Source organism: Dendropsophus ebraccatus, chromosome 4 (assembly GCF_027789765.1).
Source record: "Dendropsophus ebraccatus isolate aDenEbr1 chromosome 4, aDenEbr1.pat, whole genome shotgun sequence".
NCBI lineage: Eukaryota > Metazoa > Chordata > Amphibia > Anura > Hylidae > Dendropsophus > Dendropsophus ebraccatus.
Window position 1 is genome coordinate 36,847,604 of NC_091457.1, and position 129,274 is coordinate 36,976,877.

The 129,274-nt window shown below is 47.2% G+C and overlaps 4 protein-coding genes across 18 annotated transcripts; 1 reads left to right on the top strand and 3 right to left on the bottom strand.

Moving 5' to 3' along the window:
• Positions 1–501: 501 nt before the first annotated feature.
• LOC138788077 (speedy protein 1-B-like) lies at positions 502–36,629 on the bottom strand. Of its 9 annotated transcripts, none has more exons than XM_069965573.1 (7): positions 36,504–36,629; positions 19,215–19,458; positions 17,462–17,520; positions 14,330–14,415; positions 10,598–10,769; positions 10,123–10,439; positions 502–1,041 (listed from the first exon to the last, which is right to left on the bottom strand). In XM_069965573.1, the coding sequence occupies exons 2-7, from the start codon at positions 19,420–19,422 to the stop codon at positions 993–995; spliced, it is 891 nt and encodes a 296-aa protein (XP_069821674.1). In that variant the 5' UTR covers positions 19,423–19,458; positions 36,504–36,629; the 3' UTR covers positions 502–992. The 9 variants fall into 9 exon arrangements, with proteins under 9 accessions (XP_069821674.1, XP_069821673.1, XP_069821676.1 ...); XM_069965572.1 differs by lacking the exon at positions 36,504–36,629 and adding an exon at positions 36,052–36,132; XM_069965575.1 differs by lacking the exon at positions 36,504–36,629 and adding an exon at positions 35,966–36,036.
• On the top strand, positions 36,174–61,670 carry SYVN1 (synoviolin 1). 3 transcript variants are annotated; one of them, XM_069965567.1, is made up of 17 exons: positions 36,174–36,332; positions 36,565–36,669; positions 45,469–45,624; positions 46,911–47,003; positions 47,456–47,608; positions 48,579–48,627; positions 49,822–49,925; positions 51,690–51,816; positions 52,441–52,540; positions 54,475–54,540; positions 54,995–55,111; positions 55,682–55,854; positions 55,953–56,084; positions 56,440–56,562; positions 56,649–56,835; positions 57,993–58,123; positions 60,655–61,670. In XM_069965567.1, the coding sequence occupies exons 1-17, from the start codon at positions 36,324–36,326 to the stop codon at positions 60,789–60,791; spliced, it is 1,962 nt and encodes a 653-aa protein (XP_069821668.1). In that variant the 5' UTR covers positions 36,174–36,323; the 3' UTR covers positions 60,792–61,670. The 3 variants fall into 3 exon arrangements, with proteins under 3 accessions (XP_069821668.1, XP_069821669.1, XP_069821670.1); XM_069965568.1 differs by having other exon boundaries at positions 60,658–61,670; XM_069965569.1 differs by lacking the exon at positions 36,565–36,669 and having other exon boundaries at positions 36,175–36,332.
• A 3,074-nt stretch (positions 61,671–64,744) lies between these two features.
• LOC138789591 (uncharacterized) lies at positions 64,745–71,585 on the bottom strand. Of its 2 annotated transcripts, XM_069968311.1 has the most exons (3): positions 71,501–71,548; positions 69,823–69,958; positions 64,745–68,965 (listed from the first exon to the last, which is right to left on the bottom strand). In XM_069968311.1, exons 2-3 carry the CDS (start codon positions 69,828–69,830, stop codon positions 65,434–65,436), a joined length of 3,540 nt encoding a protein of 1,179 aa, XP_069824412.1. In that variant the 5' UTR covers positions 69,831–69,958; positions 71,501–71,548; the 3' UTR covers positions 64,745–65,433. The 2 variants fall into 2 exon arrangements, with proteins under 2 accessions (XP_069824412.1, XP_069824413.1); XM_069968312.1 differs by lacking the exon at positions 69,823–69,958 and having other exon boundaries at positions 71,501–71,585.
• A 25,729-nt stretch (positions 71,586–97,314) lies between these two features.
• Positions 97,315–120,041, bottom strand: LOC138788079 (uncharacterized). Of its 4 annotated transcripts, none has more exons than XM_069965580.1 (2): positions 119,964–120,041; positions 97,315–103,254 (listed from the first exon to the last, which is right to left on the bottom strand). In XM_069965580.1, the coding sequence occupies exon 2, from the start codon at positions 103,242–103,244 to the stop codon at positions 99,699–99,701; it is 3,546 nt and encodes a 1,181-aa protein (XP_069821681.1). In that variant the 5' UTR covers positions 103,245–103,254; positions 119,964–120,041; the 3' UTR covers positions 97,315–99,698. The 4 variants fall into 4 exon arrangements, with proteins under 4 accessions (XP_069821681.1, XP_069821682.1, XP_069821684.1 ...); XM_069965581.1 differs by lacking the exon at positions 119,964–120,041 and adding an exon at positions 116,592–116,626; XM_069965583.1 differs by lacking the exon at positions 119,964–120,041 and adding an exon at positions 116,511–116,584.
• Between the last annotated feature and the right edge of the window lie 9,233 nt (positions 120,042–129,274).

Consider the following 129,274-nt stretch of genomic DNA (forward strand, 5'->3'; position numbering starts at 1 on the left):
TTTCTGGCCACTGCCTCTTCTTGCAGTAAGAAATGCACCGCTACTTCTACCACATGATCACAGACATAAAACACAACTATCATACAGCATACAACATTCACATGCGCAGTATTTGGGAGATAGCCTGTGGCAACAACAGTCTTCATCTTCATCTGGCTTCTTGCCCAAGGAGGGTGGTCATCTTTTCCAGGTCTTCTTTGTTTTCTTTCTTTCTGGCCAGTGCCTCTTCTTGCAGAAACCCCCCCCACATCTACCTCTAGCACATGATCCCAGACACAAGCCATAACTATCATACAGCATACAACATTCACGTGTGCAATATTATGAAGATAGCCTGTGGTAACAACAGTCTTCATCTTCATCTAGCTTCTTGTCTAAGGAGGGTGGTCATCTGTCCCAGGTCTTTTTTGATGTTTTCTCTTTCGGGCCACTGTTTCTACTCTTCTTGCAGTAAGAAATGTGCAGTATTTGGGAGATAGCCTGTGGTAACAACAGTCTTCATCTAGCTTCTTGCCTAAGGAGGCTAGTCATCTGTCCCAGGTCTTCTTTGATGTTTTCTCTTTCGGGCCACTGCCTCTTCTTGTAGAAATAAATTTGTCTTTTGCTGGCTTCTTGGCTAAGTAATGTGGTCATCGCTCCCTTGTCTTCTTTATTCAATGATGGATACTATAACAGTCTTCATCTCTAGCTGGTATTTTGCCCTTAGTGCATAATAACTTGCCCCAGGGCTTTCATTAAGTTTTAAATTCCCATGAATATAGTGTCAGGTTTAGTTGTGGTATTCTATATTCTTTTTCCATATAATGTACGAATCAGAATTTTTTTTATCTCTTCCAACCAATTTTGCAAAAATAATATTTTGGCTACCCCAGTACATGGCCATAGATAATATATCATCTATCCTCCCATAAGAAACATTGATAAGTACCATAAGGCAACCAGTGTTCGGAGCAGAATGGCCCAGCCCCCCCTCTAGTAATGTTAGATAGACGTCACCTGCAGCCTTTGCCCCAGGATCGTTCTCTCTCTATTGTTCGGCATCTTAAAAAGATAGAAGAAACATTTGTATCCAAACTATTTAACAGCTGCCGCTCCCATAGCAACCAATCAGAGCCCAGCTTTCATTTATTCATTGTTATTTACAGCAAACACTATCATGGAGTCTGGATTTTCTATCAGCATCTAATACATGGAAATGAGAATGAGGAAACCTTTAATAAAAAACAATTATAGGTTGTAGTCTTACACATCCCCACCACACATTGTGCAGTCTGCCTAGATAGACCCACCGGTATTGTAGGTCAGTGGTCTTCTCCCTGTGGCCATCCAGCATAGGACGCTGTTCCAATCATGTCCCCGGTGGAGTTGTCTTTGTAGCCGGAGATGGAGGGCGGTCCTGTGATGAATATTGTGCAGTGCAGTTTCTGTGTATCTGATTCTTTGTTCCTTGGGATGTTGTGATGACAACCAGAGGCATGGTGACATCACTTTGTTTGTCCTACTACTGTGGCAGCCAATCAGATTAGTGCTTTTAGGTTTCACAATTGAAGCAATGATCTGATTGGTTGCTAGGGTCAATGACTGTGGCAGCCAATGAGATTAGTGCTTATAGGTTTGACAATTGAAGCAATGTTCTGATTGGCTATTATCACATGGTGTCCTATGGGGGGAAGGGGTCATGGGCACTACAATGTAATCAGAAACAAAGATGAAGTAATGTTATATTTGTGTTTCTTTCTGTATACGGCCTCAGGTGTACAATGTGGTGACTGACAACGCATTATAGGACGGGGGAACATCTCACTATTTGGAAGACCATTAATATTTGTCTACTAATAAATCTGTTTTTCTCCCATAGCAACCAACTAGCGCTGAGCTTTCATCTTAACAAGCTCTGACTGGTTGCCATGGGCAACAAACACAGCTGTACTACTAGATAGATTGTGATACTATCTCCCGATGTGTTTCCATGTCTGTTATAACCGCATTGCAATAACCACAACGAAAAGTTGCCGCAATTTAAATGAGAATTCCTTCGAAAAATGTTTAGTAAAGTATTGCATTGCCCCCCAAAAGTTATACAAATCCCCAATGTACACTTATTATGGGAAATGCTTATAAAGTGCTTTTTTCCCTGCACTTACTACTGCATTAAGGCTTCACTTCCTGGATAACATGGTGATGTCACAACCTGATTCCCAGAGCTGTGCGGGCTGTGGCTGCTGGCAGAGGGACACAGGGCACTGGAGGGACACTGAGCATCCCCCGCCTGAAGATAACATGACTGTCCCAAGATGGTGTCCGGGGTAGACAGCAATTCCGTAAGTATGCAGCATCACACTTCCAGGTCTAGCGTGTAGGGGGGGGTCATGGGGGCCATTCACTTAAATAACACACATTACAATGTTGTATAACTTTGTAATGTGTGTTTAGTGAAATAATGCTTTACACAGCACTACCCCTTTAATGTAAAAAGGCATCCAGCTTTGCAGTAAGAAGGCGGTGTGGTTTCGTACTTGACCTTCAGTCCTTGATAAAAACAAACAAGTAAAAAAATAAAACAAGTAAAAAAATATCATTGCCTGATGCCTCATCTATCGTTAATGTGATCTAAAGATGGAAAAAAAATTGTAAAAGTGATCGTGTGTGTAGTCTCAGGGTGGGATCACACATACTAGATCCCCAGCAGAATTCACGCTGCGAGTACGCAGCAAAATCCACTGCGGATCCCAAACTGCCATTTTTAATGAGGTTACATACTGTGCACTGATTGGCTGGACGGGACCAAACAGGAGCTTCAGATGCAGCCGGAGCGCAGACAAGGCACACTATGCTCCAGGTGACGGCAGGTTAAGGGAGCTGGCTTTTACATCTCGCAGCGGGATAATTCAGCCGCTAATATGTAATCTCTGCTGCAAGCTAGCTGGTATGTGTGATCCTACCCTAAGGCCCAGGTTCACACATAGTAAGACACTGGCCATGTCACACAACAGCCAGTGACGGTGAAGTTTATTCTGGCCGGTACTGCAGTACCAGCCAGATAAGACATCCTTTCTGGTGAATTGGGATGCAGGCGCATCCATGTGTGCCTGCATCCCAATTCACCATAGCAAACAATAAAGAGTGCAGCCGGAAAATAGTGGACGCAGAAAACCAACATGTCTGCTTGCAATCCCAGCCGGAGCGTATACGCTCCGACCGAGATTCTATTGGCTGCAAGCACAATGTAAATTATCAATTAATCACAGCTGTAATGAATCGATAATTTCATCACGTTGTACGAACATAGCCTGAGATATGAAATACACAGTAGGGAATAGGCCACAGGAGCCTCATTGACAGCAGACAGAGGTCTCTTATCACAGAGCAGAAATAATGTGGGGACAATAGTAAAAAGGCCATTTTTTTTTTTTTAATGTATTAATTTACTGGCTGCAATTTTAATTGCAATGACTGCATGCAGACTGAGGCGTGCCTACTTGTGGTCATATGATTTTAGGTGGTGCCACAATTTTAATGGTACAGAGTGTTTTAAAGCAACACAAGCGGGCAGGAAGAGAAGGTAGTGAGGGCAGCATAAGGTGTCTGTAAGGAGTGGGCAATGAAGAATAGTTTAGGGGGCTATGAGCTGTTTTCTGTGTGGTGAGGTATGAGCAGCAGTCTATATGAGGGGGGGGGGGGGGTTAGGCATGCATGACAGTCAGATGGGGGGAGCCATGAGTGGCAGTATGTATCAGGGAGGACTATAAGCATTGCAGCTCAATAGATGAAACCAATAACCACATGAAGTATAGTGATTGGTGGATATCAATGTCAATACTTATCACAACTTTTTGCAAAACTGGGGGAAGGGTGGACACAATCAAAACCTTTAAATATGTTAACCCCTTCCTGTCAGTAACATGTATATATACATTCCTACAACACATACCCCATGCAGTAGGAATGTATATATACGTTCCTGCACTGACGGTGCTTCTGCGGTGCAGTGAGAGCGGTCCCGCACACATCAGTTTATCCAGGGCCAGAGGTAATGAGAGGCAGCTGTGGGGGTCCCGATCGAATGTGCCGACAGGAGTGGGTAAGCCTCTTACCGCCGTCCTGTCAGTTTGGCGATCTGTGCATAGAGTCTCAGTACATGCAATTTATTTATTGCATGTTTTACAGTGATAAAAGTGTAGGAAAAAAATAAAGTTTTGAAAAGTATTTAAAAACCCTTATAAACACCCTCTCAATAAAATTTTTAAATACCCCCTTGCCCACTATAAAAATATTAAAAAAAAATAATAAACATTGTAGCATGCGGAATTGTCCGATCTATTTAAGTATAACATTGTTCCTGCCCGGTGAACGGCGTAAACAAACAAAAAAAAAAAAAAAAAAAACACACAGGATTGCTGATTTTAATAAATTAAATATCAGGAAAAAAAAATAAAAAGCGATCAAAATTTTTCTGTTACACTAATATATTATGAAACTTTTCTCTCCTGCTTCAAAGTCTATCTCAAAAGTTATAAGACTGTGGAAACCTTGGACCTCTTCAATATATGCCAAATAAGTTTAAACACTAAGTTTTAAGATGAATGTCAATCTGTCAATCTTTTTCTTGTGCACTTTTATCTTGTTTTCTTTCCCCTAGGCTGTATACAAGTTCCCTATGTTATTGTATTCTTAGGCCTATTCAAGGCCTTGTTTTGTTAAAAATTTACTTTGAAAAACTTGAAAATTTAAAAATGTAAAAGAAACAAATGCGCTACATACCAAAAAAAATAAAACTAGAGATCATGGAGCAAAAAACTGACACCCCAACCAGCCCTGTAGCTGCAAAAATAAAAGCGATAACTCTTAGAATGCAGGGAGGAACATTGCATTAATCTGACCCGGACTTTTGTGCATCAAAGGGCTCTGTTTTGAAAGGGTTAAAGAACTAAATAAGGTTCAAGAGTGTATAAAGAATTAAAGGGAACCTATCACCCCCCATGCCAGGGTGACAGGCTCCCAACCCCCGTTAGAACCCCCTATACTCACCTAATCCCACCGGCTCCCGCTTCTGGAGGTGGTCGGGTGATGAAGATCTCAGCCGCTGCAGCCCAGCGCGCGCGCTGAGAGATGAGTCCAACACCCATAGAGAATGACAGGAGAGTCCAGCGCTCCGTCATTCTCTATGAGCGTTGGACTCATCTCTCAGCGCGCGCGCGCCGGGCTGCAGCAGCTGAGATCTTCATCACCCGACCACCTCCAGAAGCGGGACCCGGCAGGATTAGGTAAGTATAGGGGGCTCTAAGGGGGGGTCGGGAGCCTGTCACCCCGGCACGGGGGGGGGGGGGGGGTGACAGGTTCCCTTTCAAAAAAAAAAAAAAAAAAAAAACAAAAAAAAAAAAAAAATCATCCTCAAATAGAAGCCCTATTTTACAAATAAATACAAATTGTCCAATTGTAAATGAAGGGAGGGGGGGCAGGGGAAGAGTCACTTAATCAGAATAACACAAAGAAAAAATTAAAAAGATATGATATGAATAAAACCTGGAGATTGGTTGCGAAAAAAAAATGAGGCCCAAACATCCCTGTAGGTGAAAAAAAATATAAAAGCACCATCACTCTTAAGAAGTGAGGAAAGAGAAATTATATGTCCTTAAGAGTACAAACACACAGCATATACGCTGCGTATTTACTGCTGCGATACGCAGCAGATTAGATCTAAGTAACTGAACACACCATCAAATCTGCACCATCAAATCTGCTGCAGATCTGCTGCGTATACGCTGTGTGTTTTTGTACCCTTAACCCTTTAATGACCCTGAAGATTTTGGTCTAAGGTGTGAAGCATCATGGCTTCCGATTCAGAGATGCCACAACCACACTCAGAATTGTGTGTAGTGGGTAATTCCTTGTGAAGCCATGAAGCCATGATGATTCAGTAGTACAGATGCCAACAGAGAGCAGATAAATCTGGGCCTATACCTGACCTCTATCACTTGTACCTGGCATTGTTAGCAGTTTTTCTATGTGTATGGCATTGTTAGAAAGCAGTTTTTCTATGTGTATGGCATTGTTAGCAGTTTTTCTATGTGTATGGTGAATAGTTGAAGACTGTCAGATTTAAAAAAAAAAAAAAAAAAAAAAAAAAAAAAAAAAAAAAAAAAATCCTCATCCATCTAGTCTAGTTTTGAGTTCTTCAAAACATGGTGGCTGGAAAATAGCTGCGTCAGCTGCGCGCACACACACACACACACACACACACACACACACACACACACACACACAGGAGAATCTGCTTTATATCTTTGCCTTAATTACTCAGAAGTGGCACCAGGATCATGTAGGATATTAAGAAGCTACTGAACCAGTCCTCCTTTTTACTAGTTTGATTCGCCCGGTTGCACGATTAAAGGGGTGCTCCAGCGTGGTGGCACTTTTGGGGGGACCGGGGAGGAGGTGGCTGAAATAAAAGACGTCCACTTACCTCCCCGGTTCCAGCGGCGGGTCCCACATCACTGCGCTCCGGTCCCCGGCCGCTTCCAGGTGTCTGACACCGCCCGAGACGCTACGTCTCAGGGCCGCTCAGCCACTCAGTGAAGAAGGCGGGATCCGTTTGAAGTCCGCTCGGATCCCGCCTCCTTCACTGAGTGGCTGAGCGGCCCTGAGACGTAGCATCTTGGGCGGCGTCAAGACACCCGGAAGCGGCCGGTCACTGGCGCGCCGTGATGCGGGACCCGCCGCTGGAACCGGGGAGGTAAGTGGACGTCTTATTTCAGCCACCTCCTCCCCGGTCCCCCCAAAAAAGTGCCCCCACGCTGGAGCACCCCTTTAATGATTTTGAATGAACGATGTTTTTTTTATAACGATCAGCGTTTAGACAGAACGATACATCGTACGGAAAATTCACTATGCGATCGTTTAAGCCTATCTCACACATAGGTGAAATCGCTTAGAGAATGAATACACGGAACGATCTGCGAATTTTTTGCGAATGATCAACGATGATTTGAGAACATGTTGAAAGATCAAAATGAACGATTTTTTGCTGGTCGTTTGATCGTTTGCTGCCTTTACACGTACGATTATCGGTCGAATGCGACCGTTATCGTGTAAAAACGAACGATCAATCGTCCCGTGTAAAAGGACCATAACTCTCCTGGTATCCAACTGCCCATTTATGAAAAAAAAAAAAAAAAAAAAAAAAAAAAAGCCAGAGTCTGTGCCTTATAAAATGTAGGAGTCAGAGCTGCGGCTTACTGACTCCACAGCCCAGGTGGCTGTCACAATGCCATATTACACTACCCTTCATATTCAATCATCCACAAAAAGATTCACATATCTACCCCCACACAATGGACTCTTCCAGCTTAGAAACAAGCTGCCAAATAGTCACCACCAATACCTCTGACCCCCCCCCCCCTTATCTCATAGGGCCAGTGCTTCTATTACTGATATATGGAGTATACTAAGTGTATGGGAGAAAGTGTTTTTCTGGTTTTAATAAATATGGTCCTTAATCAATAGAACATAAGATATTATGAGGGTCAACATAATAATAATCCACAATGTTTTTTAAAGGGGTATTCCCCCCAAAATTTTTGCATTAATACATTTCCCACCCATAGCTTTCCATCTTTCCAATATCAATTTATTATTGATTCTGCACAGATTTGCTGTTATCTAGACGCATTCACACCCACTAAACGTATAGAATCATCATCAAATCTCAGTCCAACCAGACATCACTCCCTGCTCCTGGCTCCCCCCCCCGCACTCACCTGTCGTCCCCACACTGTACCCCCCCTAACGTTGCCCCCCCCCCCGGATCACACCCCGGCCACCGGCTGGATGAGAGGAGGCCGGGGAAGAAGTCTGACTACTACCAACACCCCCCACCCCGGCAACTCATCCACGGCACATACAGACCCTGCCCCGGGAGTCTTCCGCAGCAGCAAACACCCCCACTCGCACAACTCTGCTACCCCACAGACCAATCAGACTAAGCATTGCATGATGGGAGATGTACTTTTCTGGCCAGTGCCATGTTGGATATAGTTCAGCTTTTTTAAAAATTTGAAACTATGGAACGGAAGCAGCTACTTTGAGTTGGTACCCCCCCCCCCCCAGATAAGCTTGTTATGAAACCATAATACTTGTTTGTGGTTGATCAGAATTTTATGGTTTTGTTTGTATAGGCCCGATAACCTCTTTAAAATTTGTGCAAGGAAGAAATAAAAGCCGACCCTGACTTTTATATGGTGACCTTTATTAGTGACCACCCCAGATATTCACATTAACATCTTATTTACAGATAACCAACATCACAGCCTGCTTATACAGAGCAAATAAATTAAGTAGCTTTATACATTGTTTCCCAATTCATACCATCCCAACCAAGTCTGACACTTCCTCAGACAGATGAAAAACCATGTGTTAAGTGCTTGTATCCTCCTGTATTAAGATTTCAGTGTACTTTACGATAGAAAACCTTAGACCGTGCGCTAAAGATGCCACTCCAAAGCTTCCCCACCAGGTTCCAGTCCAACCATTGGTTCCTGATATACTGAAGTAGAAGACAGGTTAGCTACATCTTAGCAAGAAGAGGCAAAATTACAACGGTAAAATCAATGGCATACAAGCAATTTGTGTATAAGCTTAATCTTTGCCAACTAACAGAGGCCCTAAATGTGGACAAGAAATCTTGCGATGTCAGGCATAGGGATGCACCGAAATATCGATACTACTATCGATATTTCGGGCAAAAAAAATGATTCGGTACCAGGATTTCCTGGTATCGATACTTTATATTAAGCTGCCTAATAACGCAGCTTAACATAAAAGTATAGTGCAGAGAACACAGCCGGCGGCTAGCAGAGCTCCGGCCATGTTCTCTGAGTGCTGCCCCCTAGAGTCACCTCCTCAGCCCGCCCCTTCCTCCGCTCACTGCAGGTATAAGTTATAGCCAGCACACAGCGATCGCTAGTGTCGGCTATGTAACTGTGCAGATGCCGCTGTCACACTGACAGCGGCATCTGACCCATCCTGAGCCTCTCCAGAAGCAGTGGGGGTCGGCTACTGTGTGTAACAGACCCCCGCTGCTAATGACCCGCAGCTTGTCACACCTCAGCCTCCTGTCCCTCCTGAAATGCAGCCCTTGTGAGGAGCTGCGTCTAGGGCTGCGCTTCTCAGTGTGAGGTTGGAGAGACCGATGCCCGCTCGCTCTCCGTCCATCCGCGGAACTGTTCCTATGCATATTCATGTATGCACACTCTCGGTGGCTGCGCTTCCTGACCAGCCTGAGTGTGCACACATGAATATGCAGGAGGAACGGAGGCCTGACAGCTGGGAGCTTCCCGGAGCTGAGGGGTGGATTTGTTAAGGGAGCTTATTTAAGGTGGAACAGACAGCCTGAATCTTGGCCAGCAGCAAAGGTTAATCTTCCTGGTGGCCGAGGTTCAGGCTGTCTGTTCCACCTTAAATAAGCTCCCTTTACAGATGCCCCTGCTTTGACAAGCCTCATGATTTGAGTGTCCACAGGGGATGTGTGCAGACATTGCAAACATCCCTGCCCTCTAGTGTGCCCCCCCCACACATCCCTGCCCTTACACCCCTGCCCCGACAGGAACTGACCTGCCAGGCAGAGTAACCCTCTCCTGTCTGTCCAAACCTGGCAGCCTTCACCAGCTCCCTGCGGTGTGGGGGTTGTAGTCTGTACCCAGTGGCGGATTAAATGTACCCTGGGCCCCAGGCTGTTCACCCAACCTGACCCTGCCCCCCCCCCTCCGGTCAATGCGCCCACATTATAATCCACTACCGCCCCCCCCCCCATGCTGTCCCCAATAAACATAATGTTTGGTCCCTTGCTGCACAGAGGATGTTAATAGAGAGGAGGGGGCTGATCTTATAGGGAAGGTCCCAGCAGCACAGAGGAAGGAGTGTGCTGATCTATAGGGGAGGTCACTGCAGCACAGAGGATGTCAGGAGAGGAGGGTGCTGATCTTATAAGGGGGGGGGGGGAGGGGTTGTATTTTTTTTTTCGAGGTATCTAACTTAAAAAAAAAAAAAAGGAGTATTGGTATTGAACTCAAAATTCTGGTATCATGACATCACTAGTCAGGCAATATGTTAATTTCTTTGACAGACCTGAATTGCAACTTACTGTGGATGTCATAAGTGGACTCAGGATCTAGCAACAGATCCGGAGGCAAGATGAGTAGATCCTGAGGCCACTGTCCTTTTGTAAAAGAAATCATCTCGTGTTCTGGCGAAGAGCAGCTGTCTGTTCCCATTTCTGATTCACTGCTGTTGGCTCTGCAGCAAAGTGCACAACTGGCTGGGGTGAATCCTGGCCCACGGGGAAATAGATCATCTTCATTTCGGAGGTAACTCCTCACTGCTCCACTATGGTGGATAGGGCGGTCACGGAACCAGGCCCAGTGAGTGGGATCTTTAGACATCACCTGAAGAGAACAACTTCATGTATAAAACTAGTAAGGTGTACACATTAAAGGATTAGAAAAGTACATAGTTTTCCTCCAGAAAAAGCAACACCCTTGTCTGTACTGTGTTACTGGTATCAATGTTTTGCTTATCCCCTTTAAGATGCAAACAAACGTACCTCATCACAGAACCTTCGACTCACGACTGCTCTGTAGCTCATTTTTGCCCAAAAACTGTCCCTTAGCCGCAGAAACTGAGGGTATAACTCCCGCCAAGAATCCCCTAAGGCCCATGGGAAAATTTCATATTTATAGTCCTCCTCATCCTCTTCCATGTCATTAGCCAGGTAACTAGAAAAGGGGGGAAAAAAACAAAGAAAAATATATAGATTATAGATTTCTTGGTCCAGTTAAAAGTGCTTTTTATAGTTGGTTCATTGTGCCACCTGGGCTTCATTGCCACAGTGCCAATTGCCCCCACCCACATCAGCACAGTAGGCCCCTCCCACTAGGTGGCTATTGGAATGGGCCGACCTAGAGGTCTAAGCCACACCCCCTCTAGATCTGCCCATTCCAATGGCCACAGAGGGGGGAGGTCTAGGCGCTGATGACATCACAAGGGGGCAGGGCCTCAGGCACCAATGTGGACAGGGCCAAGTGGCTTTGCGCCCGTGAAGCCCTGCCGAGGTGGCACAATCCACCAACACACTAAAGTACAGTATGAAAACTGCAGTACACTTTAAAGCTGTGTAGAGAAGTCCTCATCCAGAAAGTGTGTGACAGTCACAAAATATTTTCAAATCTAGAACAAGTTGGATACTGGAGAGGGTGGGGCTGCTTCATCATACTAGTCATAAGCCAGTCAAGAATAGACCGGTGACAACAGTATACCTTTATTCCCATAGTCATACAGACACCAGGCGGTAAATGTGTTAAGTTATACATAGACCAGTGCTCCCCAAACCTGTGGCTCTCCAGCTGTTGCAAAACTACAGCCATCATGTCAGACTGTCAGGGCATATTAGGAGCTGTAGTTTGGTAACAACTTCAGAATCAAAGGTTAAGGGGGGAAACTCTTAAACTAAGAGCTCTTTTACATAAGCCGATCAGTAATGACCATTCCTTGGAATTATCACTTACTTGATAACCAGCCAATGCAAGAGCCAGGAGTCAGCCAGTGAATGAGCAAACGCTCATTTATTGGCTGTTCGAATCTTATTATTGCTGACATCTCCCTATCTAAAAAGTGGATCTGCAGTCAAGAATGTATTTAAATGGTTGCACAAACAATCCAGGTATCCAGCTGCACGATTCAACAAACCTTGTGAAGGCTCTAAACATCTCTTGCCTTAGGGTATGTGCACACTGCAGAATTCCGCCGCAAAATATGCGCAGAATTCCGCCCATTTAAAGGGACAGTGTCACATTTTTGATAGTATAGTATAAATAAGTCTGTTGGAAGTTTTTTTTTTTAATGTAGTGTTTCATTATTTTTTCCTAAAATGTATTGCTGCACAGGGGGCTGCCATGTTTATAGTGTGTGCGTGTGTGTCGTCATTTCTTGACACACACACACACAATACGGCACCTCCACATCATTGAAGTGAACCGCCGGAGTCCGTCTGGTTCACTTACACTGGAGGCTCCGTCAGTGTATACTGCGCATGTGCATAGACATGCGCAGTACACAGCCGAAGTACATGGGGCGGGTGGCGGCGCCATTTTCTTGAAGTCCCCGCACGAGAACTGGGGAGGAGAGAGAGACCACATAGTGAGTGGACAGGAGAACTGTGTGCAGCTCTCTTCCCCCCCCCCCCCCCCCCCCCACCAGAGGGGGAGAAATTAAAACTTTTGCTTTACCCAGCAATGTCCCGCCACCAGTCACCGCAGCTCTCTCCTTTCCCCCAGCAGCAGCTCAGCAGCGTTCTGTGGGGGAATGGGCTTTGAGATGCTGCAGGGGGAGGGGGAAGATGGAGAGAGTAAGGCTGATGACAGGGGGAGCAGGGCACAGCAGCGTCTGCTGCATGCTGTCCCCCCTGCCGGACCCGGGAGCATGGGCATCAGGTCTGCATAGGATTATTCTGCCCCATTAGACCCCCGATGCTAAATCCGGCCCCATCACCTCCTCTGTCACCCCCATCATTCCCCCCACCTCCTGTCACCCCCTCACCTTCTCTGTCACCCCCATCATCACCTCCCCTGTCACCCCCATCATCACCTCCTCTAACTGTTCTGGGGGGGGGGGGGGGGGGGGGGAGGGGGGGGGACCAGCCTGCCTCTACCGTGCCTTCTCCCTGTTCCCCCAGCTGTTCCCCAGGCCCCCCCAGTTGCTCCTTCTCCCACATCAGCTTCCCCCCGTCACATCAGCCTCCCTCTGCCCCGTCATTCTAGCCTCTCCCCTGTCACCCCAGCCTCTCTGACCCTTGTCACACACATATACATATATCTTCTACCTGTGTGATACAGCCGACACCAGCTAACAATAGCCTGTACATTATATTGGGGATGGGTGGCTGTATGTGGCTCTGCAGCAAGTTGAGGGGTATTAGGAGGTTCTGCAGCAGCTGAGGTGTATTATGAAAGGCTAGGGACATGCTTCTTCTAGCTGTACTGCTGTGCAGACAACAAAATGGTGCTGCCCAACAGTACACATCACCTTTCCCCTCTGTTCTTTTGTGAAAAGAGGAGGGAGGTGATGATGTCACAGCAGCTGAGCAGGGACTGCCTTTTTTTCAGCATCTGTATTTCAGGTTGCTTTTACCAGCAGTTTCCTGTTAGAGCCCCCCCCTGGTGGCCATCACTGGGAAATATGAAAAGAGTTTCATATTTCCTTACATGTAAAAAAAAAAAAAAAAAAAAAAAAGAAACACATTTAAGTTTAAAAAAAAATTAAATAAATTCGTTTTAACACTTTCACATTTTTTTTTTTTTTTTTAACTTGGCGACACATTCCCTTTAAATGCAACATTGCTCCTTTCTATAGAGCAAAATGGGAATTCCCACGGTGTGCACAAAGCGGAAATTTCCACCCGGATTCCGCGTTCCGCCCAAATGAATGAATGGGTGGGATTCTGCTAGAGGAATCCTATAGAAGTCAATGGGGCTCAAAGCGTAACTGTCATTTCAGGGCCATTTTTATTAAGACATTAAATATGAAGACATTAAATATGAAAAGTACAAGCGATTTTAAAAAACGTAATAAAAGAGTTTCCTTCTGTACGGAAAAAGCAATCTCCCAGCCTCCCCCCTCACATCAGATGAAGCAGGATTTCTGTGTCCATTATGTGGCTATGGAGAGGGGAGGGGCTGTTAGGAGTGACTGAGCACGGAGAAGTCCTGCAAAGCACAACACCCTGCAATCTTCTCTCAGTAAATTCATAGATAAGCACTGACCTTTCTGACCCCAGAATCCTGCGGTTTAGGTGCCTAGAGAGTCTACAAACAGCTGACCTTCATGTCACCTCTTCCTGCTCCCTCATCTCCCTCGGCCCCTCCCCCCCTCCATAAGGATAGAATGGGAGAACAGAACCAGTCTTCACTGGCTTCTCTGTAATGAAGACGTGTTTGCCTGATAATGCACAGATAAATCGGGGGGGGGGGGGGGGGAATTGCTTCTTGAGTACAGAAGGAGGCTTTTTTGGCTGATAAAACCTATTACAGAGTTTCTTAAAATCGCTTATACTACTGATTTCTGCAATAAAAAAAATAAAAAAAAAATAAAAAAAAAAAAATGTGACAGTTACGGTTTAAATTCTGCTTGCATTCTACCTGAGCTAAATAGGCGAGGAATTTCAAGCAGAAGTCTTTCAGCTACAATTTCTCGAGAATTGCTCAGTGTGCACATATCCTTACTTTGGAATGTGTAAAAGGGTCCTTACAGAATAAAAATTATGTGCACAACAATTACTTACAGAGCAACAAAGAAGTTCATAGTTGAGTATTCACTGGCATAGAGGCCTGCACGTTTAAAATACACCAGAATCATTGCAAGAAGATACTGTGGATTAGAAATGCAAAGCTTTAGTTTATTATAGGAGACACCAAGATGCCACTAGAAAAAAAAAAAAGGTACTACGGAGAACAACAACATTATGTTGTACTTTTAAAGGGGTTGTCCGGCGATAAAAAATTATTCACAGAATAACACACATTACAAAGTTATACAACTTTGTAATGTATGTTATGTCTGTGAATGGCCCCCTTCCCCGTGTCCCACCACCCCCACCCGTGTACCCGGAAGTGTGGTGCGCTATACATTACCTGTCGCGTGCCGACTAATCGCGGCTGAGCGGCTGATGACGTGGCCGCGTCATCAGCCGCTCAGCCGCGATTGGCTGAGCACAGTTATGCTCAGCCAATCGCGGCTGAGCTTCGGATGACGCTGCAGAGGGTGGCCGGCACTCGGGAAGATCCGCCAAGCTCCCGAAGAAGACGTCACTGCTGACGATCGGAGACCGTGGACGACACGATATGCGGTGAGTATAATGCACCACACTTCCGGGTCTAGCGTGGGTGGGGGGAAACACGGGGAAGGGGGCCATTCACAGACATAACATACATTACAAAGTTGTATAACTTTGTAATGTGTGTTATTCTGTGAATAATTTTTTATCGCCGGACAACCCCTTTAACCCATTAGCGACCCATGACGTATCTGATACGTCATGGTGCCGCTCGGGGTGTTCAGAGCGGGGTCCCGCCGGGACCGCGCTCTGAACGGCGCTGATCCCGGCTGACACGTGCAGCCGGGCAGTGCCTCTATTAGCCTCTAATTAAGCCTCTAAGTGCAGCTGTCAAACCTGACAGCTGCACTTAGGGGCTTCAGACCTCACGTCCCTGGTGTCTAGTGGGACGGATCCGTTCTTCTGCCCGTGCCGGGCCTCAGCGTCGGAATGACGCTGATCCCGGCTCGGCAATAGATTGCTATGGCCTAGTAATCTATGACCGATCTAATCGATCTTTGCTGTGTATATACACAGCATTGATCTCTATGAGAGATCAGTGCTGTCTATATACAAGTCCCCCAGGGGGACTTCTAGTTACAGTAAAAAAAAAAAAAAAAAAAAAGTAAAAAAGTGTTTTATTAATAAAAAATCCCCTCCCCTAATAAAAGTCCAAATCAACCCCCTTTTCCCATTTTATAAATATGAATTAATAAATAAATAAACATATTTAGTATCGCCGCGCGCGTAATCGCCCGAACTATTAATTAATCACATTCCTGATCTCGCACGGTAAACGGCGTCAGCGCAAAAAAATTCCAAAATGCAAAATTGTGCATTTTTGGTCGCATCAAATCCAGAAAAAAATGTAATAAAAAACGATCAAAAAGTCGTATATGCGCAATCAAGGTACCGATAGAAAGAACACATCAAGGCGCAAAAACTGACACCTCACACAGCCCCATAGACCAAAGGATAAAAGCGCTATAAGCCTGGGAATGGAGCGATTTTAAGGAACACATATTTGTTAACAATGGTTTGAATTTTTTACAGGCCATCCGATACAATATAAGTTATACATGTTATATATCATAGTAATCGTAACGACTTGAGGAACATGCATAACAAGTCAGTTTTACCATAGGACGGACGGCGTAAATGCAAAACTCCCCGAAATCAAAACAAAGTCGTTTTTTTCAATTTGACAGCGCAAATGATTTTTTTCCGGTTTCGCAGCATATGTTATGGAAAAATAATGCCTGTCATTGCAAAGTACAATTGGTTTTGCAAAAAATAAGTGCTCATATATGTCTCTAGGTGAAAAAAATAAATAAAATAAATCTTTCAAATCCACTGGTGCCAGAAATCTGTAATTTACTTCTGCTATCCATCCAAGGCTGCCTGTATTCAGCGATCGCTAGGGGCTGCTGAAAGTAAACTATAGCAATCAGTACAGATTCTATGGATTAATGCAGTACATATGTACTGCATAGATTCCTATGAGCAATTATGGTATTGTTCATAGTAGGTCACATTCCTGATCTTGCACAATCATTGGCGCAAGTGCAAAATCCCGTCCCAGAAAAAAAAAAAAAAGTTGCATATACAAGAGTGGTAGACCTAAACAAATGACAGCGCAAACAAAATGACACCGCCCAGTAGGCCAGAAAGTAAAAGCGTTGTAAGTAGGGATGAGCAAATTTACAGTAGGGACGAAGCAAAACGCCTAGTCCCTATCTGTATGCCGCTCATCGGGCTGCGGCACTTTCAAGTGTGCTCCGCTCTGTGCCGCTTGTTCCCAGGTGCTGGGATGGATCCAGTCCTGGGAAACTGGGAGAAGATTCCCGGGACAGGATCCATCTTTTCCCAGCACTTGGGAAGGAGCGGAGCACACTTCAAAGTGCCGCAGCCCGATGAACGGCATACTAAGCGCTTCGCTCATCCCTAGTTATAAGGATCAGAAAACTATTTTAAACACTTACATTTTTAAATATAAAAATATAGTTATAAGTTGCTTATTGTTGTAATCGTATTGACTTGATGAACATAGATATCAATTTTACCACACAGCAAACAGCGTAAACACGAAAGCCACTTGAAATTTGAAAAAAAAAAAAAAAAAAAAAAAAAAAAAAAAAAGTCAACTGGTGTCAAAGTTATACAAATTTGTAAATTGCTTCTATTTAAAAGGTGTCAAGTCTTCCAGTACTTATCAGGTGCTGTATGCCATACAGGAAGTGAAGGTTTTGTCCCCAGTCAGACAGGATGCTCTCTGCTGCTGACCTCAGCGCCACCCCCCCCCCCCCCCAAACCCCCAGTCGGTGCTAGTAACTGTTCAGATCAGTAGCAAATCCCTATAGAGCACCTCTCCTGCTCTGGACAGTTCCTGTTATAGACTAAGGTGGCAGCAGAGGGCACTATCAGATTGGAATAAAAAAAACACCACTTTCCGCAGGACATACAGCAGCTGATAAGTATGGGAAGGCTTGAGATTTTTTAAATGGAATTAATACAATCTGTATAATTTTCTGACACCAGTAGATTTAAAAAATGTTTACCAGAGTACCACTTTAAATGTTCCTCTCAGACTTAAGCACCTACCTTGTCTGAAATTCGTAGACAGGCATCCATAGACAGGAACTGTTGAATCAGATCGTCTTCTGTAAAAAGAAAGCCACCAACAGTGGTAAAGTACTGACTACAAGAACTGCACACAACCACCTCATTCACCTAGATTTGATGCAGTGGTTGTCAATTGTCCATATTATTCCCAAATGATTCTTATGGAAGCTAGAAGAAAACAGCCCTAGCTTCTAAAATTTGTTTTCATGTCAACAACAAAGTTTGTTGCACAGTATGGGAAAAAATAAAAAAAATAATAATCTGATCTGCACATAGACTGAAAGCACCTCTAGGTGCCCATACAGGCAGTGGCTATAGAGCAGTAGTGTCCTGTGTAGGCAAGAACTGAATATGGTTTTCAGCCAGGCGGCCTGTACATGTGGAACCATGTGCCTTACTTGTGTAAAGTGGATTTTCAAGACAACTATATGTGGTCATGGTGCATGCGGTTGTCACATAATGCTACCATTTAAGTATAGGCACAATAGTTCCCCATCTTGAAGGTCTGAAGCCACAGACAACCTGTGAGCGTACAAAACAGACTGTTTAATCACAGTGTGATATACAGCAAGATTGTGCTCTGTAGACATGACAATGTCAGACCTAAGACCTCACCTCTGGGACTGGTTGGGCAAACAGCCTTAGGCCATGTTCACATGGTGTAAGACACCGGCTGTTTTGTGACCTGGTCGTGTCACAGAATGGCCAGTGTCTAAGAAGATGATCCCGGCAGTGCGAACTGACAGGTTCTCTGCGGCCCCAGAAAATGACACGTCAGTTTTTTGCAGGGCCGCTAGCGATCCTGGCCAGAGTGTATAGACTCTGGCCGGGATTTCCTCTACGTGTATTAATCTACAAGTATTAATCACGACCGTGTTGCAAATCGGCAGCAACGGCCATGATTAAAGGGGTATTGCTGTGTTCAACATTTGCTAAATAACACACATTACAAAGTTATACAACTTTGTAATGTGTGTTATTTAAGTGAATGGCCCCCTTCCCAGTGTTTCCCCACCTCAGAAGTGTGATGCCGTATACTGACCGAACTGACTCCGGCCGCCATCTTGGACAATGACGTCATCTTCAGCTGGCCAGCCGGACCGCTCCAGCCCTCCCTCATGCCAGCCCCCCTCAATCGCGCCATCAGCTGCTCAGCCGCGATTGGCTGTGCATAACTATGCTCAGCCAATTACATGCTGAGGGGGGCCAGAGCAGTCCGGCCGGCCTCCTGAAGTTGACGAGTTCGACCCAAGATGGCGGTCAGGGGGTCGACAGTGATTCGGTGAGTATATGTCATCACACTTCCGGGGTGGGGGGTGGCATTCACTTAAACACACATTACAATGTGTGTTATTTAGTGAATAAATGTTAAACACCGCACTATCCCTTTAATACTTTAGCTTGTTCACACATTGTAAGTAAAGTGACCAACTGGAGGGCTCCAGAGATGGCATCATAGCATACAATGCAGAGCAAAACCGGAATTAAAGAGTTGATTGTCAATCATGTCTTGGAAAAGTAGTTCCATCTTTTCAAGTGCAAAGCCTGGTGTTAAAAAAGAAAAAAAAGGGAACGACTTTAACAAGTCATGCTATACTAAAAACAGATAGGCAGTAAGGCGTATGAAGTCCTTATACATTTTACACTAATGTCAATGTATGGAGGCCTCCAAAACTCCCCCACCTGATGGGCTAGTCATGATCGATATGAATGAGACTGTGCCTGTTCTTACCTAGGAGCCTGTAAAAAGCCTGGCGCTCTTGAGGCTGGAGATTAAGAGCACTCGCCACCTTGGATCTGGTTACTGGAGCCTCTCTCTCAGGGATTCGCGGCTTGCGCGCTCCAACAGCCCTAGCATGCTGATGTCCCCTCATGATGCCTTGCTTCACCACGCTGCCGGCAGTAGCTGCGGCCCGAGGGGCAATCTGCACGTGTCTCATTGTGTGAGGGAGAGTGGGGCAAGCTTAAGGGCTGATCTGAAGGTAAAAGCATTAAAAAAGGTTCTTTAAGACATTTATCCATTAAAGGGAACCTGTCACCCCCCGTGCCGTGGTGAATCAATGGAACCCTATCAGAGGGGCGGGGGGTTTCCTCCCACTAAGGGTGGGTCGGCCCGCCTCCAGTGCTTCTGCCTGGGCCTGATGGTACCCGACTATACTCCCTTTTCTATTGCCACATCATGTTACCTTCGGGTCAAGTTACTGAAGCCCTAAGATGTGTGTAGCCAGGGCCAGCCTTTGGGGTGTGCGAGCTGTGCGGTTGCACAGGGCGCATCACTCCTGGCCAGCTAGGGGGCGCTCTGGCAGTCAGCTGCACACTTAACTGGTCTGGCAGACAGACGTTCTGTCTGTCTGTCAGACCGCCCCCCTAGCTGGCCACCTGCCCTCCTTACATAGTAGTTGGTTTGGGCGCTCCAGAAGATAGACGGGCTAGGGACCTGGCAAAGTAATGTTCCGGGTTGATCCAGGTAAGCTCCGCCCCCCGCCAACAAGCCCCGCCCCCGGCACCCACCACATGTGGGAGGCTGACTTTTCTCTTGCCACATTGCAGCCTGCAGGGTGCTCAGGTCCCATCAGTGTGGTGACCTGTGACCTCTGCCCGGCCATGTGCGTCCTCCCTCCTCCTCCTCAGCAATGCTGCAGCCTCCAGGATCCTGGGCCCCTGCTGTAAGTCTGATGATTCTCTCTCCTCTGTCTCTCTAGCTCTTTCCATCTCTATCTATCTATATATCAGCTGAAACAGTGCATAACTACTGCCCCCAGCATACCCAACAGCTAAACAGTACATAACTACTGCCCCCAGCATACCCAACAGCTAAACAGTACATAACTACTGCCCCCAGCATACCCCAACTGCTAAACAGTGCATAACTACTGCCCCCAGCATACCCCAACTGCTAAACAGTGCATAACTACTGCCCCCAGCATACCCAACAGCTAAACAGTGCATAACTACTACCCCCAGCATACCCCAACAGCTAAACAGTGTATAACTACTACCCCCAGCATACCCCAACAGCTGAAACAGTGCATAACTACTGCCCCCAGCATACCCCAACAGCTGAAACAGTGCATAACTACTGCCCCAGCAAACCCCAACAGCTAAACAGTGCATAACTACTGCCCCCAGCATACCCCAACAGCTAAACAGTGCATAACTACTGCCCCCAGCATACCCCAACAGCTAAACAGTGCATAACTACTGCCCCCATCATACCCCAACAGCTAAACAGTGCATAACTACTGCCCCCATCATACCCCAACAGCTAAACAGTGCATAACTACTGCCCCCACGGTAAACAGTGTAATTGCCAAATAGGCCAAGTCCAAATTTGCTGTTTTTTAGTGAAGTCACATCCCAGAGAAAAATTCAAAAAGTGATATAAAGGTCACATATATAACGGGGGGGGGGGGGGGGGGGGGGGGGTAGATGATTGATACATACATAGATGGTACTTCTATCGGGGGTCGGGGGGTTTGGGGTTTAGGGGTGGAGCTTGTTGTAGTAGGATTTAGTATATTGTATCTAAATCCTACAGCCTCCTGTCCCGTTTGTGGCTTTATTGTGGGGGGTTGTCTGGAGGGATGGGAGGCTGTGAGATTTAGTCTATGTCACCATTAGGGTTATCAACAGGGGCGGGGGGCGGGGGCGCCAAAAGAAAGTTTCGCACAGGGCACCGTCTACCCTAAGGCCGGCCCTGTGTGTAGCCACAACAAGTGCCCCAATGGGGGAAACAGTCCATTACTATGTACGGGCACAGACAGATCTTAAAGGGGTTGTCCAGCACTACAAAAACATGGCCACTTTCTTCCAGAGACAGCACCACTCGTCTCCAGTTTGGGTGGGGTTTGCAACTTGGTTCCATCGAAGTGAATGGCGCTTAACTGCAAACCAGAACTGAACTGGAGACAAGAGCAGTGCTGTCTCTGGAAGAAAGTGGCCCATGTTTCAGTAGTGCTGGACAACCCCTTTAAGGACCTTTACACAGATCTGACAGATTGAAGCCAAAGCCAGGAATGGATTTGAAAATGAGGAATCTCAATCTTTATAACCTTTTCTGTTTATAGTCTGTTCCTGGCTTTGGCTTCAAAAATCTGTCTGTGTAAAGGCACCCTTAGGGACCTCCACAATTCTATAGAACAAAGAGGGCCATAGTGCCGATATAGCTCTGTGGGCAAAGCCCATTTGAAATAGGAAAAGCTGGAAGAGGACAGTGTTATATCAGAATCTTCATTCTCAAGATCTGCAGATGCCTTGTAGACCAGACCCCTCCGATGATAAAATGATTTGCCATCACAAGATAGGACTAACCCTGTAACTTATTTTCTACCGATTCATATATGGAGAATATCTCCACTAAAAATAGACATCAAGTGCTGTAGCCATTGTGTAGTCTCTGGACAAACGCCAACCCTGTACTAAGCATATGCAGACCCCAGAAACCAATGTGATCTACACAGAGACATGCCCTTAGGCAACACTAGTACAGTATGTGCAATCATGGGGGTCAAACTGCTGGGACTCCCCCCAGTTAAAGGGACACAAAGACTGAGCACTCCATTTGGGAGACCATTTTCCTCTGTTCTTGTAATCAGTAAGGTTCCCTGCAGTCGTATCCCCTTGTTGAATTGGGGGTACCAAGTTAGAGCCAGAACTGATTCTTGTGAAGGACATTTTGTTAAAGCACATAGATCCCAATCAGATGAATGAGGCACTGAGCAAATAAATTGTGGCACTGGGTCATCAATGAGAGCGGATGGCACTGGCTGTGAAGCTTCAATCCAACCACCATGAGGGATCCCACCACCAGATCCCCCACATACCCCTATATGTGTATACAGATATAAGCACACACAGATCCCCTACAGTAACTACTCAGATATCCCCACACATCTGACCCCCCTGATCAGCACAGATGTAAGGCAGGTCTTGCAGTGCCCCAGCACCACCAGCAGAGGTCCTCAGCATAGGCAGGGTATGCTGGGAGCCGATGAGACAGGCGCTTACAGAGTGGCTGGGGGTGACCTCATCCGCCACACAGCAGCAGACTGATCACAGGACCGTACAGACAGCATGTGGCTCCCATATATACCGCACCACGAGGGCGGGAACTCTCCACTCTCTTTCCCCGCTGGGCCGCCATACCTTCCCGCCAAGAGGCCTTTACTGGAGCTCAATACTACCACACGTCACGCAGAGTACAGAGGCCGAGCACACATGGGCCGTCACCACTACAGGAGCGGTCTTCCCCGCACTACTGACCTGAGCAGAGGGAGTAACCAGCGGCAGGAGGCTTTGTGACCCACCCGGGCTCCCGTACACAGGCTGGAATCAGGAGGGGTGAGAATGCCCGCCCACTCCACCTGCGCCGCTCTTATACCCCGCCCAGCAGCAGCCAATCAGGAGCCGTACAACTGGAGCGTGGGGGCGTGGCTTACGGTATGATCATCAACGTGGTGGATGCGGGCGGCTGGCTGTGACCTCTGCTCTTTAGGTGTATTCACACAGTGCAGTAAGTAGGCCCTGCTCACACTGCGCTTTTGTGGTTTGTTTCATGCACACATTCTTCTCAATAAATATATGATCTGTGTTTTTGCTGTCCGTTTTAAGGGTTCCGTTACTTTATTAAGGCTAGGTTCACACTGTGTTTTTGCAATCCGTTTTTTTGCAAAAAAAAGGATGAAAAAACGGATGCATTTGTGTGCATCCGTTTTGATCCGTTTTTCCATTAACTTCCATTGTAAAAAAAAAAAAACTGATCAATTTTTTTAACGGACACAAAAGTTGTGTCCCTTTTGATCCGCTTTTTTTTTTTTTTTTTTTTTTTTTTTTTTTTGCAAAAAACGGATAAAAAAACGTATTGCAAAAACGCAGTGTGAACCCAGCCTTAATAAAGTAACGCATCAAAACGGATGCACACAAATGCATGTTTTTTTCATGAAAAAAAACGGATTGCAAAAATGCAGTGTGAACCCAGCCTAAAGGGGTACTTTACTTTATTAAAGCATTTTAATTTTACATTTTATACATTAAAAGAAAAAAAAACATGGTAAAAATGGATGCTGCTCTAATTTTTTAACTACACAAAAATGTGGCTGACCAAGTTTTTCTGTGCATTTAAATTAAATATAGGGAAACAGTGAAAGAGATGGGAAAACGCAGTGTGACTTTGCCTAAGTTTCCCTCAGACACATTTAGCTGAATAACTATGAGTGGCGTCAAAGAGGCGGGCCTAGAGCGTCCGTGTCCTGGGCCTGCCACGCCTCTCAGGTCTTCCTCCCCGCCCTGCTGTTAGCGATGTTCCAGAGCAAGGGTGGGTTCATACTGAGGAATTCTCGCGGATAAACTCTGCGGAAATCCGCAGTATGTCTGCGCGCCTTTCCGCCGGCTCCATAGACACCATTCTATGGGCCGGCGTATTCCGCTATCCGCAGAAGTGACATGTGGGATAGCGGAATACGCCGGCCCATAGAATGGTGTCTATGGAGCCAGCGGAAAGGCGCGCAGCCAGCCGACGGAATTCCGCGGAGATTATCCGCGAGAATTCCGTAGTGTGAACCCACCCCAATTCAGCACATGTCCTGTTGTGAGCCAAAGTGGTGCAGGTGCTCTAGGTCGGTGCAGAAGCGGGAGATTCCTGCCCAGGTGCATCGCTAACCAGGAGGAGGGTGGGGAGGAAGACCTCAAAGGCCTAGGGCACAGACACTCTAAGCCCCGCCTCTTTGACACCACTCATACGTAATAAAACTGTGTTTTTCAGCCAAGTGACGGCACCAGGAGAAATGTGAACTGGGTGGCTACAGATTCACTGGCACCTGGAATATTTTCTTGCTCATCTGCATTCTGGGGGAGCTCCCTATTTTCCTGGGAGAGCAAGTATAAATATAGATGGCTCTCTAGGGATGCACTGCTTATGAGTCAAGGACATTATATTGGGGGTGTGGCCTAGATGTTAAAAGGGATTTGTGGCCAAAATAGATAGACGAGTTGGCCAGATGATAGCCCAACAGTTCAGCACCTGCACTACACAAGAACTCGAGTGAGTTTGTCTCCGTTGTGACGTAGCTCAGGTCCTGTTCCAGTGAATAGGACCTGAGCTGCAGTTACAGGTCGTCTCTCTACACAACAGAGACAAACTCCATTCACTGTGCAGTGGTCACCGAACAGCTGAAATCTTCTCTGGATAGCTCATCTGGCTGTTTAGCCTGGAAAACCACTTTAAATGTGGCCTCAATGTTGTGTATGGAGTGTTCTGCCCACTCTGCCCTAAAGTCGATTTCCAGCCCAATGAAATCTTTTACAAGCTGCTCACAATGATATAAAACCAGTAATATCCTCTTTACCAATCTCCTTATAGCCTTGTTTAAAGGGGTTATCCAGCGCTACAAAAACATGGCCACTTTAGTGCACCACCACTTTAGTGCAACAAAATTTTTGGTCATGTGACCCCAGTCACATGACTTTAAAAAACTTGCCTATACCAGTGGTAACAAGATGCAGACCTCCTCTCCAAATTCCAGCTGGTATAACAGGCGCAGCTACTCCTAACAACTGATGTATAAAACTACTTTATTAAAATAATAAAAACATGTAAAAAAGGCTCAGCATTACGCGTTTCTAGACCGGACTGGTCTCTTCATCAGATGAATAATAAAGTAGTTTTATACTTCATTTGTTGGGAGTAGCTGCGTCTGTTCTACCTGCTGGAATTTGGAGAGGAGGTCTGCATCTTGTCACGGCCCTGGCGTGGGTGTGCAGGAAGGCTGCACACTGGTTCCCTTCTTCAGTATACGCATGGCATGGAGAGTTGTGCCTCGATCTTGCACAACTTAGCCAGGTGAGAGGGGAGCCGGTTTCACTCCGGTACTGAAATTCTATACATCCCATTGCATCTGATCCTGCACATGGAGCGCTGTCTTTGTTCTCTTTTACTCTAGCTATACCAGTGGTAGGGAACCCTGGCTCTGCAGCTGTTGCAAAACTACAACTCCCATCATGCCTGCACAGCCCCCTGGACTATACTAATACACTAAATTGAAAACAATGGCTGAGAACCGGCTGGGTATGAAGTGAGCCTAATCCCGTCCATCAGCACTCTCCCTATGGCCCGTACGCCGACACTCTCCCTATGGCCAGTCCGTCGGCACAACCCCTATGGCCAGTCCGTCGGCACACCCCCTATGGCCAGTCAGTCGGCACACTCCCTATGCCTCGTCCCTCGGCACACTCCCTATGGCCCGTCCGTCGGCACTCTCCCTGGGGCCCGTCCGTCGGCACTCTCCCTGGGGCCCGTCCGTCGGCACTCTCCCTGGGGCCCGTCCGTCGGCACTCTCCCTGGGGCCCGTCCGTCGGCACTCTCCCTGGGGCCCGTCCGTCGGCACTCTCCCTGGGGCCCGTCCGTCGGCACTCTCCCTGGGGCCCGTCCGTCGGCACTCTCCCTGGGGCCCGTCCGTCGGCACTCTCCCTGGGGCCCGTTCGTCGGCACTCTCCCTGGGGCCCGTCCGTCGGCACACCCCCTATGGCCAGTCCGTCGGCACACCCCCTATGGCCAGTCCGTCGGCACACCCCCTATGGCCAGTCCGTCGGCACACTACCTATGCCTCGTCCCTCGGCACACTCCCTATGGCCCGTCCCTCGGCACTCTTCCTATGGCCCGTCCCTCGGCACACTGCCTATGGCCCTCTCCCTATTAGCTGTCCGTCAGTACACTCCCTATCACCTGTCCGTCAGCACACTCCCTATCACCTGTCCGTCAGCACACTCCCTATGGCCCGTCCTTCAGCACTCTCCCTAGGACCCGTCCGTCAGCACACTCCCTATCACCTGTCCGTCAGCACACTCCCTATGGCCCGTCCTTCAGCACTCTCCTTAGGACCCGTCCGTCAGCACTCTCCCTATGGCCAGTCCTTGGCACACTCCCTATCACCTGTCTCTCAGCACACTCCCTATGACCCCTCGATCAGCACACTCCCTATGACCAGTCCGTCGGCACACTCCATAGGACCTGTCCGTCGGCACTCTCCCTATCACCTGTCCGTCAGCACACTCCCTATTGCCCATCCGTCAGCACTCTCCCTATGGCCAGTCCGTCAGCACACTCCCTATGACCCCTCGATCAGCACACTCCCTATTGCCCGTCCGTCAGCACTCTCCCTATGAGCCGTCCGTCAGCACACTCCCTAGGACCCCTCGATCAGCACACTCCCTATGACCAGTCCGTCGGCAAACTCCCTAGGACCCGTCCGTCAGCACTCTCCCTATCACCTGTCCGTCAGCACTCTCCCTATGGCCAGTCCGTCAGCACACTCCCTATTGCCCGTCCGTCAGCACACTCCTTATGGCCAGTCCGTCAGCACACTCCCTATGACCCCTCAATCAGCACACTCCCTAGGACCAGTCCGTCAGCACACTCCCTATGGTCCGTCCTTCAGCACTCTCCCTAGGACCCGTCCGTCAGCTCACTCCCTATGGCCAGTCCGTCGGCACACTCCCTATCACCTGTCCGTCGGCACACTCACTATGACCCCTCGATCAGCACACTCCCTAGGACCCGTCCGTCAGCACACTCCCTATGGCCAGTCCGTCAGCACACTCCCTATGACCCCTCGATCAGCACACTCCCTATGACCCCTCGATCAGCACACTCCCTATGGCCAGTCCGTCGGCACACTCCCTATGGCCAGTCCGTCAGCACACTCCCTATCGCCTGTCCGTCAGCACACTCCCTATGGCCAGTCCGTCGGCACACTCCCTATGGCCAGTCCGTCGGCACACTCCCTATGACCCCTCGATCAGCACACTCCCTATGGCTCGTCTGTCAGCACACTCCCTATGACCAGTCCATCAGCACACTCCCTCTCACCTGTCCGTCAGCACACTCCCTATGACCCCTCGATCAGCACACTCCCTATGACCAGTCCGTCAGCACACTTCCTAGGACCCGTCCTCAGCACTCTCCCTATGCCCAGTCCGTCGGCACACTACCTATGACCAGTCCGTCAGCACACTTCCTAGGACTCGTCCGTCAGCACACTCCCTATGGCCAGTCCGTCGGCACACTCCCTATGGCCAGTCCGTCGGCACACTCCCTATGGCCAGTCCGTCGGCACACTCCCTATGGCCAGTCCGTCGGCACACTCCCTATGGCCAGTCCGTCGGCACACTCCCTATGGCCTGTCCGTCAGCACACTCCCTATGACCAGTCCGTCAGCACACTCCCTATGGCCAGTCCGTCGGCACACTCCCTATCGCCTGTCCGTCAGCACACTCCCTATGACCCCTCGATCAGCACACTCCCTATGGCTCGTCCGTCAGCACACTCCCTATGACCAGTCCGTCAGCACACTCCCTCTCACCTGTCCGTCAGCACACTCCCTCTCACCTGTCCGTCAGCACACTCCCTCTCACCTGTCCGTCAGCACACTCCCTATCACCTGTCCGTCAGCACACTCCCTATGACCCCTCGATCAGCACACTCCCTATGACCAGTCCGTCAGCACACTTCCTAGGACCCGTCCTCAGCACTCTCCCTATGCCCAGTCCGTCGGCACACTCCCTATGACCAGTCCGTCGGCACACTCCGTAGGACCCGTCCGTCGGCACACTCCCTATGGCCAGTCCGTCGGCACACTCCCTATGACCCCTCGATCAGCACACTCCCTATGACCCCTCGATCAGCACACTCCCTATGGCCAGTCCGTCGACACAATCCCTATGGCCAGTCCGTCGGCACACTCCCTATCGCCTGTCCGTCAGCACACTCCCTATGACCCCTCGATCAGCACACTCCCTATGACCAGGTCCGTCAGCACACTCCCTATGGCCAGTCCGTCGGCACACTCCCTATGGCCAGTCCGTCGGCACACTCCCTATGGCCAGTCCGTCGGCACACTCCCTATCGCCTGTCCGTCAGCACACTCCCTATGACCCCTCGATCCGCACACTCCCTATGGCCCGTCCGTCAGCACATTCCCTATGGCCAGTCCGTCAGCACACTCCCTCTCACCTGTCCGTCAGCACACTCCCTATCACCTGTCCGTCAGCACACTCCCTATGACCCCTCGATCAGCACACTCCCTATGACCAGTCCGTCAGCACACTCCCTAGGACCCGTCCTCAGCACTCTCCCTATGCCCAGTCCGTCAGCACACTCCCTATCACCTGTCCGTCAGCACACTCCCTATAACCCCTCGATCAGCTCACTCCCTATGACCAGTCCGTCAGCACACTTCCTAGGACCCGTCCTCAGCACTCTCCCTATGCCCAGTCCGTCGGCACACTCCCTATGACTGGTCCGTCGGCACACTCCGTAGGACCCGTCCGTCGGCACACTCCCTATGGCCAGTCCGTCGGCACACTCCCTATGACCCCTCGATCAGCACACTCCCTATGACCCCTTGATCAGCACACTCCCTATGACCCCTCGATCAGCACACTCCCTATGGCTCGTCCGTCAGCACATTCCCTATGACCAGTCCGTCAGCACACTCCCTATCACCTGTCCGTCAGCACACTCCCTAGGACCCGTCCGTCAGCACACTCCCTATGGCCAGTCCGTCAGCACACTCCCTATGACCCCTGGATCAGCACACTCCCTATGGCCAGTCCGTCGGCACAATCCCTATGGCCAGTCCGTCGGCACACTCCCTATGACCAGTCCGTCAGCACACTCCCTATGGCCAGTCCGTCGGCACACTCCCTATCGCCTATCCGTCAGCACACTCCCTATGACCCCTCGATCAGCACACTCCCTATGGCCCGTCAGTCAGCACACTCCCTATGACCAGTCCGTCAGCACACTCCCTCTCACCTGTCCGTCAGCACACTCCCTATCACCTGTCCGTCAGGACACTCCCTATGACCCCTCAATCAGCACACTCCCTATGACCAGTCCGTCAGCACACTCCCTAGGACCCGTCCTCAGCACTCTCCCTATGGCCAGTCCGTCGGCACACTCCCTATGGCCAGTCCGTCGGCACACTCCCTATGGCCAGTCCGTCGGCACACTCCCTATGGCCAGTCCGTCTGCACACTCCCTATCGCCTGTCCGTCGGCACACTCCCTATGACCCCTCGATCAGCACACTCCCTATGACCAGTCCGTCAGCACACTCCCTATGGCCAGTCCGTCAGCACACTCCCTATTACCCCTCGATCAGCACACTCCCTATGACCCCTCGATCAGCACACTCCCTATGGCCCGTCCGTCATCACATTCCCTATGACCAGTCCGTCAGCACACTCCCTCTCACCTGTCCGTCAGCACACTCCCTATCACCTGTCCGTCAGCACACTCCCTATGACCCCTCGATCAGCACACTCCCTATTGCCTATCCGTCAGCACTCTCCCTATGACCAGTCCGTCAGCACACTCCCTCTCACCTGTCCGTCAGCACACTCCCTATCACCTGTCCGTCAGCACACTCCCTATCACCTGTCCGTCAGCACACTCCCTATGACCCCTCAATCAGCACACTCCCTATGACCAGTCCGTCAGCACACTCCCTAGGACCCGTCCGTCAGCACTCTCCCTATGGCCCGTCCGTCAGCACACTCCCTATGACCCCTCGATCAGCACACTCCCTATGACCCCTCAATAAGCACACTCCCTATGGCCCGTCCGTCAGCACTCTCCCTATGACCCCTCGATCAGCACACTCCCTATGGCCCGTCCGTCAGCACTCTCCCTATCACCTGTCCGTCAGCACACTCCCTATGACCCCTCGATCAGCACGTTCCTATGAGCCGTCCGTCAGCACACTCCCTAGGACCCGTCCGTCAGCACACTCCCTATGACCCCTCGATCAGCACACTCCCTAGGACCCGTCCGTCAGCACACTCCCTAGGACACATCCGTCAGCACACTCCCTATCACCTGTCCGTCAGCACACTCCCTATGACCTCTCGATCAGCACACTCCCTATGGCCCGTCCGTCAGCACTCTCCCTATCACCTGTCCGTCAGCACACTCCCTATCACCTGTCCGTCAGCACACTCCCTATGACCCCTCGATCAGCACACTCCCTATGGCCCGTCCGTCAGCACTCTCCCTATCACCTGTCCGTCAGCACACTCCCTATTGCCTGTCCGTCAGCACACTCCCTATGACCCCTCGATCAGCACATTCCTATGAGCCATCCGTCAGCACACTCCCTAGGACCCGTCAGTCAGCACACTCCCTAGGACCCCTCGATCAGCACACTCCCTAGGACCCGTCCGTCAGCACACTCCCTAGGACCCGTCCGTCAGCACACTCCCTAGGACCCGTCCGTCAGCACACTCCCTAGGACCCCTCGATCAGCACACTCCCTATGACCAGTCCGTCAGCACACTCCCTAGGACCCGTCCGTCAGCACTCTACCTATGGCTTGTCCGTCAGCACACTCCCTATGACCCCTCGATCAGCACATTCCCTATGGCCCATCCGTCAGCACTCTCCCTATGACCCCTCGATCAGCACACTCCCTATGGCCCGTCCGTCAGCAATTTCCCTATCACCTGTCCGTCAGCACACTCCCTAGGACCCGTCCGTCAGCATACTCCCTAGGACCCGTCCGTCAGCACACTCCCTAGGACCCGTCCGTCAGCACACTCCCTAGGACCCGTCCGTCAGCACACTCCCTAGGACCCGTCCGTCAGCACACTCCCTAGGACCCGTCCGTCAGCACACTCCCTATCACCTGTCCGTCAGCACACTCCCTATGACCTCTTGATCAGCACACTCCCTATGACCAGTCCGTCAGCACACTCCCTAGGACCTGTCCGTCAGCACACTCCCTAGGACCCCTCGATCAGCACACTCCCTATTGCCTGTCCGTCAGCACTCTCCCTATGACCAGTCCGTCAGCACACTCCCTCTCACCCGTCCGTCAGCACACTCCCTATGACCCCTCGATCAGCACACTCCCTATGACCCCTCAATAAGCACACTCCCTATGGCCCGTCCGTCAGCACTCTCCCTATGACCCCTCGATCAGCACACTCCCTATGGCCTGTCCGTCAACACTCTCCCTATCACCTGTCCGTCAGCACTCTCCCTATGACCAGTCCATCAGCACACTCCCTCTCACCTGTCCGTCAGCACACTCCCTATGACCCCTCAATTAGCACACTCCCTATGACCAGTCCGTCAGCACACTCCCTAGGACCCGTCCGTCAGCACTCTCCCTATGGCTCGTCCGTCAGCACACTCCCTATGACCCCTCAATAAGCACACTCCCTATGGCCCGTCCGTCAGCACTCTCCCTATGACCCCTCGATCAGCACACTCCCTATGGCCCGTCCGTCAGCACTCTCCCTATCACCTGTCCGTCAGCACACTCCCTATGACCCCTCGATCAGCACGTTCCTATGAGCCGTCCGTCAGCACACTCCCTAGGACCCGTCCGTCAGCACACTCCCTAGGACCCCTCGATCAGCACACTCCCTAGGACCCGTCCGTCAGCACACTCCCTAGGACCCGTCCGTCAGCACACTCCCTAGGACCCGTCCGTCAGCACACTCCCTATCACCTGTCCGTCAGCACACTCCCTATGACCTCTTGATCAGCACACTCCCTATGACCAGTCCGTCAGCACACTCCCTAGGACCCGTCCGTCAGCACTCTCCCTATGGCCCGTCCGTCAGCACACTCCCTATGACCCCTCGATCAGCACACTCCCTATGACCCCTCAATCAGCACATTCCCTATGGCCCGTCCATCAGCACTCTCCCTAAGACCCCTCGATCAGCACACTCCCTATGGCCCGTCCGTCAGCACTCTCCCTATCACCTGTCCGTCAGCACACTCCCTATCACCTGTCTGTCAGCACACTCCCTATGACCTCTCGATCAGCACACTCCCTATGGCCCGTCCGTCAGCACACTCCCTATGGCCCGTCCGTCAGCACACTCCCTATGGCCCGTCCGTCAGCACACTCCCTATGGCCCGTCCGTCAGCACACTCCCTATGACCCCTCGATCAGCACACTCCCTATGACCCCTCGATCAGCACACTCCCTATGGCCCGTCCGTCAGCACACTTCCTATGACCCCTCGATCAGCACACTCCCTATGACCAGTCCGTCAACACACTCCCTAGGACCCGTCCGTCAGCACACTCCCTAGGACCCGTCCGTCAGCACACTCCCTAGGACCTGTCCGTCAGCACACTCCCTAGGACCCGTCCGTCAGCACACTCCCTAGGACCCGTCCGTCAGCACACTCCCTAGGACCCGTCCGTCAGCACACTCCCTATCACCTGTCCGTCAGCACACTCCCTATGACCTCTTGATCAGCACACTCCCTATGACCAGTCCGTCAGCACACTCCCTAGGACCTGTCCGTCAGCACACTCCCTAGGACCCCTCGATCAGCACACTCCCTATTGCCTGTCCGTCAGCACTCTCCCTATGACCAGTCCGTCAGCACACTCCCTCTCACCCGTCCGTCAGCACACTCCCTATGACCCCTCGATCAGCACACTCCCTATGACCCCTCAATAAGCACACTCCCTATGGCCCGTCCGTCAGCACTCTCCCTATGACCCCTCGATCAGCACACTCCCTATGGCCTGTCCGTCAACACTCTCCCTATCACCTGTCCGTCAGCACTCTCCCTATGACCAGTCCATCAGCACACTCCCTCTCACCTGTCCGTCAGCACACTCCCTATGACCCCTCGATCAGCACACTCCCTATGACCAGTCCGTCAGCACACTCCCTAGGACCCGTCCGTCAGCACTCTCCCTATGGCTCGTCCGTCAGCACACTCCCTATGACCCCTCAATAAGCACACTCCCTATGGCCCGTCCGTCAGCACTCTCCCTATGACCCCTCGATCAGCACACTCCCTATGGCCCGTCCGTCAGCACACTCCCTATCACCTGTCCGTCAGCACACTCCCTATGACCCCTCGATCAGCACGTTCCTATGAGCCGTCCGTCAGCACACTCCCTAGGACCCGTCCGTCAGCACACTCCCTAGGACCCCTCGATCAGCACACTCCCTAGGACCCGTCCGTCAGCACACTCCCTAGGACCCGTCCGTCAGCACACTCCCTATCACCTGTCCGTCAGCACACTCCCTATGACCTCTTGATCAGCACACTCCCTATGACCAGTCCGTCAGCACACTCCCTAGGACCCGTCCGTCAGCACTCTCCCTATGGCCCGTCCGTCAGCACACTCCCTATGACCCCTCGATCAGCACACTCCCTATGACCCCTCAATCAGCACATTCCCTATGGCCCGTCCATCAGCACTCTCCCTAAGACCCCTCGATCAGCACACTCCCTACGGCCCGTCCGTCAGCACTCTCCCTATCACCTGTCCGTCAGCACACTCTCTATCACCTGTCTGTCAGCACACTCCCTATGACCTCTCGATCAGCACACTCCCTATGGCCCGTCCGTCAACACACTCCCTATGGCCCGTCCGTCAGCACACTCCCTATGGCCCGTCCGTCAGCACACTCCCTATGGCCCGTCCGTCAGCACACTCCCTATCGCCCGTCCGTCAGCACACTCCCTATGACCCCTCGATCAGCACACTCCCTATGACCCCTCGATCAGCACACTCCCTATGGCCCGTCCGTCAGCACACTTCCTATGACCCCTCGATCAGCACACTCCCTATGACCAGTCCGTCAACACACTCCCTAGGACCCGTCCCTCAGCACTCTCCCTATGGCTTGTCCGTCAGCACACTCCCTATGACCCCTCGATCAGCACATTCCCTATGGCCCGTCCGTCAGCACTCTCCCTATGACCCCTCGATCAGCACACTCCCTATGGCCCGTCCGTCAGCAATTTCCCTATCACCTGTCCGTCAGCACACTCCCTATGACCCCTCGATCAGCACGTCCCTATGAGCCGTCCATCAGCACACTCCCTAGGACCCGTCCGTCAGCACACTCCCTAGGACCCGTCCGTCAGCACACTCCCTAGGACCAGTCCGTCAGCACACTTCCTAGGACCCGTCCGTCAGCACACTTCCTAGGACCCGTCCGTCAGCACACTCCCTATCACCTGTCCGTCAGCACACTCCCTATTGCCTGTCCGTCAGCACTCTCCCTATGACCCCTCCATCAGCACACTCCCTATGGCCCGTCCGTCAGCAATTTCCCTATCACCTGTCCATCAGCACACTCCCTATGACCCCTCGATCAGCAGGTCCCTATGAGCCGTCCGTCAGCACACTCCCTAGGACCCGTCCGTCAGCACACTCCCTAGGACCCGTCCGTCAGCACACTCCCTAGGACCCGTCCGTCAGCACACTCCCTAGGACCCGTCCGTCAGCACACTCCCTAGGACCCGTCCGTCAGCACACTTCCTAGGACCCGTCCGTCAGCACACTCCCTATCACCTGTCTGTCAGCACACTCCCTATGACCCCTCGATCAGCACGTCCCTATGAGCCGTCCGTCAGCACACTCCCTAGGACCCGTCCGTCAGCACACTCCCTAGGACCCGTCCGTCAGCACACTCCCTAGGACCCGTCCGTCAGCACACTCCCTAGGACCCGTCCGTCAGCACACTTCCTAGGACCCGTCCGTCAGCACACTCCCTATCACCTGTCTGTCAGCACACTCCCTATGACCCCTCGATCAGCACACTCACTATCACCTGTCCGTCAGCACTCTCCCTAGGACCAGTCCGTCAGCACACTCCCTATCACCTGTCCGTCAGCACACTCCCTATGGCCAGTCCGTCAGCACACTCCCTATGACCCCTCGATCAGCACACTCCCTGGGACCCGTCCATCAGCACTCTCCCTATGACCCCTCGATCAGCACACTCACTATCACCTGTCCGTCAGCACACTCACTATCACCTGTCCGTCAGCACTCTCCTTAGGACCTGTCCGTCAGCACACTCTCTATGACCAGTCCGTCAGCACACTTCCTAGGACCCGTCCGTCAGCACACTTCCTAGGACCCGTCCGTCAGCACACTCCCTATCACCTGTCCGTCAGCACACTCCCTATTGCCTGTCCGTCAGCACTCTCCCTATGACCCCTCCATCAGCACACTCCCCATCACCTGTCCATCAGCACATTCCCTATCACCTGTCTGTCAGCACACTCCCTATCACCTGTCCGTCAGCACACTTCCTATGGCCAGTCCGTCAGCACACTCCCTATGACCCCTGGATCAGCACACTCCCTGGGACCCGTCCGTCAGCACTCTCCCTATGACCCCTTGATCAGCACACTCACTATCACCTGTCCGTCAGCACACTCCCTATGACCAGTCCGTCAGCACTCTCCCTATGACCCCTCGATCAGCACACTCCCTATCACCTGTCCGTCAGCACTCTCCCTATGACCCCTCGATCAGCACACTCACTATCACCTGTCCGTCAGCACACTCCCTATGACCCCTCGATCAGCACACTCACTATCACCTGTCCGTCAGCACTCTCCCTAGGACCCCTTGATCAGCACACTCCCTGGGACCAGTCCGTCAGCACTCTCCCTATGACCCCTCGATCAGCACACTCACTATCACCTGTCCGTCAGCACTCTCCCTAGGACCAGTCCGTCAGCACACTCCCTAGGACCTGTCCGTGGAAACGACACTTTATGAACTTGTACCATTTGTCTCCGTCTACTTAGCAACCAGTGACGTACCCTCCTCGCCTATTGGACCGCGTCAGCTTCTCCCGCCTGTATCTTTTTTCCCATTGGTGCAGCTATTCAGACGCTGACCAATCACATGCAGCCACGGTCGTTTCATAGGAAAGCTGGTTGCAGAGCAGAACCAACAAGAGAGTGTTTTATAAACGTCCCTGGAAATGACGGCAGCCTCATAATACACAGCCCCGTAATTGTATCCCACCTCCCGGCATCTGCACTAGCTGCCTCTGATGTTCCAGGTAACCCCCTCTATATATTCTTAGTTGGTAGGCTCCTTACACCGAATGGACTATACCATTGCTGAATGAGGTGTTAATATACTTTGTCGCTTTACGACATTTCATGCTTAAAGGGAGTTATATTATAGGTTTGTGTGATTAGCGTTTACTGTGTACAACATATACACTCACCGCGATACGCTCACCACAATTATGTTTATGTTCATCCCCCTCTCTTTTGTGCGTTTTGAAGATTCCAACCGGAAGTGAGGTGTCCGTTGTCTTAACCTGTTCCTGTTTTGGGGTGTTAGTGACAGCAACAGCTGGGAAGAGCGCGGATCATCTGTCACCGGCCGGGGTAATGCGCATTGTGTGCGGGGACATGCAGGGCTGCCACCTAGTGGGGAGGGCTGCTGGCTGCAGTGCTGTGCTGCACATATGGTGGGCAGTAGAGGGACATGGGGTAAGGGAAGGTGATAGAAGTAGAGCAGGTTGTGTAGGAGGACTGACAAGGGATGCTGGCTGTGCAGGAGGACTGACAGGGGATGACAGCTGTGCAGGAGGACTGACAGGGGATGACAGCTGTGCAGGAGGACTGACAGGGGATGACAGCTGTGCTGCACATATGGTGGGCAGTAGAGGGACATGGGGTAAGGGAAGGTGATAGAAGTAGAGCAGGTTGTGTAGGAGGACTGACAAGGGATGCTGGCTTTGCAGGAGGACTGACAGGGGATGACAGCTGTGCAGGGGGACTGACAAGGGATGCTGGCTTTGCAGGAGGACTGACAGGGGATGACAGCTGTGCAGGGGGACTGACAGGGGATGCTGGCTGTGCAGGAGGACTGACAGGGGATGCTGGCTGTGCAGGAGGACTGACAGGGGACGCTGTCTGTGCAGGAGGACTGACAGGGGATGCTGGCTGTGCAGGAGGACTGACTGGATGCTGGCTGTGCAGGAGGACTGACAAGGGATGACAGCTGTGCAGGAGGACTGACAGGGGATGACAGCTGTGCAGGAGGACTGACGGGATGACAGCTGTGCAGGAGGACTGACGGGGGATGCTGGCTGTGCAGGAAGACTGACAGGGGATGCTGGCTGTGCAGGAAGACTGACAGGGGATGCTGGCTGTGCACGAGGACTGACAGGGGTTGCTGGCTGTGCAGGAGGACTGACAGGGGATGCTGGCTGTGCAGGAGGACTGACAGGGGATGCTGGCTGTGCAGGAGGACTGACAAGGAATGACAGCTGTGCAGGAGGACTGACAGGGGATGCTGGCTGTGCAGGAGGACTGACGGGATGCTGGCTGTGCAGGAGGACTGACAAGGGATGCTGGCTGTGCAGGAGGACTGACGGGATGCTGGCTGTGCAGGAGGACTGACGGGATGCTGGCTGTGCAGGAGGACTGACGGGATGCTGGCTGTGCAGGAGGACTGACAAGGGATGCTGGCTGTGCAGGAAGACTGACAAGGGATGACAGCTGTGCAGGAGGACTGACAGGGGATGCTGGCTGTGCAGGAGGACTGACAAGGAATGACAGCTGTGCAGGAGGACTGACAAGGGATGACAGCTGTGCAGGAGGACTGACAAGGGATGACAGCTGTGCAGGAGGACTGACAAGGGATGACAGCTGTGCAGGAGGACTGACAAGGGATGACAGCTGTGCAGGAGGACTGACAAGGGATGACAGCTGTGCAGGAGGACTGACAAGGGATGACAGCTGTGCAGGAGGACTGACGGGATGACAGCTGTGCAGGAGGACTGATGGGATGAGGGCTGTGCAGGAGGACTGACAAATGGATGACGGCTGTGCAAGAGGACTGACAAGGGATGCTGGCTGTGCAGGAAGACTGACAAGGGATGACAGCTGTGCAGGAGGACTGACAAGGGATGACAGCTGTGCAGGAGTACTGACAATGGATGACAGCTGTGCAGGAGTACTGACAATGGATGACAGCTGTGCAGGAGGACTGACAATGGATGACAGCTGTGCAGGAGGACTGACAAGGGATGACAGCTGTGCAGGAGGACTGACAGGGGATGACAGCTGTGCAGGAGGACTGACAGGGGATGACAGCTGTGCAGGAGGACTGACGGCATGACAGCTGTGCAGGAGGACTGACGGGATGCTGGATGTGCAGGATGACTGACAAGGGATGACGGCTGTGCAGGAGGACTGACGGGGGATGACGGCTGTGCAGGAGGACTGACAAGGGATGACGGCTGTGCAGGAGGACTGACGGGGGATGACGGCTGTGCAGGAGGACTGACGGGGGATGACGGCTGTGCAGGAGGACTGACGGGGGATGACGGCTGTGCAGGAGGACTGACGGGGGATGACGGCTGTGCAGGAGGACTGACGGGGGATGACGGCTGTGCAGGAGGACTGACGGGGGATGACGGCTGTGCAGGAGGACTGACGGGGGATGACGGCTGTGCAGGAGGACTGACGGGGGATGACGGCTGTGCAGGAGGACTGACGGGGGATGACGGCTGTGCAGGAGGACTGACGGGGGATGACGGCTGTGCAGGAGGACTGACGGGGGATGACGGCTGTGCAGGAGGACTGACGGGGGATGACGGCTGTGCAGGAGGACTGACGGGGGATGACGGCTGTGCAGGAGGACTGACGGGGGATGACGGCTGTGCAGGAGGACTGACGGGGGATGACGGCTGTGCAGGAGGACTGACGGGGGATGACGGCTGTGCAGGAGGACTGACGGGGGATGACGGCTGTGCAGGAGGACTGACGGGGGATGACGGCTGTGCAGGAGGACTGACGGGGGATGACGGCTGTGCAGGAGGACTGACGGGGGATGACGGCTGTGCAGGAGGACTGACGGGGGATGACGGCTGTGCAGGAGGACTGACGGGGGATGACGGCTGTGCAGGAGGACTGACAGGAATAATGTAAGTGATGCCTTTCATCTCATAGCACTGAGCAATCCCTTATATTGCGTATTCATCTATAGTACTGTGTAATCTCTGGTGTGTACATATGCACTGTTACTATGGTAAGCAGCATGAGCCATACCTAGTGCCACTGTCCCTAATGCTTATGTTGCATAACTGTCAGTTATGATACTGATCATGTAGGTCTCTGCTCAGATGAACGCTGACATCATTTGTCAGAGCCCCCTTGACTGCATTGCTGTAAAAGCCACCTGAGAGGCACTATTATGGGTGCACCGTCCAAGCAGTTTGCTTGTCTATTGCACCCTAGTAATGTGCACACATCCTGTAAAGGTATATAGTGCTGGAATATGTCCGGACACAGTTACAGGTGCATGTATGTATGTGTCCTTCTCATAGCAGCAAATGGATCTATGATGTTGTTGGGCATGGCCATTTAACTATAGTATGGGTTAGGGCTGGGCGGTATACCGTCAAAATACCGATACCGTCTCTGGCGTCGGTTAACCGACCTCAACTTTGCCAGGACGGTATCTGCGGTATTTTTACTATTTTCCTACCTGAGCCCTAAGCGCTGCACAGGCCGGAGGAAGCCTCCTATGTGCAGTCTGTGCAGGGATGCACGGACTGCACATAGGAGACCAGCACCGTGTGTCAGAGCGCCCCTGCCATCCTCCCCCGTCCGGCATATCACAGCGGTCTTCCCGACACAGCAGAGCGGCCCCCACCCGCCTGACACGGCAGAGCAGCCGCCCGCCCGGCATATCGGTCATCCACTTGCCCGACACAGGTATCAGCCCTCCGCCCTCCGCCCACCCGGCACAGCGGTCATCCACTCACCCCACATGGCAGAGCAGCCCCCGGCCGGCCGGCACAGCGGTCATCCACTCACCCCACATGGCAGAGCAGCCCCCGGCCGGCCGGCACAGCGGGTCCCCACTCACCCCACATGGCAGAGCAGCCCCGGCCGGCCGGCACAGCGGGTCCCCACTCACCCCACATGGCAGAGCAGCCCCGGCCGGCCGGCACAGCGGGTCCCCACTCACCCCACATGGCAGAGCAGCCCCCGGCCGGCCGGCACAGCGGGTCCCCACTCACCCCACATGGCAGAGCAGCCCCCGGCCGGCCGATGCGGCCCTTCATGTCCCGTGGATACCACACATGGTCCCATAGTCCACACCGCACACGTGTTCTGCCCTCCCTACATGATCAGATCCTTGTCTGTTCCTAGCTTGTTTAGTGCCAGTAGAGCCATCCTGCCCCAGTCTAGCTCACAGAGCATTGTCTACACTGGATACAAACAGCCTGGACACCAGACTGATACATTGTTCATAGCTAGTCCTGCTCTCAGCTGTATCCAGTGTAGACAATGCTCTGTGAGCTCTACAGACTGATGCATTGTACATTGCTAGTCCTGCTCTCAGCTGTATCCAGTGTAGACAATGCTCTGTGAGCTCTACAGACTGATACATTGTTCATAGCTAGTCCTGCTCTCAGCTGTATCCAGTGTAGACAATGCTCTGTGAGCTCTACAGACTGATGCATTGTACATTGCTAGTCCTGCTCTCAGCTGTATCCAGTGTAGACAATGCTCTGTGAGCTCTACAGACTGATGCATTGTACATAGCTAGTCTTGCTCTGTATCCAGTGTAGACAATGCTCTGTGAGCTCCAGACTGATACATTGTACATGGCTAGTCCTGCTCTCAGCTGTATCCAGTGTAGACAATGCTCTGTGAGCTCCAGACTGATACATTGTACGTAGCTAGTCCTGCTCCCAGCTGTATGCAGTGTAGACAATGCTCTGTGAGCTCCAGACTGATACATTGTACATAGCTAGTCCTGCTCTGTATCCAGTGTAGACAATGCTCTGTGAGCCCCAGACTGATACATTGTACATAGCTAGTCCTGCTCCCAGCTGTATACAGTGTAGACAATGCTCTGTGAGCTCCAGCCTGATACATTGTACATAGCTAGTCCTGCTCTCAGCTGTATCCAGTGTAGACAATGCTCTGTGAGCTCCAGACTGATACATTGTACATAGCTAGTCCTGCTCCCAGCTGTATCCAGTGTAGACAATGCTATGTGAGCTCCAGACTGATACATTGTACATAGCTAGTCCTGCTCCCAGCTGTATACAGTGTAGACAATGCTCTGTGAGCTCCAGACTGATACATTGTACATAGCTAGTTCTGCTCCCAGCTGTATCCAGTGTAGACAATGCTCTGTGAGCTCCAGACTGATACATTGTACATAGCTAGTCCTGCTCCCAGCCGTATCCAGTGTAGACAATGCTCTGTGAGCTCCAGACTGATACATTGTACATGGCTAGTCCTGCGCTCAGCTGTATCCAGTGTAGACAATGCTCTGTATACCTATGTATACACGTCCTGTATTGTGTACATAGCTATATACGTCTGTGTACACATTCTGTAGTGGCTGTATACCTGTATATACACATCCTGTAGTGGCTGTATACCTGTCTATACATGTTCTGTAGTGTGTACATAGCCTTGGTTGCTGCTCAGTTAATTTTTATTATTTTTTTTTACGTTATTGAAACTAAATATTGCGTTTGGCACAACCAAGTGGGTGTGGCTTGTAAAAGGGGCGTGTCATAATTATCGCTCAATTATCGTTACCGCAGTTATATGTACGATAAACCGCGATATAGATTTAGGCCATTATCGCCCAGCCCTAGTATGGGTATATAACCGGCAAGTGTCATAGAGGCAGTGCTAAGCTGCAGCATGCACTCCACCTCCCAGCCCTGCATGATTTATGTACAAAGCTAAGTGCAAGAACCCAAATCCTGTATGTCAGTTATACAGGGCGGGGGGGTGGAAGAGGGAGAAGGCATACATGCTGCAGCTCAGTACCACCACTATGCCACATAATCTTGGAAGGAAAACATGAGAGCAAGCAGCAATTAGCTAAGAGACATATGCATTGTTTTCTCTCTCAATCAGCTATCTGCCCATGTCTGCAGCTCGGAGCTTGTTATAGGGCTGATGACATAGGTATGGTATTGGGTCTTAACCCATTGAAAAAGGTTCATTAAAGGGGTACTGAAGCTTTTTTTTTTCTTTTAAATCAACTGACTTCAGAAAGTGTTATTGATTTGTGAATTACTTCTATTCAAAAATCTCCAGTCTTCCAGTACTTAACAGTTGCTGTATGTCCTGCAGGAAGTGGTGCATTATTTTCATTCTCACACAGTGCTCTCTGCTGCCACCTCTGTCCAAGACAGAAACTGTCCAGAGCAGCAGCAAATCCCCATAGAAAACATTCTGTCTCGGACAGAGGTGTCAGCAGAGAGCTTTGTGTCAGACTGGAAAGAATACACCACTTTTGCTGGGCGTACAGCAGCTGATAAGTATTGGAAGACTTAAGATTTTTAAATAGAAGTAAATTACAAATCTGTATAACTTCCTGAAATCAGTTGATTTGAAAGAAAACGATTTTTGCCTGAGTACCCCTTTAAAACAAGGGACACCTTAAAAAAAAAAAAAAAAAAAAAGGTGCAGAGCACATTTTCTCTATAGGTCTTTATTGAAAATGTATAGTTAGTTTTCTTGTACACTTTGCGAGCTGTATTGTCTCTCTATACTTGTACAGAGACTATATGATTCTCTTCAGCAGGCTGCTGTGTTTCAGCTACCCTCTCTACAGCCTGTGTGCTGTCCTCCAAAGGTTCTTTACCCCCCTGTCAGCTTTTTGAGCTGGTATGTAACCCCACTGTTATCTTCCCCAATGGTCCTGGTAGTAATGTAATAACTCCACCACCTGCCGCAGTGATGAATAATTTTCTTTTACGTTTACATACAGATCATTGCCAGTGTATGTTGTGTCCTTTTGATAGTTAATTGATTTGTATAATATGTTAAGCAAAAACTCCATGGCCAGAGGGATTTCTATCTGCTTGTTTTATAGGAGTTGTATTAATATGCTTTTTCTTCTACTGTTGTTTTAGTTTCTTTTTTGTAATAGTGGTTTTATATATATAGAGAGAGAAAGATGTTTGCTACAGTCACAAAGTGTAATCCAAGGTCCGAAAAAAGTAACAGAGAGTCGGATAATCCTCCTATATTTTGGCTTCCCAGTTCTGTATCCGCCCATAATGACTTCATCCCTGTATACGCCGCTCCTTCCAGTATGATGAACCTGCTGCTTATTTTCTGGAATATTTCAGCATTTTGGACTGTATGTGATAAGTCTTGGTTGAGCAGGTTATATAGAATCTATAAGCAGTTTTTGTTAAAGATGATGTAAGAAGTCAAGCAAAATGCGGTTAGATGTGGAGGCGTCCTGTTACCAGATGTATCCTGCAGGTGCTAGGATGTGCGTCAACAAAACTAGTTTCTATCCCAGCAAACTACTGGCTGCCCTGCTGCCTCTGGTGCTCCTTGTCTATACAATTTATACACAATGGGGGAGATTTATGAAAGGGTGTAAATATACACCTGGTGTAAACTGCCCACAGCAACCAATCACAGCTCCTCTTATATTTTACCAGAGCTGAAAGCTGAGCTGTGATTGGTTGCTGTGGGCATTTTACACCAGGTGTATATTTACACCTTTTCATAAATCTCCCCCAATAGGTTTATCTTTATAGTACTTTGTGATTGTGATGTCCATATGATGTCCAATGTGCTAACATTGACCATACACATGTGCAGTCATGGAGGACCTGTGTTCACTATGGCTGATCTACAGAGGGCAATATTAGTTCTCTTCTTTAAAGGGAAGTTATGAGCAGGTTGCAAGTATCTAACCTGCTGATGTTTCCCTATAGCGCACAAGGCACTGAGGATGAAGGTAAGCTTCTTACCTTCATCCCCTTTGCCATTTCCGTGTAATTTGTAGTTTAATCCATAGGCTAATAAAGCAGATTGGTGCACTGGGAGTGAGACTACCACCCTCAGTCCTCAATTCCGGGGATCCTAAATGGAAACTGTGCAGAGGATGAAGGTAAGCAAATTACCTTCATCCTCAGTGCCCCATGCCCTATAGGGACATATTAACCCAGGGGTGTCAAACTCAGGCTCTCCAGCTGTTTCAGAACTACAATTCCCATCATGCCTGGACAACTAAAGCTTTCTGCGTCTCTCAGAATTAAAATGTGAAGAACACATGGGTCGCCATCATGGCAATGACCCTTTAAATAGGTAGCCCCATTGCAGACAGCCTCTTTCACCTTAGATCCCTCTCAAAATCTGCAATGATACATAGGAAATGTAAAACATGGTGGTCATGTAAATGGTCTCACCTTTTAGTATATTGGTGACACTAGAGCAAGAGCTGCAAGCAAGTGCTGACAGCGCTCCATCGCTTTGTGTAATAGGGGCTTTAGAAAAGGGATTTGAAGAATTATGTCTTTGTGTTTACGGCCATGGTTATCCTTATGTATCAACCCTTTAATGGCATCGCCTGGTTTATAAATAATATCCTGTTAGAAAGTGCTGAGGTAATACAGGGAAGTTCCTGATGTGGCCACCATGGGCATTTCTCTGAAGGACATCCCCACAATACATAGCCAGCCAGTTGGCCCCATGTCCCTGTGGCAGGGAGAATGTGATCAGCACATGTATAGAAATAGGGCTTCTCTTAAGTCCACAATTTACCTGGGGTCTATTTTCCTATGTCAGGTGGGATCAGTATTATGCTGTATGGCCAAAAACTTCAGATTTTGCCACGCCCCTTTACCTGTATCATTTGACACATGATGATACATCCGTAAAGGGATTGTATATTTGGTGCACTAAGCATTGGTAGGAAAGTATATCTGAGACATGTAAGCACATCTGCACATAACAGAGCAATTCCTGAATCTGGACCTTGTTGTCTTACAGACCCTGAGTTGTTCCGAAAACAGCCGTCAGTGCAGAGTTAGAATCCAAACAGAGTATATGTTACAAAGCTGCAACCGTTTCATGCCTGTGACTCCTGACTGTACGGCTGTCACACAGTCATCTACAGGACCTGGCTGAGTGCCACAATGACATCCTGGCTGGACACGTCCTAAGATTAGAGTCACTAGAACTGAACATGTAAAATTGTCATCCGCCTTGCAGAGTTTCAGCTGCCGGCAATGACGTGGTTGTTACTTTGTGCACATACAAAGAATACTTTTATGTTGTATCAGTCAACATGGAACTTCTTGTTTGCTCAGCTTTGGGGAAATGCATTATAACTGGATACTGATGAATGCAGAATGCATAAAGTGTTACATTTCTCGTTCTGTACAGGGTCCAGTCCCTCCCTTGACCGTCAAGATGAGGACAGCGGTAATGACGAGCGCCAGCCTGGCCCTTACAGCTGCAGTGGTGGCTCACGCCTATTACCTCAAGCACCAGTTCTACCCAACCGTTGTGTATCTAACCAAGTCAAGTCCTAGTATGGCTGTAAGTAAAATAGATATAGCAGTGGATAGAGTCCAATATTTATCATTTACTTCAGTGGTATACTGTAGTATTAATTTGTTTATTGGGTGATTTCCCACAGTCTAACAGATACACTTTGACTTTTATATACTAATCCTGTAAGTGTGCAGTGCTTGGAAGATCAAAAATGACATTAAAGGGTCCTTCCTTCATTTTTAAAAATTGAAAGTTTATTGTTTAAGACTTACCGTCACTTTACTGTAATCAGTAGACTTGGTGATATTGATGTTTTTTATATAATATATTATTTATTTAAAAAAATAGGTGAAATCAGAACCACCAGAGCTGTCACTACACTGCCAGCCATAGCTACTGCTAGAGGAGACGACATAGCAGAAGCCAGGGAGGGTCTAGGTACTGCATTGCGTGCTCCCTGACAGTGATTGCAGAGGGCATTACAGAATGGGCCTGTCATCCCTGAGCATGTTAGAGGAGGAGACCGGATGAGTTATTGCAGCTTTTTCATATTATATAGGGCTTTCTTTTTTTTTTTCATACACCCAGATATACTGCGCAGTAGATCTGGGTCGGCTAAGATTCAACAGCTCCTGCGGCTGTCACACAGGTGTCAAGAGAAGAAGCAGGAAGCCTTATGGCCGCCTGCTCTGCTGTGTACACAGCGCTGGCTGACTATTTCAGTGCCACAGTAGACTTTGCAAGAACATTCAGGAATGTCCTTGCAGAGTCACTTGTGGACCAGTCAGACTATATGGTGGTGAAGACCTTTGTTTTCTGTAAGTAAAAAAGAACCTTTGCTACTTATGGGTATGTTCACACTGAGCGAATACGGCGGACAGGTCCAACGCGGAATCCCGCCGTGCTCTGTGTCATGCTGTGAGTGAATGAGAGGGCGCGCGCTCCTCCGCTGCCACCGCTCTCCCCTGAAAGAAGTCACATGTCACTATGAGCGGAGAGCGGCTACTGCGGAGGGGCGCACTCTCTCCCATTGAGATTACGCCTGAGGCAGGCGTAATTCCACGTCAGAGAGTTTCGCCGCGAAATTACGCCTATTTTACTCAGTGTGAACATACCCTATTTCTATAAAAACGGAAATCAGTATTGGTGACAGAGTAATTATCTCGTCTCTGATAACTGTAACCAGTCCTGTACCTGTGTGTGCATCACGTGACGAGCAGGTTTGTATGCCCTGGAAATAAACAAAGACTGTTTCCATTCAATGACCATGTGCAGAAATCTTGAAAAAAGGTGAGGAACTGATAACTTTGGTTTCTTCTCTGTTCCCTTAGGTGCTTTATATACAAGCCTTTGTCCTAGTCTTCCTTCTAGGAAAGTTCATGGGTAAAGTGTTTTTTGGTCAGCTGAGAGCGGCTGAGATGGAGGTAAGATTTGTGGCTGGGACTCTGGAATTTGGGAGCACAGGAGGGGTTGAGTAAGATTTTGTGAGGTCCGGCTTCTGATACAAATATTGCAGTGTTCACCGACTTGTAGGTCTCTGGCTGTTGTGAAACTACTCCCATCATACCCTAACAGCCTACTGCTGTCAGTGCAGGATGGGAATTGTGGTTTTGCAAATGCTTGAGCACCAAAGGTTGGGCAGCTTCAAACTCATAAATACAATGCTAATACTATTTTCATATGCTATGTTCACATTTGCAACCATTTTTGTAGATTGTACTTCACTGATTCTTTAAAAACAACAACAACAAAAAACATAAAAATAACATTGTGTTTCTACAAGCTGTGATGTATCTCAATCATGACTTTTATGATTGCATTCAGATGCACTTTCCTGCATAGTAATTCCTTTTTCTCTGTGGTGTTCTGTTGTCAGCACCTCCTGGAGCGCTCATGGTATGCGGTCACAGAGACCTGTCTGGCTTTTACTGTGTTCCGGGATGACTTCAGCCCAAGATTTGTGGCCCTCTTCACTCTCTTGCTGTTTCTCAAGTGTTTCCACTGGTTGGCCGAGGATCGCGTTGACTTTGTAAGAATCACCTCATTCTTGGAGACATAGAAGAAGCCTGCTCTTTTATTATTCCCCCTATTTTAATCTTAGGATTGATTCTTATTTTCTGTACTTTAATGGAGAATGAGGCCCCATGTCTTTTGTTTTGAATGGATCAGCTACATGTGCACCGCCACTCCATTCATTATTTATGGAGCTACAGAGTACAGCATCTCCAGTGGTCAGACACCCCATGATCTGAAACTTATCCCTAATTTTTTTTTCCAAGACAATCTCTCGCTAATCGCCCCCCCCCCCCCCAGAACCTGCTTTAAAAATAAAGCATTCAGTTTTTTTTTTTTCTTACATAGTGAGGCTGGGTTCACACTACGTATATTTCAGTCAGTATTGTGGTCCTCATATTGCAACCCAAACCAGGAGTGGATTAAAAATACAGAAAGGCTCTGTTCACACAATGTTGAAATTGAGTGGATGGCAAATATTTGCTGTTATTTTCAAACAACGCCTGTTGTATTGAAATAATGGCAGTTATTTACTGTTATATGGCGGCCATCCACTCAATTTCAACATTGTGTGAACAGATCCTTTCTGTGTTTTTAATCCACTCCTGGTTTTGGTTGCAATATGAGGACCACAATACTGACTGAAATATACGTGGTGTGAACCCAGCCTAACATAGTAAATAAGGTTGAAAGAAGACAAGAGTCCATCAGGTTCAACCTAGGGAAATCTTAGTGTGTTGATCCAGGAAGGCAAAAACCCCCATGAGGCAGACAACAATTGCCCCATCACAGGGAGAAAACTTCCTCCCGACTCCAATGGCAACCAGAACTGCTGTTGTTATTCTCATAGCACCTGATTCCCACTACTTTCCCTAAACCAGAATTGTTGGAACAGCAGTGGGGGCAATAGGGCAGATGAGCATGCATGCATTTTTATTTTTAAAGCACAGGACAATCTCTGAGTATCTTCATTTGTTTCAATACAGATGGAGCGCAGTCCAAACATTTCCTGGTTATTCCATTTCCGGATTCTTGGTAAGTGTCCCATATATTATTGATAGTGATGTCTTTACGTGATGCAAGTTTACTGATGTAAAAGGGAACCTGTCTCCTGATGTCACTGTTAGCATATTTACTTCAATGAAATTCTGGAGCCTTATTATTCCCCCTGGAAATGTATGAATAACATCATGTTACCTTTCCCATTGTCATAGCTCCACACGGTCTGACCCTGTTCAGTCAGTGCTGATATCATAGAGATCCACCCTTGTAGAATGATTATGGCTAGTAACCAAAAGGTATAAGGGTAAGTGCACACTACAGAATCCCGACGGAACACCCGTCGCGGATTCCCTAGCTCGCACCTGTTCGCGGACTCTGGCGGACGCACGCATCTCCTCTGCTCCCATGAACTCCATTATATGGTTTGCAAGATTCCGCTGTCCGCCCGTAGATTGAGCGGGTTCATAACCACAGAATGAAGCCTATGGGAGCATTGGAGATGCGCACAGCCGCCAAAGTCCGCGAACGGGTGTGATCTGCGGAATCCGGGACGGGTGTTCCGTAGGAATTCCATAGTGTGCACATAGAAAAACCTTTTACTCTGGAAATCATTTCTCTTAAGGGTACAAACCCACACACCGTATACACAGCAGATACGCAACAAATACGCAGCAAATACGCAGCAGATTTGTTGGTACAGATTTGATGCTGTGTTCAGTTATTTAGATCTAATCTGCTGCGTATTTGCTGCGTATTTGCTGCGTATTTGCTGCGTGTTTGCTGCGTGTTTGCTGCGTATCGCAGCAGTAAATACGCTGCTTATACGGTGTGTGGGTTTATACCCTTAAACAGTTATCTTTCCTGTTGAGTATATGAGCATTATCCCAGCTGCGGTCCTTGCATGTCTTTTGCGGTCTTTTGTTATTTAGCCTGATGTGTAATTCACCAGATAGTTGTTCAGTATCACTTCCTCTTATATTGGCCGTTATGTTTTGCATACAGCTGCCTCCACTATGTTTTATAGCTCAGTGTCACAGTTGTGCCATCGGTTGTTACCAGGTCCATTACATAGATATTTCATCACTTAAAATCCATTACATGGTTGTCTTTGTTACTATGGCTACTTCTGCACTTAACCTTGTATCCTCCGTTATGTAATCGTATTTCACAGTTAATTGTTTATACCGTCTGTACTTTGGGTACTTACCTTGTGTCACTTTTTCCTAGCGCTGATGCTCCTGCTAGGTGTGCTGGACGTTCTCTTTGTATCTCACGCCTATCACAGTTTGGTCACCAGAGGGGCCTCAGTGCAGTTGGTATTTGGATTTGAAGTAAGTAAACGATCTGTGTCATCTGATCAGCTGACACTTGTATCACATCATCATACTTTTTAACATGCATCACAACACAACAACACATACTAAATGCGCTTCCTTCGAAACACTTATTCCAGCATTTTTACCTTTTTAATCTATTCTTGACCCTTAGTGGCAGTGATGACACCAATTCCCATTCATTTTTTTAAGGATCTGAAGGCCCTATTACACGGGCTGATCCAGAGGACCAAACAACCACCGACTGTCAGGTCAGTGGTTGCTTGCTCCTCGTTCCCCGATCGCTGCCAGCGCTATTACACGCGCCACGAGTGAACGGGTAAGTGGGGAGGGGGGGTAAGGGTGTGCGGGGAGCTGCTGGGGGTTGCCCGGGCGATCGTCAGATCATCCGGGAAGCCCATAGGAGATAGCAGCCATCTGCTGCTGTCGCTCCTATTACACAGAGCGGCAGATCATTGCTAGGCTGATCGTTCTGCTTCAGCCTGTTGAAAGACTATGATCTGTCGGCTGATCAATGTCTTCTATTACATGAAGCGATTATCGGCGATATCGGACGATAATCGCTATGTGTAATAGGGCCTTTAGTGGTCCTCACTTACGGTCATGGTGAAAACTGTTAATCCCCATATTAGAATATTTTTCTGTGTGTTTCTAACTTACCCCCCAATAAAGTTGGATATTTTAAACAATCTATAATTACCCCATTTACATGCAGTAGAACAATAGCCATAGAGAATGCTGCAGATTTAGGTTTGTTGTTCTGTGAGTTTCACATTCTTAAAAGGAACCTGTTAGCTAAATTTCAATACTAATCCAGCCACAACATGTTTTGCATCAGATGATAACTAGAGATGAACGAACCTCATGGAGGGCCATTGGATGATGTTGGACTCTCTCTGCCATGTTAATCACGCTTCAGTAGACATAAAGGCAGCCAATCACTAGAAAATCACCCCCCTGCAGCTCTAAATACATTGCTATACGACCCCAGCACTGTTTCCAGCCATATCAGTAATCTCCACGATCTTTACTATGTACTTAATGTACTATGTAAATCCTACCTATGTAGGCATGATGGCGGTCCTCAGCTGCTAACCAGTCATTGTTGGCGGAACACCTCTTCAGCATTCGCACCTCCCTTGGAGCATTGGCATTTAAGAATGGCCTCTCTGTGAGGCTTCCATAAGCTGACGCTGGCAGGGAGGTGTGATTGCCGAAGCTGTTTCCCGCCAGCCGTGACTAGTTAGCAGCTGTGCATCGCTTACATGCCTATATAGGTAGGATTTACAAAGTACGTTTTCAGGCCATATAACATTCATAACAATTACTTGAATTGCTAGAAACTGTTCTGGGGACCATATAGCAATGTATTTATAGTGGCAGGGGGGATTTTCTAGTGATTGGTTCCCTTTATCTGTGTGACTAGGTCAATGCCAAGTATAATCTGTAGGGTTACTGTCTGTTCAGAATATTTTGGCCAAATATAAAAAAGAAAATAATCTGATATTGTAATAAAAAACTGTAAATGTAGACTAGAGGGACTACGGGCCCTATTACACAGGGCAATTATTGGATTGTCAGGCCGAGATGCTATGTAAACAAGCCTTTTGGCATTAAAAACCAGCAGTAAGGGAAATCCTCAGAATTCGGTAAAATGTTGCTTTTAATATTTTACTATATGTAGTTGTATAGGATTTACTTCCGGTAGTTACTTTTTTTTAATTTTACTGACTGCCATTCATTTTCTCCCCAATTTCCCAGTATGCCATCCTCATGACGATGATTCTCACAGTCTTCATAAAGTATGTTCTTCACTCTGTGGATCTTCAGAGCGAGAATCCATGGGACAATAAAGCAGTCTACATGCTCTACACTGAACTACTGACTGGTAAGCTCCAGTTTTGTCTGTCAGTAGCTCTCCCCAATCGACCGAAAGAGTTTTCTTTAGAGGTGTATCGCCAGACTTGCGTAGTGTCAAGTGCAGAGGTGGTGAAGCGGCTTTTTAGTATTTACACCGTGACATTCCCTATTTTAAGGAATAAGGTAACACAGTGGGCAAATGTATGCTCTGTATATTGCCTGGTAAAGAATCTGGAGGTATGCTGCATAACACACTCTCACTCAGTAAAGAAGAGACTCCCGGCATTGTGCACTAAATCTTCAGGCATAACATTGTCTGTGTTGCTCGTCATATGAGTTACGGTAACTTAAAAAAAACAACAACTTTGTGTTACAAAGACATGTCAAAAGTTTTGCTTCCTCTGGGTGTTGCTAGAACAAAACAGGACAGAAAAGCGAAACTGAGAGCTGGGCCCCTTTGGCCTCCATTAACATTCTCTATATCTGTAATGTTAGTGGAATAGGTACTGCGCTTAGGGCAGAGATGAGAATCGTAGGCTGAGTGGTGGTACTCATGTAACGTTTTTACCATCTTTTTTTGTTTTGTGTGAATATATATTTTTTAGCTACCTCTTGATGATGGGATTTTTATTGTCCTTCTCCTTTTCTGCAGGCTTTATAAAGGTTTTGCTGTACATGGCTTTCATGACAATCATGGTTAAAGTCCACACATTCCCATTATTTGCAATCCGACCAATGTATCTGGCAATGAGGTAAGAGAAGTGAAGTTAAAATCTTTAAAACTAGTTCCATGGATTTGCCACTAATGTTACAGTATGATTATAATTGTTTGCCCATTCCATTGTCCTTGTCTGAACCAGACAACATGGTTCTGGGGCTTTGTTTCTTGAAGGGTCTAGCGACTGTATATCATAAATACAGGCTAAACTTTGCTTTGCATTGGCCTTATGTTGTGTGGGCGTGCTTGTAGTTTTATAAATTCCACAGAATAATCTTCGGACATGGCCGAGTGAAGGTTAATCCAGATGAGCACAAATGTAAATACTAGTTTATTAGCAGAAGGTAATGACACATTTGTGGCTGTAGAGCCATGACACCCCACCTACCACATAAACAGCACACTGTAAAGATGGTTTCACAGATATGATTTCTAGCTGTATTTATTTAATCCACTGTCATTATACCGATGCGTCATTTCAGTGTATTACTTAATTGTTCTATGCAACTGATTCAGAGATATCCTCCTGAATAGTAAGGATTCTGAGCACCGCACACTAATCCTCTCCCTATTATGTGCGTGTGCTCAGTAGTCCTAGATATTCATGTGCACCAGCTTCCTCTGCCTACAGAACGCTTATTAGCAGTTGTCTGTCTATACAAGAGCTACACAAGAAACAACAAGCTGAGTTTACATAGCAGAATATATCTTTATTAAATACATGATTCGTAAGAAAGAACATTAAAAAAAGGGAGAACCATACATTAAAAAGACTCCAGGACGAAGGTCACAAAACGCACGTCAGGGTGGTGGCGTCCCAGAGGAACCTTACCCAGTATCTACTGTAAGTAACAATAAGGCTGCATTCACATGTTCGGAACACGGACGTGGAATGCCTGTAACAGACTTCTCCCCCGCCCTGGGCAGCATCTGTGATAAGATGCTGGGAGCGGGGGAACTGTATAGATATGCACTGCGCTGTAATGAATTAGCCGCAAAGCACTGTCATTGCAGTGCGGCGCATATCTGTACAGTTCCCCTGCTCCCAGCATCTTATCGTAGATGCTGCCCGGGTGGGGGAGAAGTCCGTTACAGGCATTCCACGTCCGTGTTCTGTGCGGAACATGGAACGTGTGAATGCAGCCTAAGACTTTTTCCCAAACCATAGTGGGGTAGAATAATAAAATAGGAATATATTGCATCCAATAGGGATTGGTATTATTACTGTTTGGTGGCACTTTACATTTATATTCCCCATTTGGACCAGTTTGAAAAGAGGCTAATAAATGTACATGCATTTTTTCTTTTTAATGTGTGTGGTGAGAATTTATTCATAATACAATCATTGTTAAACATCCTCTGGAACTGCCACTGTCTTTTTAAAAAATAGTTCTCTCCCTTTTTTAATGTTCTTTCTTACAAATCCATGTGTTTTAATAAAGATATGTTCTGCTATGTAAACTCATCTTGTTGTTTCTTGTGTAGCTGTATGAATTATAGCTGAGGTAGTGTAAAGGCCTATGCACATATGGATAGCACTGACTGAATAATAGTAATTAAAAGGTGTATACAGACAAAGTGGTTTGGTGTTATACTTACCGTATAGGCAGACAGCTGTCGGTAAGCAGCCGGAGGGTAAAGGAAGTGGTGCGTCACAAAGGAGTATATCTGGAGAAGGGCTGAACAAAATTATGTAAGTAATACACCATTCTGTTCAGCCTTCATTTAAGGAAGCATACACTTAGCAACAGATTCCCATTAAAATAGCTCAAATCAGCTTGTAACATGGCTAGTGACTGCCCACATCCAGAAAAAAATCTGCAGATGAACCATTGTGTAAATTGTAATTCGACCAGAAAATGGGACAATGATCTCGATTCTAGTTCTATATTCCCATAATACAGGGTGAGTTTGGTTCCTGGGTGAAGAGACCGTTTCCCATTCTTTCTTCCTTTTATTTTCCTCCAGGCAATTTAAGAAGGCCGTTACTGACGCCATCATGTCAAGGAGAGCTATCCGCAACATGAACACCCTGTGAGTAAATACACTGTCACCACTTTACAACTGTAACCAAATGATACTCAACCTTCAAGCATCAGTTATATTTAGGTTCAACATGTTGTATTAATCTTAAAAGTGATCTTAAGAGTTTACAAAGGAAGTGTAACCTGTCTGTGCGAGAGGCCGTGCCTGCTACTTCAGCTGATCTTATTCACTTGAACAGGACAAGGTGCAATAGGAGGCACAGCCACTGGTGGTGCTGTCTGCCCTTCATGGTGTTTATTGGTAGGGGCCCCAGAAGCCTATCTCGGGGATAATTGTAAATACTCCATTGGAAAGAATTTATTTTCAGGGGGAATGCATCCACAGGTAATGGCAGTATAAGTTTCCAAAAATATTGGAAACATTAGGAAATAGGTAAAAAAAAAAGAATATAGTTGTTACTGCATAGCAAATGTAAAGTTTCTGATTCATACGGCACCTACAGGTATCCAGATGCCACACCCGAGGAGCTGCAGGCAATGGACAATGTGTGCATCATCTGCAGGGAGGAGATGGTAACAGGAGCAAAGAGACTTCCCTGCAACCACATCTTCCATACCAGGTTAGCATAGTCCCATGTAAAGAGAACCATGCATGTTATGTCTTCTGTTTCACAAAACTATATAAAAACCCAGAATAGACATGTCATGTTTGTACTTTATATTGGTCTGTTTGGCCTTTTAACACTGCAGTACCCTAGTAGGCATGCTGTTAGTCCATTGATGAAGATATAAGTGCTAGAGAGGTGCTGAATAGAGATGAGCGAACCTCGAACATGCTCGAGTCGATCCAAACCCAAACGTTCGGCATTTGATTAGCGGTGGCTGGTGAACTTGGATAAAGCCCTAAGGCTATGTGGAAAACATGGATATTGGCTGTATCCATGTTTTCCAGACAACCTTAGAGCTTTATCCAAGTTCAGCAGCCCCCGCTAATCAAATGGCGAATGTTTGGGTTCGGAAGGACCCGAACCCGCTTCGCTCATCTCTAGTGCTGAAGCTTGGACCGCTGCCATTCTAATACCAATGACCTGTCCTGAGGATAGGTCATCATTCTTATAAACCTGGATAACTGTTTAACTCTTCGTCTGCCTGCATTAAATGCTAAACTAACTTTTTTCTTCCATTTCCAGTTGTTTGCGTTCTTGGTTCCAAAGACAACAGACTTGTCCCACATGTCGAATGGATGTCCTTAGAGCTTCTCTGCCTACACAGACTCAAGCACCTGTCGATCAGCCTGACCCTGCCCAGCAGCCTCATGCAGCGCCTGCACAGCCCACTCCAGTTATCCCCCCACCCCCTAACTGTAAGTCATGCAGTTTGTTTCCTTTCTAGAACTAGTTCAAGATAAAGTCCCGAGTCATTGTAGTTACTTGCTCTTTTTTGTTTTGTATTTTCTTTTAGTCCCTCCAGGGATGCTCCCACCTTTTCCTCCAGGAATGTTTCCACTTTGGCCTCCGATGGGTCCTTTTCCACCAGTCCCTGGGGCTCCTGGAGCCAATGTCCCTGAGGAAGCAAATGCTGGACCCTCCACTGGTATGATTCTTGTTTAATAACTGTTTTAGTGTAACAAAGTAAAATTAAAAATATCAACACAGAAGTCAAGGGTGGCAAAAATCAAAAAGGCTAGTCCTCAAGTCTAAATGTAACAAGGCCAACATACGATAAAATGAATAGAGGGCATAAAGTTTTTGTAAAATTTTATTCTGTTCAGTTTCTATGGTAGACTGTTTATTCAAATAGTGATTTCCTTAGAGGAGGAACCTGTCTTTACAATCTATGGTGATTTGGCTGACTCCCCTCCATATAAGGCCATGAATTACATATATATTTTTCCAGTAATTTCTTCTGTAACATACAATGGATATGTTCCTCATTCTGTTTTCTGCAGCATCTGCTCCTAGGCCTAGTGAAGCGTCTAACACCAGTGGTTCTGATTCATCAGCAGGGACATCTCTGCCAGGCTTTCCATTCCCACCTCCATTTTTAGGAATGCCACTGTTTCCACCATTTGGTATGATAATGTTTCCATATCTCAATTTACTATTCTTTGCATAGAAGTGATATATAATCTAATTGGGGTAATGTGTTTTTTCTTAGGTTTGCCACCCATGCCAATGCCTCCTGCTGGTTTTGCAGGTATGACAGATGAGGAATTGAGGGCAATGGAGGGTCATGAAAGGCAGAATCTGGAGGCCAGGCTTCAGTGTCTTCAGAACATCCATACTCTACTAGATGCTGCCATGTTACAGATAAACCAATATCTCACAGTGTTGGCAACAATTGGGTAAGAACAACACGAGTAGCCCAACCTACACTATACCACCACTGTAGATTATTTGTAAGTAGATGTCCCTTTTCAGACTGGATATTAGTGAATATTAGCCTTTTTAACATATAGTGCCCACATCACTGGTAAACACTGAAGACTGTGATAAAACTTGAAACCAGTATTGAATCCATGGTTTGCCTGGTACATACCTTATTTCAAGATGTTGTATCTGGCACACCTTGTATGTGAATCCTCAGTGCCTTTTTTGGAAATGTTTTAGTTTATTAGATATGTAAATGGGACGGTTTGGTGCACTGGGGTAGGGCTACCTCAGTGCAATACATTGTCACAATTTACTAATTTCCTGTAATTAACCAGTGTGAGTGACAGAAACAATAACACTTAGCTGCTCTGTCTGAAAACACTTTTTCTCATCAGTGGCTTTTTGTCATATCTCCATGCTTTACTCACACTACTGTTTGCTCACCAGGGAGGCGATGCACATCCAGAAAAAAAGAAGCAAATGTACCAGATATTACCATCAATAGACCAGCTCCAGCACAGGGATGCCAGTGCTTTGGTCCTTTTTTGAACCACGGCCTGGTACCTGTGCACGGCGCCGGTCTATTCCTGGTCCCCTGGCCAGCCTCCCCTCTGTGACGTGGCTCCATTGATTCTAATGGAGACGTGTCACAGAGGGGAGGGGGTTTACTCCCACTGGACCCAGTCTATTGATGTTAAAATCTTAAAGTGATGGATCTGCTGGTACATTTGCTTTAACCAATGTGGGTTGTTAGTGATGTCCGTGCAACCCTTGCCCAAACAGTTAATACTTTACCTGTCCACGTTCCTGGTGTTCTCCTGGGACTGTCGCGGCCAGTGATTAGCTGAGCGGCCTGTCAGCTCAGACAGGCTGCCCTAAAGCTGCAGCGTGCGGTGCTGGGACACAAAGCACAGGAGACCGGTAGCGTGGACAGGTAATGTATTGTTTGGGCAATTGTCAGCTGCACATTGCCATTACACATAGGGATGCGTGGTCAATGGCCAAAGATTTTAGTCTGGGCCGATTATCGCTCTGTGTAATAGGGCTCTTCTATTTTTTATATGATTCTTCATTGTCAAATTCAAAGAGGAATGACAAGGCTACGACTTTTTTCTTTTCCAATCCACAGGCCGCCTCGTTCTCCTACTGTGCCCTCTACACAGTCTCCAGTAGTTATGACCGATGTAGTTTCATCCAGTCAGCCTGAACAAGTTCCTGCTCCTGATATATCCTCAGCCGTCCCCGAGGCCTCCCAGTCAGGTACTCCTACTGCAGTGCTTATGATCTGTCTAATGGTGCGTTCACACGTGCAGGATCTGTAACAGATTCGATGGGCCAGAGTTGCTTTGAATTGAATCTGCAACTTCTAAGCTGGGTTTAACCTGCGTTTTTGCTGTCCTTTTAACAGATTTGTTTAATAAAAAAAAAAAACACGGATGAAAGGATGCATTTATTTGCATCTGTTTTACCATTGCCTTCTATTATAAAAAAAAAAAAAAATAATAATAAATAATGAAAACCATTTTTTTTTTTTTTTTTTTTTTTTTTTTTTTTTTTTTTTTTTTTTGGGCATACACCAAAAACGTGGTCGACCACATTTTTTGTATAAACTACAAGCTAATATACATATATAGTGGTATCTCAGTTGAAGAGCGTTTTGCAAGAAGAGCTCACAGTTTTTCAAGATTGTAACTTTAAGTGCTTTGGTTTAACAGCTTCCTGTACTGGGGGGGGACGGACATGGTCTGCATAGTGGGGTCTAAAGCACTGTACTCTGACCTAGGAAGTCTCCTCACCTTCCAAATCATAGCAGATCCACTTCAGGCTGGGGCTTTAAAGGGGTATTCCCCCCAAGAGCTAAGAAAATAAAATGCTCCCAGCTGGTCTTACTCCCCCAAGTCCCCCTGAGAATTTTGAGCCATCCCCCATCTTTCTAGCTGCTTCCGTTCCATAGTTACAAGTTTTTTTTTTTTTTTAAAAAGCCTGCTTATATCCAACATGGCGCTGGCCAGAAAACTACATCACCCATCATGCAATGCTTATGCTTGATTGGTAAATGATGTAGCAGAGCTGACATCCACAAGATATAGCAGAGTTGATTGGGCGGCATAGCAGAGTTGTGGGATATGGGGGGGGGGGGGCTGTAAAAGTGGTTGTGCCACAGCAGGGGGGCATTGTTGAACGGCAATAACGCCGCGGGTGAGTAGCGGGAGTGGGGGGGGGGGGTGCTGCAGGCTAGTCAAACAGGGGGGGCTGAGCAGGGGTGAGTGTTTTGCCTTGGGTGAGCGGGGGTGATGCAGCCGACGAGTCACGGTGGGGGGGGGGGGGGGGGGGGGGGGGGAGAGTTGTGACACTTCTCCCTGCACACACACAGCCGACGGTGTGTGTGGAGGGAGAAGTGTCACAGCGCAGCACAGGAGTGGGCATGGTTGGATGTGGGAGGGGGGAGCGGGCCAGGGCTTTATAGGAGCAGGCATCTTTGGATCTGGGGGGGGCGGTCTGGGGAAACACGTGAGCAGGCATGGTTGGACCTTGGGGGGGGGGGGGAGGAGGGCCGGGGGATCACAGGAGTGGGAATGGTTGGATGTGGGGGGGGGGGAGATGTCACAGCACAGGGGCGAGCCGGGGGGCTTACAGGAGCGGGCATGGTTGTGTGTGTGAGTGGGGGGAGGGGTCACAGCAGCACTGGAGGAAGCTGCGTGAGACTGTAGTTATCATCCCTCTCTTCAGTGAGCTGGGTTAACCCAGCCCATTGAAGAGACTGAGGACACGTGATGCCGTCTCGGAGGTGCGGGCCAGGAGCAGGGAGTGTGTCGGGTTGGACAACAGCAGAACTGTGCAGAAGCCATAATAAATTGATATTGGAAAGATGTAAAGCTACGGGTGGGCAACATATTAATGCAAAAATAATTTTGGGGGGAATACCCCTTTAATCATGGGACAGTACTGTGGAGGTAATCTCTTCATAGCTGTAACCCCACTCTCCCCGGACAGAAAGTGCTGCATGTATGTCTGTCCTGCTCATTCCTCCATGCTCCCTGCAGTCTATGTCAGCCCTTGTGTTTCCCATCCTCTCCATTCCTGCTGTGTGCCTGCACTTACACTCAGCTATACACATTGCTGCTGCAATGTGCCTGCACTTACACTCCTCCATTCACACTGCTGTATATAAAGTTTCTGTCTCTGTCCTCCCGCACAGCTCTGTGACTCTCACTTCCTGATTGGTCCATGCTGAACACACACCCTCTTCCCCATTGCTGTCATGTGACCACACAGACCTCTGACAGCAGCCCTGCTTCTCTATTCTAGCCTGTTGTACTACACTACTGCATTATGGGGATCTGCAGCTCCATCCTGTATCTACAAACTGCTGCTGTTTTTTTTCAGGTTTATGCACTATACATTATACTCCACATGCTTATTGCTATACTGTACAGTAAGTTATATCATCACATACTCAGCTGTTTCTAAATGTTTGTTTTATTAGCTTTACATGTTGTTCAGAAAAAAATATTTTGGGGTGTGGAACCAATTGTCTGCCTTTCAATGATTTCTTATGGGAAAATTTGGTTTGGTTTAAGAGTGGATTTGAATTACAAGCACAGTCCTGGAATGAATTATGCTTGTAATCCAAGGCACCACATATATATATATAATGGAAGTTGATAAAAATTGGACTTTAACAGATGCTTCCGGTTTTTCCATAGAACAGATCAGTTAGACAGCAAAAACAGTGTAAACCCAACTCTACTGTGACTTACAACTTAACATGAAAGTATAACTTTTACCAGCAGTTCAAGAAGAATCTACCAGTGAAGAGATCACCGACATTTCTGAAGCTGGCACCTCAACAGAAGAACCAGACACTGCAGAGCTACGAAGACGCAGACTTCAGAAACTGGAAACGGGTACCTCTGAATCTCACTGAGGCTTTGCTTCTGTCCTCACGGGCCCAATGAACTGTTTATACAGAACAGATGAGATTCTTTTGAACTTTGAATGAAAGCCTGACAAGACTTAAGCTGGACTTCTATAAATATATATTTTTTAAGGACACAACCCAGGCTCTTCATGAAAATGCTTGTTGAATGGGGCAACACTTATGACCTCATTAAACGTGTTGGACTTGTTTCAGTAAAATTAAATATTGGACTGGTCTATTTTACTGTATGAACTTTAATTTAATTATGAACATATTTTTATCCATTAAAGGGGTATTCCCATATGGGGACATTTATGACATATCCACAGTATAGATGCAGGTCTCACCACAGACCCATCCTATGGCTAGATCTAGGGCCCCTTCCAGCTGCTAGAGGTGAACAGGAACCCAAAACACAGCCGAGCCAGGTGCTTTAAACAGTTTGTGGAACTCCCATTGGGCTCCATTCAAATTAAGGCTATGTTCACACTACGGAATACCAGTGGAAATTTCAAGCGAAGGCCGCGTGGCCTCTGCTTGAAATTTTCAATGGTATTCTGTAGTGTGAACATACCCTAACGACAACTTAGTAAAATAAGCTGTTTGGCATTTTTTGGCAGCAGCAACTAGGCCAGAGGCCCCACCTCTATCAGACAATTAATATACAGATGGGAATACCCTTTTAACATACAGAACCATAGTAGTGACATGAATGAAAACTGCCTAAAATAAGGGCTGAATGTAAATTAAGGATCCCATTGCTGGTTCTATCAAATATGCACCAAAAATGTGTTTATTTTTTCCTCTTCTGTATTTTTCTTTTCATAGAAAGCGACCAATAATGGGTAAGGCAACAATGAAAGAATAAACTGCTTATTTCCACAATGATTGTAGCAAAGATATCAATTTAGGTAGACCCTAATGAATGAAAGTTACCGGGATGCTTTTATACAGTTATAACGCAGCTCTATTGATTCTAATGGAGCCATGTCACAGAAAGGAGAACAATGGGCCTGCCCCCAGTGTAGGCCGGTGCCCCCAAAAAGAATGGTGCCACGTGGCAGCGGTCCAAAAAAAGGTATACTACTAAAGATGAGCGAATCTACAGTAGGAGCAAAGTGCTTCCTTCCTACAAGCATTCTCATCAGGCTGTGGGCTTTGATGTCTGCTCCATGACGCTGCTCCCCAGGTGCTTGGAAAAGATGGATACAGTCCTGAGTAACTTCTCCCTGCTTCCCAGTAGATTCGCTCATCTCTTATATAATACCCAAAGTGATGTACCTGGTGGTAAGCTGGCTTTAAAGAGCTTATTTATACTGTAAAAACTGACGTATCCTCCAGATGAGCTACTCATATTAGATTGACTTTCAATATGGATGAGGCTGCCACACTGGGGCTCGTGTGTACACATGATCAGGGGGAGAATCAGCAGTCAGAACCCTGGCAACCCTAATATTGATTAACTATTTAGAGAATTGGCCTTCAGTAGAGATGAGCAAACCTCGAGCATGCTCGAGTCGGTCCGAACCCGAACTTTCGGCGTTTGATTAGCGGTGGCTGCTGAACTTGGATAAAGCCCTAAGGCTATGTGGAAAACATGAATATAGTCATTCCAGACAACCTTAGGGCCCTATTCCACGGGACGATTATCGTTTGGATAATCGTTAACGATTAACGATCTCAAACGACCGCTATTGCGAAAGACCTGAAAACGTTCACTCATTTCCATGGAACGATAATCGTTACTTATGATCGTAATTGCGATCGTTTCTCTTCGCTATTTATTCGCTATTGCGTTCGTATCTATTGAGAACGACCGAACGATGTCTTATTCAATGCGAACGATTTGCGAACGAGCAACGATAAAAATAGGTCCAGGTCTTATTAAAAGATCAACGATTTCTCGTTCGGTCGTTAATCGTTAACTGCATTTCAACCGAACGATTATCGTTCAGATTCGAACGATTTAACGATAATCTGAACGATAATCGTCCCGTGGAATAGGGCCCTTAGAGCTTTATCCAACTTCAGCAGCCCCCGCTAATCAAAAACCGAACGTTCGGGTTCGGATCAACTCGAACGTCAACCCAGTTCGCTCATCTCTAGCCTTCAGTTCACAGACTGCATAATCCATTTAATTTGAAACACAGGCACATATGGCCAGGGCTGTGGAGTCAGTAAACCGCAGCTCCAAATCCTGAATTTTATAAGGGCCTACTCCAGCTCCTTCATAAATGGCCAGTCAGACACCAGGGGAGTTATTTGTCCAACTAATGCAAAGTAAAACTGGCTCAGAAGCTTCTGTGTAATGTCCTACATGATCCTGGGGCGACTTCTGAGGGAATGAGAAAAGATATAAAGCAGCGTCTCCTGTGTGTGCAGTGGATGCAGCCAGTCTCCAGCCTCCATGTCCTGAACAACTCACAACTAGACCAGATGGAGCAGGTGGTCTTTTCCTGCTGACAATATTCTATGTTTCTAATTAATATTCACCATACACAAAGAAACACTGCTAACACTGCCAGATACCTGTAATATAGAGGGGTCAGCCAGAGTGATATAGGTGATATAAAGGGATTGGCCGTAGGCCGTAGGCTCACATTTATCAGCTCTCTTTCAGCACCCATGCTCCTGAATCATCACAGCTCCACAGGTACTACCCACAAAGCCAGTCAGTGACTGCAGCTGTGTCCCACCTCACTGGCCCAGTAAGCATTTCTGAGTGGGTTCACGGGGATGGGTAAATAGGACTTATTATGATCCCAACCCTCTGGATTTTCACTGATGCCCAGACTACCCCTTTAATTTCTGCCTCACACACACAGCCTGCTGCAGCCATTGCACACTGAAGGAAAACATCACACTGAGGACAGAGGTTACTGCTACACTACTTATGGCTTCTCCTCTATATTACACAGGATATCTTCATATTACACTGCTGCTCATATACAGTCATCCAGGAAGAGAACAGCACAGATCTCCCCCCACACAATGGACTCTTCCAGCTCAGAAACAACATGCCAAATAGAGACCAGATTACTGATATATGGAGGAAACTAAATGTATGTGAGAAAGGGGTTTTCTGGTTGTTATAAATAAAGAGCTTAGATTGACAGAACAGAAACTATATTGAGGAACATTTATAAAATCCATACGAAAACTCAATTCAGGCCTCTGATGTAGGTTGCGGGCAAGAGGGTGGGAATTTTTAAAATATAAATTTAATTCATTAAAATATTCCCCTATTACATTTGAACATATAGTTTCATTCAATTCCAACCACAACTTCTTGGTCCATTATTTTGCAAAAGAATGTACATTTTATAAATCGAATTTGGGCTTAGTATCATCAATAACTATTGTGTTTCCGACCATATTCATGATACCGTTAGGGTGGATTATCCCCAGTTCAATGGTAAACATTTAAATTAGCAGTTTCCAAATTTTTAATTTACCATAATGATGATTGTGTATGAACAGTACATGTGCAGCTGCCTATTTAACACAAACAGTGGAGACTCAATTTTGTTGTTTCTATTTAATTATAAAGCATTAATTTACAAAAGAATGTTAGAAGCACATGAAAGATTTTTCCTGGACTTTTTTTTTTTTTTATGGCCTATCTTAGGGATGCCAGGACCTCACCAATCTCATAACTTTCCCAAAGGAAAGGTAATTGATAAACAACTCCCAAAAAACTGCTTTCGGGTGCGTTCACACCTACAGGATCCGCAGCAGATTTGATGCTGTGTTTAGTTATTTAAATGAAATCTGCTGCGGATCTGCAGCAGAAAATATGCTGCGGATCCGGTAAGTGTGAACGTACCCTTAGGGTAGCTTCACACGTACAGTATTGCAGCAGATTTGACTAAATCAATGAGCACAGCATTAAATCTGCACTGTAAAATCCGTTGCAGATCCACAGCGGATTTTACAGTGCGGATTTAATGCTGTGTTCATTCATTTAGTCAAATCTGCTGCGGATCTGCAGCAGAAAATACGGTACGTGTGAAACTACCCTAAGGCTAGATTCACACATAACGTATCCGCAGCGGATTTCAAGCTGCGTTTGCAGCGAAATCTGCTGCGGATACCTCTCCTGTCAGTGTCAATGTGATTACATACTCGCTGCCCCCATTAACCCCCTGCCACTGGAAAGATACTTTACCTGCTCCACCCTCTGGCGCATCTGAGGCTCCTGGCTCCCGGATGTCCCGCACAGCCAAGCAGTGACTGTGGCGGGCAGTGCACTGATTGGCTGCGCGGGAGCGGGGAGCAAGTAAAGTATCTTCCCAGCGGCAGGGGGTTAATGGGGGCGGCACTTACATAAACGCAGCAGGATGACAATTCTGCTGTCAGTTTGTAATCACATTGACACTGACAGGAGAGGTATCCACAGAGTGAACTCCGCTGCGGATACATTACATGTGAATCTAGCCTTATGAAATGTATTGGTACAATAACTGAACAGTTATATTAACAACTTTACAAAATAGATCAAATAGTGCAAGCCATACAATTTCCCTAGGGTTCTAATTGGATAGTAATACACAGTAACTGTTTATGAGCCACCCAACTGCAATCTGTGTTGTTTCAAAACCGTCTCAGATCTGTAAACCCCTAACAGGCGCATTTCCATAACTCAACATCAAAATGTTTTCTCCTCTCTGACAAGTGCTATGACATCATTCAAAATGTCAAAAAGAAAATTTTGGCAAGCTGGCTTATAAAGCGCCTTGATAATCCATGACTTTTGCCCTTTGGAGACCTCCGATGTCTGTGTTATTCTAGCTAATGCTTCTCCACTTGCAACATCTTTTACTACCTCTTTAACAGTATGGACATTTCTGTTATAGTCGAGAGCTGCAAGCTGTGTGCGTGCTACCATAGAGTCCATGAAGAAATGTAACGTCTTTGGACGATATTTAAGGCAAGTTCTATAGTATATCTCTAACTCTCCTGTGTGACAATGGAAGGACAGCTGTTTTAAGTCCTCTAATAGACTGGGATTTTCTACAATGTTTTTGAGTTGCTCATGGGCGGCCGAACCTCTCTCCAACCAGTTGGTACTGTTCACCACATCTTCTGGGAGAGGTGGGTGATGACATGCCCTGCAATCACTATCACCATCCCACTCATGGATATTGGTGACATGCTGAATAATGGATTTCCATTTCTGGATTAACAAATCAGGATTTTTACAACATGTGCAAGAGCTCCACCACAGATGGTTTCTGATCGCCTCCAGCCATTGATGTAAGATTTCACAGTCTTTTTGTTTTGCCGCCATTAAAACTTCATTGCCAACGGATCTGGAGAGGTGCCATAGATCTATGTGATGTATGATATCTGGATTTATGTCCTTTAGAAGTTCTTGGATTGTAACACTCCTGCCAGTAACAATCATTTTCACATCAGCATTCATGGTCTGGAGTTCCCCCATAGCATTTAGGAATCCTATCTTTTCTAGGCCTTCCAACGTCACATGTGGAGTAACCGGCTCCACTGAAAATGAACAAATCTTTTTGCTAGCCACGTCCATCAAGGAGTATGTAGAATACTTAGCAGAAAATCCAGGATTGTCCAGTTGTTGATCTCCTGCCAGGCAGAGGAGTCTTCCCTGTATACTTTGCATGACTGCCTTTTGTTCCTCCTTCCAGTGATGATTAATGGTTGGGAATAGATACATAGACTGATGTTTTGAATAAGTAGTTTTGTCCATTGATTTCAAATTAAGCAATTTAAACATTTGTTGGGATTTCACAAAACTGGAGCCACTAAACAGCACTGCAGCAGATAATAGAACATTTCCCAGTGGTTCATATCCATGTCTTGGCTGGCTTTCCCACAGTAAACTTGTATGACCAGAACTGCAACGAACTTCTATTGACAGATATGATCCAACAGTTTCCTTCCTGTACTGAGTGAGCGGTGACATACATTTTGTTTTGGCCCTACACGGTATCATCATTATCAGTTTCTTGAGACAGGATTCAAACACAATATACTTTTCTTCTTCAACAGGATTCTCTTCTGGTGACTCCAAGTCCTGGAAGACATGTTTTACATCATCCTCATCTTCTGCATCACTTTGGACTAAAAATGATTCATCTTCATCCTCGCTCAATTCATTGATATGGAATGAGAACACACTTGAGTCCTCTAGTTCATCCTCATTTGTCTGTATGGCAGAGGTTTCGCATAATGGTGAACTTCTGTAAATTGGAGCTAATGGTTCACATGGAATGGGTGAAATACTTTCATTTTTGGCTCTCTGTGATACAGAGTAAGTGACATCTTGTGAAGAATGACTAGAAATTAAAAACTGATTCTCTTCTGTTTTTACAAGGGGTTTTATTCTCAGTGTACAGGTGTCAAAATCTGGTATTGTATAGTTACTTTTAAAGTGAATTGGAGACTGACCTGCAGATGAGGAGTCATTTTCTTCTTTAATGTGGAATCCTTGTTTAATACCTGAAGCTGAAGGTACAGATGAAGCCATTTCAGAATCTGATAACACTTCCACTTTAACAAGGTCTAAATTACCAATACTTTCTAAATCGTCACACGCATCATTGTCACTATCACTTCTGCTAGGACTGCAGTCATTAAATTCAATGTCTTCTTGGCTGACACGAGATACGCTTGATTTTGAGCGATTGGTCCGGCTGCTTGGAACTAATAAGCTGCACATAGTTTTACGATGCTTAGTACTGATTTTAGTTTGTGTTTGTGCATTTCTTCTTAAATGCCAGTGGTCAGTGGAAACACAGCAACTTTTTCTATTTGTGAGGAAATCGGTGTTGACACCTTTGTCAACCATTAAAGGTTTCAGACTGACGCAGGATGGTGTACTGTTTGATACTAAATTTAGTTCACCTGTGTTAGCAGGTGTTTGGCTCATACAACAGCTAGCCAGACTACTACTAATAGAAGATGAAGCAGCACTATTTTCCAAGAAAACATTTTCCTCCAGTTTCCTTTTCTTTGATAGTGGCAAAGAGTCAGAGAATACATTTGGTAAAGATGTTTTTAATGGAGCATGAACAATGGACAGAGGGGGTTGCTTCTCTGCTGAAATAGATGTGGTTGGGGGTATCTGGTTCACAGAAGACACGTTCACAGACGCTGGAAGGGTTGTCATGCAATATGGTTTTGTTTCACGGACAATAGCTAAAGCCATACCGCTTGGTGAAGTTGTCATAGTTTTGTAGGAAGACTTATCAATTCCAGAAATTCCAGGCGCGGAGGGCAAAGATATTAGTGGGCAGAAAAATGGTGTTTTGGTGCTTAAAGATGTCGTTTCTGGCCTAAGTTGGGTACCCAAAGGTAAACTAGAATTTGTCAGTACAGAAGAGGCAGGCTTTTGCAGGAATGTAACAGGGGATGAAGATATTTGCTGCAGGGTGGCTGGTGTTAGTTGTTTCTGTTGCTCATCATGAGATGATGCTGTAAACTCTGATATTGTACATGTACTTTGCTGAGCACACGATGATGATACTTTCAAGGTAGGAGGTGCAGATGACTGCTGACTTACATCAGATGAAGCAGAATGCTTCTGCATGGCCATAGATGTAGTGGTTGAAGTTGGTTGAACAGTTATTGATCTGTCTACAACTAGCGAATTAGATTTTTGACTCATTTCGCATGCTTGAAGAAGAACACGCTTAGGAACTACAGTCATGTGCTGAATGCTAGATTGTGAGGATGTTTTGGAATAAATATCTGAAAAGTTTTCCTCGGGTTCTGGTTTTATACAAAAGCCAGGTAGTTTCTGGTCATCGAAAAACTGAGCAAAGGGTATTTGTTGCTCATGAGAAGAGCTTGGTGATCCCGACACTGATGGAAGAGTTGCAAACAGAGACTTTGATGAAGCTGTGGATTCTTTTTTAATAAAAATAGTAGGAACAGCGTCCTTTTTTAAAATCCTCCGATAAGCATCATAGTGGTAACAGTCATGTGTAAAGTGTAAAGAACACATTCTGTATGTGTCATATACTTTTCCTAAATAAACTTTCTCAACCATTTTGTCAATGTCGCTGTCATATTGTCCTGTCTGCTGCAGCCAAAGTTTAATTTTTTCAGGTTCTTTTGGAAAGCAATGAAGAATTATTGAGGGATCACGCTTCTTCCATGTGCAAACACAACCACGAACAACACAGGATGGCATGATGTGATTCCTACATAAAAGAAAATATGAATATGTATTAAGGGAAACCTTTAGAGTTTATATATCTTAATGTTTTATATTTTAATATAGTTGATATAGCATAAGTATTACAAAAAAAATACATGAAAACATTGGTACAGATTAGCTAAATTTGTTGGGTTTTCAAAATCCCTGCATTTTGTTGTGTGTGTGTGGCTTTATGCACCTACTTGGACCATTGCATCACTTTGCAAAATTAATGCACTGACCACTTTAAAATTGGTCATCTGATTGCAAAGTAGATGCACAAAAAAACTGCAGGAAAACCCTTAATAAATATGTCGGGGTATCTAAAAAAAGAAAAACTAAAAAAACAAAGGACACCCTTTTCTAAAGTGCTATTTTATGCCGAGACAAACATATGTGCAATCCCCATAGGATCTGAAAGGGGCTCACGCACACTTCTATTACAGTATGTTCCTAGCTATATATAGATGCCCAAGCTTCTGGGTGCATAGTTAAATTCAATGCGGATCCAGCAGTGGCCATAGTGAAAGGTACACTTAAAGAAAAATCCCACATTAACTGTCAGGAAAATTCTGAATACGCTAAATATAGTTAAGAGGGGTCTGTCAGCTTCAATTCACGTTCCAACCTACTGACACTATTAGATATCTGTTAGATCAGAGAGATTCCAGAACGAATGCTTTTATTCTATAGGAGGGATGGGAAACCTTTGGCCTTCCTGCTGTTGCAAAACTACAATTCCCATCATGCCTGGACAATCCAAGTTTCCCATCCCTGTTCTATAGAGAAGAGTCAAAGAAGCTTTCCCAAGCTCCTGAAGTGTAGCAAGCTTTAACACCTCCTTTCTCCCCCCTCACATACCTGACCATGCTTGGGATTCAGCTTCCAGGTGTCAATCAAGCGGGGAGAGGGTGACATTACAGCCTGCAGCTATTCAGGAGCTTGGACAAGCATCTTTGACTCCTTGTACTAGAGAGTAAAGGCCTTTTTCTACATCCTGGAAACACAGACGGCTATATGAAAGGTAGCACATGTCTTCTTGACCTAGCAGCTAAAATTTTCAGCTGTTTGAAACTTTATTACAGCTGACAGATTACCTGAAACCCTTTGCGTGCCATGACGTACCTCGTATGTCATGGCAGTGCGAGGGGGGTTCAGAGAGGGGTCGCGCTGGAACCCCACTCTGAACTGAGACATTCCCGGCTGCTATCAGCAGCTGGGGAGCATCTCTATTTGCCCGCGAGGTCCTGTCGTTACACCGGCTAATTAAGCATTTAAATGCAGCTGCCAAACCTGACAGCAGGCGGAAGTGCAGCCAGGTAATAAATTAGCGTAGCAGCGGTGGGTTAAAGTGAATGTACCATCAGGCCTGGGTTGAAGCACTGGAGGTGGGCTAACCCGTCCCCAGTGGGGGGAAACCCCCACCCCTCTATGATGTGGCTCCACTGATTTACACCGAGCCTGATGGTACATTCACTTTAAAGGGGTTATCCAGCGCTACAAAAACATGGCCATTTTTCCCCCTCTTGTCTCCAGATTGGGCGGGATTTGGAACTCAGTTCTATTGAAGTCAATGGAGCTTAATTGAAAACCACACCTGAACTGGAGACAAGAGAGGGGGGAAAGTGGCCATGTTTTTGAAGAGCTGGATAACCCCTTTAAGTGGGAAAGGGCTTCACATTCTCTCAGGGGAATGAAAAATCTACGGCGAGTATGTAAAGCCATAGAAAATGGCAGGACCAGGAATTTCGGTTTTAAAACCTCTGCGATCTAGTACGTGTCAAGCTACCCTAACACTGACTTTACTAATCCGCATGAATTCTGCCCAGAATAAGTCTCCCGGTGAGTTTAATGTGGTTTCTACAACTCCCTTCAAGGAGAAATGTCCACAGTGAATACAAATTCTAGGGGTGAATTGACAAGTGTGGAATCTATAAGTAAAATTCCATCCAAATATTTCTGATAGTTTCCAAGTAAAATTCCACTTTATTTTATCATGAAGCAGAATAAGGATTTCAGGGAGGAAGTTTTCTCCATATACACATAAGGTATTCTCACACATTGCAGAATTGCTGCGGATACACAACTACAAAATCAGCTGCAGCAGATCCGCAGGGTGTGAACATGCCCCAACACACTGAATAGCTAATGGAGGTCTATGGAGAAAAGCTTCACACATACAGCAAAGCTGTTCAACCAAAAAAACTGCCCTTAAAAATGCTGGAAAAGTTCCAGAAAACACTGTGTGTCACAAAGGGATTTCCCAAGATTCCTGACACATACATGTAATAGAATAGCACAGAAAGCAGTCACCAAATCCAGCAGGTGTGCGTCATGTGACTGGCTGCAGTATCAGTACAGGGACTAGTAACCTATACTCATAGTACCACAGTGTGCACTGCACCCCATCCCTTATACACCACCCAGTAACACAGGGCAGTGCATCCATAGTGATCTATAAGGACAGCATTACCCAGGGAAGGTGACACATTGGCCGGCCATACATAAGAACACAGCACACCATCATCCCGCCAGTTACCTCAGCACACTGCGCCGCCTATACGTCTCATAACCGCTTCAGCTTCTCTGACGTCACAAGCCGGCGTCCGAGCTGCGCCGCCGAAGTGACGTCACCGGCCAAGATGGCGGAGATGTGGAGGCTCCGTTCCGGGTTTTGTGCAGCTGAAGTCTATGAGGAGAGAAGTGTAACGGAGGTCGTGTATGAGGAGAGAGGAGGGGGCCATTGCTGCTGCTGTGTATAGATATAATAGATATAACGCGGTGCTAGGAGGTGAGGGGGTTATTACTTACACTGGGTTTCTATAGGAATCTTCTAGCAGCAGCTGATGGGCTAAATTAGGGGTTTCTAACTTATGACTCTCTAAAACTACAACTCCTATGGCATGCTGGGAGTTGTAGTTGTGCAACAGTTGGACAGACAGGTTAGAAACCACTGGTTTAAAGTAACAGAACAGTCTAAAAAATGAAGATTATAAAAGATAATAAAATCCTTGCTGACGCCTGTTATTTTCATATGTCCACCATCCTGACTGGAAAACTACATCTTCCAGCAGCACCATGGGCCTTATGGCAGCTACTGTCACAGTCATCCAGTGACTTTACAAAGACGTAATTTCCAAAGTTTACTGAGATGAGAGAACTTAGTCAGTTTAGGTTTGCCTTTGATTCCCATTGGCTGGAGAACATGGAGACCGCCATAGGTATCCATGTTTTCAAGGACTCCCTAGGGTTGCATCTAACCTCTCCAGCCGCTGGGAGTCAAATGCAGAGCCCTCAGGATCGAGTGAACCCGGCATGGCCCGGGAAGGGGTGGAAATAAAGGCTGCCAGTTACTTCCCTCCCCGGTTCCAGCGTCGGGTCCCGGATCGCGCCACCCTGTTCTCCTGTCTGGCCACCGCTTCCTGGTCTTAGCTGCGGCTTGAGACGTGACGTCTCAAGGCAGCTCTGCCATTCAGCGGTCGTAGCGGGGTCCCGCCTCTGCCGTTGAATAGCTGAGCTGCCTTGAGACGTCACGTCTCAAGCCGCCGCTCAGACCAGGAAGCGGCGGCCAGACGGGAGAACGGGGCGGCCAGATCTGGAACCAGGGAGGAAAGTGACAGACGGCCTTTATTTCCACCAAATTTTCCAGATTTTAATCCCTGCCCGGAGTACCATTTTAAGTTGACCTCTTATGGAACTCTCAACTTAATAATTTATTATGATATCGGGAAACAGCTAAATCTAAAGTTCTATGCTACTAAACTGACATAGCTGTCTCAATACAGGAGCAAAGAGATATAACTGTTTTGGAGCTCCCAGCATCATAATGTTATGAGGCCAAGAGTTCCATAAGAGGTGGTTGGCTGGCTTACAGCATGCAGCCAGGGGGTTCCCTGCTCAGAGGACATTGTGACCATTAGAGAAGTGGAATGGCCGGCAATGCATGCTCCATCAGCCCCAGACGAACCACTGGCGTTCGTCCCCAGTAACAATGGATGGTAAGTATAGGGTTGGAATCGGATTCTATAGCAATCGATTCTACTGGAATCGGATTCTAATCTCCCCTGGTAAGTTCTGTAATGTGGTGATATGCTCTGCTTTTTTCCCACCCCCTCCTCTCTCCCTCACTTGCCAGAGACTGTCAAAGCATTTACATAATAACTGCATCTGATTACAAGCGCACCCCCAGATCAATGTCACTTTGCTCGGTTTATTTCTCTAGCATGGAGGAATTCACACTGCACTCTCTATCTTAGAGATAGCGTAACATTATTGTGAGGTGAGTTTGCGTTATATAAAGGGGGGGATGGGGGATAGAGACACATAAAAAGTTTTGTTTGGTCAGGGTCTAGGTGCTCAGACCCCCACCTATAAGGGCGGGTTCACACTAGTGATGTCACAATACCAGAATTTTGAGTTCGATATTAATACTCGATTTTTTAGTTCGATACTCGATACCAGTTCGATACCTCGAAAAAAAATACAACACCCCCCCCTTATAAGATCAGAACCCTCCTCTCCTGACATCCTCTGTGCTGCTGTGACCTCCCCATAGATCAGCACATTCCTCTCCTGACATCCTCTGTGCTGCTGTGACCTCCCCTATAGATCAGCACCCTCCTCTTCTGACATCCTCTGTGCTGCTGTGACCTCCCCTATAGATCAGCACACTCCTCTCCTGACATCCTCTGTGCTGCTGTGACCTCCCCATAGATCAGCACACTCCTCTCCTGACATCCTCTGTGCTGCTGTGACCTCCTCTATAGATCAGCACACTCCTCTCCTGACATCCTCTGTGCTGCTGTGACCTCTCATAAGATCAGCACACTCCTTCCTCTCCTGACATTCTCTGTGCTGCTGGGATGCTGTGACCTCCCCTATAAGATCAGACCCCTCCTCTCCTGACATCCTCTGTGCTGCTGTGACCTCCCCTATCGATCAGCAGACTCCTCTCCTGACATCCTCTGTGCTGCTGTGACCTCCCCTATCGATCAGCACACTTCTCTCCTGACATCCTCTGTGCTGCTGTGACCTCCCTTATCGATCAGCACACTCCTCTCCTGACATCCTCTGTGCTGCTGGGACCTCCCCTATCGATCAGCACACTCCTCTCCTGACATCCTCTGTGCTGCTGTGTCCTCCCCTATAAGATCAGCACCCTCATCTCCTGACATCCTCTGTGCTGCTGTGACCTCTCCTATAAGATCAGCCCCCTCCTTTCCTGACATCCTCAGTGCTGCTGGGACCCTGCGACCTCTCCTATAAGATCAGCCCCCTCCTCTCCTGACATTCTCTGTGCTGCTGTGACGCTGTGACCTCCCTTATAAGATCAGCCCCCTCCTCTCCTGACTTCCTCTGTGCTGCTGTGACCTCTCCTATAAGATCAGCCCCCTCCTCTCCTGACATCCTCTGTGCTGCTGTGACCTCCCTATAAGATCAGCACCCTCCTCTCCTGACATCCTCTGTGCTGCTGTGACCTCCCCTATAAGATCAGCCCCCTCCTCTCCTGATATTTTTTGTGCTGCTGTGACCTCCCTATAAGATCAGCCCCCTCCTCTCCTGACATTCTCTGTGCTGCTGTGACCTCCCCTATAAGATCAGCCCCCTCCTCTCCTGACATCCTCTGTGCTGCTGTGACCTTTCCTATAAGATCAGCCCCCTCCTCTCCTGACATCCTCTGTGCTGCTGTGACCTCTCCTATAAGAGCAGCCCCCTCCTCTCCTGACATTCTCTGTGCTGCTGTGACGCTGTGACCTCCCCTATAAGATCAGCCCCCTCCTCTCCTAACATCCTCTGTTCTGCTGTGACCTCCCTAAAAGATCAGCCCCCTCCTCTCCTGACATTCTCTGTGCTGCTGTGACCTCCCCTTTAAGATCAGCCCCCTCCTCTCCTGACATCCTCTGTGCAGCAAGGGACCAAACATTGTGTTTATTGGGGACAGCATGGGGGGGGCAGTAGTGGATTATAATGTGGGCAGATTGGCGGGGGGGGTCCAAGTTGGGTGAACAGCCCAGGGCCCAGGGTACATTTAATCCGCCACTGGGTACAGACTACAACCCCCACACTGCAGGGAGCTGGTGAAGGCTGCCAGGTCTGGACAGACAAGAGAGGGATACTCTGCCTGGCAGGTCAGTTCCTGTCAGAGGGCCGGGGTGTAAGGGCAGGAATGTTAGGGGCACACTAGAGGGCAGGGATGTGGGGGGGGGGGCACACCAGAGGGCAGGGATGTGGGGGGGGGGGCACACCAGAGGGCAGGGATGTGGGGGGGGGCACACCAGAGGGCAGGGATGTGGGGGGCACACCAGAGGGCAGGGATGTGGGGGGCACACTAGAGGGCAGGGATGTGGGGGGCACACTAGAGGGGCCACACATCCCCTGCTCTCACTTACTGCAGTACCTGTGGACACTCAAAGCATGAGGCTTGTCAAAGCAGAGGGGGGATTTGTAAAGGGAGCTTATTTAAGGTGGAACAGATAGCCTGAACCTCGGCCAGCAGGAAGATTAAAGGGAACCTGTCACCCCCCGTGCCGGGGTGACAGGCTCCCGACCCCCCTTTAGAGCCCCCTATACTCACCTAATTCCGCCGGGTCCTGCTTCTGGAGGTGGTCGGGTAATGAAGATCTCAGCCGCTGCAGCCCGGCGCGCGCGCTGAGAGATGAGTCCAACGCTCATAGATAATGACCGAGCGCTGGACTCTCCTGTTATTCTCTATGGGTGTTGGACTCATCTCTCAGCGCGCGCGACGGGCTGCAGCGGCTGAGATCTTCATCACCCGACCACTTCCAGAAGCAGGACCCGGCGGGATTAGGTGAGTATAGGGGGCTCTAACGGGGGGTCGGGAGCCTGTCACCCCGGCACGGGGGGTGACAGGTTCCCTTTAACCTTTGCTGCTGGCCAAGATTCAGGCTGTCTGTTCCACCTTAAATAAGCTCCCTTTACAAATCCCCCTCCCCTCAGCTCCGGGAAGCTCCCAGCTGTCAGGCCTCCGTTCCTCCTGCATATTCATGTGTGCACACTCAGGCCGGTCAGGAAGTGCAGCCACCGAGAGTGTGCACACATGAATATGCATAGGTACAGCGCCGCGGATGGACAGAGAGCGAGCCGGCATCAGAGCCTCACCAACCTTACACTGAGAAGCGCAGCCCTAGACGCAGCTCCTCACACCGGCTGCATGACGGGAGGGACAGGAGGCTGAGGTGTGACGGGCTGCGGGTCATTAGCAGTGGGGGTCTGTTACACATAGTAGCCGACCCCCACTGCTTCTGGAGAGGCTCAGGATGGGTCAGATGCCGCTGTCAGTTGTGACAGCGGCATCTGCACAGTTATATAGCCGGCACTAGCGATCACTGTGTGCCGGCTATAACTTATCCCTGCAGTGAGCGGAGGAAGGGACGGGCGGAGGAGGAGGAAGTGACGCCAGGGGGCAGGGGGCAGCACTCAGAGAACATGGCCGGCCCTCTGCTAGCCGCCGGCTGTGTTCTCTGCTCTATACTTTATGTTAAGCTGCGTTATTAGGCAGCTTAATATAAAGTATCGATACCAGGAAATCCTGGTACCGAATCGTTTTTTTGCCCGAAATATCGATAGTAGTATCGATATTTCGGTGCATCGTGCATCCCTAGTTCACACTACGGAATTCTCGCGGACAATGTCCGCGGAATACCGTCAGCTGTCCGCCCACACGGGCACGCGCTTTTCCGCCGGCTCCATAGACTCCATTCTTTGGGCCGGCGTATTCCGCAATCCGCTAAAAGAAGTGACATGACACTTCTTTCAGCGTATAGCAGAATACGCCGGCCCATAGAATGGTGTCTATGGGGCCGGCGGAAAGGCGCCCAGATGTGCGGGCGGACAGCTGACGGAATTCCGCGGACATTGTCCGCGAGAATTCTGTAGTGTGAACCCGCCCATAGCTAGAATGAGCAAGGAAAAGTGCTCAGTTAAAGTGTCACTGTCGTTATAACTATCAAAATCTAAATCAACAGTAGATGTGAAATGAACTAAGTTTGCAATATTTATTTCATCTGTCCATGTCGACATATCAAATCTGCAGGTAAGACTAGGTTCACACTGCGTTTTTGCAATCTGTTTTTTTGCAAAAAAACTGATGCATTTGTGTGCATCCGTTTTTCCATTGACTTCTATTTAAAAAAAAAAAAAAAAAAAAAAAAAAAAAAGGATCAAAACAGATCAGTTTTTTTTAACGGACACAAAAAACGTAGCTGACACTTTTTGTTGTCCGTTTTGATCCGTTTTTTTTACAATGGAAGTCAATGGAAAACGGATCAAGACAGATGCACACAAATGCCTCAGTTATTTGCAAAAAACGGATTGCAAAAACGCAGTGTGAACCTAGTCTAAGACACAGACAACTCATGATGGTAACAGGTGACAGCTGGTTCGCTTTACTAAGCGAGTTTGCAGCGAAATCCGCTGCGGATCCTGGTAGTGTGAAAGTCTATAGGGTTACATATCAGCAGCAGAATTTTCATTTCGCTGCCAGTATGTGACCCGGCCCCTTTACCCCCCACCCGGAGCATACATTACCTGCTCGGCGTCGCGGCAGTGTGTGAGGCTCCCGACTCCCCTTGCTCCCTATCAGCCAATCAGTGCACGGCAGCATTTAATTAGCATAACCTTTCTGGAGTCGTGTGCGGTTGATAAAACACTATATAGCAGGTCACACTGCTGAGACCCGCTCTAATCAAAAGATATAGCTGTGGAGAGATTGACTTCCTGACTGACCGCTCATTCCGTCAACATTTTCTCATATAGAGTGGTACCTTGGTTTAAGAGTAACTTGGTTTAAAAGCGTTTTGGTTTAGAGCTCACAGTTTTTCAAAATTGTGACTTGGTTTAAGAGCATTGCTTTGGTTTAAGAGCTCCCTGTACCAGGTGGGAGGGGGAGTGGGGGAGGGGCATGGTCTGCTTAGCGGGGTCTACAGCACTGTACTCTGACCCAGGAAGGCTTCCTCACCTTCCAAATCATAGCAGATTCACTTCAGGCTGGGGCTTACATCAGGGGACAGGACTGTGGAGGTGATTTCTCCATAGCTGTAACCCCTCTCTCCCCAGACAGAGAGTGCTGCATGTATGTGCCCTCATCTGCCCTGCTCATTCCTTCATGCTCCCTGCAGTCTCTGTCAGTCCTTGTGTTTCCCATCCTCTCCATTATTGTACAGTAACTTATAATATCACATATTCTGCTGTTTCTGAATGTTTGTTTCATCTGTGTTACATGTTCTTCAGAATAATAAATCATTATTTTTGGGGTGTGGAACCAATTGTCTGTATATCAGGGATTTCTTATGGGAAAATTAGCTTTGGTTTAAGAGTGGATTTGGATTACAAGCGCAGTCCCAGAACGAATTATGCTCGTAATCCAAGGCACCACTGTATATAAGATAGCAGTTCACAGGGGGCGGAGCCTGACATGGAGGAGACTGGTTGCATGGGCTAGGAGCTCCTGCTAGGGCTGACACAGATCGGGGGCATAACGCAGCTATATGGGGCTGAAGAAGAATAAAACGGCCAAGAAGACATCGGGGAAGCCGGAGATACTTCCCACCCCGATTTCCAACTATTTCTCCCCCCTAGCCAGCCTACCAGAGGATTCGGAGCGCGAAGTGGAGGTCCGGACGCCATCTTGGCCTGGTGCAACACCGTTGAGCCAGCGCCGACTTCGCAGCCAGACGGACGGGGCTCAGGAGTGCCCGGCGGCAGAAGCTGCGGCTGAACCCAGGAGCAGGTACCGGGGAGTCAGAGGCTGCCAGGACCGGAGCTCGGCGACACAGCAGACCGAACCGGAAGTGCGCAACGGGATGGCGCCACTGCTTTCTACACAGCCTGAGGCAGAGAGAGCAGAAGAGACGGGCGGCAAGACGGTTGTGGAGGTACTGGCCCACAGGGGGGAGATCAGAGCGGGCACGGGGACATATCAGGCAGCGGCGCCTGTGAGCTCCCAGACGGGAGAAACAAGGGAGCACTGGACTGTGCAGAGGGACAACCCCCTCCATTACTGTGCCCAGCAGTAGCCCCTGCCCCACCAGCGCTGCTGCACACTACAGAGCCTGCAGCTGAGCAGCTACTGACTCACAAAGACCCCGCAGAGCGCTGCACAGGCAGCGCCCATGTGGCTATCCCAGCAGCTGATACACTAGCAATAAGACTAGCCACCCTGCCAGTTGGAGGCCCCCTTCCCACACAGGGCCGTATTAGGCTATGACCGACATTTCTGAGGGCCAATCATCAGACCCCTCCATGTCCCTCACTGTGCACTCGCCTGCAGCTATTTCCAGCATGAAACACACGGAGGTTGCCGCCACCTTGAGGGCGCACCCTGAACTGCAGGCCCTGCTAACTCTACTTCCATCCAAAAAAGACTTAGGGGGAGATTTATCAAAGGGTGTAAAATTTAGACTGGTGCAAACTGCCCACAACAACCAATCACAGCTCAGCTTTAGGCAGTGCTGAAAGGAAAGAGGAGCTGTGATTGTTTGCTGTGGGCAGTTTGCACCAGTCTAAATTTTACAGTCAATGGCTTCTGACCTGAAATATGCTTGGAGGAAAGATTTGGGCGTTGTAAAAGCGGAGATATCCTCACTACAAGTTGAAGTGCAAGATCTAGAGTCGTTTAAAGCCTCTGTACAGCACTCCCTTTCTGATTTGCAAGCAAAAGTGTCTTCTCAGGCCTCCCAGCAGTAATATCTCTATTCTCAAATGGACGACTTAGAGAACCGTAATAGGAGAAATAACATACGGATCAAAGCAATGAAAAAAGAAAACCAATTCAGCTCACCCTTATGTCAGTCTTGTATAGATTAGTGCAGTTCCTGAGTGGGAACACGTGGGAAAAGATGCGGGCCGTTTCCCGTGGATATCCTGAAGCGCTTTTTAACATTGTGAAGTTTTTAATGTACCGAAAATAAAGCTTACAAGTTTTAGGAGCTGTGGAACTACATTTATTGTTTCAGGATACGGATCAAAGGCCTGCCTGAAGCTATTCGCCCTCCTGATCTTCTCTCCACACTCACCGGTATATTCAACATGCTGTTGGGGAAGCCTCCCACTGCCCCTCTAGAAATTGATCGTGCGCACAGAGCACTGCATCCACAAAGCTCTGACCCCAGCAAACCCCGCAACGTGATCTGCAGAGTGCATTTTTATGCAGTCAAGGAGTAGATCATGAGAAAGGCGCGCCTACAGCCTGAAGTAGACTTTGATGGTGCCAAGCTGCAGTTCTACCCTGATTTGTCACGGCGTACGCTGCGGCTGAGAGGGGCCCTGAAACCACTCCTTGCTCACCTACAATCCCGGAATATCACCTACAGATGGGGCTTCCCCTTCACCCTAATTGCACGCAAGGGTGAGGCCACGGCCACACTGCGTACCCCGGAAGACCTGGGGACTTTTCTGACCGCCTTTGACCTTCCCGAGTTGTCCCTATCTGAGTGGTAAAGGGTTCTGCAAGACCCCAACATCGCTGCCTGGCAGACTGGCCCCTCTACGTCTAGAAGAAGGTCACCGCAGCTTTCTCCTGGCCCCCAGCGGACACGCCGCAGACGACGCAGTGCATCCAGATCGGACTCTGAGGCTTGAAATTGGACTCGACATCTAAACTGGAATCCCTGATGCCTGCTTACATGTCATTTCTTGGCCTGTTACAATGCTTACATTGTTAACATCCCCCTTAGTGTAGGATCTAACCCCCATACTATTTCAAGTTTTGCTTACCCCTAGACTTATTGAGTTATCTTTTTGTGATTTTCATAACGTCAGCCCGATGCGACCTTTGCCCTGTTAGGCTGTTTTATTTGGTTAGCTACCATGTACCTACCCCCAATAGGTATAGAGGCAGGTCCCTACCGCCTGTTAATGGCAGACTATTTCTGCTCTTGTTAGTTCTTTTGCAACCTCTTTCAAGGTGCTTTTTTGTATGTCTGATGTTGTCCTATTTTTCTAACCTTCTTTCTTTCCACCAGCACAGTCCCTCCCTTCCCCCTGGACTCCCCGTGATCCACCACCATCTATGGCCATGGCACTGATGAATATTGTGTCCCTGAATGTTCAGGGCCTCACTGTTCCGGAGAAGATAGCCAAGGTCCTTTACACCATGCACAAACAGAGAGTGCAGATCCTATGCCTTCAAGAGACGCATCTCAGCCAAGCCAGTATGCCTACCATTTCATCTCGTTATTTCCCTATATGGCACCATAGCAGCAGCCCTTATAGTAAGACCAAGGGAGTGGCGGTCTTTTTTTAAATAAATCTATTCTGCCAAATCCTTGACACTAAGGTGGACCCCAAAGCGCGGTTCATATTTATAAGATGCCTCATAGCAAATCAGCCCTACACTGTGGCTTATATCTATGCCCCCAACTTAAATCAACAAAGCTTTTTAGTTAAGGTGTTGGATGAACTGACAGTTTACGCTAAGGGTAACATTATCCTCTGTGGAGATCTTAACGTGGCTATAGAACCAAGGTTAGATACTTCTTCAGGGCAATCTTCCCTATCCCGTGCTAAGCTAAATAAAATCCAAAAGGTCCTTTACAACCTACAGCTCTGTGATGTGTGGCGGTTGCAACACCCTAATGAAAGAGATTACTCTTTCTACTCCAATCCACGTGACAGATATAGCAGGATTGATTATATCTTTGTACACCACTATCTCCTGCCTAGAGTTTCTTCCACCTCCATTGGTAGTATCCTCTACTCGGATCACGCTCCGGTAAAGTGTAGTCTTGCCATGCCAAACCTGCCTTGAGGAGCATACAACTGGAGGTTGAATGAATCTTTACTGCGGGACCCTGGGTGTCTGGCTGAATTACGCGCTGCGACTGCAAATTTTCAAGCGGACCACGCCAACGACTCTACCTCCCCTCAGATGCAGTGGGACGCCCTAAAATGTGTTCTAAGGGGGGTCCTTATTAGACATGGAGCGCGTCTTAAAAGAGAGGCGGAAGCTAAACTGAAGCGCTTACTGACTGAGTTGCATGCCCTGGAGAATACACACAAGGCCACGCTGAAGAAGGAGACATATAGAGATCTACTGCGAGTTCACCATGAACTCACATCCTTGCTAAACAAGAAACAACAGAGGTTTAGACAGGTCTGCATAAGCAGGTTCTACGCTGAAGGTAACAAGGCAGGTAGGATGCTGGCTAGAGATAAAAGAGCGGCCCTATATATCCAGTCTATCAAAGACAGAGAAGGTGTGATGCACTGCCTCACAACTGATATTTTGGCTTCATAGAGCCTACTATGAGTCCCTGTATAATTTAAATCCCCACCCTGAGACCACGCCAACCAAGATTCAAGAGTATATTCTCCGGACCAAATTACCTGGCCTAGATCCCGACTGCCTAGCAATTGACTGGCGCTATAAAGGCGCTGCCGTCGGGTAAAAGTCAAGGCCCTAATGGCTACAAAGCCAAGTTTTTAAGAGGCACTTGCACCGTGTCTGTTAGCAGCCTTCAATAACATATCCGCCACATCCCCCTTGCCCCCATCCTTGATGAGTGCGCACATAGTAGTTATTCCAAAAGGAAGGGAAGGATCCTAACCTCTGTCCTAGCTATAGGCCCATTTCCCTGATAAACACGGACGCAAAACTCTATGCAAAGCTACTGGCCAACAGATTGGCGCCCCTCCTGGGACGTACGATTCACCCGGATCAGGTAGGGTACATCCCTCTTCGGGAGGCCCGCGAAAATACATTGAAGACTTTCTCTCTACTTCAGCACGCTCGCCTCTTTAAGCTTCCCTGCATGATGCTTTCATTAGACGCGGAGAAAGCTTTCGATCAGGTGGGTTGGCCGTTCCTGGAGGGTGTGCTACGCAGCATGGGTTTGGGGCCACTGGTGGTTCACCGGATATTAGCCTTGTATAGCAATCCCTCAGCTCAGCTTAGAGTGAATGGAACCCTGTTGGAGCTGTCCCTTATACGAAATGGCACCAGACAGGGATGTCCCTTGTCCCCGATGTTATGTGTTCTGGCAATGGAGCACCTCCTGCAGGCCATCCACCAGGATGCTAACATCACAGGTATACGGGTGGGAGACCTGCATTTTAAGTGCTCTGCATTTGCAGACGATCTCTTACTGTATGTCACGCAACCTAGCACCTCCCTGCCAGCCCTCATGTCTGCCCTACTTGACTTTGGTATTGTAAGTAACCATAAAATCAACCTCACCAAGAGTGTGGCCTTGGGTGTAACTCTCCCACAAGCTGAGATTTCTGCGCTGCGCCACCGCTTCCCTTTCATGTGGTCGGACACTTCTTTTAAATATCTGGGAATTCATGTCCCAGCAAAATTTGCCCCACTCCTGACCAGCTTTAAAGGTGACCTCGCCAAGTGGGATCGTAAAGATTTTTCTTGGCTGGGGCAGATAAATATAATTAAGATGAACCTGCTCCCACGCCTTCTGTATTTGTTTCAGAAAATACCTATAGTTCTTCCTAAGGCCTTCTTCCACAGTTTCTAAAATGTTTTCACGCTTTGTTTGGATGAGAGCACGCCCAAAAATCGCAAGAAGTACCCTTACTTTGGCGAATGTGCATGGTGGATTAGCACTCCCTGATCCATATAAGTATTATTTAGCGGCAGTTGCTTCTCGAATACTGGATGCTTTTCACCACTCCTAGACCAAACTTTTGGTCCAATTTGAACAATCCCTCTCGAGATATGCCCTCCCTACAGCTCAATGGGTGGGTCCAGCAGCATGGTCTGCTGCTGTGCTGGGACGCATACCCCTGATTACCCACACCTCCATGTCTATCTTCCGTAGGAAGCAGGCACGGACACTGCTTTTTACTCCTGATGGCCCCTTTACACCGATTCTCAACAACCCTGATCTCCCTCCGGGCACACTTGGTGCGGACTTCCTATTGCACTCAATGGACAGTAGGTTTCTATTTCGTCAGGTCACTACACTACGCTGATCACTGAACCAGACCGTTTACAGCGGTATGACTGGCAGTACCTGCAGCTGCAAGAGTTTTATAATACTTTGGTTCCCCCGCTGCGACTACATAGACAGCTACTGCCTTTTGAAGAGGTTTGTGCACTGAGGGAAGCACCTTCCCATGTAGTCCTCCGGACGTCAAGCTACCGTACCAGGTGGGCTGGGAACTGGAACTGAATCAGTCCTTCCCGAGAATCGATTGGGAGAAAGCTTTTTTTCTCTGCCATAAGTCATCAGTGGCCTGTAAGGCTCAGGAGACTAATTTCAAGGTGATGTCGAGATGGTACAGGGTGCCGACCTTACTGCACTCTTATTATCCGGCAGTGTCGGAGCTGTGTTGGTCGATGTGGGCAAAGCCCAGCCACAATAAGCCACATTTAGTGGGGATGCCGAAAACTAACGAGTTTCTTGGGGGCGGTCGCAGAACTGATTCATGAGATAGCAGGGGTACCTCTTCCAAATCAACCCACCACCTACTTACTGTCCATGATTCCGGGCACTCTCTCACAGTGTAAGAAAGGCATCACTCGCTTCCTTCTCCTGGCGGCCAGGACAGTGATCCCTAGGAAATGGAAGTCGGAGACCCCACCTTCAGTGTCAGAATGGTTTGCAGAAATTCAGCACCTCCATCGTATGGAGGAGCTGAGGGCAGATCATATGGGCGCACCCCCGGCCACTACGGCTATGTGGACGCTCTGGATAGCGTTTATGGACACCCCCCTATATCGCTCCTATGTGCCACCCCAGGCTGGCATACAGGACTTCTGAGCTCTATATGCATACGGCCTTTCTCTAAGTAGACTCTACACGGACCTGGTCCTCCCTCCTCCCCTACCCGGGGACTGTGCTGGTCTCTTCTTCCTTTTTATTTAATTTTAGTCTTTAGCTATGTTTTGCTGTGTTTTGGTTCTCTTACTTTGGGTGTATGGTTAGTCGGAATACGACGTTGTGTACTGAAGGAAACCACCGCAGGATTTCATGCACCATGACCCCTATTCCGGGGACTACCTCACACCATACAGTACTGTGATTTCCATGTAACAACCTGATCCATTAACGAACAATGTCGTTCTCTGAGTGCTGTTTACATGACTTATCATTGTAGACCCATGTTTGTACCCATTACTGTTTTATAATAAAGCGTTTGAATAATTAATAAAAAAAAGTAACAGTTCACAAAAAATTTATTTGCCTGCGCGCTGGCCGCAGCGCTGTTTAAATCACGCTTTCCAATGTATTCTCTATGGGAGAGCGTGACTTCCGTCCTTTAATCGACAGGAGATAGAAGAGGGGTCACAGGAGTCAGTGATGTCAACGTGCTCTGGATTTGAACAGCTCGGCGGGATACTGATCACTGCTGGTGAGTGTGTGTGTGGGGGGGGGGGGACAAATAAAAAAATGTCTTTAAAGGGAACCAATCAGCAGAACAACGCATATAAAGCTCTTGAAATGTGCTGTTAGACCACATGTTGCCACACATGTTTTTATAGCCTCCTTGCCTCCCCCATGTAAGCCGCAAAGTAACTTTATAAAACTGGCGCCCTGTATACAAATTACAGTCATCTTTGCGGTGTGCCGGTAGCAGGTAGTCACGGTCCCCTGGGCGTTCTTTCGCTGTAATCACGCCCCTCTGGATGTGATTCAAATGGACGAGTAGCTGTGACGTCACTCGGGAGCGCGCCGCGCCCGACGTCAGTGCGGCTACGTTCTGATGCCGGACGCCACCTCGCGTGCGCAGTACAGCCGCTTCCATTCCGGCTGTACTGCGCCTGTGCAGAATAGCCTCGAACTCCGGCTCACACTGAGTTCGAGGCTATTCTGCACAGGCGCAGTACAGCCGGAATGGAAGCGGCTGTACTGCGCATGCACAGCGGTGTGAGAACATAGGCGCGCCGATGTCGGGCACGGCGCGCTCCCGAGTGACGTCCATTTGAATCATGCCCTTAGGGGCGTGATTACAGCGAAAGAACGCCCAGGGGACCATGACTACCTGCTACCGGCACACTGCCCAGATGACTACCTCAGGTAATTTGCATACAGGGTGCCAGTTTTATAAAGTTACTTTGCGGCTTACACGGGGGAGGCAAGGAGGCTATGAAAACACGTGTGGCAAGTGTGCTGTGTGGTCTAACAGCACATTTCAAAAGCTTTATATGCGTTTTTCTGCTGATTGGTTCCCTTTAAATTGACTTGTATTGAGGAAATGAGCGGCGGGCCAAGGCAGTGGATTGTGCAGTAAAACCCACTGTGATAACATGTCGCTCGTACAGTACACTGTAGTTTATCTACACTCATGGCCAAAAGTTTTGAGAATGACACAAATATTATATTTTTACATGATCTGCTGCCCTCTGGTTTTTATGTGTGTTTGTCAAATGTTTTTATCACATACAGAAATATAATTGCAATCATATTATAAGTAACAAAAGCTTATATTGACAGTTAGAATTAGTTAATGCAGCAAGTCAATATTTGCAGTGTTGACCCTTCTTCTTCAGGACCTCTGCAATTCTCCCTGGCATGCTCTCAATCAACTTCTGGACCAAATCCTGACTGACAGCAGTCCATTTTTGCACAATCAAGGCTTGCATTTTGTCAGAATTTGTTGGTTTTTGTTTGTCCACCCGTCTTTTGATGATTGACCACAAGTTCTCAATGGGATTAAGATCTAGGGAGTTTCCAGGCCATGGACCCAAAATCTCTATTTTTTGTTCCCTGAGCCATTTAGTTATCACCTTTGCTTTATGGCAAGGTGCTGCATCATCCTGGAAAAGGCATTGTTGATCGCCAAACTGCTCTTGGACGGTTGGGAGAAGTTGCTCTTGAAGGACATTCTGGTACCATTCTTTACTCATGGCTGTGTTTTTAGGCAAGACTTTGAGAGAGCCGATTCCCTTGGCTGAGAAGCAACCCCACTCATCAATCGTTTCAGGATGCTTTACAGTTGGCATGAGACAAAAGTGGTGGCAGCGCTCACCTCGTCTTCTCCGAATAAGCTGTTTTCCAGATGTCCCAAACAATCGGAAAGGGGACTCATCAGAGAAAATGACTTTACCCCAGTCCTCAGCAGTCCACTCCCTGTACCTTTTGAAGAATATCAGTCTGTCCCTGATGTTTTTTCTGGAGAGAAGTGGCTTCTTTGCTGCCCTCCTTGAGACCAGGCCTTGCTCCAAGAGTCTCCGCCTCACACCTGCCTGCTGCCATTCCTGAGCAAGCTCTGCACTGCTGGTAGCCCGATCCCGCAGCTGAAACACATTTTTAAGAGACGGTCCTGGCGCTTGCTGGTCTTTCTTGGGCGCCCTGGAGCCTTTTTGGAAACAAGGAAACCTCGCTTCTTGAAGTTCTTGATGATGCGATAGATTGTTGACTGAGGTGCAATCTTTCTAGCTGCGATACTCTTCCCTGTTAGGCCATTTTTGTACAGTGCAATGATGACTGCACGTTTCTTTAGAGATAACCATGGTTAATAGAAGAAAAACAATAATGCCAAGCACCAGCCTCCTTTTAAAGTGTCCAGTGGTGTCATTCTTACTTAATCATGACAGATTGATCTCCAGCCCTGTCCTTATCAACACCCACACCTGTGTTAATGGAGCAATCACTGAAACGATGTTAGCTGGTCCTTTTCAGGCAGGGCTGGAATGATGTTGAAATGTGTTTTGGGGGATAAAGTTCATTTTCTAGGCAAATATTGACTTTGCAAGTAATTGCTGTTAAGCTGATCGCTCTTTATAATGGTGCGTTTACACCATTAGGCTATGTTCACACTATGTATCTGTGAGGCAATATTTTTTATGCGGCTGGAAATGTGCGACTGAAACTACGGCCGTGGGAAAAAATAGACATGCGGCTGAAAACATACGGTCATTTACTTGGAAATCTGGTTCAACTAAAAATAACAAATAAAATCTTTAGAAAGTGATGCAAACACCTCTGGATGCATCTGGGAAAGCAGGGAAACAGTTTACATGAATTGCTATTACCGGGGTTTGCAATCCTCTGCAGTAATGCCGATGCCTCTCATGGTTAATATATTTAATTAATAAAACACATTTTTGTTGTAATAAAGTCCCTTTCGTTGTTCAATAATTAAATTTAAACGAATCCATCATTTTGCAATTAAATATACTGTTAAAATAAATATATATATAAATAAATGTATATTTATATATATATTTATTTTTTGACAGTGTATTTAATTGCACAATGATGGATTCGTTTAAATTAAATTATTGAACAACGAAACTGATTTTATTACAACGAAAATGTGTTTTATTAATTAAATATTAATTAGTACAGGAAGCTCCATTAAGCCGTTAATTCATATTGCCGGTAAATAGAGCATTCTGTACTAATCATCACTTTACTTTAATGAAAACATCAAATGTTTCTTCTAATTATGTTATCACAATAGCATTATTAGAAGAAACATTGAGAATTATATGTGCGCTCAGCTGATTGGCTGATCGAACATATAAAGAGCCGGTCCGCAGTACAGTGACTTCATTGTGCTGCGGACCAGCGAAGAGGCAACATCGGGGTGAGTATAGAGCTCTCCCCACCCCCTCCCCAGCACTGCACCCATCCCAGTAAGGAAGGGGGGTCACTTAACCCCTTCCTTGCTGGGATGGGTGCAGTCTGACATCAGTCTGGCCCCCAAGGGGTTAAGGGGGATGCAATACATCCTCCCTTAACCCCTTGGGGGCCAGACTGTAAGCAGCGATCTGTAAAGATGCTGCATACTGTAAGGAGCACAACACCGCTCACAATGATGGGTGTTGTGCTCCTGTTTGTGTGTTTCTCCCTTTTTGTTTTTCAGATATCGGTATCCTGTGGATTACGTCGGATTCGGTGGACTACGTCGATGACCAGCGGTTGTTGGGTGTTTTTTTTAATAAAATGGTCAATGAGGGGTGTGGGGGTGTTTTTATTTGAATAAAAAAAATTTTTCACTTGTGTGTTGTCTTTATTTCTTTACTTTATAGACTTAGTAGTGGAAGCCGTCTAATAGACGGAATCCATTACTAAGTCGGGGCCTAGTGTTGGCCGGTATAAAATAGCTAACATTAACCCCACATTATTACCCCAGTACCCAATGCCACCAGGGGTACTGGGAAGAGCCGGGTGCCAGTGGTCCCGGAGCGTCAAAATTGGCGCTCCTGGACTGGGGCGGCAGCAGGCTGGTAAGATTTAGGCTGGGGAGGGCCTAAACCAATGGCTCTTCCCACCCTGCTATCGCTTGGTTTTTAACTCGGCTGGTTATAAAAATAGGGGGGACCCTATGCGTTTTTTTTTTTTTTTTTTAAATAAATAATTTAAAAAAAAACGCATAGGGTTCCCCCTATTTTTATAACCAGCCGGGCTAAAAACCAAGCGACAGCAGCCTGGTAACACCATGGTGGGAAGAGCCATTGGTTTAGGCCCTCCCCAGCCTAAATCTTACCAGCCTGCTGCCGCCCAGTCCAGGAGCGCCAATTTTGACGCTCCGGGACCACTGGCACCCGGCTCTTCCCAGTACCCCTGGTGGCATTGGGTACTGGGGTAATAATGGGGGGTTAGTGTTAGCCATTTTATGCCGGCTAACACTAGGCCCCGACTTAGTAATGGATTCCGTCTATTAGACGGCGTCCACTACTAAAGCCTATAAAGTAAAGAAATAAAGACAACACACATGTGAAAATTTTTTTTAATTCAAATAAAAACACCCCCACACCCCTCATTGACCAAAAACACCAAACAACCGCTAGTCATCGACGTAGTCCACCGAATCCGACGTAATCCACAGGATACCGATATCTGAAAAACAAAAAGGGAGAAACACACAAAAAAAACACACAAACAGGAGCACAACACCCATCATTGTGATCGGTGTTGTGCACCTTACAGTATGCAGCATCTTTACAGATCGCTGCTTACAGTCTGGCCCCCAAGGGGTAAAGAAAGGATGTATTGCATCCCCCTTAACCCCTTGGGGGCCAGACTGATGTCAGACTGCACCCATCCCAGCAAGGAAGGGGTTAAGTGACCCCCCTTCCTTACTGGGATGGGTGCAGTGCTGGGGAGGGGGTGGGGAGAGCTCTATACTCACCCTGATGTTGCCTCTTCGCTGGTCCGCAGCACAATGAAGTGACTGTACTGCGGACCGGCTCTTTATATGTGCGCTCAGCCGATCAGCCAATCAGCTGAGCGCACATATAATTCTAAATGTTTCTTCTAATAATGCTATTGTGATAACATAATTAGAAGAAACATTTGATGTTTTCATTAAAGTTAAGTGATGATTAGTACAGAATGCTCTATTACCGGGAATATGAATTAACGGCTTAATGGAGATTCCTGTACTAATTAATATTTAATTAATAAAACATATTTTCGTTGTAATAAAATCAGTTTCGTTGTTCAATAATTTAATTCTAACGAATCCATCATTGTGCAATTAAATATACTGTTAAAATAAATATATAAATAAATGTATATTTATATATATATATATATATATATATATATATATATATATATATATTATACATTTATTTATATATTTATTTTAACAGTATATTTAATTGCACAATGATGGATTCGTTAGAATTAAATTATTGAACAACGAAAGGGACTTTATTACAAAGAAAATGTGTTTTATTAATTTAATATATTAACTATTAGAGGCATCGGCATTCGGCATTATTGCCGGCTATTTTTGAAGTACTCCGTACGGACCGCCTGTCAATCCACGGCCGTGAATTTGCACAGTTCCAGCCGCAAACAATGGTCGTTCATTTTTTACGGGTCCGTTTACAATCGGGCCGTAGGCTCATACATAGTGTGCACTGTGCAGCCGTATATCCTATACTTTCCAGCGTACGCATGAACCGGAAAAATATGGCCGATGATTTACCGCCCGCAATACAGCCGCACAGATACATACTGTGAACCTAGCCTTACACCAGACAGATTTATTTGACAGAACCAGGAATGGATTAGAAAAGAGGAGAAATCTCAGTGTTTCCTTTATGAACTGGCTTAAAAAAATCTGTCAGATAAATCTGTCTGTGTAAATGCACCATTACATTCTGGAGTATATGCAAATTTTAATTTTAAAAACTGAAGCAGAGGCCAGGAAGCAGTAAAGTGGACAAGTTAGCAACTAAAACGCTAAAAATAAGCTTTAGGCTATGCTCTAACTAGGTGAAAATAAGGGCAAAAAAGGAGTGTTATTAAAGATCAAGATCATTAACCCCTTAGCGACCCATGACGTATCTGATATATCATGGTGCCGCGGGAGGTGTTCAGAGAGGGGTCCCGCTGGGACCCCTCTCGGAACGGCGCTGATCCCGGCTGATATGTGCAGCCGGGCAGTGCCTTTATTAGCCGTTGCAGATCCTGTTGCCGCGCCGGCTAATTAAGCCTCTAAATGCAGCTGTCAAACCTGACAGCTGCATTTAGAGGCTTTAAGCCCGCAAGTCCCTGGTGTCAAGTGGGACAGATCGATCGCATCGCGGGGGGGAGATTTGTTCTTCTGCCCGTGCCGGGCCTCAGCGTCGCAATGACGCTGATCCGGACTCGGCAATAGATTGCTGTGGCCTGCAGCAGGCCAAAGCAATCTGTGACCGATGTAATCGATCTGTGCTGTGTATATACAAGTCCCCCAGGGGGACTTCTAGTTACAGTAAAAAAAAAAATTAAAAATGATTTTTTTATTAATAAAAAATCCCCTCCCCTAATAAAAGTCCAAATCACCCCCCTTTTCCCATTTTACAAATATAAATAAATAAACAAACATATTTGGTATCGCCGCGCGTGTAATTGCCCGAACTATTAATCCCATTCCCCATCTCGCACGGTAAACGGCGTCACCGCAAAAAAATTCCAAAGTGCAAAATTGCGCATTCTTGGTCGCATCAAATCCAGAAAAAATTTAATCGCATATGCGCAATCAAGGTACCGATAGAAAGGACATGTCATGGCCCAAAAAAATTACACCTCAAACTTCCCCATAGACCCAAGAATAAAAGCGCTATAAGCCTGGGAATGGAGCATTTTTAAGGAACATATATTTGTTAACAATGGTTTGAATTTTTTACAGGCCATCAGATACAATTAAAGTTATACATGTTACATATCGTTGCAATCGTAACGACTTGATGAATATGCATAACAAGTAAGTTTTACCATAGGGCAAACGGCGTAAATGCAAAACTCCCCGAAATCAAAACAAATTCCTTTTTTTTTTCAATTTGACAGCGCAAATTATTTTTTGCCGGTTTCGCAGCATATTTTATGGAAAAATAATGCCTGTCTTTGCAAAGTACAATTGGTTTCGCAAAAAATAAGGGCTGATATGGGTCTCTAGGTGAAAAATTGCAAGTGCTATGGCCTTTTAAACAAAAAGTGGAAAAAGCAAAAGTGCAAAAACGAAAATTGGCTTTGACCTTAAGGGGTTAATAACGGCCTTTGTTTTTCAACAACGGATGTTATTTGTCCTTATTTATACCTAGTGAGAACATACTTTTTTTCTTATTCTCAATAGTCCATGCTGTGATATTTGTTTATTATAAGAGATTAGAGAGACTCCGAACGTTCAGCATTTGATTATTAGCGGCTAACTATGTTGGATGCAGCCCAAGGGAGTCCTGGAAAACATTGATACAACCATAGGCTGTATCCACATTTTCTAGGAGTTCATAGAGCTGCCACCAGTAATCAAATGCAGAGTCATTCTCAACTCTATTTAATATGGCTCCAAACCACACCACAAAAGTCCATGGTTAAGGCTGTATTACATGGCCTCTCCTCTTACAATAGGAGATGGGCTGGTTATAGTGGCCTCTTCGTATGCTGGGGAGCACGTTTTGGGCACATAAGCCTCATTTACCCATTATGGCTATGTTCACACTACGTAAGTACCGTAGTGATCAGTGTCGGACTGGGGTACCTTGGGCCCACCAGGGAAACTGACTCTAGGGGCCCACCCTACATAGACGGATTTAACCAGTGACAAACCTTTTACGTTAGTACAGCGGCTTTAAGCGAGAGTGAGGCCTAATGTCCACCATGAAAGGCATAGAGTGGTCATTAAAACATTGTCAGACTGACATGTTAAAAGTTTGATCAGCCAGGGTTTCAGTGCTGAGACCCCCAATAATGGCTGGATCATTGCTCACCTGTCATATTGCAAGTGACGGGCTCAGCACCCATTGCAGTTGATAGGTTCCATTATAATGTATTGAGCCCATTACGTACAACATAACAGACGGACTAATGATCCAGCCATCAGCACAGTATATACTATGAGATCAGTGATAACTGGTAACACTATATATAGCATGGGATTAGTGATAACCAGTAACAATATGTACAGTATACACCATGAGACCAGTGATAAGCGGTAACACTATATACAGTATACACCATGAGATAAGCGATAACAGGGAGATATATACAGGGCTGGGAGGAGGAGATATATACAGGGCTGGGTGAGAGGGGATATATACAGGGCTGGAGGGATATATACAGGGCTGGAGGGAGGGATATATACAGGGCTGGAGGGAGGGGGATATATACAGGGCTGAAAGGAGGGTGAATATATACCGGGCTGGAGGAGAGGTGGGATATATACAGGGCTGGAGGAGAGGGGGGATATATATACAGGGCTGGGGGGAGAGGGAATATATACAGGCTATGGGGAGAGGGGATATATACAGAGCTGGGGGGAGAGGGGATACACACAGGGCTGGTGGGAGGGAATATATACAGGGCTGGGGGGGAGGGGATATATACAGGGCTGGAGGAGAGGGTATATACAGTGCTGGCGGGAGGGAATATATACAGGGCTGGGGGGGGGAGAGGGGATATATACAGGGCTGGAGGGAGAGGGGATATATACAGGGCTGGAGGGAGAGGGGATATATACAGGGCTGGGGGGGAGAGGGGATATATACAGGGCTGGGGGGGAGAGGGGATATATACAGGGTTGGGGGGAGGGGGCATATATAAAGGGCAGGAGGGATGGGGGATATATACAGGGCTGGAGGGAGAGAGGGCATATATACAGGGCTGGAGGGAGGGGGGATATATACAGGGCTGGGGGAGAGGGGATATATACAGGGCTGGAGGGAGGAGGGATATATACAGGGCTGAGGGGATAAATACAGGGCTGGAGGGAGGGGGGATATATACAGGGCTGGAGGTAGGGCATATATACAGGGCTGGAGGGCAGGGGGATATAGAGGGCTGGAGGGAGGGGGGATATATACAGGGCTGGAGGTAGGGGGATATATACAGGGCTGGAGGGAGGGGGAATATATACAGGGTTGGAGGAGAGGGGGGATATATACAGGGCTGGAGGTAGGCGGGGATATATACAGGGCTGGAGGGAGGGGGGATATATACAGGGCTGGTGGGATGGGGGATATATACAGGGCTGGAGGTAGGGCATATATACAGGGCTGGAGGGCAGGGGGATATAGAGGGCTGGAGGGAGGGGGATATATACAAGGCTGGAGGTAGGGGGATATATACAGGGCTGGAGGGAGGGGGAATATATACAGGGTTGGAGGAGAGGGGGGATATATACAGGGCTGGAGGTAGGGGGGGATATATACAGGGCTGGAGGGAGGGGGGATATATACAGGGCTGGTGGGATGGGGGATATATACAGGGCTGGAGGTAGGGCATATATACAGGGCTGGAGGGCAGGGGGATATAGAGGGCTGGAGGGAGGGGGATATATACAAGGCTGGAGGTAGGGGGATATATACAAGGCTGGAGGTAGGGTAGATTTATACAGGGCTGGAGGTAGGGGGATATATACAAGGCTGGAGGTAGGGGGGATATATACAGGGCTGGAGGTAGGGGGGATATATACAGGGCTGGAGGGAGGGGGATATATACAGGGCTGGAGGGAGGGGGGATATATACAGGGCTGAAAGGAGGGAGGATATATACAGGGCTGGAGGTAGGGGGGATATATACAGGGCTGGAGGTAGGGGGGATATATACAGGGCTGGAGGTAGGGGGATATATACAGGGCTGGAGGGAGGGGGATATATACAGGGCTGGAGGTAGGGGGGATATATACAGGGCTGGAGGGGGATATATACAGGGCTGGAGGGGGATATATACAAGGCTGGAGGTAGGGGGCATATATACAGGGCTGGAGGTAGGGGGCATATATACAGGGCTGGAGGTAGGGGGGATATATACAGGGCTGGAGGGGGATATATACAAGGCTGGAGGTAGGGGGCATATATACAGGGCTGGAGGTAGGGGGCATATATACAGGGCTGGTGGGAGGGAATATATACAGGGCTGGAGGCAGAGAGGGAATATGTACAGGGCTGGAGGGAGGAGGTGGCTATTGTGCTGTGGGGAAGGAGTATTTGCACAATGTAGAGGGGACAGGCCCCTGCACTCTGGATGCCAGCAGGACGGCTGGAGGCCATTAGATGACATTACACATCCTCTCACCTCTCTCTGTGCTGCCTCCAGCCGTCCTGTGTCGGCACTTCCTGCTCTCTGCACTGTTTCTTGGTCCATACAGAGCCTTCCTGCTGCCCTAAGACACGCCCCCTGCACAGAGTAAGCCCATAGACACTCTGTATGCAGGAAGTGCGGGGGCTTCTCCTCTCTGAGACCGTTCTAGGGGGACACGTGGGGCCCCTGCCAGGATAGTTAGGAGGTGACAGGAGTGTCCTAGGGGCCATAGTCTGCAGAAGCTTATATTGGGCCTGGATCTGCTGAACAGGGAGCCTCCTGTTCAGGGGCCCACCAGGGGGGAGAAAGGGGGAGGGGCCCACCGGGGGTTTCCCCGACTCCCCGGTGGCCCAGTTCGACCCTGGTAGTGATCACGGTCTTTGTTGATCACGGCCGTGATTACTACAGTAATTACGTAGTGCTGCACCTGAGGGGGATCACGGCCGGAGTGTATAGTATACCCTCCGGCCGGGATCCCTAGTGACGCCGCAAGAAAAGGCCCTTTCTAGGTAATTTGAACTACAGGGCGAATTTTGCTAAGAGAAAAAAAAAAAGAAACATTATACTCACCTTAAAGAGGATGTACCACCCGGTACATCCTCTTTAACCTGAACCCACGAATCGATCAGCGCCGGCACGGGGAAGCCAGTGCAGCGGTCCGTTTTTCGGACCGCCGCCCGGTTCCCGTGCACAGCGCCGTTCGATCCAGCCCTGTATGACGCGGCTCCACTCAATCTAAGCGAGCTAAGCGAGCCGCGTCATACAGGGGAGGGAATTCCCTCTCACTGGGGGCGGCCCGGCCGGCCTCCAGTGCTTCAGGACCGGCCGGTACCGCTGGATCAAACGGCTTCACCGTGCCGGCGCCGATTGATCCGTGGGTTCAGGTTAAAGAGGATGTACCGGGTGGTACATCCTCTTTAATACAGCAACATACAGCGGGTCCCTGCCACATCTTCAGCCTGCAAGGAGCAGGCCGCCGCCGCTCCCGCACACATCTTCACCATCCAGCAGGCGCAGTGATATGACGTCACTGCGCCTGCAGGAGGGAGAGGATGTGTGAGGGGGTGGCGGCCTGACAGGTGCTGAGCTCGGCGGAGCGCGGTCCAGGAGGGGTGAGCTGCGGTCAGCGTGGCTGATGGGGCAGTCGGGGTGAGTGATGAGTCTGCCTCTAGAAACGGCCATGTGCAAGAGACAGACATGTCAGTTTTCTGCGGCCGCTATTCACTGTGCTTTTAACTTCTTTAACTATTTTGCTGTGGACAGGTCCACTTCAAGCAGTAGCATGCACAGCACTGGGACTGCCGCATTGAACATGACCATAAAACATACATTTTTTTGTCAATCAAGTTAAACTGGGCTACCCAAAATGAACTACTGATCAGGTCTTACATCACATTATTAGGTAGGACTCACAAGACAAAAAGAATAGTCATTAGCCATTTCTGAAACATATTTATTGTAATGAAAAGTTATCAATCATGTCCAGCAGCCTTCAATGCAAAAAGACCCGCACTTTTGCTGCTGTGTAATTGTAAATTGCTTAAAGGAGTTGGCCACTTTTTAGTAAAATAGGTCAGTACAAAGTATTAGTAAGTGTGCTCTATGTATATACTGACAGCAGCTCCCTGTGTACCTCATAGAGCTAAAATCAGACTCCCCTCATCCAGGCTGGGCTGCCCTGCTCTGTTTTGTTTCAGTCCGCAAAATGGCTGACATGGAGGAGCATGTGACCAGGCCCTGTCCACTGTGTCCTCCATAGACACATACAGGCTCAGTGGTGGACAGTGGGGGCGGGGCATAGTCACATACTCCTCCATGTCAGCAATTTTATGGACCAAAACACCACAGAGTAGGGCAGCCCAGCCTGGAGCAGGGGAGTCTGATATTAGCTCTATGAGGTCCACAGGGAGCTGCTGTCAATATATATAGTGAGTACAGTTACTAATACGGTACACTATGCAATTTTACTATAAAGAGGCCAACCCCTTTAATGGAAAAAAAATTGAAAGCAGAAATAACATAAGAATTATGTTGGTACAAAAACTGGGAAAAGTTATAACTTTGAAAAAGAAATAAATCTCTGCAAGAGTATTTTGTTTGTTTGAAATACACATTAAGGACACGTTCCCACACAGTATTTTTGCTTAATATTTTTCAGTATTTTGCAACCAAAATCAGAAGTGGATTGAAAACACAGAAAAGCTATGTTCACTCACTGTTGAAATTGAGTGGATAGTTGCCATTTAAAGTCCGACAAAAAATTTTCATTTAAGTATTGTGTTGCCCCCCAAAAGTTATACAAAGGACCAATATACACTTATTACGGGAAATTTATATAAAATGCTCTTAAAAGCTTCTGCAGAGGGGTGCCGCAAAACTGAGGGACACAAGGTGCTGGAAGAGCACTGAGCATCCCTCTGCCATCATCCTCTCCAGCAGCCAAAGCCCGCACAGCTCTGGGAGTTGAGTCGTGACATCACTATGTTATCCAGGAAGTGAATCCTTAATGCAGTAGTAAGTGCAGGGAAAAAACGCACTTCATGTACATTTCCAATAACTTTTGGGGGGCAATACAATACTTTAATAAAAAATTTTTTGCTGGACTTCTCCTTTAATGGCAAATAACAGATGTTGTTTTAAAATAACAGCAATTATTTGCTATTAAATTACGGCCATCCACTCAATTTCAACAGTGTGTGAACATAGCCTGTGTTTTCAATCCACTCCTGGTTTTGGTTGCAAAATGCTAAGCAAAAATTCTGTGTGGAAACATAGCCTAAGGGAACATTTACATGTCTGCAAAATACTGTCCATGCACAGGCAGTATTCTGTGGATCGAACCTCTCGTCATCATGGTTAATTATGCCAGAGGCTTCAAAACTGTTTAAGGGTACAAACACACTTGGCGTATCTGCAGTGAGTTTCTCGCTGCAAATTCGCAGTGAGACTCGCTGCGGATCCCAGCCCTATACTTTCAATGGCAGACAAAACTTGCAGCAGGGCTGTACATCGCTGCGAGTTTGTCCGCAGCCCGCCACGTTAACCCCCCGGCCGCTGGAGACTGTACATCCCTGCTGCGTGTTTGTCTGCCATTGAATAAAGAGGGACAGGATCCGCAGCGAGAAAGGTTTGCGCTACTGTACACAGTCACTGTGTCAGAACAGTAGCACTAACTTTTAACCAGTTTCGGAGCTCCCAGCATCATAATAAATCATGATGCTGGAAGCTCAGAGGTCCGGTCTGCAGAATACTGCTCGTGTACGAACAGTTCACGCGTACCGGATCCTTAGCAGATTTCACCCTGCGAGTTAGCAGCGAAATCCGCTGCGGATCCAGTTGTGTGAAGGTGAATGGGTCCCACACACGCAGCGGATCCGCTGAGTGTATGGGACCTGGCCCCTTTAACCCCTGCGCTGCCAGCCGAAAGCCCACCCGCAGATCCGGCCCCTTTGACCCCACCGGCCCTAAGCATACATTACCAGCTCAGCGTCGCAGCTTGATTCAGGCTCCCCTCACTCCTCTTCAGTCAATCAGTGCTCCGTGCACTGATTGGTTGAAGAGGAGCGAGGGGAGCCGGGAGCGTCACACAGCCGTGGCGCTGAGCAGGTAATGTATGCTCGGGGTCGGGACTGCGGGCGGGCAGGCTTTCAGCCGGGTCCCATACCCGCAGCGAACACGCAGCAAACTTGCAGTGTGAAATGTGCTGCGGATCCGGTACTTGTAAACGTACCCTTAAAGTGAATCTGTTAGGTCCGTACCAGGTACAGAGCTGCAGATACGGGCAGATGGGTAGTAGGGAGATAAAACGAGTGATGCTTCTGTCTTTGCTGATGGCCATTTGCAAAGTTATAATATTGCATTTTTCCTCTGAAGCTGAAGTGCCACAGCTATCTGCTTGTATCATTTTCCATGGAATCTAAAAGGTCACACCTGTCTGCAGCTCTACCTGGTAGAGACCTGACAGATTCCCTTTAAGGCTATGTTCACACACAGTAGAATGATACCAAAATACAGATAATTTGGGGGTAAAAATATTTTCAATGTATTGATGCACTCCATTGAAGTCAATGGGAAATTGGCCATCAGTACACGCACGGTTCAGAATAACGGCCGTAATTGATTACAACAATTCAAATAATGAAAATGCTTGCTTTTGAAAAAAAAAAAAAAAAAGACATTTTTTAACCTGTTCACATTTTGTTTTATTTTACAGCCATAGTTTGGTATTATTTTACTGTGTGTGAGCTTAAAGTCTCATGTTTCTAAACCCCACAAGTGCTGCTTTTCATGACTGGAAGGTCAGTGGAATGTTTTCTCCTTTCTGACAAGTGCAACAACATCATTCATAATGTCAAAAAGAAAAATTTGGCAAGTTGGCTTGTACAATGTCTTCATAATCCATGACTTTTGACCTCTGGAAACCTCCATTATTTGTGTTATACTACCTAATACATCTCCACTCGAGGAATTTTTAACCATTGTCTTAACTGTATGGACATTTCTATTATAGTCGAGAGCTGCAAGCTGTGTGCGTGCTACTAGAGAGTCTATAAAAAAGTGCAACGTCTTTGAATGATATTTAAGGCAAGTTCTGTAGTATATATCTAACTCTCCTGTGTGACAATGGAAGGACAGCTGTTTTAAGTCCTCTAATAAACTGGTATTTTCCACAACTTTTTTGAGTCGTTCATAGGCGGCCGAACCTTTCTCCAACCAGTTTGTACTGTTCACCACATCTTCTGGGAGAGGTGGGTGATGACATGCTCTGCAATCACTATCACCATCCCACTCATGGACATTGGTGACATGCTGATTAATGGATTTCCATTTCTGGATTAACAAATCAGGGTTTTTACAACATGTGCAAGAGCTCCACCAAAGATGGTTTCTGATCGCCTCCACCCATTGATGTAAGATTTCACAGTCTTTATGTTTTGCTGCCATTAAAACTTCTTCACCAATGGATCTGGAGAGGTGCCATAGATCTATGTGATGTATGATATCTGGATAACTTTCCTTTAGAATTTCCTTAATTGCAACACTCCTGCCAGTAACAATCATTTTCACATCAGCATTCATGGTCTGGAGTTCCTCCATAGCCTTTAGGAATCCTATCTTTTCTAGGTCTTCCAACGTCCCTTGTTGAGTAACCGGCTCCACTGAAAATGAACAAATCTTTTTGCTAGACACGTCCATCATGGAGTATGTAGAATACTTAGCAGAAAATCCAGGATTGTCCAGTTGTTGATCTCCTGCCAGGCAGAGGGGTCTTCCCTGTATACTTTGCATGACTGCCTTTTGTTCCTCCTTCCAGTGATGATTAATGGTTGGGAATAGATACATAGACTGATGTTTTGAATAAGTAGTTTTGTCCATTGATTTCAAATTAAGCAATTTAAACATTTGTTGGGATTTCACAAAACTGGAGCCACTAAACAGCACTGCGGCAGATAATAGAACATTTCCCAATGGTTCATATCCATGTCTTGGCTGGCTTTCCCACAGTAAACTTGTATGACCAGAACTGCAACGAACTTCTATTGACAGATATGATCCAACAGTTTCCTTCCTGTACTGAGTGAGCGGTGACATACATTTTGTTTTGGCCCTACACGGTATCATCATTATCAGTTTCTTGAGACAGGATTCAAACACAATATACTTTTCTTCTTCAACAGGATTCTCTTCTGGTGACTCCAAGTCCTGGAAGACATGTTTTACATCATCCTCATCTTCTGCATCACTTGGAACCAAGAAGGATTCATCTTCATCCTCGCTCAATTCATTGATATAGAATGAGGAGTCATTCAGGTCCTCAGGTTCATCCTCAACCTTTATTGCACTTGCTTCCGATGATGTTGGAATTCTGTAAACTGGAGCAAATGATTCACATGGAATGGGTGGAAAACTTTCTATTTTCAGATTTTTTGAAACAAACCGAATAGTCTCTTGTGAAGGACTAGAAACGGGAAATTGATCCTCTCTTGTTTTTACATCGGGTTCCATTTTCACTCTACTGGTGTCAAAATCTGGTACCGTAAAGGTATTTTTAAATGGATGTGGAGATAATGCTTGCCCTACTGAATCATTTTCTTCTTTAATATGGAATTCATGTTTTATATCTGAAGCAGCAGGTACAGATGTAGCCACTTCATAATCCGATAAGACTTCAGCTTTAACTAATTTTAAATTAACAGTATCCAAATCTTCACATGGATCATTATCACTGTCACTTGAGCAGGAAGGACTGAAGTCACTGAATTCAATGTCTTCCTGGCTGTCCATACATACGGGTGACTCTAAGACATCAGTGCGTTTACTTGGAACTAATAAGGTACACATAATTTTACGATTTTTTCTACCAATTTTAGTTTGCGTGTGTATATTTCTTTTCCTATGCATTGGGTCAGTGGCAATACAGCAACTTTTTCTATTTGTGAGGAAATTAGTGTTGACACCTTTGTCAACCATTAAAGGCTTCTGAGTATTGCAAGGTTGAATACATGGTCTGCTGTTTGAAACAAAACAAAGTTTTCTTGTGCTTACTGATGTTTGGCTTATAGAACGGCTGGGAAGGACACTTGAACCAGAAGAGGAAGCAGCACTAGTATTCAAAACTACAATATTATCCTCCAGTTTTCTTTTCTTTGATGGCGGCAGACAATCAGTAACTACTGTTTGGGAAGTAGGTGTTTTAAGAGGAATTTGGACAACAGACATAGAGGGTGGTTTCTGTGTAGAAATAGATGTGGTTGGTGGCACGCGTGTCACAGAGGACACATTTCCAGATATTGGAAGAACTATCCTGGAGTATGGCTTTGTTTCACGAACAATGGATAGAGCCATACTGCTTGGTGGAGTTCTCATAGGTTTATAGGAAGACTTATCAACTCCAGAGGTAGAGATTACAGGACTAGGTGCTGGGAATAAGGATATCATCGGACAGGAAGATGGAGTTTTGGTGCTTGAAGATGTGGTTTCTGGCCTGAGTTGGGTATCCAAACTGGAATTTGTGAGAACAGAAGAGGCAGTTTTTTGTAGAAATGTGACAGGGACTAAAGTACTTTTCTGCAGGTTGGCAGGTGTTAACTGCTCACCATGGGATAATGTTGGAAATTTTGAAATTGTAGATGTAATTTGCTGAACACACGATGAAGATACTGGTACTTCCAAAATGGATGAGGTAGAGGGACTCAATACAAATGACTGCTGACTTACACCAGACAAGGCAGAATGCTTTTGCGTAGCGGTGGACGCAGTAATTCCAGTTGTTGATCTGTTCACAACTACTGAATTAGACTTATTATTAACAGTGTCTGCTGGAAACAAAACATGCTGAGGAACTAAGGTCACTTGCTGAATGGTGGGTTGTGAAGACGGCTTTGACTGATCAACCGGTATATTAACCTCATATGTCCGAACTGTCCCAGGACAAGATAGCTTCTGGCCATCAGCAGGTGAACCAGAAGGAATGTATTGCTCACTACATGAGCTCGATGGTCCAGACACTAATGGAATAGTTGTAGATATTAAAGTATCTGATGAAACACCAAGTGGAGATTTATTTTTGAATATAGTAGGAACAGCACCCTTTACTAAACGTCTCCGATCATCATCATAGCGGTAACTGTCATGTGAAAAATGTGAGGAACAAATTCTGTATGAGTCATATAATTTTCCTAAATATACTTTCTCAACCATTTTGTCAATGTCGGCGCCATATTGTCCTGTCTGTAGCAGCCAAAGCTTAATTCTTTCAGGTTCTTTTGGAAAACAATGAAGAATTATATTGGGACCACGCCATCTAGATGAGTTTAGGCAACCGCGAACAACACAGGATGGCATGATGAGAGGCCTACAAGAAATATATAAATATATTGAGGTAAACTATTATACCTATGTTAAAGTGCAACACATTGTACAATAGTATTCATAGTTTAAAGAATATTTCATGAACACATTATTTAACTGATGGGGAGCATTAGGGTATATTCACACGGGCTCGCTGCGAGAATCTCGCTGCGCGCCCGGCAGGTCCTGTCAGTTCCCATAAACTACATACTCGCTGCGGTCTAGACCGCAGCGAGTATGTAATTATACCGCGCTTAACCCCCTTCTACTCCCGCCGGCTCCCCCGCTGTAAGCAGCATACATTACCTGTCCTTGCTGCACGGGTCCGGCGTCCTGCTCTCCCGTCCGGCCAATCAGTGGCTGCGGCTGGGCAACACACTAATTGGCCGGACAGGAGAGCAGGACGCCGGACCCGTGCAGCAAGGACAGGTAATGTATGCTGCTTACAGCGGGGGAGCCGGCGGGAGTAGAAGGGGTTAAGCGCGGTATAATTACATACTCGCTGCGGTCGTTTAGACCGCAGCAAGTATGTAGTTTATGGGAACTGACAGGACCTGCCGGGCTCGCAGCGAGAATCTCGCTGCGAGCTTGCCCGTGTGAATATACCCTTATTCACATTTCAACCCCCTTAAAAAATCTCCCCAGTTAAAAATCAATGCAAAAGAACATACATGCATCTATAGTTCACTGCTTTTAATTATTACCACATGGAAGAAGACAGGAGGAGCATTTAGGTATGATTCATACAGTGCTGTTTTTGTGCAGTTATCAAATGTATTCTTCAGCCATAACTGTGGTAAAAAGTGAGATGAAAAAAGCCCCAAAAAAAGAAAAAAAAAAATCAAAAGACATCATGGGAAGAGCCCCTAACTACTCACTGTCCTGCCTTAACCCAAAATAAGGAATTTTAGTATTCAAACAACTGCATTGTTGCCTTAACAGTCAGGTGACTCTGTAATCACAATCTGACCCCCCAAACCACTTGTAACGTCAGATAGCTGCTTTTAATCCAAGATCTGTCCTGTGGTCCGTTCGGCAGATGATGCAGTTATTGTCCTAAAAAAATAATTTTAAAACTGGCATGGCCTAGAGTACCCATGCCCTGCGACACCCCTCCGCCCCTCCATCATTAGGAATGCCTCTAGAACAATTTCTCCTACTCATCACCTGTCTGAACACTGCACATGTGCTGGATCATTAACCCCTTCCCCCAATATGACGTCCAGGGACGTCATGAAAAGCAGTGCCAGAATGCATCATGACGTCCCTGGACGTCATGCTCATCCTGCCTCTTTCCACTGTCCCTGGCTGAGATCGGGTAGCAGGAGGAGGCTGTGTCACACAGCCTCCTCCTGCTGCCACTGCCCGGAGGGGAGCCGCGCTCCCCCCGGACAATTAAACCTATAGACGCCGCGGTCGGCGTGACCGCAGCGTACATGGGGAGATCTCCTTCTTTTCGACGATCGGGTGCTGGGAGGAGGCAGCTGCACATGCTGTAACACTGCTGTGCTCCTCCCAGGCACCCGCTCTCTGCCGGAGCCGACCCTGCGCCCCCTCCTCCCCGTTCTTCCCCATGCTCCCCCTTCCCAGCCCGCTCTCTCCCTCTGCAGGCGCTCCCCCTCCCTCCCCGTGCTTCCTTTCCTGGCACCCCCCCCCCCCCCCCCCCACCGTGCTTCCTTTACGGGAGCCCCCCAACCTCCCCGTGCTTCCTTTCCTGGCCCCCCCCCCCTCCCCGTGCTTCCTTTCCCGGCGGCGCGCGCCCCCCCCCCCCCCCCGGAGCCGCACGAGTAATCGCTCGACTCCGGGAGGGTAACCATAGCAACCCAGACGCTTCCCAGTGCGTCTGGGCTGCTATGATTTCTAATGATCAGGCCCCTGCACTGAGGCTGGGACCTGATCATTTGAATGATCTGTCAGTGTGACACTGACAGATCATTCAATATATAATGCATTACAGCACTGATCATGTGCTGTAATGCATTATATATGTGAAAAAGTGAAAGTTAAAAAAAAAACACTAAACACACTTACATACATAAATAAAGAAATAATTACAATAAATAAATTAAATAAACACATAATAAGTACATAATAAATAAAATAAATAAATAAAAAAATTGAAATAAATAAATAAATATAAATATACACATTCCCCATCCTCCCTTTATAAATGATCCCCTATAAATAAAGTACACATATTTGGTATCGCCGCGTCCATAATGACCCCCTCTATTAACCTATTACATTAATTATTCCACCCGATTAACGCCATTAAAATAAATAAAGATCTAACAAAAATGACAATTTGTTAATCCCTCCCCCTAAAAAATATAGAAAAAATGTCACATGTACCCAAAATGTGTACCACTAAAAGCATCATCTTATGCAGCCAAAAAAAAAGTCTTCACATAACTCCATTGGCGAAAAAATAAAAATATCGCTGCTCTTACAATATGCATGACACAAACAGTTTTTATAGTATAAATGCCATAAAGTATAACAAAAGCTATATAACATGGATATCACTGTAATCGTACCGACCTGACGAATAACGATAACATGTCATATGTGAGGTATAGTAAATGGTGTACAAAAAAATTATGAAAAACAGCTGCTAAATTGTGTTTTTTATTCGTACCATCTCATAAAAAAATTTAATAAATAATGATCAGGGTGTCACATGTCCCTCAGAATGGTACCGATGGAAAGGTAAATTTATCTTACACAATATTTTGGCACCGCAAGTCCTCTGTGACATGGTATTATGGCTAAAAAAAAAACCTGAAATAAGAAAAGACCCTAAAAATACACAAGGCTTCTGTCATGTCTGCGGCCTGTGGTTGAGTCAGGTGATGCACTGCGGGGGATTTCTAGAAACATTGGAATATAGGGAATAAAAAGTGAGTTCCATTTCTCAGTTAGTATTTGCTGTGTTAGAGGGAAACAATAGATAACCCCTTCCCCCAATATGACGTCCAGGGACGTCATGAAAAGCAGTGGCAGAACGCATCATGACGTCCCTGGACGTCATGCTTTCCCTGCATCCCCCCTCTGTCTCTATCTAAGATCGAGCAGCAAGAGGAGGCTGTGTGACACAGCCTCCTCCTGCTGCCACTGACCGGAGGGGAGCCGCGCTCCCCCGGGCAGTTAACCCCATAAACGCCGCGGTCAATGCGACTGCAGCGTCTATGGGGAGATTCAATGTCCTCCCGCCGATCGGGCGGCGGGGGAGGCTGCAGAATGTTGCCTCCCCCCACCGCCACTACATGTATGTCCCCCTCCCCTCGTTCTCCGATACTGGCGGATCGCCGCTATTACCGTTATAGCGGCGATCTGCCGGTACCGGGCATTACCATCGCCGTCGCCTTTCATCTCCCCCCACCGTGAATCTCCCACGGTGGGGGGAGATGAAAAAGTATCAATCAGACCACAGATCAGCCCCCCTAGTGGGCGATCACTACCCGCTCCCCTCCCCGGGCGGCCATCACATCCAAGATGGCCGCCCCATCCCTGTGAACAGACTATCTCTGTTCACAGGGATGGAAATAAAATAATAATCAAAGCCCCATGCTCTCCGCCACAGGAGGTAGCGGAGAGCATGGGGCAGTGATCGGGGACCCCCCTGTGTGGTCCCGGAGCAGGTGATCGGCGGTATATACTATATACCGCTGATCGCCTGTTCCCAGTGCAAAGAAGCACTTTTTATCCCCTGTCACCATAAATGATTGGTGACAGGGGATAAAAAGTGATACAGTGTCGCCCCCCACCCCCCCAGTCACCCCCCTTCCCTATATACATTACCTGATCCAGGGAGGTCCTTCCTCCTTGGCGTCCAGGCTGATTCTGAAGTGCGCATGCGCTCCAGAATCAGTTATCTCGGAAAATTTAAAGTTGCCCGTAACCACCCCAGATTGTCTGTAACCACCGCAGGTTGCCCGTGACCACCCCACATTACCTGTAATCTAATTTTTTATTGTATTTTAGTAACTGCGCTATTCTAATAACTATTACTAGCTGCGGTTTTCCTCCAGCAAATTGGCACTCCTTCCCTTCTGAGCCCCGCTGTGAGCCCATACAGTGTTTTATGCCCACATATGGGGTACCGTTTTACCCAGAAGAAGCTGTGTTACAGATTTTGGGGTACGTTTTTTCTCCCATTCCTCGTGAAATTGAGAAATTTTAAACTAAACAAACATATTATTGGAAAAATTCGAGTTTTTAATTTTTACTGTCTTATTTTGAATACTTTCGTCTAATACCTGTGGGGTCAAACCGCTCACTGCACCCCAAGATGAGTTCTTTGAGGGGTGCACCTTCCTAAATGGGGTGACTTTTGGGGGCGTTCTATTCTGCTGACACTACAAGGGCGCTGCAAACGCACCTGGCGCTCAGAAACTTCTTCAGAAAAATCTGCACTGAAAATGCTAATTGGCGCTTCTTCCCTTCTGAGCCCGGCTGTGTGCCCATACAGTGGTTTATGCCCACATATGGGGTACCGTTCTACTCAGGAGAACCTGCGTTACAGATTTTGGCATGCAGCTTCTCCCCTGTTCTTAGTGAAATTGAGAAATTTCCAACTAAACGAACATATTATTGGAAAAATTCTAGTTTTTCAATTTTACTGTGTTATTTTGAATACTTTCCTCTAATACCTGTGGGGTCAAAATGGTCACCACACCCCAAGATGAATTCTTTGAGGGGTGTACTTTCCAAAATGGGCTGACTTTTGGGGGGGGTTCTCTTCTGCGGACACTACAGGGGCGCTGCAAACGCACCTGGCGCTCAGAAACTTCTTCAGCAAAATCTGCATTAAAAAAGCGAATTGGCTATCCTTCCCTTCTGAGCCCGGCTGTGTGCCCATACAGTGGTTTACAGCCACATATGGGGTACCGTTGTATTCAGGAGAACCTGCATTACAGATTTTGGCATGCTTTTTTTCTCTTGTTCCTTTTGAAAATGAGAAACTTTAATCTAAACGTATATATTATTTTAAAATTTAAAGCTTCGATTTTTTTACGGCTTAATTGTGAATACTTTCCTCCAGCCCCTGTAGGGTTAAAATGCTCATTATACCCCTTGATTAATTCTTTAAGGTGTCTAGTTTTCAAAATGGGGTCACTTATGGGGGTTTCCAGTATACAAGCCTTCTAAATCCATTTAAAAAAAGAACTGGTCCCTAAAAAAAAAATCAGTTTTGGAAACTTTCCCAAAATGTGATAATTTGCTAAACCCCATAACACCCTAAAAAAGTTAAATATGTTTCCCAAATTATACCAGAATAAAGAGGACATATTGGTAATGTGATTTAGTAACTAATTTATGTGCTATGACTTCCTTTTTTAGAAGCAGAGAATTTCAGAAGTTCATTAAATGCTAAATTTTTAAATTTTTCATGATATTTTGATGTTTTTCACAAAAAACACACAAAGTAGTGACCAAATTTTGCCACTAATATAAAGTGCCATATGTGACGAAAAAACAGTCTCAGAATCGCTAGCATACGTTAAAGCATCACTGAGTTATAAGTGCATAAAGTGAGACAGGTCAGATTTTGAAAAATGAGCTTGGTCATTAAGGCCAAAACAGGCTGCGGAGGCAAGGGGTTAAAGGGAATTTATCACCCCCCGTGCCGGGGTGACAGGCTCCCGACCCCCCGCTAGAGCACCTTATACAGTTAGGGCCAGAAATATTTTGACAGTGACACAATTTTCGCGAGTTGGGCTCTGCATGCCACCGCATTGGATTTGAAATGAAACCTCTACAACAAAATTCAAGCGCAGATTGTAACGTTTAATTTGAAGGGTTGAACAAAAATATCTGATAGAAAATGTAGGAATTGTACACATTTCTTTACAAACACTCCACATTTTAGGAGCTCAAAAGTAAGTGGACAAATAAACATAACCCAAACAAAATTTTTTTTTTTTCAATATTTTGTTGCGAATCCTTTGGAGGCAATCACTGCCTTAAGTCTGGAACCCATGGACATCACCAAACGCTGGGTTTCCTCCTTCTTAATGCTTTGCCAGGCCTTTACAGCTGCAGCCTTCAGGTCTTGCTTGTTTGTGGGTCTTTTCATCTTAAAGGGAACCATTCACCCCGTGGCCCCGGCAGAAACTGACATACAGTGACATAAAGGTCAATATACTTACCACATCGCTCCCGGTCCCGTCCCGGATCCCGTTGTTGACACGGAGAAATCGCCGATTCTTCTTCTCGCGCCCATTATGGTAATGAGCGCCGCCGGGTCCGAAGTCCAGCCTCCTCCCCGCCTCCGACACTTGATTGACGCTGGGTCCTCTTCCTCCTCGTCTTCTTTCTTCTCGCCAGATCCTGCGCAGGCGCCGTGACAGTTGTTTTCGGCGCATGCGCAGTTCACAATTGCGGCGGGATTTTTGGTGGTTCATGCGTACGCTGGAAAGTATACGATATACGGCTGCACAGTGCACACTATGTATGAATCTACGGCCCTATCGTAAACGGACCCGTAAAAAATTAACAAGACCATTGTTTGCGGCTGAATATGCGGCCGTGGATTGACAGGCGGTCCGTACGGAGTACTTCAAAAATAGCCGGCAATGATGCCGAATGCCGATGCCTCTAATAGTTAATATATTAAATTAATAAAACACATTTTCTTTGTAATAAAGTCACTTTCGTTGTTCAATAATTTAATTCTAACGAATCCATCATTTTGCAATTAAATATACTGTTAAAATAAATATATATATAAATAAATGTATATTTATATATATATTTATTTTTTGACAGTTTATTTAATTGCACAATGATGGATTCGTTAAAATTAAATTATTGAACAACGAAACTGATTTTATTTCAACGAAAATGTGTTTTATTAATTAAATATTAATTAGTACAGGAAGCTCCATAAGCCGTTAATTCATATTGCCGGCAAAAGAGCATTCTGTACTACTCATCACTTTACTTTAATAAAAACATCAAATGTTTCTTCTAATTATGTTATCACAATAGCATTATTAGAAGAAACATTTAGAATTATATGTGCGCTCAGCTGATTGGCTGATCGGCTGAGCGCACATATAATTAGCCGGTCCACAGTACAGTGACTTCATTGTGCTGCGGACCAGCGAAGAGGACACATCGGGGTGAGTATAGAGCTCTCCCCACCCCCTCCCCAGCGCTGCACCCCTCCCAGCAAGGAAGGGGGGTCACTTAACCCCTTCCTTGCTGGGATGGGTGCAGTCTGACATCAGTCTGGCCCCCAAGGGGTTAAGGGGGATGCAATACATCCTCCCTTAACCCCTTTGGGGCCAGACTGTAAGCAGCGATCTGTAAAGATGCTGCATACTGTAAGGAGCACAACACCGCTCACAATGATGGGTGTTGTGCTCCTGTTTGTGTGTTTTTTGTGTGTTTCTCCCTTTTTGTTTTTCAGATATCGGTATCCTGTGGATTACGTCGGATTCGGTGGACTACATCGATGACCAGCGTTGTTTGGTGTTTTTTTTTTTTATAAAATGGTCAATGAGGGGTGTGGGGGTGTTTTTATTTGAATAAAAATTTTTTTTAACTTGTGTCTTGTCTTTATTTCTTTACTTTATAGACTTAGTAGTGGAAGCCGTCTAATAGACGGAATCCATTACTAAGTCGGGGCCTAGTGTTAGCCGGTATAAAATGGCTAACACTAACCCCCCATTATTACCCCAGTACCCAATGCCACCAGGGGTACTGGGAAGAGCCGGGTGCCAGTGGTCCCGGAGCGTCAAAATTGGCGCTCCCGGACCGGGCGGCAGCAGGCTGGTAAGATTTAGGCTGGAGAGGGCCTAAACCAATGGCTCTTCCCACCCTGGTGTTACCAGGCTGCTGTCGTTTGGTTTTTAACCCGGCTGGTTATAAAAATAGGGGGGACCCTATGCTTTTTTTTTTTTAAATAAATAAATAATTTAAAAAAACGCATAGGGTCCCCCCTATTTTCATAACCAGCCGGGTTAAAAACCAAACGACAGCAGCCTGGTAACACCAGGGTGGGAAGAGCCATTGGTTTAGGCCCTCCCCAGCCTAAATCTTACCAGCCTGCTGCCGCCCAGTCCAGGAGCGCCAATTTTGACGCTCCGGGACCACTGGCACCCGGCTCTTCCCAGTACCCCTGGTGGCATTGGGTACTGGGGTAATAATGGGGGGGTTAGTGTTAGCCATTTTATACCGGCTAACACTAGGCCCCAACTTAGTAATGGATTCCGTCTATTGGACGGCTTCCACTACTAAGTCTATAAAGTAAAGAAATAAAGACAAAACACCCCCACACCCCTCATTGACCATTTTATTAAAAAACAACAACAAACAACCGCTGGTCATCGACGTAGTCCACCGAATCCGACGTAATCCCCAGGATACCGATATCTGAAAAACAAAAAGGGAGAAACACACAAACAGGAGCACAACACCCATCATTGTGAGCGGTGTTGTGCTCCTTACAGTATGCAGCATCTTTACAGATCGCTGCTTACAGTCTGGCCCCAAAGGGGTTAAGGGAGGATGTATTGCATCCCCCTTAACCCCTTGGGGGCCAGACTGATGTCAGACTGCACCCATCCCAGCAAGGAAGGGGTTAAGTGACCCCCCTTCCTTGCTGGGAGGGGTGCAGTGCTGGGGAGGGGGTGGGGAGAGCTCTATACTCACCCCGATGTGTCCTCTTCGCTGGTCCGCAGCACAATGAAGTCACTGTACTGCGGACCGGCTCTTTATATGTGCGCTCAGCCGATCAGCCAATCAGCTGAGCGCACATATAATTCTAAATGTTTCTTCTAATAATGCTATTGTGATAACATAATTAAAAGAAACATTTGATGTTTTAATTAAAGTAAAGTGATGATTAGTACAGAATGCTCTTTTGCCGGCAATATGAATTAACGGCTTATGGAGCTTCCTGTACTAATTAATATTTAATTAATAAAACACATTTTCGTTGAAATAAAATCAGTTTTGTTGTTCAATAATTTAATTCTAACGAATCCATCATTGTGCAATTAAATATACTGTCAAAAAATATATATATAAATATACATTTATTTATATATATATATTTATTTTAACAGTATATTTACTTGCAAAATGATGGATTCGTTAGAATTAAATTATTGAACAACAAAAGGGACTTTATTACAAAGAAAATGTGTTTTATTAATTCAATATATTAACCATGAGAGGCATCGGCATACTGCAGAGGATCGCAAACCCCGGTAATAGCAATTCATGTAAACTGTTTCCCTGCTTTCCCAGATGCATCCAGAGGTGTTTGCATCACTTTCTTAAGATTTTATTTGTTATTTTTAGTTGAACCAGATTTCCAAGTAAATGACCGTATGTTTTCAGCCGCATGTCTATTTTTTCCCACGGCCGTAGTTTCATCCGCACATTTACAGCCGCATAAAAAATACAGCCGCACAGTTACATAGTGTGAACCTAGCCTTGTTCTGGATTTGAGCAAGTGAAATGCATGCTCAATTGGGTTAATTGGGATCTGGTGATTGACTTGGCCATTGCAGAATGTTCCACTTTTTTGCACTCATGAACTCCTAGGTAGCTTATGCTGTATGCTTGGGGTCATTGTCCATCTGTACTATGAAGCGCCGTCCGATCAACTTTGCAGCACTTGGCTGAATCTGGGCTGAAAGTATATCCCGGTACACTTCAGAATTCATCCGGCTACTCTTGTCTGCTGTTATGTCATCAATAAACACAAGTGACCCAGTGCCATTGAAAGCCATGCATGCCCATGCCATCACGTTGCCTCCACCATGTTTTACAGAGGATGTGGTGTGCCTTGAATCATGTGCCGTTCCCTTTGTTCTCCAAACTTTTTTCTTCCCTTTCTGGTACAGGTTGATCTTTGTCTCATCTGTCCATAGAATACTTTTCCAGAACTGAGCTGGCTTCTTGAGGTGTTTTTCGGCAAATTTAACTCTGGCCTGCCTATTTTTGGAATTGATGAATGGTTTGCATCTAGATGTGAACCCTTTGTATTTACTTTCATGGAGTCTTCTCTTTACTGTTGACTTAGAGACAGATACACCTACTTCCCTGAGAGTGTTTTGGACTTCAGTTGATGTTGTGAACGGGTTCTTCTTCACCAAAGAAAGTATGCAGCGATCATCCACCACTGTTGTCTTCCGTGGACGCCCAGGCCTTTTTGAGTTCCCAAGCTCACCAGTCAATTCCTTTTTTCTCAGAATGTAACCGACTGTTGATTTTGCTACTCCAAGCATGTCTGCTATCTCTCTGATGGATTTTTTCTTTTTTTTCAGCCTCAGGATGTTTTGCTTCACCTCAATTGAGAGTTCCTTTGACTGCATGTTGTCTGGTCACAGCAACAGCTTCAAAAAGCAAAACCACACACCTGGAATCAACCCCAGACCTTTTAACTACTACATTGATTACAGGTTAACGAGGGAGACGCCTTCAGAGTTAATTGCAGCCCTTAGAGTCCATTGTCCAATTACTTTTAGTCCCTTGAAAAAGAGGAGGCTATGCATTACAGAGCTATGATTCCTAAACCCTTTCTCCGATTTGGATGTGGAAACTCTCATATTGCAGCTGGGAGTGTGCACTTTCAGCCCATATTGTATATATAATTGTATTTCTGAACATGTTTTTGTAAACAGCTAAAATAACAAAACTTGTGTCACTGTCCAAATATTTCTGGTCCTAACTGTACGTACCTGATCCCGCCGGGTCCCGCTTCTTGAGACGGTCGGGTGACGGAGAGGTCAGCGCCCGAAGCCTGGCGCACGCGCGCTCCTGAGATGAGTCCAACGCTCATAGAGGATGACGGAGCGTTGGACTCACTAGTCATTCTCTATGAGTGTTGGACTCTCAGGAGCGCGCGCGCCAGGCTTCGGGTGCTGATTTCTCCATCACCCGACCGAATCAAGAAGCGGGACTCGGCAAGATCAGGTATGTATAGGGGGTCGGGAGCCTGTCACCTCGGCATGGGGGGGGGGGGGGGGGTGACAGGCCCTCTTTAAAGGACAACTCCGGCGAAATTGTTTTTTAGCTTATTGAACACACATTACAAAGTTATATAACTTTGTAATGTGGTTAAATACCCGGTCTGGCCCCCTTCCCCCACTTTCGGACCCCCGACCCCCCAGCCCGGAAGTTAAAGAATGTATACATTACCTATTACGGTCCTCTTCTCCCGGGCGGCATCTGGTGACGAAGACGTCAGAGCCGGGGGGCAGTCCGGGTCTTCTTCCTCCTCGGCGTCTTCATGGAGAGTGAATGGGACGGAAAAGGCTGCTGGTGCACATGCGCACCAGCAGCCTTTTCATTGGCTGGAGCGCATCACATGGCTTCCAGCTTGCTGAGCCCTGATTGGCTGAGGTTGCTGGAAGCCATGTGATGCGCTCCAGCCAATGAAAAGGCTGCCGGTGCGCAAGTGCACTGGCAGCCTTTTCCATCCCCAGGACCGGGAAGTCAGAGACATCGCTGGACGGCGGTGACGGTGAGACGGACGGCAGCGAATGGAGTGGCGATCGTAACCGGAGAGATGGTGAGTATGGTGTCTGTGTGTGTCTGTGTTTTTTTTTGGGGGGGGGGGGGCCCCGCCGGAGTTGTCCTTTAAGGTACCTGTGCAGTGTTCATACAGTTGATGAATAGGGGTAATCCCTAATAATGATGAGGAGGGGCGGAGAGGAAAGAGAGAGGCTTCGCAATCCTAGGGCACACACTCTAGGCCACGCCAATTTGAAACAGGGCTGCAAGTTTAAAAGATGTTTTTTATGACAATAAAGGCATCACCTCCTGAACTGACCCCAGGACAGATCTTGGATTAAAAGCAGTTATTTGATGATGCAAGCGGTTGGGGGGGGGGGGGGGGTTGTCAGATTGTGGTTAAAGAGACGCTTTAATTTCAGTAAGTGAATGCTAAAATCAGATGCTTCCTCACCCCCCTGAGCCTTTTGAAATAAAGTTCACACCCTCCTGACTACTATAAGAAAAGTGCAGACAGTCAATCAAATAATGATATTGCTTTCTCATTCAGGTCACTGTCGGCAGTAGTGACCTGTCTAAGCCAGTGACCGGTGAAGCATTTCTCACATGTTGGCGCATGAATATAAAGCTGTGAGTGGTGATGTTACAGTGTGGGCAGGTGTGTCTAGTCAGTACAGAACATGCCCTATACATTGTGAATGGTACAGTGACATGCTCATACTAGTTGTAAACAGTCGTATAGAAGAAAAAAATCTGTATGCACTCACCACTTTACACAAATAAAGGACTTTTTATCTGCTAAAGTGGTGAGTGCATACAGATTTTTTCTTCTATACGACTGTTTACAAGTGCTGCTTTTAGCTCTATCTGTATATCTGCACCCCCGAAGGCCTGGTACCTTTACTAGAGCACAGTATATATCACTGGCTACACAACACTATGGATATGAGATAGTGCCGACCCCTGTATCTTTATTCTACACACTCATACTAGTGCCGACCCCTGTATCTATATTCTACACACTCATACTAGTTGTATAACATTACTCCAGTCATTGTGCCTCAGCATGAACACACAGGCCTAAATTTCTCTTCATGAATGAAAATGCTCCAGCTCATCAAGGTTGTATCATTGGGAAATTACTGCTGGAGACTGGGGGACCTTACATGAAGTTGCCTGCACATTCTCCAGACCTAAATTCCATTAAAAAAAACTATGGGAGCAGCTGAGTCACTGTGTGTAAATGGCTGGTAACTCTGTACCCCAGAACCTGAATGACCTGCGGGTCGCCCTTAAAAAGAGTGGAATGCCATGCCTCAGCAGACAATAAGTCGACAAGCTGTAATTGAGGCTCAAGGGCACACAATAAGTTATTCAGACATTGACAAGTTTTGTTGGGCCCTACCCATCACTGGTGATGGCTTTTGTTTCAGATAAGGAAATTACCATTGCTGCTTCTACTTATATGCCCTACTTGATATATCATCACTGGAGTGGGAACTTTTTACACAAGACAAATATCCCTAACTTTTTATGAGTAGTGTGCCTCTCTACACTTAGCTACCCAAGCAGAGTCAGTGTCACATTAGCATAAATTGAGGGCATTTGCGTGACCTGACTGCATATCTAATCACTGGAACTGAAATCATCATAGCTTATCCCTGTGAAGCTTTCAGTTTGGGTCATTAGACCTGCAGTTATCAGGGGTTTGCATCCATAATAGACACAGATGTGCCAATATTATGTTTCAGAGAAACTTGCTTTATCCTCTTCACCCAAACTGACCCATGTCCAATTAGCTGGGCTGTTCCCACAATTGGGCATACCGGTACATCCACACAGGCTTAGCAGCAGTGCCCATGTTACCTTCAGTAGGAGCTGGCTGCACATGCTGCCTCAACTGTCAGGAGTGGAGATGCACTTTAATCCTGGCAGTTAACCCTTTAGATTATGTGGTTTGCACAACTGCAGCATGGTTGCAGAGAGAGGGAGTTCCCTACGCTCTCCATTCGCACCCTACAAAAGCATTATTAACGGTTGCTATGACACCCGGATCCTGAAGAACCTGTCTCCAGAAGCTAATCAGGATCTGATGATGCAGTCTGACCAGCACACCTGTTTAGCATAATACTGTAGTGCAGATCTGTAATGCAGTGTAAAAAGAATTACACTGCAAAAAGTGTAAAAAGAATTTATATATATATAATATATATATATATATATATATATCCCTTTTTTCCTATAGGTGAGGTTTAAAAAATAAAATAAAAAATACACACTTAATATTGTCATTGTCAACTGTACCACAAAATAAATAAAAAAATACTAACCAAATTACTGTTGCTTGTTAATCCAGCCTCCCTAAAAACAAAAAGTTATCAAAATGTCCTATCTAGTGGAAAATAGTAAAACTAAAAACATGACATCACTTGGCTCCATGCTTCTTGTCACTGCTGCAGTTCCACATTTGCCCTCTAAGGCATGCAAGAGCTTACCTTCTTAGATTTAAAGTGACTGTACCACCAGGTCCAGGCTGAAGCACTGGAGGCGGGCCGACCCACCCCCAGTGGGAAGAAACCCCAGCCCCTCCATGACGTGACTCCATTAGAATCAATGGAACCCTATCATGGAGGGGCTAGGGTTTCCTCCCACTAAGGGTGGGTCGGCCCGCCTCCAGTGCTTCAGCCTGGGCCTGGTGGTACAGTCACTTTAAAGGGCCAGTGTGCACTACATTATTTCTTCATTCATCTATCCTGATTCTCAATGACCTATTTAAAGATGCCCCTCCTATTTCTTCTTTGCTGAGTGTTGTTGGTCAACTCTGTTTCTGAGCGAAAGCGTTGCTTCTGCATATATTCCGGGAGTGACAGCCCGCTCAGCCAATCAGTGACTGCGACTCTCACCATTCTCAATCAGTGATTGGCTGAGTGGCCTGTACCTCCCAAGGCGACTTTGTCTTGGAAGTGGCTGCGATCAGCGGGGGACACTGAGGACCCGTAGAGCAACACCGGGGGGGGGGGCACGAAAAGGTAAGTATAGGCTTTTTTGTTTTCTATATAACAGCAGCAGTATATTAAAAGTTGTCTAATGCTGGACAACCCCTACGACTCTTCTCCCTGGTGTGGCCCAAAGTGAAACTGGTTCAGCAGCACAATGAGTCCACAAGGTTCTGCTTGAGAGCCCCCTATTAAATCAATGGGAGTTTTAAAGGGGTAAATCAGATAACACTGATCAATGCTATGACAAAGTTTTAAAAAACATGACATAGACCCTTCCCCAATAAAAGTTTAAATCACCTCCCTTTCCCATTTTATTGATAAAACATTATTGTGCCTGCATGGTGAACGGTGAAAACAAAAAGCAGTAAAAAAACACTAAAAAGTGATCAATACGCCCCATATATACAAATATGGTAAAAACTAGAGATCATGGTTCAAAAAAATTACACCCAATACAGCCCCGTAGGTTAAACAAAAGAAAAGTTTTATAAGAGTCACAATAGGGCCATTTTAATCATACCTATTTGCAAAAAACTGTTTTACTGTTATAAAAAATAGAAAATCTATATAAACTGCATATCTCTGTATTCAGACTGACCTACAGAACAGAATAAAGATATGTCAGTTTTACCATAAGGTGGTAGATTGAAAGGCTGAATTACATTAATACTTATTTCTGGCCATGTACAAGGAAAAATAAGAGTCATAGCTCTTAGAAGGCAAGAAGGAAAAAATGAAAACACAAAATTGAAAATCGTCATGGTCATTAGAGTCTCTGTCCTTAAAGAGGTACTCCGGGCTGGGGGGGGTTTGCCTATGGCCAGGGAGGAGGTGGCCTAGGCACTAACACGGGCTTGAGACGTGACGTTTCAAGTCCCCTTAACCAGTCAGTGGCAGAGGCGGGATCCCCGCCTCTGTCCGGCCGCGTCCGTGGCCGGGCAGCACGGACCGCGGCGGCACAATAGGGGACACGGTGCTGGAACCAGGGAGGTAAGGGGACGTCATTGTCCTCATCCACCTCCTCCCTGGCCATTAGAGATAAGCGAACCGGCCAAGGTTCGTACGAACCTGAACTCTCGGCTTCTGATTCTCGCTGTCTGCCCGCTCCGTGGAGAGGGTGGATACAGCCTGAGGACCGCCTAGAAAACTGGGATACAGCCTATGGCTGGGTTCACACTACGTATATTTCAGGCAGTATTTGGTCCTCATAGCAACCAAAACCAGGAGTGGATTTAAAACACAGAAAGGCTATGTTCACATAATGTTGTAATTGAGTGGATGACTGTAATTTAATGGCAAATATTTGTTGTTATTTTAAAACAACGGCTGTTATATTGAAATAATGGCAGTTACTCAATTCCAACATTGTGTGGACAGAGCCTTTCTGTGTTTTCAATCCACTCCTGGTTTTGGTTGCTATGAGGACCTGACATGAGGACCAAATACTGCCCGAAATATACGTAAAGTGAACCCAGCCTATGGCTGTATCGCAGTTTTCCAGGCGGTCCTCGAGGTTGTATCCACCCTCTCGGGAAGACAGCGGGAGTCAGAAGCCGAGAGTTCAGGTTCATACAAACCCGAACCTCAGCCGGTTCGCTCATCTCTACCGGCCATAGGCAAAAAAGACCCCCAGCCTGGAGTACCCCTTTAAAGGGTACCTATAATTCTGCTTGCAAGACAGGATATTCCTTCAAAACTCCGGCATGGTAATACACCCATAACATGTAGCTACGATGCGTCTAGCAGTTCAGTACACTGCTCGCCTTAGGAGAGGACTACGTACCAGCCAGAGGTTTGAAGGAATATCCTGCTGCACAAGCAGAATGACAGGTTCCCTTCCTTTTCAGAGTAGGGCTATACGGGAAAAATTCTGGCCACTACTCAGGCCAAGATGGACTTCCTGCAGCCTTGGCCACAACTTGACCTCAGTCACTTACATGAGGGCCATTGCTGTGCAGCAAGTATGTCATGTATCCCTGGCCTTAATCTGGTTTTGACTAAAGAATAAAGTTAAACCCTAGTAATAATAAAATTACTGTAGTGACTACCCTAGTAGTAATAGAAAAGGCACGAATATATGCGTACCAGCATGTTCTGTTACCACCCCAACCCTTATACACCGCCCAGTAACACAGGGTAGTGCATCCATAGTGACCTATAAGGACAGCAATACACAGGGAAGGTGACACATTGGCCGGCCATACATAAGAACACAGCACACCATCATCCCGCCAGTTACCTCAGCACACTGCGCCGCCAATACTTCTCAGAACCACTTCAGCTTCTCTGACGTCACACGCCGGCGACCGAGCTGCGCCGCCGAAGTGACGTCACCGGCCAAGATGGCGGCGATGTGGACGCTCCGGTCCGGGTTTTGTGCCGCTGATTGGAGCCTGAAGTCTACGAGGAGAGAAGTGTAACGGAGGTCGTGTATGAGGAGAGAGGAGGGGGCCATTGCTGCTGCTGTATATAGAGATAATAGATGTGATATAACGCGGTGCTAGCAGGAGGGGGTTATTACACTGGGTTTCCAGCTTCATAGGAATCTTCAGGTGTCAAACTCAGACGCTCCAGCTGTTAAAAAACAACAATTCCCATCATGCCTGAACAGCCAGAGCTTTCTCCAGGCATGATGGGAATTGTAGTTCTGGAACAGCTAGAGGGCCTGGGTTTGTTATCCAGAGCAGCTGCTGATGAGCTATAATCGTGGTCTCAACGTGTGGCCCTGACTATTGCCAAACTACAGCTCCCATCGTGCACTGCTGTGTGTATCATGGGTGTTGTAGTTGTGCAAGAGTTGGAAAGCCACTAATTGGTGGACACTGGGCGAGTGGGTGTCATCAGATCACTGTTCTTCCCATCAATGAGATGCTGGGACCAGGACCTGACCGCTGCCTTTTTTGAGGGCTTGTGCCATCAACAACTCTTATTCCACATGTAAATGAAATTGGACTAGAATAGCATAGCTGTTTCTTCTAGAAACAGCACCACTTGTTTTATCAGTTTTTATGTGGTATTGCAGCTCAGTTACATTTAAAGCGAATCTGTTTCTACTAACCCATCCCCCACAACCCCCCCCCCCCCTGTACTGTAGCCAGGAGACAGTGCACCACTGAAAGTATAAGTCTGTTTGGGTGGCCATGGGGCCCCCCAGGAGCTCAGAACCCAAAACTGAATTATTATAATCCGCTTCTGTAGTGATGCCTTTGCCACCAAAGGGCTTAGGGAATTCTCTCCTGTTCGTCCTCAGTTTTGGACCTCCTCCTGTAATTTTAGTGGAACTGCCACTGTCATTTACAATAATAGTAATTAAATCCACAACAAGTTGCTCTCTTGATTGCAGCAAGTTCATCATTATGAATCGTATGCTAGGGTGTATAGCTAGAGGCAGGGCCGGCTCCAGGTTTTTGTGGGCCCTTGGTCGAGAGAGCCTCAGCGGGCCCCTTTGTACAGCACACCTCGGGGCACACCTAACAAATAAAGTTTGACAAAATACTGAAAAAGAACGTAATCCAGTAACTCACATGTGACTTCTTCTTTGATCTGAGGCGATCGCTCTCCGTTTCCTCTCCGTCTTGCCCAGACCACTATGATAATTTCTTCCAGCTACAATTCTTCTCTTCAGGACCTGTCAGACAAACATCTTAGGCTCCGCACATTTCCAGCAACTTTCTTCCCTTTTTCCCACCCATAGGCTTTCATACAGTAGTAATTCTGCTGCTTGGTGTCATGTGCAGTAAAGTAAGGAGGTTTGTAGGTCCCGTGCCCCCATATAGTAATAATGCCCCCATGTTGTGCCCTCCATATTGTAAAAATGCCCTATGTCCCCGTAGTAGATGCCCCCTGCTCTGCCCCCATAGAAATATCCCCTGCTCCCCATAGTAATGTCCTCTGTCCCCCTAGTAATGTGCTGACGGCAGCCTGGCAAAGTGGGTGCCAGAAGAACGCTGGGCCTGCATTGTGACATGACGGGCGAGTGCCAAGGGGCCCGCAGAGGAGCTGTGGGCCCCGGCACTTGCCCAAGTACACCGGGTGCTGACGCCGGCTCTGGCTATTGTGATCCCGCTGTATAGAGCTCTGGTGAGACCACATCTGGAATACTGTGTTCAGTGCTGGAGACCTTACCTAAAAAAGGACATTGATCTTTTTTTTCAGTATTGAAGTATGGACTGTGTAAATGTAATGTTCTGTTATGTTATGTTCTGTTTTGGAGCTGATTGTGCAATCAGCGAATGTTTGTTTGTTAGTATTGTAAAAAATGAAAAATTTCTTTAATAAAAAATGTAAATTAAAAAAAAAAAAAAAAGGACATTGATAAAATAGAACGGGTCCAAAGACTGGCTACAAAAATGGTGGAGGGTGTGAGGCATAAACCATATCAGGAAAGACTTAAAGATTTGAATCTGTATAGTCTGGAGGAAAGAAGGGAAAGGGGGGACATGATCGAAACCTTTAAGGGTATGTTCACACTTACCGGATCCGCAGCGTATTTTCTGCTGCGGATCCGCAGCAGATTTCATTTAAATGACTGAACACAGCATCAAATCTGCACCATCAAATCTGCTGCGGATCTGTTGCAGATCTGCTGCGGATCCTGTAGGTGTGAACGCACCCTCAAGGGGTTATCCAGCGCTACAAAAACATGGCCTCTTTTCCCCCTACTGTTGTCTCCAGTTTAGGTGCGGTTTGCAATTAAGCTCTATTTACTTCAATGGAACTGAGTTTCAAAACCCCACCCAAACTGGAGACAACAGTAGGGGGAAAGTGGCCATGTTTTTGTAGCGCTGGATAAGCCCTTTAAGTATGTTAAAGGATATAACTGCAATATGACACATTTGTGTGACGCGTGAACAGTCACTGCATTATTCTACTGCCTGTGTTATTCACGGTCGCTATATACTGCCATCTCATCACTTTTTCTAAGGTACAGTAATGTAAAGAGCTACGCTTGTGTCATCCGCGGCGGGTCCCGGCTATCAGTGTCAGCAAGATCGCAGTATTTATAGGGCTCCGGACTGACAATTCTCCCACTACAGAAGGAGAACTGTCTCTTCGGTGTGCATCGGGGCTTTGCGAACTGACCGCAGAGCCCCGATGGTAGCCATAGAAACCGGAGGCTTCCGGTTTCTAGCTACGAAGGCCGGAGGGGGACAGGAGGTAAGACAGGGGGTGCGCCTGTGAGCTCTGCCCTCTCCCCTCTCTCTCCTGCCGCTGTTATAAGATAGTAACAGCTGCAGGGGACGTCAGCTATGGGATCATTATGATCCCATAAGCTGATGTCAAATCACGACCTGGGCATTGAGGCATCAATGGTCCCAGGTCGTGAAAGGGTTAAGCTATATAACCTGAGCTGTGATTGGCCACTGTGGGAAAAAACTGTGGAATTTAGGCAGTGCAATAAATATGGGGCATAGGGGCAGATCTACAAACAATAGATTTTATATGCTGGTTCTTCAGCTGTTCTTTGAGGCACTATCATGCAATCTAAGGCCTTGTTCATGCGCTGTATATTTTAAATGAATAAAGGCCTTTGTTTCAGATTGCAACACCAGGCTGGAGTGTGCAGCCGCAAAAAATTAACTGCAGACAATGTAAATAACAGCTCCAGCTATGGTTAATTGTGACCATATTCCAATTCAAAAGAAGTGATGTTTATCCAGCTGGTTCTTCACAGACAGCAGCCGTGTTTTAGAACAGCTGGTGTCCTTCAGCATCTGAACGTGGTCTTAATTTCCTCCTGCCGATGCACAGTAAATTAATGTCGCTGCAGCCTATGCCTGATGCTGCCGTTAATTAACGATCCAGGATGACATAGGCATAGAAGCTGTGCCTGTGTCATCCGCAGCGGGTCCCGGCTATTAGTGATAGCCGGGGAGCCACCGCAACTCTCAGCACCGGAGCACGGAGTTATCCTTATAGATACTGCGGTCAGTACGACTGCAGAATCTATAGGGCTCCTGACAGAGAATTCTCCCTCTGCAGAGGGAGAATTCTCTGTCTGGTGTCCATCAGGCTCTGCGAATTGATTGCAGAGCCCCAATAGTAGCCATGAAAACCGGAAGCTTCAGGCTTCCGGTTTCCTGGCTACGGAGGGTAGGCAGGGCGCGCACTGGTAGGAAGGAGGGAAGGCAGGCGGCGCGCTCTGCCCCCTCCCCTCTCTCCCCTGCCGCTGTCACAAGATTGTGACTGTGGCAGGGGACAGAGTAGAGGGAGCAGACATAGGGACATCAGCTTATGGAATCATTATGATCCCATAAGCTGATGTCCAAAAATGGCCTGGGCAGTGAGGAATCAATGACCCATGGTCGTTAAAGGGAAACTGATGCAAACCTCCTCTTTCTGGCGGTGTTTAGCTCGCCTGCCATCTCCTATGGTTACGCCTACCTATGCATATTCAAGTATGCCTAAGCAGGCCGCTCTTTTTCGTGCATGTGGAGGAATGTAATTAGTAATTATTGTAATTTAAAAAGTGCCCAACATCATCACAGTATATATATCAAGAAAACGTATGGTTCATCACACTTACCAAGTATAATTCCATGAACATACATGAGTTCTATGAAATTACACTTGATATGAATGCTGCACTATTCATTTTCTTGTACCATGTATTGGGGTGTACCATGTATTGGGTTGGCGGCCGGCAGGTAGTGTGTGTGGGAGGATCACGGCCGGGCAGGGAATTGGTAGAGTGTCTGTTGTGATGGCGTCCAGGTGCGGTAGATTGTGTGTGTGTGGGGGGGGGGTCAAGTGGGATAGTGTTTGAAGAGGGGGGGCCAGGTTAGATAGTGTGTGTAGGGGGTAAGTTGGGATAGTGTGTGTAGGGGGTAAGTTGGGATAGTGTGTGTAGGGGGTAAGTTGGGATAGTGTGTGTAGGGGGGGTAAGGCGGGAAATAGTGTGTGTAGGGGGAGTCAGGTGGGATAGTGTGTGTAGGAGGAGGGTCAGGTAGGATATAGTGTGTGTAGGGGAGAGTCAGGTGGGATAGTGTGTGTAGGGGGAGTCAGGTGGGATAGTGTGTGTAGGAGGGGATCAGGTGGCATATAGTGTGTGTAGGGTGGGTCAGGTGGGATATAGTGTTTATAGGGGGAGTCCGGTGGGATAGTTTGTGTGTAGGGCGGGGGGGGGGTTTCAGGTGGGATATAGTGTGTGTAGGGGGAGTCAGGTGGGATAGTGTGAGTAGGAGGGGATCAGGTGGGATATAGAGTGTGTAGGGTGGGTCAGGTGGGATATAGTGTGTAAAGGGGGGTCAGGTGGGATATAGTGTGTATAGGGAGTCCGATGGGATAGTGTGTGTGTGTGTGGGGGGGGGGGGGGTCAGGTGGAATGTAGTGTGCGTAGGGGGGTCAGGTGGGATATAGTGTGTGTGTAGGGTTGGTCAGGTGAGATTGTGTAGGAGGGGGTCAGGTGGGATATAGTGTGTGTAGTGTGGGTCAGGTGGGATATAGTGTGTATAGGGAGGTCAGGTGGGATATGGTGTGTATAGGGGGGAGTCCAGTGGGATAGTGTGTGTGTAAGGGGGGGGGGTGTCAGGTGGGATATAGTGTGTGAAGGGGGATCAGGTGGGATATAGTGTGTATAGGGGGGGTGTCAGGTGGGATAGTGTGTGTGTGAACGCCGCCGCTCCCGGCTGCTATCTGTAGCCAGGGAGCGCCATTATTAGCCGACGTGGGTCCTATTGCCGCGCCGGCTAATTAAGCATTTCAATGCAGCTGTCAAACCTGACAGCTGCATTGAAATGCTTTGTACCTATAGTCCATGGTGTCTAATGGGTTGGATCTCCCCCCGAGATACGATCGCCGAGGGGAGATCCGTTCTTCTGTCCAAGCCGGGCCTCAGCAGGCCAAAGCAATGTATAACCGATCTAATGGATCTTTGCTGTGTATATACACAGCATTGATCTCTATGAGAGATCAGTGCTGTGTATATAGAAGTCCCCCTTGTTAATGTAAAAAAAAAAAAAAAAAAAAGTGTTTTTATTAAAAAAAAATCCCCTCCCCTAATAAAAGTCCAAATCACCCCCCTTTTCCCATTTTATAAATATAAATAAATAAACAAATAAACAAACATATTTGGTATCGGCGTGTGCGTAATCGCCCGAACTATTAAGTTATCACATTCCTGATCTTGCTTGGTAAACAGCGTAAGAGAAAAAAAATTCCAAAGTGCAAAATTGCGCACTTTTGGTCGCGTCAAATCCAAAAAAATTTAATAAAAAGTGATCAAAAAGTCGCATATGTGCAAACAAGGTACCGATTGAAAGAAAAGATCATGGTGCAAAAAATGACACTTCACGCCGCCCGATAGACCAAAAAATTAAAGCGTTTTAAGGATGGAAATAGAGCGATTTTAAACACATTTAGTTCTTTTTAAAAGATTTTTTAAAAGCCATAAAATAATATAAAAGTTATGCAAGTTACATATCGTTGTAATCGTACTGATGTGAGGACATACATAACATGTCAGTTTTACCATAGGACTAACAGCGTAAATGCAAAACTCCCTGAAATCAAAACAAATTTCTTTTTTTTTTCAATTTGACAGGGCAAATTTTTTTTTTACCGTTTCGCAGCATATTTTATGGAAAAATAATGCCTTTCATTGCAAAGTACAATTGGTTTCGCAAAAATAAGGGCGCATATGGGTCTCTAGGTGAAAAAATGCAAACACTATGGCCTTTTGAACATAAAGTGGAAAAAGCAAAAGTGCAAAAACGAAAATTGGCTTTGACCTTAAGGGGTTAAAGAAAGTAGAGATGACCACCGGACTGTGGTGTGCAACCTCTGCCACACCAGGATCAGCAGGGGAGCCACCACTATAACTATGCGCAGGCGTTTGAGTTCTAAACACCCGACTCAAGGCCGTTCACATCCTGTGGGTCACATCACTGCTCCTTCCCCTGTGTCACATGCTGGCTCTGCGAGTCAACCTCCCGCCCAGGACCCATGCACTAGTGCATACCGCCCTACAACCACCCTACACCTCCACAATCTTCCGAAACCGAACCAATGTGTCCCAGCGCAGCGTTCAGCTGTCTTTACATCAAACCTTTAAATGCAAGCGCAAGTACACTTCCACCCACCCCTATGCACAAGCCCTAAACATCCACATCTCAAAACTGCTGTGCCTGGAGATGCTGCCCTATAGGCTGGTAGAGACTGAGGCTTTCCGCAACCTCATGGCAGTGGCTGTCCCTCGGTACTTGGTACCCAGCTGCCACTATTTTTCCCGATGTGCCGTCCAGCGCTACACCAGCACGTGTCAGAGAACATCATCCGTGCCCTAACCAACGCGGTTAGTGAGAAGGTCTACCTAACCACGGACATGTGTATCTCCCTGACGGCATATTGGGTTAACTTGATGGAAGCTGGGACTGAGTCTGACCTGGGTCCGCTCATGTGCTGGCCACACTGAGGATTGCGGGGCCTACCTCGGTCATGGTTTCTCAGGCTTATTATGCCTCTTGCTCCAACCCCTCCTCCTTTCATTCACCATCCGTAATTTAGTACGGTACCTCTAGACGCAGCAGTACTGCCATGGGTAAGCTCCATCAGGCGGTGCTCAAACTGCTGAGCTTAGGTGACAAAAGGCACACCACCCACGAGCTGTTACAAGGCATCACGGTGCAGACCAATCTTTGGCTCGCGCCGCTGAACCTCAAACCACGCATGGTTGTGTGTGACAATGGGCGTAACCTGGTGGCGACTCTGCAACTAGGCAGACTCACACATGTTCCATGCCTGGCCTACATGTTCAATCTTGTGGTTCAGTGGTTCCTCAAGACCTAGAAGATAAGTTACTTGATAGCCAGGTCACCCTCAGGTCTGTTTCTCAGCATGTATTTGAGGAGGGGGAAGAGGAGAAGACTGTTGGTGAGACTGAAGAGGGTACCTATGCTCATTCGTTGTTATCTGTTGAGTGTGTATGGGCTGAAGAAGAGGAGGAGTTGGAGAAGGAGAAAATGGAGAGTCAGCCTATTAAGGAGAGGGAATTCTTGCATGTTGGGACTCTGGCGCACATGGCTAACTTCATGTTAGGCTGCCTTTCCCATGACCCTTGCGTTAGAAACATTTTTGACAGCACCTATTACTGGGTGTTCACCCACCTGGACCCCCGTTACAAGCAGAACTTTTCCACTCTCATTGCTGCAGAGGAAAGAAGTATGGGCGGGTTCAGACCATGGAATTCTCGCGTATAAATTCTGCCAAATTCTGTTGCCTGTACATGCTCAAGGCCGCGCGCCTCTCCGCCCGTGCCATAGACACCATTCTATGCACAGGCAGATTCCACATTTTGCCAAAAGAATTGACACGTCAATACTTTCGGCGGATAGCGGAATCAACAGGCCCATAGAATGGTGTCTATGGAGCCGACGGAAAGGCGCGTGGCCGTGAGCACAAACAGACAATGGAATTTGGCAGAATTTATACGCGAGAATTTCGTAGTCTGAACCCACCCTATGAGAGTGAATCAATATCAACAGGCCCTGGTGCACAAGCTGAAACTATTCTACCTATCTGACACCGTTAGCGGCAGAGGACGTAGTTCTGTGGGCCAACTAGTGGGGGAAGCCGGCAGCCTGTCAAGCACTGGCAGAGGAACACTCTCCAAGGCCTTTGCCAGTTTTATGGCACCCCAGCAAGACTATGTCGCCCGTCTCCAGTCTAGACAGGGTAGGGGGGAGCTGTTAAGAAAGATGGTAAGGGAGTACCTAGCTGACCATACCAACGTCCTGCGTGATCATTCTGCTCCATACAACTACTGGGTTGCAAAGCTGGACAATTGACCCGAACTGGTGCTGTAAACCTTGGAGGGGCTGGCTTCCATGCCCTAGTGTGTTGTCAGAGTGGGTGTTCAGTGCAGCTGGTGGCATCATCACTGATAAGCGTACCCGCCTGTCAGCTGACGCCTATTAAAATGAATAAGGCTGGATTTCAACCGAATTCAACTGTCCAGCGGTGGAAAGCAGCTCAAAATGAAGATTATTCATGTATCCTCTCCTCCATCTCTTCTTACACAAATGCTGAGCCAACAGGCTATTTTTCAGAGGGCCACTTGGCTGTCAGGAATCGAGCCGCGCACTCGGCTCCTGCCTCTGCCGAGGCGCACGGCTCAGCCTGGAGGGACGCTGATGGCGTACGTGGTTACGGGCAGGGCCGGTTGCTGAGGGCGCGCCGACGGCGTCCTTAGCAACCGGTCTGCTGTTGGTGCGCTGCGGTGCTTTTTACTTTAGTTTGTTCCTGGTTTTGTTATGTTCTTTGTCTTCTGTGATCCGCTCCATGTTTTTCAGTTCTCCCTGCATTTTCTTACTGTGACTCATTCACTGATTGTTTCTGCTGTGACACCTGACACCTAGCCAGTTAGCTCTCAGCACCTAGCTTCCTGGTCACTATAAATCCCAGCCCCTTCCCTCACTCCAATGCCTGTGATAGCACATTGTGCCTTGATCTCGCTATTCCCTGACCATACTTGTTTAGTGATTCTGACCTTGGATTTGTGACCTCGACTTCGCTTTAGGATTCTGATTTTGTACCTTCTGCTGCCCGTTTGTT

Coding starts and splice junctions, on each gene's coding strand:
- LOC138788077 (XM_069965573.1), bottom strand. CDS start 19,422: ATGAGACACGTGCAGATTGCCCCTCGGGCCGCAGCTACTGCCGGCAGC. Junction 10,770..14,329: donor ATGAACTTCTTTGTTGCTCT/GTAAGTAATTGT, acceptor CCCCTTTTCTAG/TTACCTGGCTAATGACATGG. Junction 1,042..10,122: donor CACAGTAAGTTGCAATTCAG/GTCTGTCAAAGA, acceptor TATCTTTTTAAG/ATGCCGAACAATAGAGAGAG.
- SYVN1 (XM_069965567.1), top strand. Junction 55,112..55,681: donor AACCACATCTTCCATACCAG/GTTAGCATAGTC, acceptor TTCCATTTCCAG/TTGTTTGCGTTCTTGGTTCC. Junction 56,836..57,992: donor ACAGTGTTGGCAACAATTGG/GTAAGAACAACA, acceptor TCCAATCCACAG/GCCGCCTCGTTCTCCTACTG.
- LOC138788079 (XM_069965580.1), bottom strand. CDS start 103,244: ATGCCATCCTGTGTTGTTCGCGGTTGCCTAAACTCATCTAGATGGCGT.